The sequence below is a fragment of the Carassius auratus genome, chromosome 4 (assembly GCF_003368295.1).
Source record: "Carassius auratus strain Wakin chromosome 4, ASM336829v1, whole genome shotgun sequence".
Lineage (NCBI taxonomy): Eukaryota > Metazoa > Chordata > Actinopteri > Cypriniformes > Cyprinidae > Carassius > Carassius auratus.
The window spans coordinates 145619-289797 of NC_039246.1; the positions used below are offsets into that span (position 1 = coordinate 145619).

The following is a 144179-nucleotide window of genomic DNA, read 5'->3' on the forward strand; positions in this document are numbered from 1 at the left end:
TAATTTTATGTAATATAAATATGTAATAGGCTATAATAGCCTATATGTCCCTTTATAATAATAATAATCATAAAATAAAATAAAAATAACTTTATTTAATGGTTAAATGGTTCCGTTACACCTAGGTTGTTCGCGATTAGACCTGACCAGTCAATGGAATCAATAAATACAACTTTAAACATGGGCTAAATGTGTTGAATAAAATCTAAATTACATTAGGCCTATCGACTGCAATGTTGAACAAACAAACACGGAAACAACGGGGTTAGAATATGAGGAATATGACACTAAAATGTAGTTCGATACATTGATCTCGATATCAATGATAAACTCTAGACATTTACGTTACACTCAATATGGATTGCTATAGCTAATAAGCCTGCATGTTCTCTGTTTCAAAGCCAATGAGCTTTAGTCGTCTGTCTCTCTGCAAGAAGATAACTATCCACACGAATACCAGAACAGTAGCCTACTGAGTCAATAAGTTTTTGAAAAGCTTACGTCTAAAATAAAAACTTAGTTTAAATGTTATAAACCATTATACAAACCAACCAGTAACAAGGTTAATCACACACACTTTTACAACCCTCTTAAATAAAGGTTTGGTTAAATTAATATAATGTAACATCTTTCAATTTTCATGGTCTTTCTTCTTATTAAAGAAAATCAAACAGCTATGCATTTTTATCCATGTTCTAATTTACAGTAAATTACATATATATTCAATTTTCATGTTCTTTCTTCTTATTAAAGAAAATCAAACAGCTATGCATTTTTATCCATGTTCTAATTTACAGTAAATTACATATATATATATATATATATATATATATATATATATATATATATATATAAATTACACATATTACATACATAAGTTAGTGTGAGGTATCTTATTTATTTAGTATCAGGTCAAAATTAACCATGCATATTTATTTTTATGAACAAACAGGTAATATCTTTTTTCAAATGTTGCCAAATTTGTTGACAACAATTATAGACATGTATACTGGATATAATACTGCATTTGTTGTATCAGGGATTTTTAATGATTTAGTTGTCTATATCCAAATAAATGTAATTAATTGAGTATCTAATGAGTAATTAATTTATTTTTTTTACAACAACAACATTTATATATGCTTTTAATTGATTTTACTGGCCCTTAATTTTATTTTGTTTACAAAATATCACATAGACTATTAGTTTTTACATAGATGGTCAGTGGGCTAATTGCACAAGATGGCACCGGTGAGCTTCAGCGACGCGAGTGTGTGCATACTTACCGTAATTGCTAGAGGGATAAAATTAATGATTTTCAAATGTAACAGCGGATAGTGGTATATCAAAAACATGGGGAAACAACCTCCCTACATTTTGCGTACCTCTTTGTGGAAATTAATCAAGATTGCTTTATTCTTCTGTTGATAATGCGGATCAGCGTCAGGTCAGGTCCACAGGGATTTCTTCTTTCAAACACAAACCACTCAAATATGCAATACTTTTCATTTTCGAAGAGCTGGTCTTGTTCTGACTGTTATGTAAGATCAATGTTTCTGACTGTCAAAGACGCACAGAGATTTCTGATAAAGCATGTTTTATTAACTTTATTTGATAACATAATTTACAACTAACTGTACAATTAAACATAATGTAATTATGATAGGTTTGCATTAAATAAAAGATCGCTGTTTGCATTCATGTGTGTTTTCATCTGTTTATTTGTTTTGTGGAAGATCTGCAGCATAAATCATTATCTGTCTATGAGCAGCCATGTATTTGTTATTCTTTTGCATTAATTATCAGATTAAACAGATATTAAAATTAGTCATGTATTGTTTACTGTGTAAAATAATAAAATATGTTGTGAAAATAACAATGAAACAGACTGTATGTGTACAATTGAGAAATGGATACTTCTGAAGATAAATCACTTATTTAATCACTTATATAAATCACATTTCACTTAAAAAAAATAATAATAATGCAAACATTTTTGAGAAATAAGTAATTTGTACATTTGGTAAGATAAAAATACATTATGTAGCTGTGTATACACACCATGAGTTCAACTTTCATTTCGTGAACAGTAGGGAACATTAGCATTTGAAGTGATATTATAAATCCTGTAAACATATAGAAGGTAATATTTGGATTTCTCCGGTTTCTCGATGGTTAGCACAACCGGAAATATCATTGCACACTCTCACAAGACCGGAAATCCAAGATGGCAGAGATATGCAACTAGCCCATTGTTCTATATCATATCAAAAACAACAAATAAAGGCAAAGGTTGTTAATGGACAAGAGGATGCCAATGCCATTTTTAAAGAGTTTCATGCCAGCAGCATCGGAGCTCACTGCAGTCAAAACAAGACAAGCGATGCCATTTCCAGAGGGTTTTACTGGTACAGGACATTGACTGGTGGGTAATAACACATTTGCTGTTTTGAGATTAGTTTAATATTAACTTTATAAGCAACTTCATTTTTCATCATGTCAAATTCAACAAAACAAAGTTTGTGAGAGCCTTTAATGCTTCTGTCTGTTGTCGCAAGGTGGCTCAGTGTGAACAGCCAGTTAATCTTGTCTTAAACAGGGGACTGACTTCACCCCAGTAGAGGTATGAATCATTTTATATTAAATATAGAAATGAGAATGGACAAATATAACAAACAGGGAAATACATATACACACTGAAGAACAAATGAGGTATGATAACATTAACTAATGAATGGTAACAAATGAGAACATTGTAGAAACATAGGAAATCAAGGAAACAGGGAAAGAAACTGAAAAATTCTGTCATTATTTACTCACTCTCATGTCATTTAACTTTAAATATCATAAATATATTTTTACTAAAGCTTAGAGAATTTGAAATTGAAAGTCCGTTAACATGAAACATTCTTACAAATGTCCATAAACGCATACAAAAACAACCCATGTTACTCCTATGGTTTAATCACAATTAAAGTAAATTATACTATTAATATATGTCCAAATTTTCTATTTAGGGTGAACTAACACTTTAAATGATATATATTAGTATAAAAACTATAAAAATAAATGTTATAGATTCACGAAAGCGTGGAAGACACAGTAACTGTGGAGCAAGTCAGAGTGTGTGTTGAGGATTAGTGAAGGTTTGTGTGAGGCTGAGGCAAACATTAAAGTCTCTCAAAAGAAAATGAGAAAAAGGTTGTGTCCATCCATCAAACCCTTTGTAGTGGGGGACAAAGTATGGAGGCAAAACATGAGAAGACAACAGCGGAAAGGGGAAAAACTGGAGGCTAACTACCTGGGTCCTTTTTTTTAACCTCCATATAATTACAAAAGTTATTTTGTTTCTTTTCTTTCTGTCAGGTCATGAATGTGTGTATGCTCCTCCTGGTACAAAAATATAACACAAGGTCCTGCGACAAGGCTGCAGCCATCGACACTTTTGAAATGTCCAACATTTGGCAACAGAAGTGAAACGGAAGTAAGCTTACTAAGCAAAACAAAGTAGTATGCTATTGGTGTCCAGTTGTTCACCTTTTCTGCTTATCATGGACTGGCCATAATGATCTAAGTTTAAATATAAAGTGCTTTATAAATTCTGTACACCACGTCAGGCCAAAGGTGTAAGTCAAAGTAGATATAATAAACACTTCATATACTTCTTAAGTATATTAGAAAACTAAAAAAAAATGTGAGTTTAAATAACATATATTTTGTTTTCCAAATGAACCCAGAAAAGTACAATATCATACTATAATTAATGACTGCCATCATTGGACCTTTTTTTTTCTCATGATTACATTGATATTTTTAAACAGTTATGTTTCTAAAACATTTATGCTGTTTCTCAATGAGAAACTACATACTGTGTAACCACTGCTTACATTTCTACCAGCTGTGGCCAGGTTATTTAATCTCTTTGCTATTTTGAAGCGAGTTCTAATATATCAACAATGGCAATTTAAGGGTATGTTTCCTCAAGAGAGGAGGGCTCTCTACCTTGATCCATTGGGGGAGAGCCAAAGAAACATAAAAAGATGCCATGATGTGACAAGGTATTCCAGCCTTATTAGAAACATACATGAAATGGGTTAATAATCCAAGAATGTGAAATTTGAAGACATAAAATGTATGATGTTCCTCTTTTATGGTTTTTCTTCCTTTTACATATCCTTTAAGAGACAAAAGGGGGTTAACATATCTCGATGGATCTGCCACACCCCCAACAAAGAGATTGTAGTTCCTGTGGGGCCTTTGTCCTGAAGGTAACTAAAAACATTAGAGTGCATTAAATTCAGGAAATTGACTGAATATGGGGGGATTGGTGCTGAATAGTGTGGTAAAGACACTCAGCATCACTACCCCCTCCTAGCCTGCGAATGTCATGCCCCGGGACAGCCCCTTTGCTTGGAATAAAACGATAGAGTAAAATCTTTCCCCTCCGCTGGGACGGCTGCTGAGTTAATCCCCTTTTACATCATGAAGCAGAGGTTCAAACTTGGGTCCAAACACCAATGGCCACAAGCTTTGGCGTCTGCTCTTATGGAGAATATTTATATAGCGTATTTTATTTTAGATGAACTAGAAAAATTTTTTAATTTATAAAGTTTTATTTTGAAATATAACTCGGTTACAATTGGCTGAAGCCACAGCCAATGGTGAAAGTCTTTGCGAAAGGAGACCCCGCCCCATTTTGGAGTTTCTGCCCACTTTTGGAGTTCATGCCCCATTTCGGAGATCTCCGGTCTGCAGTTACACCCACTTGCGCATATTGGAAAGCTCTCGCGGTTATTTGTATAACTAAATATGTAAATAATATTTGACCTTCGATCGTATCAGTCTATAAAGATGAGCTCTTGTCCTTCAAGGCAACTTGAAGTAAACTTGTGTTACTGAATGACAATAATTACCCGCAACAAACTGTAGCACACTGTAACATGGAAAACTTGTATCTATGTTATTGGTTACTCCAGTAACACAAGCTAACTTCAAGCTCTCTGAAGGACAAGCAGAGGAGGAAGATGACGCCGCTTCGTGTCTCCTGAGAGCTCATCTTTACAGACTGAGACGATCGAAGGTCAAATCCTATTTCCATATTTATTAATAAAAGGCATGACCGATTGCATAAATCACTGCGAGAGCTTTTCTTTTTCTTTTTCTATTAATGCAATAACATTTAAATAGTTTTCCATTTCTTTTAGGAAAACAGAGAAGACAGGTTTAGAGTTGGAGAATTTGCAAAAAGAGCTTTACAAAAATTTGCAAAAAGAGCATGTAAGATCAATGTCAGATTAAAATCTTTGTATACACTTCTTTACAGGGTAAAACCTGTGTATGAGCTTAAAATAAATGTCTTTCACTTTGTCTGAAAAATATTTTTTGCGGTAGAGACCAGATTTAATCACAGCAAAAGCTTTCCAAAATGCGCGCCACTGAGTGGCATCTGTACTTCCCGGTCAGAGAGCACCTGTCCATCAAAAGCTCACTATCCAATCAGAGTAGATCACTGTTAACCCCGCCCCCACGAGAAGTTTGTTTCAAAACACCAAACGAAAATTGCAAAGTTATTAGTGAAAACGAATCTTTGAAAAACATTAACAAAGGATGAAGCATATTTGAAGAGCCTGCTAAATTTGTGCGACTGAGTTCATTTTTTTCATTTTCATTGTGGTTTTTCTTCTTTCATAATGGCATATTTTTGATAGTTTCTGAAAAAGTTATGTTCAGTTTTATAAAGTTTAATTCATTATTATTGAACCAAATGTAATTCCATATATATTTAGATCAGCTGTGACGTCAGCTTATGCTGGTTTCACTGCAGCTGCATGCACAAGTCAATAAAGGCAAAGACCTTCATCTGCCAGAAATGCAGCACATAAAAACTGGGCAGAAAAAAAGTGCTGGACTGTAATTAGTTCATTTCAGTGTAGAAACAGTTTAGTAAAGATACAACAGACATTTTTGTTCCGTATATTTATTGTAGTTATAATTTTCTGTATAGATAATTTTATTTTTCTTTGTAAATTCTTAAAAGGACTGTTCACCCAAAAATGAAATTTGTCTTCATTTACTCATCCTCATCACTTACTCACTGCAGACAAGCTCTAGTCCATAGGAGGCAACTGCACTGCTTCACAATTCAAGTGGAAATGAAGGAAGTGTAAAATAAAAATTATATTAATATAGGAAATAGTTTCTCTGAATATATTATTTATCCTGTAGTTATGTGTTTGAGTAAAACAACTACTAATGAGATTTCTTTTAAAACTTGATAAAAAAAAAAATGGTAATTTAAAGCAGAAATTACAATTTATCAAAATTAAAAAATAGATGCCAAATGTGTAAATTAATTTTGAGACTACACAATTCCAATGTTTTAACTTCATAAATCATTATTTGGTGGAATAACTCTGACTTGGAATTGAAGCATTTGTTCTTTTGAACAATTTTCATTTTCAGGCATGGCTTAATATAAAATAATATAAAATAAAAAGGAACATATTCAGAAGGAACATATCCCAGCAAAATAACGACGAAAAAACACAGTTTCAAAAACAAAATAAAGAAATGGGAACCACTCATGAGCATGTCGCATTAACAGAGAGACTCACATGGACAAGCGGAGAACGACACCTAATTGATTTCTCTTTTGAGCCTTCTCCAGTTTGAAGGGACAAATACCTTAAATCATCCCCTTCAGTTTTCACTTTCAAGCAGTTTTGAGATATTGAGCTTCAAAGTTTTTGCATTACATATAGGAAAATGTATATGGGGAACACATTTCTTTCAAACATGAAAATAACAGGGACCCTAAATGTATTCTAAACATACAATATAAAAATCCTCTCAAATTTGTAAACAGGGATTTTGGGAATTTTTGTATCCTTTCTATTACATTTATTTAATATCTTTTTAGCACTTTCATGTATTTAGGACATTTCAAATTAAGCAAGGTAGGTCTTAATATTTTGTCCAGTGCAGATGTTATTATTTTTGTACCAATTTGGTGGTTAAGTAACAGATTTTTGCAGATATTGTTACTGTAATCTTTCTTATTTTAGACAAAAAGCAGCTACTGTAATACATCTGAGCAGGACTTTATTCCACCTAAAGTGGGTCAGGTAAAATGTCTTTCTCTCTGGACATCAGTATGGCAGACATAACATGCTATTGTTGTAATTAAGACCCCATCAATTAAATTGTTGACTATTTGACCTTTAAGGCTCAAAATTGTGAAAAATTAAGACATTTTAAGACTTTAAAAAATGCAAGAAAACAGACATACTTCAGCAAATTAATTAATAAAGTTTTATAATCATTGAAAAATTATTCACTGACTATATATAAATCACAAAAAATGTCAGACTCATCTTTTAAAACACAGAACTATGACACTCTCTATCTGAGACCCATCTCCTGTTTCTTTTTTTCTGAGTAGTCCCCAGCTCTTTAATTTGTAAACTGGTTGATTCGGTCACTGGCTCCACTGGTTTGTCTGGTAAGGCCCTGCTGCATCTACCTTGTCACCAGCCTGGAGAAAAAAAAATACATATTTAAACATAATATTTAAATACACCATGTAAAAAATAGGAATATAATAAATTCAGAAAAGTTTCTTATTATTAGCTCACTACCTCTGTAGCTCAAAACTAACCAATTATGACTGACTGATTTGTACCTTTCCTCTCTCTGTTGTTCTCGGTCTTGGTATTACTGGACTGCTTGTTTCTCCCTCTCTCTCTAGAAGTCTGATTTTACATTGCTCCTTTACAACATTGCTCCTTCCCTCTTCTGCATCAGTATCTCTCCCTTTCTCTGATGATGCTTTTTTCATATTTTCTTTGCCTGGTGCTCTCTTTCTTGTTCTCCTGCTGTTGTTTTTAGCATTACTTTTTCCCCTCCTGGATATGTCAGGTTCATTACAAAAACAGACACTAAAATATGTATTTTTTTCTAGCTTGGTATACCATTGAATAGCTACAAGCTACAATCATTTTAATACTGAGTAAACGTTTTTAAACAATCTTTCACATTTTCACATAACGATCATAGAGTAGGACAGGTGCGATTGTTTTTTTCTGTATTATTATTATTTTTTTTATCTTAGTGCTTTCCTCTTAATATCAGTAACTATGAAGCTAGCGCTGCTGTCTAGTGTGGTGTCGAACTATGAAAGCAATTTCCTCAGCAAAAAAAAAAAAAACTGAACTTGCCTTGAATTCGGGCTGCTGTCCTTGAAAAGATCTTGAAGTTTGTTAAAAACAACGTGTTGCGTGCCATCGTGTGTCTGCGAACTTTCCTGTCAAGGAAAAAGCCGGTGACACGACATATAAAGTTGATCCTGATTGGTCCTCTTCTGTGCATTCGAAGTGCTGATTGGCTCACGCAGAGTTCGACTTTGTAGATAGAACCTTTATTTTTTTCAGTAAAAAGTCCCAAAATGTACACAACTTAAAACAAAAAATTGCAAAATACTTGTGTTGACCAGTATCCCAGAAAAGAGCCGTTATGTGGCACACAAAGAGAGCATCAACTGAACAAAAAAAAGAGCAGCCTCTCAGTAAGTGCACATACACCTGAATGAGTTCTCTTTTGCACATGCAGCTGGCTGCCACCCCAGCTATTTACAGACACTAAACACCTTTATTTATAAAGTGCATTAAACAAATAAGATTGTGTGAAAGCAACTGAACAACATTCATTAGGAAAACTCTATTTTATATAATCTTTATTTTCACCAATAATTGTATTGATAAAGTTTTCTCATTGCCATCTCAAGCATCATGACTAGCCAAAATCAAAGAAAGGACACATATCAGCAGAGGATGCAGGTGAAAGGCATCTGTCAGTCAGAGGACACACAGGCCGCTGCTAACTTCACAGATCCTGTTAATTAAAATGTTCTTCTTTGAAATCTACGTCGTCTCAGACGCTAGCTATACTGTCGGAAGTTACTTCACGAGTTATGAACTTAGAAAGTCTAGTGCAGATTATGAGGGCTGCATTTCTGAGCTTGAGGTTATTTGTTGTAAATCTCTGACATCGAAGTTAGATGATCTTGAAGGACGCTCGAGGCAACAAAATATTAAGATCATCGGTCTGGCCGAAAAAGTGGAGGAAGGTAACCCGACTGTTTGTTGCTGACTTCCTTGTGCAAATCCTTGGCGCCAGCAACTTTTCAAGTTAAGAAACTTAGTCAACTGGAAAAAATTATATAGGGATACCTCAGACTTGTGTGTCTTAAATTATATTATGTCACTTAAATATGTATACAATAAGATTACTTAGGATCCGGAGAATAAGACGTTGGCAAAAATTAAATAAAGGCATTTCGAGATTGAGGATAACCTTGATAAACTATTAGCTCAACAGTTAAGGGGTTCATATGTTTGTATGTTTTATTACTTATGCCAGTAAAAAATATTCCGGTATGATTGTAGCCAAGAAAGTTATTCTGTTTTTGTAGAAGAAAAACGTTAGGCCTGTCTTTTCTGACTGGTTAGCTGGACTTACTTCTACTTTACTTCTGGAAAGAACCAAATACACCATTTCTGGGAACTTTCATTTATTTTTAACTATTGTAATTACTTATTGTAGGATATTGTGGCGGGGAGGGACGTGGTTTAGCGAAGTCTGCAGCGGGAGAGAGAATCAGGAGACGAGCGGTAAGTGAGTGGTTTGGGCAAAAACTATCAACACCTGTTTCTTGTTTCAGTAATTGGCGCGGAGAGAGTATAAAACGCCAGGAGAGATGGAAGCAGGCGAGAGAGAGAGACGGGCTGCTGACCCCAAACGGAAACCGGAAGGAGTAAACCGAAAGTGTTGCGTGACTGTGTCAGAGTAAAAGTCACCATTTGGTGTTTGTGAAGTTTGTTATATTTTTTTGTTAATAAATACGTCAGCAGTCCAGCCAACCCCTTGTCCACTTCCTTTCCTCCAACGAACATACTACAGATATGTTGGTCTTGTATACTGTTGTTCTCCTTTTTTGTCATATTTTTGTGCTTCATTTTACTCATTGCACAGATTGTTGTTATATGAAGGGTCTGTTTGTTATTCATGTCTGCAAAACAATAATACAAAACAAATAAATAAAATACAAATGAATAGTAAAATAATAAAATAACATTTTATTAAAACCTGCAAAATCATTTCTGTAGAGAGATGTAAATGGATTGCACTATAGTTCATTGTGCATGAAGATTATATTTATAAAGCTTATCTCTATCATCTGTCGTGAGAGTTAGCGTTGTGCAGGATTGAATGCAAAGCTGTCAGATTAGCTCATGTCTCATTCCATGGTGACGAAACATTAGCAAAGAGCATGATATCACAAATACAGCGCCTTTAATTCTCGCTGGAAGAACACTTAAATGATTGCTATCGGGATGTAAAGAGACTTTCAACCAGCTTAACAAAAATATTTTTTGAACCAAATCACCTATCCTGCCTTTTAACGTGTTCAAATATATATTAAAATAATGACCAAACAAAAAAAAATAATAATAAAAAATAAAGTTATTTATAAGATACATCCCAGATTTTGACCACCTGCCCAATGCATTTTTCTCTGGTCCAGCCTGATCATAAGAAGCTCTACTGGGTGGAAACTTGCTCAATCTGGCAACACGGCTGCTGGTTTGAGTGTTGTGTGGTCAGTGTCAGAGTGTCAGAAACCTCCACTAGATGTCAGTGTCAGAATCTCTGAGATGTTACAGACGAGCAGGAAATAAACCGCAGTATCACTGCAACCTAAACATGAATACAGTTGTACTGTGAGACTGTGTCCAGATTTACAGTTCCTTCATTCTCCATCAATATTTTCACTTTGTGTATCATGAAATATGTAGTAATTTCAATGATAAATAGGTATGATCATTGCCTTTACTGCTGTCTGGTTCAGAATCAGAAGGCGTTTCAACCTCTCTCTCTATATATATATATATTAGAGTGATTTACACATTTATACAAGTTGTCAAAGCTTGGATTTGCTGATTATTTCTCCGTCTCCTCATGCCGTCTCTCCTTAACCAAAATGTTCTCATTTAGTGAGTGTATGGAGGAGCTGCTCATCAATTGTTCAGAAGAGTCAAGAATGAAAACATGCAAAACTTTCTGATGAGAGAAGTGATGATGATTAATTTGAGATAAAATAATTATAATTTGGTGTCTGGACTATTGCTGGAAAAGATAGTGTCTGTAATGATTGTAAACTGAAATGTTACTTGTCAAAACAATTAAACTGGTCAGTTTATGAGATGATGACACTTCTAGTGAATATAAAATATTTTCATGCACATCCTGAGAGTTTGCGCAGGTCAGATCCGCAGCTCTGTCCCTTCTTCTTTTAGCCACAACTTCAGTAAGATCTGTAGTAGTCATTTGTTTGTAGTAGTCAAAGTGTGGCAGAAGGAGAAGTAGAGAATAGCCAATAGCTGGCCTCGTTTTATGTCACATGCTTCCCGAACAGCATCTCTGCAGCATTCAGCGAGATGGTGGAGTAAGCTTGAGAAAGAAAAAGAATAAAGCGGAAGATTTAACTAATCAAACAAAGTCATGCAGAGTGTGGGAGCACTTTACTTAGAGCCTTCAAAAAAGAAGAGTAACTTGTAAACTCTGCACTCCTGAACTGTTTAAGACTTTTATTTGTGCAAATTCTGCAATACAACGTTGTTTGCAAATGTTTAGTCGTAAAAGCTGATAACATTGCTTTTTAATAATTTACATTTAAAGCTTTACAAACATGTTCTGTGATCAGTTTGTCGTTTTTAACTATTCACTGCTCTTTTTCACCGATTTTTTGTGTGTGTCCAATTTTATGGACAACCTTCGGATTTTACTTTAAAATGTGAGTTCCATTCAGGTTTCATGCCATTGGCACTTTATTCGAATGATTGTTTACAATTTCACAGCATAAGCTATAATGCTGTTTCCCAGGTAAAAGATGTGTTTTTACAGGAACGTTTTTTTATAAAATGCAATTTTATTCTGTTTTATCCTTATTCTTCGTGAAAATATGTTCTGAAAGATTCCTTAATAAGCTTTGTTTGGGATGTTAAACTACTTTAGGAGCCCTATGGACTGTCATGGTGAAAACATTAATTGAAATCTCCTTGTGAAATTAGCTAGAGTACGTATTGGTCAGTGTTTTGATTGCAGAAGAGTTTGACAAAGGATTTCTAACACATAATAAAACACAACTCCAGGTATATTTTTGATGAGGATATGACAATGCAAAATGGTTAAAATCTCTAAAAAGTCTCTGTTGACTGATAAATACCCTTTTTTATTAATTAATTTGGGAAACTAAAATATAAGCACATAAACAGATTACTCAAAACATAACATAATCCCAAACATAATTGACAGATTAATCAATTATCAAAATAATTGTTAGTTGCAGCTCTAGTGGAAATAAGTGACAACAGCCAAACTGAATAAGAACTATGAAGATTATGAGGTGGGGTTTTTTTTCCAGACAGATTTGGCAACCAAACTTGTTGACAAAAACGGAAGTGAAAGCAGAACGGAAGTACTTGCAGTGTTTACACTTGACCGTTAGATTTTTTTCATTTTGATAAACTGATCATCAAACTGTTTTTATTATTTGCTGATGTGTAAATTTGGATGTAAATAATGGGAAACCAAGGACACTTTGTATGTGGAGCACAAAGGCACTTCCTTTTTAATGTAAGTAGGCATAAAATTCTTCATAAAGAAGTATTTTAAAAATCTTCATAAAGAAAAAATATTCAATATGGACAAATAGGGATTACAAGATTGTAACTTGTTTCACTCTAATGTTCTGCAATCATGTTTTCAAACTTTTGTATAGTTGATATAATAATTTTAAAGTAGCCTACTGTTGTTACTCCATAGGTTGTTTTACATCGTAAGCAATATGAAATGTCAAATATTTTTCAATCACAGACATTACTCATGCTTTGCCTTTCATAATTGATATAAGGAGAATATATATATCACCTATGTTCTTTGTGTGATCTTGAGTCAAAAACACTTTGAGTCAAAATGAATAGGCACTTCTAAAACATTTCAACATAAAGTGCATTTCATAAAAATAATGACAGATACACACAAGATATTGGTTTGATTTATAACACTATTTTATGTAGTTGATAATTTTGTAAGGGAAATTTCATCTGCATAAAAAAATCCATCAAACACAGTTTTATTTATTTTTTGTATGTATGTAAAAAAGAGTTAATGACTCGGCGATCAAGCTGACTTGTAACAGCTATCTCTCTTATATTTAAAGGACTCTATAGCAGTGTTATAATTAATGATGCATTTGACTTTATATAAGCTACAGGTTTTTAGCCAACCAGAAGAAACACAGGTTTATTTATTGTTTATTATTATTATTAAGACAGTGTAAATAACATCTTGTTGCTTGTTTACACATATTGCCCATGTCTCTGGCCACTAAGTGTAAATTGCATAATTTGGTAACACTGTATGTAAAACCCTGTGTATAATGCATTGTAAAGTATAATTTATGGTTTAATGAGAAAGTTTCAATGTTATTTTCTATTCATCTTACCTTCATATAATGCCATTAAAATAGTGTATTTATAAGCAGTTAGAATTCCCTGAAGTGTTACCTTAACAACAAATAAATTAGTTTAAAATTTAGTTTAAAAGAAAACAGTGTCAGAATCAGCCCGTTTGATGATTGTCAAATATGCTGTGTATGATTCTCCACATTGTTTACTCTTATCTCGAGTCTGAAAAGTTGGTTCCATTAGTTTTCTTAAATGATTCTGGTTTAACAGATTGCAGTTCTGAAGAAAACTTTCACGTCCGGAGTCTTATAAAAATGCAGAATTGAAAGTTTCAGAGCTTCCAATCAAGACACATTTAACTGGAGAAACAAGAAACATCTGCATCATCATTCATGGTTAGTAAATTATACTAATGAGACTTCATAAGATACTGAAAAATATGGATTTAAAAGTGACTATTGATTCTACACTTACAGTAACAGACAGCATTGTGATATTATTTACATCAGTATTTTGTTTTGTTTTTTGCTAACAAAAGTCAAAGCAATAATATCAGATTTTGGACCAGAAGAAGCTGTGAAGGTCACAGTAGGCATCCTGAGAAAGATGAACCAAAATGATCTGGCTGAACAGTTGGGAAATCAACAAAATCAAGGTAACATTGAATTCACTATGTAACATGATTAAATATTTACAAGTGAAGGCTCTTTTCCTCTTTGCTATGCTGATGTGTTTGTGATAAATGTGTCCTTGTGAGTAATACTCTCTTTCTCTCTGACAGCTCAGACTGAGGGTGATATGAAAACATCTGTCCCTTTTGGAGGTAATTCACAATGTATCTGAAGTAATTATCAATTACTCTCTGGAGTCAAGAAAATTAAGAGTTTGGTTCCAAAATGCGATAAATGCCAGTAAATCAGTATTATACCTGGTCAGTATTGAAAAGTCAGTTTTTTATTTCATTCAAAATGTGATATCTGCCATGTTATTCTGTCATGTTTTCTCCCTTTCTTTCCAAACCACGACAAACGCTAGTTTCCTTTCTCTGTCGAATGCGATACATCCGCTTAGCGTATTAATCTGAAAGCACATGATGGAGATTTACTATTAATCACAGAACTGGCTTTACTGATGAGATACGCATGATAAACGCATGCAATTCAATGATGATTCAATGGATTTATTTCATTTTGAAAACAAAAAATCTGTTTTTATAACAAAACTTTAAAAATTCAAAACGAGATTTAGATTATAATCTAAAGATGCTATGTAAAAGTTTGAAACAGAAAATAGTGTTTTTCATCTTGCCACTTTCTTGGTAAAGATTTTCACATTTTTACTCAAATTAATCAAAAAAATTTTTTTGCGTTTTGGAACTAAACTCTTCAAATATAATGCAAGCAGCAATTACAGGACTAGTCATGCTGACTTAGATTTTTTGTCTTGATTCCAGCCCAGATATCTAAAAATGGTAACATTTTACATTAAGGTTCCCTTTATAACAGTGTCCATAAATAACTAACTCATTTACTAAAGCATTATAACTAATTGATAAACAGTTATAGATACATGAGTAAAAGAGTCAATTTGATGGAATACCTGATGGAATAAATGCTTAATACAAAATATTTATTAATACTTATTTCACTCAAAACCAGATTCCTGGTTTATTTTATGATGCAGCAAAATGTACTATTATAGCAAGACTGAAAGATGTTGTATTTATGGTTCTTTCATTTATATGTCATGTCTCATGTCACTTATCTTACAGTGTTTCTTAACATAATCAGCTCTGTGAAAGTGAACCTTAATGTAGAGTGTACACCTGTGAACCATTTATTAATTAATTATAAAGTGAACTTTAATGTAGACACACTAATGATGTAATTATTGGTTATTATTGCACCAACTAAATTGTTGTTGCACTACATCAGCAAACACCTTTCAACTTGATTAATCTTTTCTTTTACAGCATTCAACACCACTGTTGATGTGAAAGCTGAGACAAGAGCAAATGTAATTGCTCCTGTAATCACTGGAAACAATTTTAACGAGAAAGTGACCATCAACTGCACAATACAGCTTGGTACTATCACTATAACTGTTATTACTGAGACAACACCGCTTATTAGCAGTTAGTTAATAGCTTATTAATGCCAAGTAAATATGAACCTTACTCATAATTTAGTTTGTTTTATGGCAATATTGTTAAATGTCATGCTTTAGCGACATGGCAGTTTTTTACTTAATTTTCTTTCTCTTCACAGAGAAATCCCAAGACACAGAGAAAATTAAAGGAAAACAAGGTACAGCCATCATGTTCTCTTAAGGCTAGTTCACACTGCACTGAGGGATGATGAGCAACACCAATATACACATTTGTGCAGTTTTATTGGATTTGTGTGCTACCCCTTTGTCACTGGTTGGGGTTACGAACTGAAAATCCCTAATATAACAAAAAATATATATTTATAAAATTATTTAATAAAGTCTTGGCTGTCAGGTAGAGTATTGAGTTATTGAGATATTTTTAAGACTACATCCAGATCAGATTCAGGACAATGATAAAAACACAGATTACGAGTAGATCTCATCAATCAATGCTCCTCTTACTCTTTGTGTGTTTCAACATTAAATTTGGTAAGCTTGAGAAACTTTAATATATATACTGTTTAAGCATATAAACGTGAAGCAGTGCTTATAGTTTTTCTGCTTCTTCTTCATCATTTGTGTTCTGATCTAGAGGTTACATACGCTTCCAGAAGATGCATAAAAACACTTACAGTATAACAGTGAAAACATGGATTGCTGGGAAATTTAGTCAATCGCAAAAGTTAAAAAGTGATTACTTACTCTTTGCTATTATTTTTCTCTTTCTCAAATGCTCAGCTGCAGTGGACCATGAAGCTGCTGTTCATGATTACACAGAGATCAGCATCAGACTGAAGAAGAAATTAAAACAGGACTACCAACGGATATTGATTGGTAATTCACAGAAGGGTCATCAGCAGAACCTGAATGATATATACACTGATCTATATGTGGTGGAGAACGAGACTGGAGGAATAGAGAGTGAACATGAGGTGATACAGATGGAATATTGTCACAACCGATTTACCATTGACACACCAATCAAATGCAATGATATATTCAAAGTCCAGAGTGATATGAGTAAACAAAAAAGAGTGCTGACTATGGGAATTGCAGGGGTGGGAAAAACTGTCTCCGTCAATAAATTCATCCTTGACTGGGCTGACGGAAAAGAAAATCAGGATATAGTCTTCATTTATCCACTCCCATTCCGTAGACTGAATTTGATTAAAAAAGAGTTCAGTCTTTTAGGTATGCTTAACAAATGCTTCTGTAGTAGTCCTGAAGAACTGCCCTCTCTTCCTGAAGGGGAAGGTAAAGTCATGTTCATCTTTGATGGGCTGGATGAATGTAGCTTCCCTTTGAACTTTAAAGATGATGACAGCATTAAAGATGTTAATGAAGAAAAAGAAGTGAGTATCATTGTAACAAGCCTGATGAAGAGAAAGCTGATTCCCTCTGCTCACATTTGGATCACATCAAGACCAGCAGCTGCCAGTCTGATACCCCGAGACTACATTGATCAGGTAACAGAGGTGCGAGGATTTAACGATGAGCAGAAAGAGCAATACTTCAACAAAAACAGCAGTGCTGAAGTTGCTGGAAACATCATCCGTCACATCAGGAAATTCAGGAGTCTGTACATCATGTGCCACATCCCAGTCTTCTGCTGGATCTCTCTCACTGTTCTTCGGCCTCTGCTGGTTAAAAAGAGCAATGACAAGACTCCCACAACTCTCACAGGGATGTACACAAACTTTGTACTTTCTCAGATACAGCAGATGAAAAATAAATACAGTGATGATCCTTTCAAAGAGATTATTTTGAAGCTTGGGAAACTGGCGTTTTATAAGCTGATGGAAGGAAAGGTGATTTTCTACAAAAAAGATCTTGAGAAGTATGAATTAGATGTCAGTAAAGGGTCAGTGTTCTCTGGGTTATGCACCGAGATCTTTAAGGAAGAAAAAGCCTTTTTAGAAACAAATATTTACAGCTTCGTACATCTTAGTGTCCAGGAATTCCTTGCTGCTCTCTACACAACTTTGATTGACAAAGAGGAGAAAGAAAAAATATTTTTTCAATCCTACATAGAAAAACTGATATGGAAATTATCTAAAAGGCCACTGTTTCAAATTCATAAGGCTGCAATCAAGAATGCTTTAAAAAGTGAGAATGGACACCTAGACCTTTTCCTTCGGTTCCTACTGGGTCTTTCACTGGAGTCCAATCAGAGTGACATAAAGGAACAACTGCCAGAACTAGAGCTCAAATCAGAAAACATGACATACTCTGCTGACTATATCAAAAAGAAAATAGAGAAGGAGAAATCAGTAGAAAGAACCATCAATCTATTCTACTGTCTGACTGAAATGAAAGTTAACTTAGTTGAGGAAATCCAGAAGAATCTTAGCTTAGGAAAACTTTCAGCACAGAATCTCTCCTCTGTTCAGTGGTCTGGTCTGGTTTTTGTGCTCCTGATGTCAGAAGAGACTCAAGAGAAATTTGAGCTGCAGAAATACAGAATATCTGATGAAGCAGTGATGAGACTGCTGCCTGTGATCAAAAACACCAGAAGAGCAATGTAAGAGTCTTCTTTACACTAACATCTTTTAGTTGGGTCTTAATCTTACTCAGGTGACTTACTGGTTTTAGAGTGTTCATAAAAATGAAAAAAAAATGTAGATGTATATTTTTGAGTGAACTTAATACTATTCTAACTCTTCACCATCGGGCAAGCTGACCCCAAGTTTTGATTATCCTTAATTATATCCTGTAAGCCTGTCATGATAAATACATTTTGATCAAAAGATATACAGTATTGTTCAAAATAATAGCAGTACAATGTGACTAACCAGAATAATCAAGGTTTTTAGTATATTTTTTATTGCTACGTGGCAAACAAGTTACCAGTAGGTTCAGTAGATTGTCAGAAAACAAACAAGGCTGTGCAATTGGGCAATTAGTTGAAAGGGGTGTGTTAAAAAAAATAGCAGTGTCTACCTTTGACTGTACAAACTCAAAACTATTTTGTACAAACATTTTTTTTTCTGGGATTTAGCAATCCTGTGAATCACTTAACTAATATTTAGTTGTATGACCACAGTTTTTTAAAACTGCTTGACATCTGTGTGGCATGGAGTCAAACAACTTGTGGCACCTCTCAGCTGTTATTCCACTCCATGATTCTTTAACAACATTCCACAATTCATTCACATTTCTTGGTTTTGCTTCAGAAACAGCATTTTTGATATCACCCCACAAGTTCTCAATTGGATTAAGGTCTGGAGATTGGGCTGGCCACTCCATAACATTAATTTTGTTGGTTTGGAACCAAGACTTTGCCCGTTTACTAGTGTGTTTTGGGTCATTGTCTTGTTGAAACAACCATTTCAAGGGCATGTCCTCTTCAGCATAGGGCAACATGACCTCTTCAAGTATTTTAACATATGCAAACTGATCCATGATCCCTGGTATGCGATAAATAGGCCCAACACCATAGTAGGAGAAACATGCCCATATCATGATGCTTGCACCTCCATGCTTCACTGTCTTCACTGTGTACTGTGGCTTGAATTCAGAGTTTGGGGGCCGTCTCACAAACTGCCTGTGGCCCTTGGACCCAAAAAGAACAATTTTACTCTCATCAGTCCACAAAATGTTCCTCCATTTCTCTTTAGGCCAGTTGATGTGTTCTTTGGCAAATTGTAACCTCTTCTGCACATGCCTTTTTTTAAACAGAGGGACTTTGCGGGGGATTCTTGAAAATAGATTAGCTTCACACAGACGTCTTCTAACTGTCACAGTACCTTCAGGTAACTCCAGACTGTCTTTGATCATCCTGGAGGTGATCATTGGCTGAGCCTTTGCCATTCTGGTTATTCTTCTATCCATTTTGATGGTTGTCTTCCGTTTTCTTCCACGTCTCTCTGGTTTTGCTCTCCATTTTAAGGCATTGGAGATCATTTTAGCTGAACAGCCTATCATTTTTTGCACCTCTTTATAGGTTTTCCCCTCTCTAATCAACTTTTTAATCAAAGTACGCTGTTCTTCTGAACGACCCATTTTCCTCAGCTTTCAAATGCATGTTCAACAAGTGTTGGCTTCATCCTTAAATAGGGGCCACCTGATTCACACCTGTTTCTTCACAAAATTGATGACCTCAGTGATTGAATGCCACACTGCTATTTTTTTGAACACACCCCTTTCAACTAATTCAACTAATTGCCCAATTGCACAGCCTTAAGAGCGTGCATATCATGAATGCTGGGTCTCATTTGTTTTCTGAGAATCTACTGAACCTACTGGTAACTTGTTTGCCACGTAGCAATAAAAAAATATACAAAAAACCTTGATTATTCTGGTTAGTCACATTGTACTGCTATTATTTTGAACAATACTGTATTGCCCCAGAAATAATTGCAATACATTTATTTATTGTCATTTTAACACCATTTTACGTTGCTGACTATATAATGATAATGTTTTAACTTGAACTTGCTTCTCTGTGTGTGCTAGACAGGCTGGTATCGATGCATTTACAGTGCTGACACCAGTCACATGAAATCCCTTTTAAAGGAATTTAAGTTGAAATAATAATAAAACTAAGCTGTGTGTATACTGGTTTTCACTCTATTATGGGCGTCATATGTCCCCACAAGTATAGTAATACCAGTAAATTCTGTCCGTGTGGGTAAATTGTTAGGTCCCCATGAGGAAACAAGCTTATAAATCATACAGAATTAAGTGTTTTGAAAATCAAAAAATGCAGAAAGTTTCCTGTGAGAATAGGTTTAGATGTAGGGTTAGGGGGTTAGAAAATAGAGACTGTATAGTAGAAAAATCATTATGCCTATGCAGTGGCCCCAAAAAACATGGAAACCAGTGTGTATGTGTGTGTGTGTGTGTGTGTGTGTGGAGCAGCTAACATGTAAACACAATGGACAATATATTACATCATCAATATTTATTGTGGTCATGTCCATATACTCTGTGATAAATAATGATAGTATAGTAATATAGTAATTATTACAACAGGCTAAATTTCATCATAAATTAAAGAAACTGGAAACACTGGTTTGATGTTTTATGAGAAAATTGTTTTAGCTTTCTGTACAGTCAAAGGTTTATCCAGGTTATCTATATTCCATATAAACCTTACCTAATAAGCATTAATATCACACTTTATTTTGTTTCCTACACAGGTTACAAAACTGCAATCTCACTACTCATTGTTGTAAGAGTTTGTCTTCAGTTCTAAATTCCTCAGTCTCTGTCCTGAGAGAGCTGGACCTGACCAACAATGACCTGAAGGATTCTGGAGTGAAGATTCTGTCCAATGGACTGAAGAGTCCAAACTGTCAGCTGGAGATTCTGAGGTTTGAATTCAAATATTATTTTTTTTTTTTTTGCATCAAGCTAATTATTACAAATCAAACAGTTATGATTTATTCTGTATGCAGTTACTTTGTGTATATATTGTTCAGATTTTTAAATTCAGATTATATGATTGGTGATTGTTACTCATCAGTTGGCCTTTTTATGTATTCTGACAATACATGGTTACCAAAACACGATATGGCTTTGTATGATTACATCACAACCTCAAAAACTTCAAAATGTGATAATTATATAAATACACATTCTGACATGCTCCAGTGAAGGATGAAGCTGTATTCAGTTACACAAAAGCAGGACAACATCCTGTGTTTTCAGTGTTTCAGAACAGCTTGATTCAGGGCAACTTCAGCTCCTGGAGGGCCATTTCCTTGTAGAATTTAGCTCCAACCAACTCCAACTCATCTGCCTGAATGTTTCTAGTAATCCTGATAACCTTGAATAGCTGGATCAGGTGTGTTTAATTAGGGCGGGAGATGAACTCTGCAGGGCAGTGGCATTCAAAGAGCTGAGTTTGAACCCACTGCAGCAAATGCTTCTCAACACAAACTCATAGTGTGTTTAGGCCGCTCATAACGTGGATTTGAATATGTGTCAAACATTTTCCCAATTTTGTAATGTTTCTTTTTTCATCATAACTAATTAGAAATTACACAAATTACATACATTTTATATATACAATTATATATTTACAATTTAAAAAAAATTAAATTGGTCATTGAAAGTAACTGGTGGTTAAACTGTTAGCTACAAATACATAATACATAATGAATGGTTGAAATAGGTATAAATGTGGAAGTCATGTGGAATGTTGCTGTGCATGTCTTTAGATTGTCTGGCTGTATGGTGACAGAGGAAGGCTGTGGTCATGTGTCTTCCGCTCTGAGTTCAAACCCCTCACACCTGATAGAGTTGGATCTGAGCTACAATCACCCAGGAGATTCAGGAGTGAAGCTACTCTCTGAGAAACGGGACGATCCAAACTGCTCACTGGAAAAACTCAAGTATGTTGAGATGGAGGAGTTTCTATTAAACCACTCCAAAGGCAGCATTACCATCTTATTATACACTATTATTTATTTTGACTTCATCTTTCATTCATTGTCAAAAGTTTCTGGTGAGAATGAACAGAAGTTTAGCTGTAGTTAAACTATTGAATGCTTCATTCTGATAGGTTGATGAACACTAAGGTGTGCAATTATTTTGCAGTTATTTTGAAGTAATTCCAGTCAGGTTTTGACAGCATTAACTCAGTATATCTTAAACAGTTCAATTTATACTGCTTCGTGGCCAACGACCATTCAAACAAAATTATAATTTATAAGCTACGAGCTGGGTAGCACAGGATCTGGGCAATGTTTAACTTCAAAATACACAACTAAAGACAATGTTTCTCTGTAAATGAAACAAATTTATTGATCTACTTTTTTTTATTTATTTTTTTATTGTCAGTTCAATGATCAGAAGTACACAGATACAGTGTCAGACATACAAAATTATAACAAAGCAAAATACAATGGAAAGGAAGAAGGAAAAAAAAAGATAAAAAAGTGGAAGGTCAAATGATAAAATATATTACAAGTACAGGGAATCACAAATTAGAGAGTCAAGGAAGGTTCTTTATATAATGCCAAAGAGGTGACCATATCTGCCAAAAGTCATCAGATTTTCGGTGCACGTCATATGTAAGTTTCTCAAGCGGGAGTAATATAGATATTTTAGACATCCACATTTTGAAAGAAGGAACCTGAGGAGATGACCATAATAGTAGTATGCATTTCTTTGCCAGATACACCAAAATTTAGAACATATGTTTCACATGAGAATCAAACACTGTCTCAACTCCAACAGATAACATGTACAATTCCAAGGAGAAACAAAACTGTAACCCAAAGAGTTCTTGTAAAAAGTTATGTATTTTGTTCCAAAAAGGGATGATTCTGCTACAGTACCAAAAACAGTGAAGAAATGTTCCCTTATGTTTTTTGCAATTAAAACATAGGCCAGTCGAATTTCTATATATTTTCTTTAAACGTAATGGTGTGAGATAAATTCTATTGATGAATTTGTAGTTAAGTTCGTGAACTCCCAATGAATTACATTTAAAGTATAAGTTGTTAATTAGGGCGATCCAATCTTCATTGTCAATTTCATGACCTAAGTCCTTTTCCCAAACGTTCTTCAAACTATCTAATGAGGAAGTACATGTATCAGAAAGGGCATCATATATCACTGAGATTATTCCCTTGGAAAAATTGTTTGTCACAATTTGTTCAATGGCAGTAAGTTTGAGTCTTAGTTTACAATTATCTGATAAAGGTTTTATAAAGTGACGCAACTGGAGATATTTGAAAAAGTTTGCTTGTGGTATATTATATTGACATGAAAGTTGTTGGAAAGATTTTAATGTATTCTCTAAAAAAAGGCAAGATATAGTTGAGATCCCTAATTTAAACCAGTCTGAAAGACCTATATTATGTAATGAAATAGGAAAATCTGGATTGTAGGCAATAGGGGAAAGCAAAATATATCACTGAGATTATTCCCTTGGAAAAATTGTTTGTCACAATTTGTTCAATGGCAGTAAGTTTGAGTCTTAGTTTACAATTATCTGATAAAGGTTTTATAAAGTGACGCAACTGGAGATATTTGAAAAAGTTTGCTTGTGGTATATTATATTGACATGAAAGTTGTTGGAAAGATTTTAATGTATTCTCTAAAAAAGGCAAGATATAGTTGAGATCCCTAATTTAAACCAGTCTGAAAGACCTATATTATGTAATGAAATAGGAAAATCTGGATTGTAGGCAATAGGGGAAAGCAAAGAAAGGTTGGCTGGAATTTTAAGATATGTTCTGACATCTCTCCATACCAAAAGAGTGTTTAGAATAATAGGGTTTGTTGAAATGTTTTTGATTTTTCTAAAATTTTTAATGAAAGGCAGAAATTTTATTGGAAGGGGGGCACAAACCGTTGCTTCTATATTAACCCACATGGAGTCAGTCCATTCATTATACCAACTGACCATATGTTTCACTTGTGCTGACCAATAATAAAATTGTAAATTTGGTAAAGCGATGCCTCCCTTCTCTTTTGGTTTTGTCAACTTATTAAAATTAATACGGGGCATTTTATTGTTCCAAATGAATTTAGATAAGTGTTTGTTAATGTCTTTGAAAAAAGGATTAGCTAAGTAACAGGGGAGGGACTGAAATAAATATAAAAACTTTGGAAGAATATTCATTCTAATTACATTTATTCTGCCTAAGAAGGATATAGGGAGAGAATGGCAAGTAATAAGATCTTTTTTAATTCTGCCAACAAGAGGCGTATAGTTTATATTAAATAAATCATCCAATTTTGGTGAAATGAAAATACCTAGGTATTTAAAACCAGATGTTGTTATTTTGAAAGGTGAAAGAGGCAAAAGGTCAGAGATATTAGAAATATTAATAGGGAGCGCCACGGATTTGGTAAGATTAATCTTGTATCCAGATAACATGCTGTAATCTGAAATACATTTTAATAATGCAGGGATTGATTTTACAGGTTCTGAAGAATACAGCAATACATCGTCTGCATACAGGGATATGCGATGTTCATCATTTCCCACTTTTATTCCAAAAAAGTTTTGGCACTGTCTAACAGATTCAGCAAGAGGTTCAATTATGAGGGCAAAGAGCAGGGGTGAAAGGGGACAGCCCTGCCTCGTACCTCTTTGAATATCAAAAGGTTTTGAAATCAAACCATTTGTAGTCACTGTAGCTTGGGGATTAGAGTAAAGTAATTTTATTAATTTGATCAATTTTGAGCCCAAATTGAATTTCTTAAGGGTGGCAAATAGAAATTTCCATTCCACCTTGTCAAACGCTTTTTCTGCGTCCAGGGAAATAATAAGGGCAGGGAGTTTATGTTCTTGAGTTACATTTATCAAATTTAGGAGCCGACGCATGTTATCTGTACCAAAGCGTGCTTTTATGAATCCGGTCTGGTCTGGTTTAATAATATGTGGTAAAACAGTTTCAAGTCTACGAGCAAGAATTTTAGCAAGAATTTTGTAATCTGTATTCAGAAGACTTATTGGCCGATAGGAAGCACACTCCTGGGGATCTTTGTCTTTTTTGGGTATTAAACAAATTGATGCTGTTCTCCATGATTCAGGGGCTACTCCATTATCTAATAAATTTTGAAGGGCAGGCATTAGAATATGAGAAATTTCTGGCCAAAATTACTTATAAAACTCGCAGGGAAAACCGTCCGGACCCGGAGATTTGTTAGAAGGCATGGATTGAATAGCATTAAAGACTTCTTCTGGTGACAAAGGCGAATCTAAAAATATCTTGTCTTCTTCAGAGATGGCTGTAAGTGGAAGTTTATCTAAAAATTCAATGATATCCGATTGTTCAGCAGTGATTTGAGATTTATATAGTTCTTTATAAAAAAAATTTAAATAGGTTATTAATCAAATCAAGATTATACGTGACCGAGCCATCTGGAGTTTTTAATGATTTAATTGTTCTCTCATTTAATTTTTTTTTTAATCTGATGTGCCAATAATTTATCTGATTTGTTTGCATATTCATAGTATTTTTGTTTGGAGAAAAAGAGTAGTTTTTTAATGTGATTTGTGTGATCCAAATTAAGTTCAGCTCTAGCTTGACATAATTGGGCCCAATTTGTTTGATTAGGGGCTTTACTATGTAAACATTCCAATCTTTTTACTTCTCGTTCTAATTCTTGCCTTTTTTTTGACCAAGCCTTTTTGCGTGCTGAGAAGTATGATATAATATGTCCCCGAATTGTGGCTTTAGCAGCGTCCCAAATAGTTGCTGAAGAAACTGGTGAATTTCTATTATCTGACCAATAATTCTTAAAACCTTCTCGGACTAAGTCACAAAATGCTGAATCATTTAGCATGGAAGAGTTGAATCTCCAGATCCTGGTGGCCCTGTGGTTGTTTATAATCATGTCTAACTGAACTGGGGCATGATCAGACAGAACAATTGAACCAATTTCACTGGAGGATACAGTATGGAGGCAATGAGCTGGGGTAAAGATATAATCTATTCTAGAATAAGAGCAATGAGGATTAGAATAAAATGTATACTCCTTGCTACCCTTATTAAATTCCCTCCAAGCATCAATGATACCGGCCTCGTTACAGAGTTTTTTAAGAACAAGAGAGGATCTAGGATTAGTAAATGTATCAGAAGGGGATTTGTCCATTTTTTGGTCCATGACACAGTTAAAATCTCCGGCACAGACCCCCATACCTTTACAGTATTGACTAAACAGAAGAATTACTTTAGATATAAATTTAGGGGAGTCTTCGTTTGGAGCGTATATATTAATTATGGTAAAAGGTTCCCCATAAACTGTACCAGTAATTAAGATATATCTTCCATTTGGGTCACTAATTTGATCCTCTAAAACAAAAGGAAAGTGTTTATGAATTAAAATAACAGTACCTCTTTTCCTTGTGTTTGCTTTACAAGTTGAGAAAAATAATTGCCCTACCCAATCTCGCTTTAACTTCAAGTGCTCAGAGTCAGACAGGTGTGTCTCTTGAAGCATAGCTATGTTAGCTCTCTGTTTTTTAAGGTGAGTTAGAATTTTTTTCCTTTTGATTACATTGCCTAACCCTTTAACGTTCCATGTAATAAGCCTAACCGAATTGTCCATTGTCATCAGTTACAGAAAAATGGAAATGACAGAGAATTCGATTTAAGACTGAGGCATGTCTGACAAAGTAGCAAAACTGACACAAATAATTTTGCATTTTAACAACGAAAACATGATATAATGAAAAAAACAACCCTCCCACCCCCCCCTCCCTCAGTCTCGTCCCCAAACGACGAGCCAACCCTAGAGAGAAACTCAGGTTACTGTACCCGATTGGTATTACCCCTAAAGTCAAGACAACCCATACCAAATGGTAGTACAGAATTATACCCATAGGGAGGCACACCTTTGTAACCAGCCAGTCCCCCTTTTTGGTCAAACATCCGAGGTTGATACACTACCGTAGCCACAACAAAATAATCAGTAAAAATGATGCTAATATATTAACTTAAAATAGCCGGCCATATATCTAACAAAAGTAAAATAAATAAATTGGAAGTAGATTTACCTCTTTAAAGTGGCCACAACAGGATAATGCGTAGTAAGGATATTATAATATAAAAATAATTTACGTGTAAGAAAAAGACAACCTAAGATAACCGGCCATGTATTTGAAAGTAAATTTACCTCAGAATTTTCTGTAAAGTTAACAGTGTAAGGCCCTCAAAGTTTTAAGAATAACCACTTGTGATGCACTCATGTCCCTTAGTCCTTTATAGTTACTTATCTTTCAGAGTCTTTAAAAACTCTGTGGCAGCCGCTGGAGTGGAAAAGACGTGCATCTCCGTTTCGTGAAGGCATCTGATTTTTGCAGGGTAAACGAAGCCTCTAAACATGTTACGGCCGGAAAGTATTTTCCTGACATCATCGAACTCTCAGCGTTTCTTCAGCACCTCAGCGGACACGTCCTGGAAGAAGCGCAGTTGACTCCCGTCGTGACTGATGCTGCGTTTTCTCCGCGCTGCCTGCAGGATGAATTCCTTATCCGTGTATCGTAGAAAACGGACCAGGACGCTTCGCGGGGGGCGATTTGCTCCCGGGACCGGGCCGAGAGATCTGTGAGCTCTCTCGATCTCGAAACATGAATCGGGTGCAAGGTCCAGCCAGTCCGGGAGCCTCTTCGAAAGGAACTGTGCCATGGGTTCAGAGCCTTCAGTTTTCTCAGGGAGACCGACGATTCTCAGGTTTTTACGTCTGCTTCGATTCTCCAGGTCATCTACTTTAGCTCTTAATGATGTCAGTTCTTTGTCCAGAGATGCAATTTTACTATCACGAGCCGGCATGCTATCTTCGACATCGGAGATTCTGCGCTCAGCCTCAGTTAAACGCGTTTCGTTCGAGTCCACTCTACCAGACAAATTGGAAATCGTTTCTTGAATTTAAGTAACCGAGGTAGAAATATTGTCCAAACGATTATCGATCGCACTTAGTCTACCTTCGATATTGGCCAAACTGGATCCCAACGAACGGATTTCCATCAGCATAATGTCGGCCTGATCAGACGAGGTCTCCTGCTCCGCCTCAGCGTGCTTTTTCTTTGTATTTCTGGATGAACGGGAATTAAATAGTGGAAACTACTCTCGGACATTGTTTAATGTTTTTAGGACTAGATACGTCGAATATTGACCAAATGAAACATAGAAAACTTTAAAAAGAAAGGGAACTGGCACGGAGCTAACAAACTAAGCCGCCATCTTACTCGAGGCCCCCCCCCCCTTGATCTACTTTTAAGGTTACATGGAACTGCTCTAATGAACACAGATACAGTTACTGAAGATGAGAAATAATGGAATTTGAATGAGGTCCCAAGGTTCTAGTATTTGTTGCTAGTTGTTAGATCGCACCAAGAGAATCACAAAAGCAGAGATTTGGCTTATCTTTACTGCTTAAGATTGATTTGCCCCTATTTCAGCAAGGAATAAATATTTGTTATACTTGCATTTGCTCTGAAAATCAGGGTTCAGAAGAGTTGGAGGTTCGCTTGTTGCCTCATCTCAAGGAATCACGTGCCTTGGATTGGTTGCAGATCTGTTGTCTGGATGATGTCTTTTAGATTAACGTGGTGACGAAAGGGGTTTTCCTTGTAACTGCTTAAGTCGGTTGCCTTAGCTACAGATGGTGAAAAACTGGAAGTTCTTCTGAGAGTTCAGTTGCTCGGCTTTAGAATTTGAAGTTTTCGGCAGTCAATGAGGTTTCAACGGAGCATTTGAGTTCTGAATGACTTGATCGCTCGAAGGTACAGTATGTGAGCACAAAGGCTAAAAGCCCAAGGGTGCGCAAAAAGCAGAAGAATCGGTTTGTGCCATTTGGTTTTAAAGTGAGCCGATTTGGCCCCTTCCAGAGGCAACTGTCCCAATAGGACGCTGTTGCAGGGTTAAGCCATGCCCCATAATGTTTCTTTCTCGTGCATAAATTAAAATGATGTTTATTTCATCACAGTGGAAGTAACTTTGCAGGTTTTGCAAATATGTTCTATAAAGATTCTTAACATGCGTAAAAATTCAGATTTCACCATTTCATTCATATCAAAGCGGTGTAAATAAAACAAGCTTTCATTCAACACTAAACTCTACATATTTTACACATATTTAATAGCTTTATCTGTTAAAAGGGGTTGTAAAACATTGGTTAAAGTTGCACCGATTACATGAAACACATGAAACATATATAAAGATTGTCAGGGATCTGCAAGAAATGGGACCCAAATGCAGAATGAGCAGACAAGGGTATTTTAATAACAAAACGTAGACTGGAACAGCTGGGGGAATTTACAGTGAAACGGTTCAAACAGATGGGCAGGGCAGACAACAATACGGGCAGGAGGGATGACCACAGAGACAGTCCGAGATGACCACGGGCTCGAGCACAGAGGAGGCAGCTCCAGAAGAAGGGCCAGGCAGACACAGGAAAACCCGTAGCTTCAAGTGAAACTCGAATTTCACCAGTCTAGTCGCCAGGTAGAGACTCACGAGACTTGACACGTGAAAGAGTTGAGCTGCTTCCAGGCAGTGGGGTTCAGTGGCCAGGAAATCTGAGTGGGGGCAAGACAGGACAATACACGAAAACAAGACTTGACTCAAAATGACACACAGACAATTGAAAACAAAGAGTGAACGAAAGGCAAAATAACCAAATCTATCCAAAGAAATAAATCAGAGTTTAAAAACAAAAAGCCAGGATCCAAAAAGAAACTGCACTCTCAAACTGAGTAAATGAAACCCTAAATCAAAAAGAAAAACTAGAATTTATGATGTGCACAATCAAAAAACACGAACTAGATAAATCTAAAAGAAACGAGGATATAGAATAACTAGACAAGAGATCAAAAACAACTTGAGCAAGATCAAAAGGATAAATTCTGGCCCAAGAAACAGGTAAACACCAAAAACGAACCAGCAGAGACACAAGGAATGAGAGCCCGATATATAGAGCAGTACACATGAGGATCAGGTGAAAACAATCAAGCAGACAAGGGCTAAACAAGGGGACGTGACCAGGGGTAACAAGGAGGTGGGACAAGGGGAGCACGTGGCAGACACGAACAAAGACAGAACCATGTGCTTAGACAAAAAACAAACAAAGAAACATGGAACAGAGACAAGATGGACAGGACTGTCAGGGCAGGATCCTGACAAAGATATAACACATATTATTTTTGAATATAGTTGCCCTTTCATACTTTTAAATAATTGTCTTTTGAACTCATCTATATGAGTTTTATGGTCCTTCGTTTGTACAAAGGAAAAGCACAATTTTTTCTGTAATGTAGAGGAAGAAGGGGGAAAATGGGGACAGTCCTGAGGTTTCTGTCGCTGGAACCTTTCTGTAACAATATACAAACTTCACAGTCACACTCTCCAAGATACAATGTTCTTTGTTCTGTTGTTCAGTTAAACGTTATTGCTATTGCTATTCCTGTGAAACCAGTCAGCAGGGGGCAATGTGGGATTCCTTTGTTCTTTTTTACGACTTGCAAAATGCTTAGAAGCTTTACATGTCTCTGGAATGTAGTTTCAACAGCTAACATTGTGATTCAGAGGTTTATTTGTGTCTGTTAGACAGGGTCCTTACACCCCTCAGAATTATGTTTTATTATCAATGGAAAGCATGTTCTATTTCACACAGGATCTGGGGTCTTACACTCTGTAGATTTCATTCTAAAAGTGTACATATGCTGAGAAGCTAGATTTAAATTTTTATTGTTAAATATCATTTACTATCCTTGTTATGTTTTAGAATAAATATATAAAAATATCCTGAGATCAGCGCTTAAGATTTTACAATTTTTACTTGCCCTGCCAACATTTTCTCTGGCCCTGCCACACAATAAATAAAATAGTTGCTGTTATTAATGTTTTTGTAATGTTGTGGTACAAATTATTTTTTTCAATTCTCTTTAAATTTTGATACCACAGCAAAAAACACTAGCCAAAAAAAGCAAGTACAAGTTAATAGCACAAATTAAAGAGGTGGTTCAGTGGTTTTTACAGGCTTGATTGTGTTTATGGGGTGCAGTCTAATATGTGTCAGTGCTTAATGCATATAATTTACCTTTATTCCATACTCTGAGAAATGCACTGATCATTTCCTTTTTTTATGAAGCCCCTCCCTCAGGAATAGGCGATGGGCTCTGATTGGTGAGATAACCAGGTGTGTTGTGATTGGCTAAACCACCTCTAGTGGGGGTCTAAACGCCCCGCCCCTCACCTCAGTGGCATGTGCTCCGGTTGTATTGTAAACAACGGCGTCGTTAAAATAGCTTATCAATTTGAACCTAATTGAGAAGCAGAGGATATTATTGAACAGGATTGTGCAGAACCTGTGCAAGCATTTATCCTGAAGAAAGCTTTAACACAGTTTGTCAACTGCACCCACATCCATGTTTAACGCTTCTCATAGCTATGTGAACAGTTCATTGCTGGAGCTGAGCTGAATGAGAGAGAGAGAGAGAGAGAGAGAGAGAGAGAGATGTAGAGCAGGGGGACGCAAGGAATGATATTAAGAACTGCTGCTTTAGAATATTGATTTTGAAACTTGTAGATACATTAGAATCGTTAGAAGGCAGAATCAGGATTCGTATACAGTAGGTGGCCAACCAAAATTAGCCTTTTGCCGCCGCCACCACTGCGTCTGCCAAGTGCATTTGCACTTTAGAAGTACTTAAGAAGTTATGTGCATTTCTTAGAGGAAATAAAGCAGGATAAATGTCAAGCCTATGAGCCTGTGCTTATATTTTCTCTAAGCAAAACACAGTATAACACCATATTTTAAATTTGAAACATATATATGTTGTATTATTTATGTAATATATATTATGGGTTATATTATCCTTAAGAAATGGTGGTATACTTTGCATCGGAGCATTAAAAGGCCTATATTTGTCACAAATTATTTTTACTTTAGATTTTAAAATTACTTTATTAAAACAGCATGCATTTTATTGTCACGCACATACTTTGTTATTCATTACCTGATCTTTATTTTCACAGATAACTTTTTGGGAAAAAGATATCTCTCTGTACACTGGTTAAGAAATTGTTGCATTTTTATAAATTTTATCCTTTAGTAAAACGTGAGGTGCTGTATAATTTCCCTCCCATTATTTAGGCCTAATTAAAACAAGAAATGAATAAATTAAACCTGCGTAATATAGCTTAATCATTAAAACTCTAAAAGAATAGATGGATTATTAAAACATCCTCACGCTTAAACTCAAGCTCTCTTATTAAAATCAACAAAATGCACATGATGTAAAAAAAAAAGGGAGCCTGCTTTGCTTTCACACAATTTAAGTAAAAAAAAACATGAAGCCACATTTAATTGCAGGTGTGTATCATATTTTCATAATATTTGCACAGCATGCATGATTCCAAGTACACGCGCAGCATTCTTATTTGACTACATATTTTATCTTCATTACAAATCTTGTTTGGTTTTAGCTTGGATAATTGCATGTAAAAAAATGTTTACATTGTAATGCGTATTAAAAAATGTGAAACTACCATCTTATTCGCAGTCTATAGCATTTTATAATTATTTGTGTGATAATGTTGAACTTAACCTGCTTTATATCTTTATTATTTAATGCAAAAGAGGTTTATTATAACAAGTTTATGAGAGTCATACATCCGTTTATTCTTGTTCAAGAAGAATTTATAATCAATGATTTGGAGTGACAATGGCCCTTAGATCATTTTAAAACTTACAATTGCCTCCAATTTACAGGTTATAACTGCATCTGTCTTGGTTGCAGACTTGTGAAGATTATTTTTTCAAAAATAAATGAGCTGTATTATTATTCATATTCAAGTGTTTGTGCGAAAATGATTAATGCACGTGAATTACAGGGAGGCGCCCTCTTGATCACTTAAATTTTTTCCTGATAATGAAACAACTTAAAATCGTCTCACATACATGAGAGATATATGAGAAATATATCTACAGAAAGCTTGAAATGTCTACTTTTAAACAAACCAATTAAAAACAAAAGCATTATGTAATCTGTGAAGGTTGCATTTCTCTTTAAAGGCACGTACAGTATACTGTGGAGATGAGAGTCAGCACTGTGAATTTCATCTTGTGGCCGACAAGAAAACAGTTTATTAATAAGTCATTAAAATGTCTCTTTTTTCAGTTATTAGGCTACTTCTGCCTGTGCTTTGTGGTCAACTTAATGCATGTGCCTGAGCGCAATATATATTTAAGGCTGGTTCACACGGCAGGATAATTAGACCGATTTTAGCCCCGATTCACCCCTTCCGACAATTTTAGGATGCTCCGATTATCGTAAAATAATCTGATCAAATATTCCTGCCGTGTGTGGTGTGTTAAGACTGCTCTCCTCTGCTCGGAAGAATGTCGGGACCGCTCCGATCTCAAATCGGGGATATCCAACATGTTGGATTTATTTGGCCCGATTTCTTCTCGTTTGTGGTGTCCCCCGAGGACAAACAATCACGCAGCCTGTGGACTGTGGGTGTAGCCAATCAGAAAGCGAGGTGACGAGGCAGTGATAGTACCGGGAAACAAAATCAAAACAGCCGGCGTATATAATATAACAAATACAAATAAAGTCGATGGGCATAACTACATCCACAACTGCAGTCCACCAGAGTACAAACGAATATATGAACGTTTATTTCAACGGTTATTAATCTGTGTAGTACGTAACAACATTTCTATGAGATAAAACAACAACTTATCTCCATATTATGATATAGCAAGTATAGTCCATGCTCGCGTTGTCTCCACCTCTTTGACCATCGCCTTTTCTTGTTTTTCTTATGTTTTTTCCCGTTAAAAACAAAGCACAAACTATGACCACTGCATCCTCTTCGTCCGCCATGATTGTTTACTCTAAAGTCACGTTTGATCTCGAGGGATTTTGCGAGATTTCCAGTCTGACCTGGGAATGCTCGGGAGTCAAATCGGTTCGTGTGTGATGTGTTGATTTTGCCGTGTGGCTGCACACCACACACGGAACGACCAAAACTGTTAGATCCGTGATTTTTTAATCGCTGTGTGTGGGGTCTCTCATATTTGGAAAATCGGCCGACAATTTTAAAATCGTCCCGTGTGAACCAGGCCTTAGGCTCATTATAGATTAGACTGTGTTAATTTAATATAAATGTGCATGATTAGATCAATAATGACTTAAATGAACGACCACTAGTTACTAGAAAAATCTTATGTGGGGGCAGACCAATAAATACCCTCTCTGTTAAAGTTTTTAAAGCATTTTATACGTGTTTGCATAAATTCTGCTTTTGGAACAGCCCGTAATGGAGAGATGCCTTAATTTTAAAATCTAAAACGCAAAAACAAAAATTTAAATATAATTGAAACTTTGTTTTAAGAATGGCAAACCCTGCTTCTGGTTTGTGCATTGTAAATCACAGAAAGTCTACAAAATTTATTGTATTCCAAAAACTCTGGTCTATTTCTCTATTTACGAAATCTAAAATAGCCTATAAAAGACATTCATAGACGGATACTTTATGGATGTCTGGACCCTGTTTAGGATTTAGAAAAAAGAGATGGTTCATAAATAATAAATAAGGCTACATTCTATGAGAATTTGTATTTCACACTTTAAAAAATATTGTTTGGCTGTAAAAAATAAAATAAAAACCAAACACGAACTAAATTCCAGGCCTGGGCCTCTCTCGTCCATCACTGTCGTCGCTCCTGTTTTATATCCCTCCATCTCCTAAGTGGGACTCGAGACCGGTGGGTCGAGCAGGTGTCGCTCATTTCCAATCACTCCACCGGCCTCTCTCCTGTTCCCACGTCTCTCGGCCCTGCCCCACTCGTCACAACTACATTTCGCTATACAGTAGTCAACATTAGCATTGGATCAAAACCTTTCTTCAAACTAAAATGTGTTCTTGTCTTAGTACAACTTTGATTAACTTTTTTGATCCATTTCAAATGTTATGGACACTGGTTAAAGAAACAACTAAAATATAATTTTATATATAACTGAAATAATACTAAATGCTACCAGGAAACCAATTTTTTTGCATTGTCAACCAAATGCATTTTCAACTAAATTTAGGGTAATTTATTTCAATCCCCACAAGCTATAAAGAACTACCCCCAAACCCCAACCCTCTCCAGCTGAACTGAATTCATTCTGTTTTTTGGCTGAAAGGAACGGTGTGTTGTCATGCTGCAATAAATTTTACCAAACCATAATAATAACATTTATTAATTCTCAATTTATAATTAATAATTATTTTTGTGAAAAATCATTGTTATTTGAGAAACGTAGGCATTTTCAGAAAGGTTTTAAGACCAAGCAAATTCCTCTGTCAGCTGCTTTCGCTTCACAGCGAGGGCGACTTGTGCTAACTGCACCCAGGTTCACTGTCTGCAGTTTGATTTTACAAAATCAGTTTGGGCGAATGCAACTTATTGATCATGAGCCCAAAATTCAAACTACATTCAATCTACTGTTAAATAGAGCAAAAAATAAATAAATTTGAATTAAAAAAAAAAACAATAGTGCTGGCTATTCTTAAACTTGTACCTCATTATACTGAAGTACAAATCCAAACACCAAAAGCAACCTATACTCTCTTAAGTGTTCTTTCATTGAAAACTATGCATTTTATTTATTCACGGGCCGTATGGTTGAAATAATATTTTAGTTCAAAACTTTAGGTGACATTATTTAAAAACATGCTTTATAGACTAACGTTTCATAAACCTTAAGTTGTTATGCTTTAAAGCCCCATGCCATTTGTAATTTCACAGTATTTTCACCTCCTAAATTACTACCTCAATTCTATAATGGTAAAATGTACTCAGGCTGATGTCAGTATTTTAATTACATTGTTTTTTTTGCTTTTTTATTATTGTAGCCTACATAAATGGGTGAAGCCAAACAAATATAATAACTTTTTAACTGCAGGCAGATATAGGCCTATATTATTGTACAATACAAATATTTGGATTGTCCCTTATTCTTTTCCTTATTTTCTTAAAGAATAAACACTTATTTTCTACAAGGTTACACATGGTAACATATTAATTCATATAAATAATTTAAGAAATAATTTTTTTTTATACTACATTTAACATTTAAATTTCAATACTATTAAACCGACTTTAAAATGTCAAGGGGTTTATAAGTTAAAAAGGGTAAAATGTCAGTGCATGTTAAAATAACCTAAATGAACTTGCAATCAAGGTCTTCGGATACTATATGATACATATTAGCATAAAACTAACAATATAATTCGATTTTTTAATCGTCCACAGCTGAGCAACCGGAGGCAGTTCTGCATCAAAGCACAAAAAGTGAATGTGAAAGTTTGTGAGAGGAAAAAATATATAAATCATCTATAAGCGCATTTTATTACATTCAGAAATATTAACGGCAGGCCTAATAATGTTATAATGTACCAACTGGATATTTTAGTTCCCTTCACTTTACAACAAATCCTTTAAATTTAACAAAATTTTCAGAACAGAACAAGAATTAAATATGTATAATTCTAAAGGATAAATGTAATTTCAGTATATTATAATATAGTCTAAGCTATAAACTAACAAAAAATAAATAATAACTTAAAGCAAAACATAAGGTAAGGTTATGCTCTCTCATTTGGGACAAATCCAAACTCTTATTAATTAGCTAAAAAAGTGTGAAAGGCTTTGTAGTTCACGCGAGTTTCAGCATTGACGGAAAAAAAACATAATTAGAAAAAATATTCCAAAGTGGACCGCTGCTCGTGCCGAATTGCACATTTAACAGCTGCACAGTTTCCAAAGCATGTAAGGGACCAGCGTGATCCAACAGCTGAAACGGATAATTCTCAATTTTTTGTCACAAAATTAAAGGCATAATTCAAAAATGCAAGGTGTTAGCAGTTTACGAATTAAAAATTACGAATAATAACAGAGTCAATAAGAATTATTTCTAAATGCTCTCCATATGGTTGAAAAAATATTTAGGTTCCATTTGCAGAGAGAAATGAGAACGGTCTAGCATTTAGAAATAATTATTATTGACTCAGTTATTATTCTTATATATATCAGTCCCTCCAGAAAAACGCGATTATGTGATCGCGTGATTTAATGCATTTTAATCAGCCAAGGGTCGCATATTTATGCGGGGGTCGCATTTTTTCAAATACGCCGCACTTTCGCCGCATAAATTGCCGATTTCAGGAAGCAAAATATGCAGAGGTAACATGATTTCATAATAATAATAATTTTTGTTGCAAATTGCGTTTACTTCACACAAGTAAATCGCCATTATTTCCCAATGGGAACCTTATGAAGTGACGTAATTGCGCGACATGAACATCATCTGTGAAGCCCGTGGTGAAACCAGGGAGAAGGACACAAATCACTCTCATTTGCCAACAAAAATAAGCGCAAAAGATCGCACGAAGCAGTTACCTGGGGTGTGACATGACAGTGGGGGCAAATTATTTTGAGAGAGGGATGAGGATGAGGATGGCGAATGATAGGCCAGTGTTAAAGGCTACGCAGTTAGCTTTCATTTTCACAGTGGACTGTTGTAGTTTCATTCAGTTGATGCACCTCTACAGTTGTAAGATTGTACCTTTTTGTTACAGAATACTACCAAAACCTTACAGTTAAGTATATTAGTAGTATGTAAAATAATTTACATTGCAGTAAGAGAATGCACTTTGCAATTCCTGTAAAACAGCATTTTTTTATTATATTTTATTTATTCATTTTTACAGAAGTTGTTGAATATTCCTTTTGTAAAGCTAGAGAACTTGTTTGACTCAATGTTTTGTAAGTTTTAGCCATGTGTTAATTAAGGTCTGAAATAAAACAGAATGAGAACTTAAATATTATGTGATTTAGTATGCTTGCTTATCATAGGAAGTCATAAGAAATGACTCATTACAGTAAGGTAGTAGCCTAGTGAGAACAGGGTGTTGGGGGGGAGGGGGTCACCTTTTTTTCTCTTTTTCATCAAACCGCAGTTTTTGCAAGTTCCCGCAATTTCATTGCATAAGATTGCAAAAATATCCCGCATATTCCATCGCATTTTTTAAGAAAACCTGCCGCATTATCAAGGATTTTTGCCCGCAACAATCACAAAAATAATCCGCGTTTTCTGGAGGGACTGATATATATATATATATATATATATATATATATATATATATATATATATATATATATATGAAACAATACTGTCAAAAAACAAACAAGATTGACATAAACAGTTATATCAAAAGTTAGAGTAAACAGTTGAGAGAAAAACAAATGTGTGCAGCTCTAAAAGCGACAGTATTAAACATGCTGCCACCTATTGTTAAAGGGATTGTTCACCTAGAAACATAAATTCTGTTATTATGTACTAAGTCGTTTTGCTCCAGACATGTATTATTTTTTATTTATTCTTGTGCTGAACAAAAAATAAGATATTTTGAAGAATGTGGGTAACCAAACAGTTGCTGGTCCAGCAACTGTTTAATTTCCCACATTCTTCAAAATAACTTTTTATATTCAACAGAAGAAAGAAACTCAAACAGGTTTAAAACAACTTTTTTTCACAAAGAGAAAAATAACTCACTGCTCTTGACTGAAAAACTTTAATACAGTGGCAAAAGTTGTTAAATAAAATAACCTTGAATTTTCAACAACGACTGATTTATTTTTTTGCACCAAATAGTATTGATAACCATATTGTTAAGTACCAGTATCGATAAGCAGTCTCGGTATTGATAAAATGTAAATGAGACCCATCCCTGGTTTTGACTAGGGGTGACCCCACATACTCGATGATTCGATGCTTCGATTTGAGGAGCCTGATTCGATTATCAATCTCACAGTCGAATATTCGCGGGCTGTTATAATTATGCCATTCTGACTATATGGGAGCGTTCAAATGTCTGATTTCACTGTATTTCTTTAATATTATTTTTGAATTAATACTGAGCAGAGTATTTATTTATTGATTGATTGATTTTTTTTCAAATAATTAAATTACCTTTTCCTTTTTTTGCTATGGGTACTGAAATTGGTTCTGGAAATAATTTCTTGAATTTATAATTAAGAGCTAATATTTGTAACGGGGCTGATGAGTCATGAGACATGAAGAAACATGTGCAAGCTTTTATTAGACAGAGACGTGGTCATAACAGGCATGGGTCAAACACTGGCAAACAGGTATATACAGGGTAAGACACAAGAATAATCCTAGGGCAAGCATGGGTCTGCGATGAGCTAACAGTATGCAGAGAGGTAGACATGAGGTGTAATCCAGTAACCAGAGCAAATGAGTCAAAACACAAGAAAGGGCAGAGCAAGGAAGAGACAAGACTATGAAGACTATAAACTGAAACAAGATTATGAAAACTAGAAACTAAGAAAAGACTATGAAAACAAACATGGAATGGCTTGGTATCACAGCTATTGCTAGAAGAGGGTTATGTGCAGAACAATACTCGGCGGTGTGTGAAATTATGTCCAATGCTTTTAAAGCGTGTCTGATTGACTGTGCCGTGTGTGTGTAATTGGTCTAAGGATGAATGCAGATGTATACCGAGTCACTGATTTATGACTCAGGAAGAGAATAACAGCATAGAAGGCACTAGGCGCATTCGACTTTAAGCAGCGCTGCACAGAATGATCACTGTATGACATTAAAGTACTGTGAGAGCGATTCGAATGCATTGGATCCGTGTGCTCTCTTATCGCTCTCGTTGTACTTTGATGTCATACAATTAAATGACAAAAAATAAATATGAAACTGTAATTATGCTTCCACTATTCGAGCTCGCTGATTAGTTTAAGAATAATCTGCCAATTTATCTAAGATATTTTTGCTGCAAATGCTACAGAACAACAAATTCATACATGCATAAATGGCTGTCAACAGGCTAAACATAAATGGCTGTCAACATGTTCCCTCCTGACTGCTTGCTCCACTGACTGTCTACCCGCTGCCGAGCTCTGCCTTGATCTGGTTTTCCCGTTTTGCTGAGCGGTGCCAGTCACAGTTATTTTCTATTCATTGCCAGTTCATTCAGTTAAGACAGTTAACAATCTAGCTTCTAAGTACTAAGTTATTAACCCAACAATAGCAGGGTCAGTAAATTTTTTTGCAGTGGGCCGCGCAAACATATGTTTTTTTTTTATGTGGGCCGCGAGTTGGAAAAGGTCGGTTCTAGAGAGAGGAATATAATGCTTTAGAAAGTGATCCCTGTCTTTTATTCCCCCCGTAATTAAACAAAAAATGTCCTGGAAAAGTCCACAAATTCCTGGAAAAATATAATTGAAAAAGATTTGGAACCCTGTAATTTCATTTGTGCTTTATTTATAATGTAGTGATGCAGAGCCAATGCCGCATTTGTATGTGCAATGGAAGACTGCTCACTACAAGCTCAGTATAATGGCTGACATGGCAGGAAAATTCATTTTTCTGAGGCAAGACACTTTTACTAAAATAACGTTAGAATAATGACATTGCCTTTTCAGCATGACGTGCCATTTTTACATTTCTTGATTAACAACTGTGCAAATTGAAACAGTTTTATAGAATTTAATTGTAAAGAATTACTTCAAGTTGCTAGGGTGTTATGGGTGGTTGCTAAGTTGTTGCTGGGGTGTTCTTTGTGGTTGATAACACATTTTGTATGATGCTAGCATGATTAGCATATCATTAGCTTGATGTAGCATATTTTACAATATTTTTATTCGGTTTAAACCATGGTTTAATGTAATTTTGTCTTGATTATCTTATTTTAACAATAATTGGAAGCAAAAATCATAATTTAAGATATACCATAATATAATTAATTGCATTGCACTGTGTGTGTGTGTGTGTATGTTTACTGACTGAATGTTACTCTGTTTATTTATAGTGTGGATAATGGAGGAGTGTCCATGATTACAGCTGGACTACAGAAATGTACGTATTCAAACACGCACACACACACACACACACACACACACACACACACACACACACACACACACACACACACACACAGCTGTAGTGATTGTTTTTGTGTTATAAATGTCTCTGTTCTTGTGTTCAGATGCCCGTTTTCTCACGCTGGATCCAAACACAGCACACACTGAACTAGTTCTCTCTGAGGAGGACAGAAAGGTGACAAATGTGAGAGAGAAACAGTTATATCCTGATCATCCAGACAGATTTGATAATGTGTGTCAGGTGTTGTGTAGAGAGAGTGTGTGTGGACGCTGTTACTGGGAGATTGAGTGGAGTGGACGAGATGGTGTGCGTGTATCAGTGTCATATAAGAGCATCAACAAAAAGGGAAAGGGTGTTCAATCTGAGTTTGGATGTAATGATCAGTCCTGGAGTTTGTTCTGCTCTTCTGAAAGATACATATTCAGACACAATGACAAATATACTGATCTTCCTGCAGAGAACATCAGCAGTAGAATAGGAGTGTATGTGGATCACAGTGCAGGAACTCTGTCCTTCTACAGCGTCTCTGACACAATGAGACTTATTCACACAGTCCAGACCACTTTCACTCAGCCGCTCTATCCTGGGTTTATGGTTTATCCTGGGTTTAAAGTTGGTTATGAATCATCAGTGAAACTGTGTTGATGAATCAAAATAAACCCATAATGCTTTGAGCTAGATAATAAATCAGTAACAGTGAAATGTTATAGTCTCTTCATGATATTAATACTGCAACTGAAATTCTATCACTGAAATAACATGTCTGAATAAATGTGTGTAATAAATCCTCATATAGACAGATCAGTGTTTGTGTGTATATGTGTGATTATTTTTATTACTTTTCATGGTGCTCTAGTTCCTTTATAGCCTATGTTCGCTTTTATGTTCTGGTGCTTTTATTTAGGCTTCAAAATTTATTAAAGTTATATTATTTTGAGAAGACTATCTTAATGGACAAAACATGCAAGTTTTATGAACTATGTTTGAACACAGAGCTTATTTTTGTGATAAACCTAAAAGCCTATGGAGAAATCCTATTGTTTTTTTTGTCAGGAGAACCAGTGTCATGCTAACAGCTGATCCACATACAAAGTGACGTCATAGTTCCACCAATCTATAAAACAACAGCAGTAAAAACAATCTAAATTTATATATTATCTAAATATATTAACAGTAACAAAGTCCCACTCGAAGGTATTTGCAGATCAATGACCAGGTACTTATCCTCCTCAAGTTTATTTCTGGATATTTTTTTAAACCAGCCTTCAGGCTCTCCAAGAAAAGCATTAACATGATGACCATCCTTCACAAAGTTGTTAATTTTCCAAAGGCAGTGAAGATGAATGAGGTGGGGGTCAGCTTTGAAAAAATCTGCCAGTGGGTTAGGGTTAGGGTTAAGACAGCAACATAATGACAACATATAATAATAATAACATATCAAATTAAAAATTTAATTTCTGCATTCAGCAGACACTTTTATCCAAAGCGACTTACAGTGCATTCTGGCTATCAATTTTTACCTATCATGTGTTCCCGGGGAATCGGAATTAATAATTTAATTTAACACTATAAAACAGGTTTGATATGTGACAGCATTAATTAAAAGTTTCAAGTGTCAAGATCATAGGTGCGTTCGACTTGAAGCCCGGTTACAGACAGCCGTCAATGAGATTGGCCAAGAGCAGTCGGGGGTGGACGGAGTTTAAAACAGAGCCTTCAAGTTGGACACTTCTGGGCTCTTATAGTTTGCTAAATCTACCTCAGTCATGGTGGATCACGTGGGTTTTGCTTGCTTTATTGCAGACAAATTGGAAGCTATAGAAATGCCACTATTGATTAATGAAATTGAGCACAATGAGCAACAAAGGTGAGTAAATGTGCAATGTAATAAACTTAAGTAAAAAACCTACTTGTAATGTTTTTATAAACAGTTTATGTGCTTGTATAAATAAATAAATTTTAAAGGACCTACCTGATCTGACATTGTTTTAGTTTTAACAATGTTTAGTGGTGTAATGTTTGGCTTCTTTAATCAATAAATAGCTGATCGCTATTGGTTCAAATACAGAGAGCTACTAGTTTTCTGTTCATGCAAATAACCATGGAGTATTATTCCATGTCAACAATAATGTAAACCCTAACTATTTGAAATCTATCCCAGTTCAACATAAAACAGTAAAATTATGATTTAAGTCAATTACCTCTGATGAAGCAACAACAACAACAACAACAAAACGCTAAACCCAGCCTTAGCTGGTTGGCTGGTCTTAGCTGATTTAAGCTGGAAATGGCTAGTAAGTGGCCAAAACCCCTCTTAAACCTCTTAAGACCAGCCAACAAGCTTAGGTTTGGTTTTAGCTGTATTTTCTTTTTTTTCCATCAGGGACATGTATACAGCAAATATAATTAATGTTTTTGTTAATACTGAATTTTGTCGAGGAGGCTGTCCCTCTATAAGGTCCCTCAGAATTTCTAAGTCATTTCAGGCTTTCCAAACAACAGGTGGAGGTGTGTATTAAATAATGTAAAATTAATTTAACTATTACAATTGTTGGCATGTTGTCTTTATAACCTATGTTCTTCCTGTGCAGGATGTCATTACAACCCTTGGTCCTGTTTTATATGAATTTACAGCAAACCAAACTGCCACTCACACATAGTGTTCTTGCCTGCCTTTGGACACTGGCCAATCAGGAGTCATACCGTGGGGTAGAAGACAGATTCAACATCTCAAAATCCACTCTTGCCAAACGTCTCTATGAGTTTTGTTGTTATTTTAATACATACATGCTCCACCATATCTCGTGGCCCACAGGCCAAAGGCTGCAGATGTCAAAGTTGAATTTTCACACAGCAGGCATCCCCAACACTGTATCTGTGATGGATGGGTGTCCTTCCTATAAGGAGACCCCACTGTGATAATCCCCTAGCATACCTGAATAGGAAACATTTGTGACAGTCAGTGGCGTTTCGGTCACATCAGTGTAGGTTACCCTGGGAGTTGGTTGATGCCAGAGGATTTTGTCTAATGGAGGTTGGACGAGTTCTTGAAGAAGATCCTCATTCCCTTGTTCCATATAATTGGAAATTTTGCCCATCCCCTGTTGCCTCAATTTATGGAGCCTTACAGTGACAATGTACACTTGACTGCTTAGGCAAAGACCCTTTAATAGAATTCTAATTGCTCCCCATGTAGTCATTAAACATTAAACATACATTTGGCATTCTGAAGTCCAAGTCCAGGAGGCTCCAACTCCTGCAAATCCAAAGCATTTCAAATATCAGTTCTGCACTCTCAGCATGTTGCATTCTGCATAATGTTTATTATGTTGCCATTATAGAGACCTGATTTGCAAAATCATCTAACTCGAACAAAGAGTATTTTTCTATTATAAAACTTTGTCAGTAATTTTTTTGTAATAATGACATTTCAATATTTGACAAATGATACTAACTTGTATGCACTGCTTCATCGGCTAACCTTATTTGACATATTAACTTTTGACAAATTCAATTCAATTTTCACATTAAATAAGAATGTTTTTTCAAGACTTGGTGACTTTTCCTTTACTTTCTGAACACACAAAGGAAAGTGGACTTCATTTGATAAATCTGAGTGGTAAAGTGGTGTAAAAGAAACATGGACAAACATGTTTTATGGATATGTCGTCACTGACAACTGTTATTTAGAATTTTATAGATAAATTAGTAAGAGATGAAGCGGGGTTTATGGAGTAAATTGAATTGAAATAGTAACTAACAAACAATGCAGAAATCTAAAAATTGAGTTTCAGAACATAATTCAATGTCAAACTCATTTCTGTCATAAACACACAATCTGAAACAAGTCTTTTGACACCTGTATCTTTTGTTCTTGACATGACATTAAACAGTAATTTTTTCTAGTTTTTTTTTGAAAGTCTGTATATGAGCATTAGTGGTACTGAAGTTATCAGAATAAACCTGAAACACACATGATTGTTGTCATGTGGTGAATTTGGCCAATCATGAAACAGCTGTGTCGTCAGCCTGCTGCTCTCGAAACGCTCTTGCGGTACTTTGATGACATACGTGACAGTCATGTGGCATTGGCGCTGTCTCAAGTCAGACAAAATTTCTAACTGCATGCACTGCTTCAAGTCAGATTGCGATGGGTCTGCGCAGTGCTGCGTGAAGTCGAACACACCTTATGTTATTTGCATCTCCAGCGCTCCATCAAGCCACTCAGAGAGCAAGGTATGGCAAATGTCCTGGCAACAACTCGATATGATGTGGCGCTTGCTAACCAAGACAGAAACACAAGTGTCTCCAGCACAGGGCGTTAAAAGGAAGTGGGAAAAGAAATTCAAAATTAGCATTAAATTAAGGCTATTGCAACGTTTTGCCACTGTGGGGCACTATACTCATTTTCACATTTCCAGCAGCCGCAATCATAACTTACTGGTCAAAAGATATGGTCAAAATATATCAAGGTTGTGATATTTATTAACTGGCTGGCCAATGCTGCATCCTATCGGGTTGTTGCCTCAGCCTTTGCTATCCCTAAGTCAACAGTTCACAGGGATGTGCACAAGGTCAGCAAGGCTGTCCTTGGCCTGCTAAAAAATATTGTCCAACTCCCTTAGGGGTGAAGAGGTGGAGGAGATAGGTGCATTTTTTGCAGGTTGGCAGGATCTCCTGCTTTTTACACGGCAGTCAGAGATTTTGATGGCCGCCACATCTGCATAAAGCTCCCAGCCTTCAATAAATCCTGTTATTTTAACAGGAAACGATTCCATTCAGTGCTGTGTGTGATCACAGGGGAAAGGTCTTGGAAATCTGTGTTAGATTTCCTGGCTTCATCCATGATGCAAATTCCCTCAAGAATAATGCCATTTACAGCAGGCAGTTGTATCCACCTGAAGACAGGTGCATCTCGGGAGATGGAGGGTACCCTTGCTTGACATCACCTGTCACCATCATCACACCCTACCGTAAACATGTTGCCTCTCCACTACAACAGCCAACATTCCAGGGCCAGATGAATGATTGAGAGGCCCCTTGGCATGCTGAAGACCTACTGGAGGTCCATCTTTTTTAAAGCCCTTGAGGTGAGCCCAGAATTCAGCCCATCGTTATTACATGCTGTGTAAATCTACACAACATGTGCATGGCTGCCGGTGACATAATTAATTAGCGAGGGCTTTCATGCCGATCACCCTAACCAGCTCCCTCAAGGGGGAAACCCTGGTGACGATGTTCTGGATAAGTGTCCACAGCACAACCGCCTGAGCCCAACTTCAGTCTACTCATCACCTTTAACTGCGTTTGTAGACGGCACCGCTAGCCAGACCGGAAGTTAACTTAGGCTCAGGCGGGTGCACCCAATGAAACTGTCTATATATATATATATATATATATATATATATATATATATATATATATATATATATATATTAGGGGTGTAATGGTACGCAAAAATCACGGTTCGGTACGTACCTTGGTTTTAAAGTCACGGTTCGGTTAAATGGGAAAGGGAAAGAAATGCAAACATTAAACTACAGGTTGTTCATAACTATATACTTTTTTTAACAATTTGTTTACACTTTTTTAAAATACTTTTTAATAAAATATATATAAAATTAAAAAAGAATAAGATAAAAAATACTGCTGCAAAGTTCTCCACTAAATAAAATACTCTCAGTCTCAAAACAATATCATATAATAAAATATAATGAAAAATATAAATAAGTAACTATGATTACAGTGCAGCATTACCAATCCCAGATTGTAGGCCTGCTCATATTTAAAAAATATATAATATAACTTTTCTAAAGTGTAAAGCATCAACAGTTTCAGTTTTTAGACCTGCTCAGATTTCGTTATTGCGTTGGCCCGACCGGAATTAAGAGCAAAGGTCTGTTTAAATGCCGACGGGAGCTGCGTTTGAATTACAATCGTTTTTTTCCTAGTTGTAGTAATGTTCACACTCGCGTGATGCCTTTTGAAAACCTTAGTTACACCCCTAATATATATATATATATATATATATATATATATATATATATATATATATATATATATATATATGTATATATATATATATATATAAATATATATAAATATATATAAATATATATGTGTGTGTGTGTTTTAGCATAAATATATAAAAATAAAAATCCGTAAGAACAAAACGATTCTAAAATATTTATCTGAGAACTATTAGAGTAGTATTTCAATTGTTTTTAAAAATTCAAATCAAATTTAGATGATTTAACAAGTTTATACAATTCTTCCTCTCCTATAATAGAGAATGAGGAACTGTTCCTGAGGTGATCTATAGCCCACTATTTGATGTGATACTATAGTTGACGGCTGCATGGTTACAATTTTATCTCTAACAGTATCGATTTTAGAAATAAAGTAGTTCAAGTCATTACTGCTGTGCTGTTGGGAAATGTAAACACTTGTTGATGCTTTACTTTTCATTAGTTTAGTCATTGTATTGAATAAATACCAGGGGTTATGTTTGATTTATTTTAAAATAGACAAAAAGTAATCAGATCTAGCAGTTTTTAATGCTACTGCAGGATAGGTTACTTTCCCACCAAGCAATACGAAATACCTCTAGTTTTGTTTTCCTCCAGCTGCGCTCCATTTTCCGGACTGCTCTCTTTAGGGTGCGAGTATGCTCATTATACCATGGTGTCAAACTGTTTTCAGGGTTCTTAACACTTTTTCCAAAATAAAATTCAAGCACTTTTCAAGCACTTACAAGGTAATTTTTTCAAGATTTTCCAGCTCTTTTACAACTGTGGTAAATTACATGTTTACATAACTGAACAACTCAAGTATGCATGTAAACATGTTAAATGTTATTATGCCAATATCAAACCACCTGTCTGGACTGCATATAATATTGCCTAAAATAACCAACATACAGTATATAAATTATCAAATTTAAAAAAATAAAGATTTTACAGGGTATTTGCAGTATTTTTAAAATACAATTTAAGGCTTTTTAATACTTGCACAAATAAAATTAATACTGTTTTTATCTAAAACACACCCACACACAAAAGTATAAATAAATATCTTAATTTAACCCTTACAGACCTATAACATTTTTGGGGCGCCTGACACACCTGCACTTTTCTTTGTTTTTAAGACCTATTCTAAAAGTCAGCATCAAGCATCATTATAAACAAAAGAACTTACATTTTAAGTTTAACTAATTTAAAGTCTCAATTTTCTTTTTGTTTTCTCTAAGAATGAATGAAATTACAGAATCAAAGACGCAAGCAACAATTGGGTGTTTTTTTACTATGTACTCAAACAGAAACTTTAGAAAGTTGCATCTTGGTGTTTTACACTTCTAAATAAAATATTGTTTACTTATAACGTTCCCCAAGCAAGTTAATGCCATTTATTACAATACTGTTATCTGTGCTTTTTAAGTGAAAAACAGTGTTATTTAAAAAGGTTTTTCTTTTCATCAGAAAAATATATTTTAAATCTGAGTATGTACAATAAACACAAACCGTGCAGCATGTAGTAAAAACAACTGAACAAAATGTCTTCTGCAACAATGCAAACAGTGCAAATGATTCATAAACTAAACACAAAATGAGTGAGTAATATTCAGAGTACCATAGAAAAAACAGTTCAAACTATCTTTATGAACTATATAATAATTATTTACTTAATATGCATAATATAAAGGATCGATCCACTGGCTGCAATCTGCGTCAAAATCTGTTTTAACTGGACATCGCCTAGCAACGTGAAGACATATATTCCAGTGCTTTATCAGACATGTACCAATGTTTCATCTTTATTTTTGATTTGTATTATGTCAAAGTACCCTGTCGTGTGTTTTTCTGTGCTTTTTCAGAGAGTTATCTCATGCACACACACACACACACACACAGCTTACTTTGCAAAATTGCAAATGTACCTTCAATAATCCAAATTATTTACATTGTTCTAAACAAAATCAGTGTATCGCCCCCAGGTGGTTCATTTGGAATGGTACAAAACAGTTTGTATGAATGTTCTTAAATTTTGAAGTGACAATGACGATTTATGTTGATTATGTTTTTGTGTGGGGGAAACGACACATCATATTCATATATATTACATTCTTCAAATTGGTAATTTTAGTAGCATGAAAAACAAGATGGTTATTCAAATAAAACATACAGAGAGCAACAAACATTCCAGATTTCACTAAATCTTGCTGTCTACACCGCAGAATAAATTCAGTGAGCGCATGATCTGAACAACTGTAGCGTTTTGTGGATTTTTCCTCACTGGTGACTAATGTGCGCTCAACATCTTGTGTGATTTCTTATAATATTAACTTAACCCTAACTATGGGGAAAAAACCTGCTGTATTAATTTTGAGTAGATCTTAAACATAATGCCACAATAAACACTTTTCATTCATTTCAATTTTAATCATGACAGTCTTAAAGATTTAGTTTAAAGGCTTAGTTCATCGAAAAATGTAAATTATGTCATTAATAACTCACCCTCATAACTCACCCTCATATCGTAAGACCTCCATTTATCTTCAGGACACAGTTTTAAGATATTTTAGATTTTAGGGACTCAGTCCCTCCATTGAAGCTGTGTGTACGGTATACTGTCCATGTCCAGAAAAGTAAGAAAAACATAATCAAAGTAGTCCATGTGACATCAGAGGGTCAGTTAGAATATTTTGAAGCATCGAAAAATACATTCTGGTCCAAATATAGCAAAAACTACGACTTTATTCATCATTGTCTTTTCTTCCGTGTCTGTTGTGAGAGAGAGTTCAAATCAAAGCAGTTTGTGATATTCGGTTCGCGAACTGTTCACTTGTTTAATGTGGCTGACACTCCCTCTGAGTTAAAACAAACTAATATCCCGGAGTAATTCATTTACTCAAACAGTAAACTGACTGAACTGCTGAAGAGAGAACTGAAGATGAACACCGAGCCAAGCCAGATAGCAAACAAAAGATTGTTCACGAGTCAAGAAGTGTTTCTGTCAGGCATGTGTGATTCAGCGTGAAGCAGACCGACACACAGAGCGTCTGAACTGAACTGATTCTGTGCTAATGTTATGAGCGCGGGTAAACCGAAGGCTTGAATCAAGGGCAATCATCGCCAATGAAGAATCGCAAAAGAACCGGTGAACCATTTTCTTCAACCGGTTTATTGAATCGAACTGTCCAAAAGAATGACTGGTGATCCGAAAACCGATGCAACCGGTTCTTGACTCGAGAACATGTCAGTCTTTTGTTTGTTTGCTCGGTTTTCATCTTTGCCAGCATAATATTCCCTAAGAATCTTCAATGCTGTTCTTCCATCGTCTGCTGCTTCCCTCATAACCAGCGACAGACTTTTGTCATCCAGACTTTTTGTCATGCCATCAGCTCTGCATAGGCTACGGAATTTTTCACCGTATCTCCCTCGTCTTCCTCAAAAGATTTGCTTAAAATAGTCTATTTCAGTCCTTGCAAATAAAGATGACCCAAAAACTTTGTTTCCCATAGCTCGTAGTTTTTCTCGTCTCCGTCAAAGACTAATCGAGACCAGCAGCTTGTCACCGATTTTTTTTCATTTCTTTTCATGTTGAAAGACTCGGCTACACGCTATATCCATCACGACTTTTACCCAGTGTCTTAACACTCAAAACCTTTTCTACTCTGCTCTAGGCCCATAACCTGTTAACAGAGTACACTAAAAACAGACAAGAAGATATGTATTTACCAGCCGCACAGTTGTTCTGACTGCTGCATTTTTATTAAAACAGAAAAAGATACATGCGTTCATTCATTCACTGATTAGGTCACATGAAATCTCACAGTGTGACTGGATTGCCTGTCCCAAATAGGAAACAAAAATACAAATACAAATGAGAGCATACCATTTATACATGTCAACAAATACAGAACTCAGCAAAGTCGAAACAAATAAATGGTGGACAGTTTAAAAGATAAAAGATAGGATCGTTTAAACCAAGATATGTAGTTTCAGTTTTGATTAATTCAGATGTGCTCTGATTTCGGGGTGACAGGCCGGGTTCACACCGCAAGCTGCAGCAGAACAGAAGCAGTGCGTATTTTTTTCGGTGCCTATGTTAACAGATGAGAGCGTTCACACCGCACGCAGAGGCTTCGCGGCAGAGCGTAGCAGAAGCAGAGCAGAAGCAGCCAGGGCCAGATTAACACTTTGTTGTACCCTGGGCAACAATATTCAAGGGCCCCATCATCATGACCCCAGGGTCACCATAATATGGTCATATACAGAATATATTACTGTAATATACAGTAAACATACTCAATACTTCAAATTCTAACCGTCATGAGTTGTATTTTGATTTACAAATATTTAAATGCTCATAGAACTACAAATGCACTACTATGTCCCCTATCAAAGACATTCACTCACATATGATGCTATGAAAACAAAACTCATCAGCATCTGTATAATCTGGTCAAATTGACCCACTACATTGAGAGGGAGAGAAATATCCTCCATTTTCACAAAAATTTATAAATAAGCAACCACTTTCAAACCATTGTTTATTTAACAACATTTATTCCCAACAGAAATGTATTGAATTTATAAAGCTATAACAGAAGACCACAGACAACACATCAAGAAAAATTTTCACCCTGAAGGCAATCAAGTTATTAGTCCAACACAAAAAATGTTATCCCTCCACAACAATTTACAGCATTTTAATGAAGCTGGCACCTCAAGGAAAAAATAAATAAATAAAATGCAGTATCACTATTATCTGCTCATAAACATTTTTATCCTAGCTCATTTTAACTTGTTTTAAAATAGAACAACAACATATCACAGCACAATTAACCAGTTAAACATTTTAGTGCTACATAAACATTTAGAAATCTGTCAGTTTCTCTGAAGAAGACAAGACAGAAATAAATGCTACATAATCTGGCAAAACAAACAATTTTAGTCCTAAATAATGACGAAGTGCATGTTTGAATTTGAAATGCCTTTATTTGGCAAACACATCTTATAATGGCTTTTTTTTTTTTTTTTGGACTTTGTGCAAACTGGTGTATAACATCTTCAAAATCAAGGCCACTAACAAGTTCATGTCCAATAGCTAAAATAGAAAGTGCATAGCCATGTCTGTGACACAATTTCTCTCTAGAAGACAAGATAAAAATAAATACTGCAAAACACACAATTTTAATCCTAAATAATGAGGAAGTGCATGTTTGCTTTCATTTGGCATCTTATACTGGCTTTTTTCTGGACTTTGACTGTGCAAACTGATGTATAATATCTTCAAAATCAAGGCCACTTACAAGTTCATGTTCAATGGCTAAGATATAAAGTGCAGAGAGCCGTGTCTGCGACATTGTGGTCCTCAGCTCATTTTTAACCCGTTTCAAAACAGAAAATGACCTCTCGCCCTCACAGTTAGACACAGGTAAGGTTAAAAACAGTCTTAAGCCGCGTTTCCACCGCAGGAACTTTACCCAGGAACTAGGGACTTGGTCCGGTACTTGGTGTGTTTCCAACGCAGGAACCAGGAACTAAATAAAAGTTCCGGGTAAAAAAATGCCCCCCAGAAAGTCCCTGCTGGCGAGGTGGTACTTTTTTAAAGTTCAGGAACTTTCGGGGGCGGGACTTTGGCGCTAAACATCCTGATTGGTTGAGTTGACGCAGCATTGGTTGAGTTCAACCACCATTTATTCGGATCAACATTTTCAAAATATTACTGTTATTGTGTCATGAAATGTAATTTTAAAAGTATTTCAGGCGAGAATGTAGTTGTTTAAAACTCAAATCTGTTGTTTATTTATAAAGACAGCGCCTATTTAAAAATGTGTTTCGCCGATCTCTGAGACGGTGAGCTCCACACGATCAGGGAGAGCTCAGTGATCATCTATCCGCCCAGAGGCAGCCTCACCTTGGATAGACCTTCTGATATGTGCCGCTGGCTCTGATGTGTCTTTAGTGGTTAAACATAACATATAATTCAGCTGCGGGGTAAATCTAACAGGTTTTCTTTGGTCTGTATTCAATTTATCTATATGTTAAAATGAAAATAAAAAAGGCAAGTCTATATAATATTTCGTTTCATTGTAATGGATGTATATAACGTTACACATATCCCTGAACTAATTACATTTCTGCAGCTGTTATTATGTTTAAATGAAAACAAAAGGAGGCAGTGGTATTTTATATCCTATTGCGTTTTATTGTAAATATACTGAGGGGAAAATAACAGTAGCCAAAGCCATCTGAGTTCACGCAGCATTGGTTGAGTTCAACCACCATTTATTTGGATCATTTTCAAATATTACTGTTATTGTGTCATGAAATGTAATTTTAAAAGTATTTCAGGCGAGAATGTAGTTGTTTAAAACGCAAATCTATGGTTTATTTATAAAGACCGTGCCTATTTAAAAAATGTGTTTCGCCGATCTCTGCGACGGTGAGCTCCACTCGATCAGCAGGAGCTCAGTCCTCATGTATCCGCAGAGAGCAGCCTCAAATCGGCTAGACCTTCTGATATGTGCCGCTGGCTCTGATGTGTCTTTAGTGGTTAAACATAACATATAATTCAGCTGCGGGGTAAATCTAACAGGTTTTCTTTGGTCTGTATTCAATTTATCTATATGTTAAAATGAAAATAAAAAAGGCAAATTTATATAATATTTCGTTTCATTGTAATGGCTGCATATACACATATCCCTGAACTAAGTACATTTCTGCAGCTGTTATTATGCTTAAATGAAAACCAAAGGAGGCAGTGGTATTTTATATCCCATTTCGTTTTATTGTAAATAGGAAAATTGCAGTAGCCAAGACGAGCTGACTGAAGTTATCAAGTACGCTGCTGTTTATAGATTTACCGGACTTGCGTCGTCGCGGACATCACACTCCCGAGTCGAATGCACAAAGTCTGAACTAACTACCGAGGATGCACGTCCAAAATCAGCGTACTTTAAAAAAACAAACAAATCAGCAGTACTTTGTATTGAGAAACGCGCGCAGACCTACGTCACCAGTCTATTTGCCTAATCTTCCCGGTACTTTACACCGCGGTGGAAACGCAGAAAGCAACAGGTCTGGGGGGAAAAAAGTTCCTGGGAAAAAAAGTTCCTGGTAAAAATGTTCCGGGTAATTTCGGTGGAAACGCGGCATTAGTGCAACATAAACATTGGGAAATGTTGTCTTAAGTACATGTCTGTCAAGAGCATGCAGCAGCTGTACAGGTGAAGTCTCATGCTGCACAAAGTGCTTGAACTGAATAAGTTAATCTGACAAGGAACTATCCAGATCTGTTGGATAAGTGGAGCTCAACTTAGCAGCTCTTACACGCACATAACAATCATCACAGTCCCTCTCAAATAAAACCCCAAAGAGCTCACACACATGGGTGTAGGCTTCTATGCGCTTGGATAGGCATGAACAAAGTCTGGCAATGATGACATAATATGTTTCAACTTTAAATTTCTGACTGCTGTCATTAAAATCTACTTTGCGGTCATCAGCAGACTCATCTGCAAATCTCTTTTTTTTTTCTCACATGTTTAGTGTCAAACTGGTAGTTTTGTGTCACACTGACCGCGTGTGCGGATTCTTCGAACTCTGAAAACTGTTCTCGTAGAGTGCCAACATATGAAAGAAGTGAGCGCAAAAGGCCAAGAGCAGTAGCTAAATCCATATCACTTTTTTGGAGCTGGTCACTTGTTGCCTTAAATCTAAATCTCAAACCCAAGGAATCTTTCCCCTACTCTGCCATCTGCACAGACAAAACGAAAAACAAATGTTAGCTGATCTACATGTGCTAAATCTGGTGTTGAATCAACGATTACAGAGAAATATTTTGCATGTTTGATTTCCACTGCAATCACTTGCTTAGTTTTTTCACCCATTAAAGAAATAAATTCTTCGCACACAGTTGATGACAGGTAAGATGGCTTACTTCTACCCTAATTGCCATGTTTCTCGAGATGCTCCTTTAAAAAGGAGGTCAAACTCCGCTATCAATTCAAGCAGTCCCAAATAGTTCCCATTGTGAACAGAGCCCAGCAGTTCGTTGTCGCCTCGAAATGGCAGTCCTCTCACTCCCAAAAATTTAATAACAGCCACCACACGTCTGAGGACTTCTTTCCAGTACTGCTGTTCTGACTCACACTGTCGGGCAAGAGAAGCGTCCACACTGCATGCATATGTAGATCTGTGCAATAAAGACAGCATGTTTTGTCTATGTTCTGCACTCTTTTCGTGATCACTAACACTCTCTGGATGTTTCCAATCACAGAATCCGATGATAAATGCGTGCTTTTGGGATGACAGAAGTTTGCAGGCATAACAATAAACTGATCCAGTTGATGGCGAGTAAAGAAGCCATTCCCTTGACACAATTTGATTGTTTGGGAGCCGGCAGTGAAGCAAATCGTTGGCGAGGGAGCGTGTCCTGTTACTTCCAAGTCCGGACTCCCTTACCGATGCAGGATACTTGGCGGCCCGGTTCTGGAAAGCTGCAGGACCTCGGTAAATCGCTTCTTCCCGGAGCCGCTCTGTAACGGCCCCCCACAGTGCAGGATCCCCAGGGAGTAGAGGCGTTGAGATGCAGGGGCTGGTCCCAGACTCGACAAGCGGCTCAGGTTGCGATGGCGCCGGTGGAGACACTGGAGACCCGCCATCACCGCTTCCTTCTACGATCAGACTCGCTGCCTCTGGGTTGTTGCTTGAAGTTGCTGCTGGCTCTTCGCTCTCCGCGCTGTAAACGTAAGCTGGCGGTGTAGAAAAGTTCTGGCTAGCTGAGTCCTCGTCGTTGATGGAAGCTGACTTAACAGAACTGTCAGCAACAGGACAGGAGTGAAGAAATTACCTATTTTAGTTATATACTTTACATTTTTTTGCGTTTCTGATGTCCTTTTCCTTTTTTAATTTCCGCTTCGCGCTCCCACTTAGCCTCTCCATGTCAGAAACATAACATTATGACCCACCTCATGCGGACTGACCAATGAGGAGAGGGTCTTAACTTGAGGCCCTCTCTTCATTGGTCAGTCCGCATGAGACTGACTCTCAACCGCTCATAACTCACGTTCAAAGTCATAGACAGCGCAGCGTCTCTCTGTGCAGCGCAAAAGCCCGTGTTGACAGTTTGTTTAATATAAAGTGGGAGATAGAGTATACAGTATACAGAATATACCAGATACAGTATTTTGCTTGTGCCCTTGCTGCCCTGGGCCCTTTAGAGGTCTTGGGCCCCTGGGCAATTGCCCAGTTGCCCGTATGGTTAATCCGGCCCTGGAAGCAGCAGTGCCGCGATCGTTTCGGCGCTGGGTCTATTTTTGCTGTGTTGCTGACGCTCAGTTAAAGTGAAAGTACACCTTTGATGGACAAAATAAATATGATTTCACACAAAAAGTGCTCTAAATGCACAAAATAAGCACATCTAGGGTGTTTTAACAAGAACTGGAGTATGTTAGGAAAGAAAATTAATATAAAAAAATATGTATAGAAGACAAAGTGACAATGATCATGGCCAAAATACACGAAAAAGGAATTTTGCCCAAATTTTGCATTAATGATATCTACTGTGTTTTTAGCAAATGACATAAAAAAATCATGAATTTCATGCGGGCCAGATGTGGGCCGGATCTGGGCCAACACTATGTTGCTGTCTGGGTCTCGTTACTTTATCTTAATGCAATAAATGTTATAAATGCTTCAGTTTATTCCAGATGCGCTGTCTACTTTTCTCTGGGCAATGAGCGATTCTCATTCGCGAATGATTCATTCTTTTGAGTCAACTCTGTTCAAAGGCTTGATCAAGTTGGCAAACGAGTGAATTGGTTCATGAATCAGTTTGAATGATTCGTTCAGTTCCCTGCCGCACGCGCTGAAGCAGTTCACTCAGAGTTATAACGTTTAAGATCATCAGCAGTGTTGAAAACGTGGTTATGGAACTGCATTCAATTGAAAGCAAATCTGCAAAGGCTATTATTTGCTTGCGTTGAAGATTTTTATTAGATGAACACCGCGTGTGCTGTCTACTGTTCAACAGGTAATAACTTTAGCTCGATTACAGTACACGATACCTGTGACAGTAGTTTGTTGTACTTGTGACTTATAACAGAAGGGAACGAAGTTGAATGCAGCTTCCCAAAGACAAAAATAGCTGATTAATATTTTATTAATATTAATACAATCACACCAGCGTGAGAACTCAGCGAATCATATCATCAGCTGTTAAATTCAGATCTGTGATCGCTAGCTGGCACTGAGCCAGAGACAGACGAGTTTTTACAGCGCTGCGCATTATAACCAATCACACACGGTTCTGTTGAGCTTATTAAAGCAGTGGCCAATCAGAGGTGTTCCGATGAGTCATCGCTGAAATGCCGGTGCTTCCTTCACTCGCTCACTGACTGAATACCTCTTTCTGGCTAATTCTCTCGTCAGAAACAACAAAGTGCAGATGTGTGTACGAATCCGTAAATAAGATATTGATTTCACAGTGTTAACAGTTTCAGTGGGAGTTTTTGAGAGTGACTGAACTCTAGACTGTCAGTGAAAATGATTTTTGATAATGTAAATGTTATTAGCTCTCTTTATGAACAATGAAAGATTAGTAGCAATTTTTATATCACATAGACTTTCAATGTTAAATTCACATTTAATATAAAGTCAGTCGTATTAAAAATATGTTAAGGCATGACACCTATATCTGTTACTTAGGTAAACAGACAAATGTTCTGTAACTTAACGGTCATGTGAGGAGTTTTCTCTCTTCTTTGTGTCAAAGGTTATTTTAACATATATAATACATACTTTAAAATATCATTTATTTCGTGATGCAAATCCGAATTTTCATCAGCTGTTACTCCAGTTTTTTTAAATCTAATATATTGCTTTATTACCAGTGCTGGAAACAGTTTTGCTGCCTAATATTTTTTTGGAACCTGTGACATTTTGTTTAGGATTATGATAAAAAGAACATCATTGATAGTAATGAACATATTGGAATGATTTCTGAAGGATTATGTGATATTGAAGACCCTAAGAAACTAGTACTAAGTAGTAACTACTTGAGTAGATGTTTTATCCAATACTTTTTTAATTCTTACTCAAGTAACTATTCAGACTAGTACTTTTACTTTTACTTGAGTAAATATTTCTATAAGTACTATTACTTTTACTTGTGTACAGTTTTTGGGTACTCTACCCACCTCTGCATATAGGTAATAAAAACATCATCAAAGTAGTCCTTGTGACATCAGAGGGTCAGTTAGAATTTGTTGAAGCACCGAAAATACATTTTAGACCAAAATTAACAATAATTACGACTTTCTTCAGCATTGTCTTTTCCAGGTCTGTTTGTGAGCGTGTTCACGGGGCGGCTGATGTGTTTTCTGGCATACCCAATAACAAAGATAACACGCCAGCAGAGTCGTACGTCAGCAGCGTCACTGCAGTGTTGCAGCGCTCGAATGCTTGGCGAAAGAGATGTGTTTTTAATCTAGATTTAAACAGAGAGAGTGTTTCTGAAACCGAACGTTATCAGGAAGGCTATTCCAGAGTTCGGGAGCCAAATGTGAAAAAGCTCTACCACCTTTAGTGGACTATGCTATCCTAGGAACTACCAAAAGTCCAGCTTTGTGACCTTGGGGAGCGTGATGGATTATAATGTAGTATAAGGCTAGTTTGGTACGCAGGAGCTAAACCATTTAGGGCATATAGGTAAGTGGGGCGGGGTCGAGAGCCATGGGATGGGGCAAGGCCACTGAGTGATTGAGAAATGAGCGACACCTGCTCGACCCACCTGTCTCGAGTCCCACGGAGGAGATGGAAGGATATAAAACAGGATTAACGACAGTGAAGGACGAGATAGGACCAGGCCTGGATTTTAGTTTGTGTTTTGATTTTCTTTGTGCGCGGCAGTCGGCCGTGAGGGGCTGCCGCACTGTTTTGTCTTTATTTTGATTATTAAAGTATTGTTTGATTGTCCGCCGGTTCCCGCCTCCTTCTTCCCAATGAATATGAAGTTTTTACTCTGTTACAATTACCAAGGGGCAACATGTATATTAAAAATAGCAGAGGACCTAGGACAGATCATTGTGGCACTCCATACTTTATTAATGATAACTGAGATGATTCCCCATTGAAATAAAGAAAGTATTAGCGAGCCCTTGAATACCTGTATATGTCATGATCTATGGTGTTGAACGCAACACTAAGATCAAGTAAAACTATTAGATGCAGCCTTGATCTGACGCAAGAAGCAAGTCATTTGTAATTTTAACAAGTGCAGTTTCTGTGCTATGGTGGGGCCTGAAACCTGACATTCTTCATACAGATCATTTTTTTAGACATAAATGGAAGATTTGGAAATGGGTCTGTAATTTGCCAGTTCATTAGGATCTAGCTGTGGTTTCTTAATAGGCTTAATCTTGGTGATCTGTTGATGGAGGCAGAATCTGGAGCTCTTCACACCACAGAAGCAAACACCAAAGTGAACTTGCCATGTGTTGGTAGTGCCGCCCTTTCAAAGTCATCTGCTTCTGTATCCACCAAGCAAGACGAGACACACAAAAATAACAATGCTGGGGATCGTAACAGTACATATGGAGATGGAATTGTGGACTAGTGGTATTCAAGTAGTGCACTTAGAAGTATACTAATAGCACATATATGTTAGTGTACTAACTATATAATGTATACTTTTAACATTACTTAAGTATACTTCATAAAATGAACTTGAATTAAACTTATTTTTCCAAAAGGGAAGAAAAGATCACGAATAACAAATGCTGTAATGTTTTTTGCCAGTTAAAGAAATTGAAAAGATACAATTGCACATATATGAAAAAAAAAAATTACCACTGAAATAATTCAGCTCAAATACAGACAATTGAACCTTTCTATCCAGTACTTAAAGAAGATTTGTTAATTTTCAGTATCTATTCTTCAGTCATGACGCTTTAATTAAATAAAGCTGACATTTTATTTATTTTATTTATGTTCTGGGGAGAAACTGAGATGCCGTTAGGTGAATAGAATTTGTCATAAGGATTCAGTTTAAGGTAATAAATAGTTAAATATCTCTGCAACCACAAATTAAATTTTTATGAGTTTGAGATATTCAGAAGTTCTTTGTAGCTAAGAACTGGAGTTTATCTTAAGAATCACAATTAGAAACTCATAAATTTAAAGCATTTCAGTTTGTTTACATTTAGAAATAAACTAGATATCTAAGCTAAGCTGTATTTATAGCTTTGGGGTTTCATCTGTGCATTTAATCTTTCCAATTAATTATTTACGTTATTATTTATACTTGTTTTCTAATGTAAAAGTCTATTATTTTGCCGTGTGGACAAGACTTTTATTTTGGTTTGTAGTTATGACGTCATAAGCCCGTGCCACGATTCCGCGTCTGTGATTCGGCTGAAGAGAGGTGTGTGCGTTTAATCGTTTGAATCAATAAAACCTATTTACAGAATTGTATTGCATGAAACAGTGAATTAATTCATTATAAGTGTATTTAACACTGCCTACCTAGTTACATTAATGAACGTTATTTTGTGTGAGTAAGTTAAGGTGCATGAAATGGAAATATTTCTCTTCATATATCCTGAAACAGTTTATCATAAACATAAATCAGACAGGCTCAACTTATTCAATAAAACATGGAAACCCCTCATATCATACCTAAAAACTACAAATCCAGTGCAACAGTCTGCATCCTAGCACACAATATATGACAGTGTAAATGGTTTTAGAGTGAAGGTCTCTACGAGGACGGAAGATAAATGGGAAGGGGTTAGACGGTTGGATGAGGGTTGGGATGTGGTGGGAGATCTGGTCAGACTGGTGTTTTTTTTTTGTGGGTGTAATTGTTTTGTTTTGCTTTTTTAATGTTGACCACTTTACGTTTTAAGTTACATTTAATTTTATTTATATATTTACTTATGTTTGAACTGGCTCTCAAGCTCTCCGAATGTACAAGTGAATTGTATGTCAGATCATATGCTTTCATAAAAAGACGATTGATAAACATAAATCCAGTCACTGGCAAGTAGTGGTGGTAGAGAAACACATCTTTTTGAAACGCGTAAAATTATGCATTGATTCGAAACACCTCACAATACAAACACAAATGTGCAATCGCAACTTTAACAAACAAACTTCAAACGTTTTCATTAAAGTGTAATCTATTTTATTACAATAATGACACTCATTATATATTTAGTTTACTTTTTTTTATAATTGTAGAGATTTATTTATCTTCCTGTTTATTATTTCCATTTCAAACAGGACAAAGTGTTCAAACAGAAAAACTTGTTATTTATCTGAAAAGATGGCATTAATCAAAGAGGAGAGTGAAGATGTGAAGATTGAAGAAACATTCAGAGTCAAACAAGAAGATACTGAGGAACAAACAGGTTGGTTTTTATTCTCAAAATTCACTCATTTGATTCTTATTAAAATGTCCAGCTCCACAGAAATTAATGATATTGAAGAATGTATTTTATTTGGAAAACAGTGTTATTTGACACATCACACATTCAATAACCGTATACAACAATAAATGCTGAATCAAGCAATAACCAAGTTATATGTAATAAACATCAGTCAAATAATAAAATGTTTGGCCCGTTGACGCAGCTTGTTGGAGTTACTGCATGCTGTCTTTATTTGTTCATTTAAAAGGCTGTGGGGGAAAAAAGCCAGTAATTTCATAAGAAACTGCTAAATTATAGATGTTTTAAATCAAACCATCTGAAGGTTGACAATGCTAATATGAAGTTACCCTTAAATGACATTTCTGCACAATCATTATTTATTTTTAAAAGGAAGGTTTTCTTTTTCTTCTTTCTTTCCTAACAGTCCAAGCATACCTATAGGCCTATAAGAACAGAGCATGAAACACATTAAGGAAGAAATCATTGTAAATAATTCTGCTCCACAGCAGATTTTGGGTGACATGAGGCTGCATGGGATTCATTTAAACAGCATAAGCAATGAAGTACATCTTTTTTTCTTTTCTTTTTTGAGATTTGGTTGAAAATCATGCCAAAATCTATTTGTCCACATAGATACAGTGTATTTTGTTTCATTTAAAGTTTGCACAGACCAACTTGTTAGCAGTTGCAAGTGAAGTCTGTATGGAGGATCAGTTAAAAAATAAATAAAAACATATGACGCTGCTGAATTTTTTTCTGGCGTGCCCAATAACAAAGATAACACGTCAGCAGCATTGTGAACGTGCTCACAACAGACCCAGAAGAGAACACAATGCAGAATACAGTCGTAGTTTTTGCTATTTTTGCAGTGTTTTCAGGTTACAATAAAAACCCAAGTATCCTCGGAATAACAGTGAAAATTAATGATGTCCCTCAGGGGGAACATACAGTATATAAGGAGAAAAGGAGAGGACCTAATACCGAGCCCTTTGGCACTCCCTACTTTGTGTAAATACAGAGATGTCTCATCAAACATGAGTAACAGTGGACAGATAGATTGAACCTAAACAGTGCTAATGCTTGTGCACAAATGTCAGCATAATAATCAGAGAGTGTTGTAGTCTATGTTGATGTAATGGAACTGCACTAGAAGTGTTGAACTAGCTGGGATGAGAGGTCATTGTGAACTTTAATAAGTGCAGTTTTTGTGCTATGGTGAGGCTTAAAAGGATAGTTCACTCCAAATTGAAAATGTACTAACCCTCAGGCAATCCAACCGGCAGCTTATTCAGCGGTCGCTGCAGTCATCGTGTGAAGACTGAAGAGTGTAAAAACCTGCTGTGCGACTTCACCAGGCAGGGATATGACTATCGTTTTTGATGCATTCTCTTTTCTACACATTGTTTCAGTTCAGGTTCAGTTTAAAAGACCGACTTTTACTAAGTGTTTCCAAATCCCCAATATTACTACCATTTCCCGACCACGCATCACACAGTATAGGCGACACAATCCTAACAACCTGTGCACTTTATCAATGTTTGCTAATACACTACTTTCTTTTTCTGACGGTCTCTGTAATTGTCAGTCTGCAGTAAACAATTCCAGTGAACAGATTTCAACTATTACTAGTCATTCAAGACTAAACCTCATGGCCCTGACAGAGACATGGATCAAACCAGAGGACACTGCTACTCCTGAAGCACTCTCCAATAATTTATCATTTTCTCACACTCCCCATTTGACTGGAAGAGGTGGGGATACTGGTCTTCTTATCTCTAATGATTGGAAGTTTATTCCTTTACCTTCTCTGAGTATTACCAGTTATTTTGAATGTCATTCAGTCACTATTATGGACCGTTTCAAGTTCTCATTCAGTCACTATTATGGACAGTTTCAAAACCAATTTTTTGGTTTTCTATCGACCCCAGGACCAGAGGGTAAACTTCTTGGATGAATTATGAATTAATTATTGACCTTAAAGGTCCTATGACATGAACATGTCACTTTCTGAGGTTTTTTTAACATTTATATGAGTTCCCCTAGCCTGTATATGGTCCCCAAGTTCCTAGAAATTTTAATCTGTGTAAATCGAGATTTATCTATCTTTCTCTGCCTTTGAGAAAATGGAAGCTCAAACGGGCTGATCTTGAATCTCCTCGTTGTGACGATGTAAGGAGAATTGTTACCTCCCCTTTCTCTGCTTTGCCCGCCCAAATATTTAGATATAATTCAGTCGCAATGTCAGCACAGGCGTTTCAAACAGACTTTTATGATATGGATTTGACAGCACCGGCACAAACAGTGAGTAACAGTGTTCATTAATGCCTGATCTGTGATCAGTGATTTCTGCTAATCATTCAAGTTCACACAGACTTTCTTTCTAAATCGTTTAATACTGTTCATGCATCAGTGAATCAAGCTAGTGACTAAACGATCAACTTAACAGATTTGTTTCATGCTACTAAGGGAAACAACGTGATTTAAATTGTGATTTAACTACAGAGAGCGTTCAAAGTACTCAATGCTCATCACTGCAGCCTTTCATGTGATGGGAAAAGATCGAAAAAAATAATTATATAATCAACACTTCCACGATTCGTTAATCACAACAGCTGTAATAGTTAAAAAAAAAAAAAAAAAAATATATATATATAATATTTGAGAGGGATTCCACATGTAATATGCATTTTGAATGCAACGATGTCAGCCAATCACAACAGTTGTGGTTTACTCGGAGTCTCCCAGCAGACACGCCCCTTCAAACAGAGCATTCAAGCCAGAGGACTAAAATCAGGATCTAAAACTGCTTTTTATTTCTAAACTTTAAATGTAAAAATCATACTAACAATAAAAGTACACCTAAGGAAACATTAAAAAGCATTTAAAGAAAAGGAAATAATCTATGTCATGGGACCTTTAATGTGTGTCAGTCACTCCTTTCTTCCTTCTCTGATAATGTCTTCAATGCTAAAATTACATACTACAAACAAAATAAAATAAAAATTCGTCTAACTCTCACATGCTTTTTAAAACATTTTCCTCACTTCTTTGTCATCCTAAAAAAAAAACACCCTCAACCCATCTCTTTTAGAGAACTACAGACTAGAGTTCTTCACTGGTCCAAAAATGTGTGCCTCAACCCGAAAGAGACCTATAATGTACTAGGGATGCATTTTCGGTTTTCCGCCGAAATATTTTTATCACCGTAACAACAGGGCCGAAATGTTGTGAAGACGCAAACAGAAACCGCAAGGTTTTTATACTGTACAAACTGTATATTCTATCCCCCTACACTATCACAGAAAACTTTTGACATTTTTAGATTTTCAAAAAAACATTTAGTATGTTTATTAATCATTTTCCCCCATGGTGACTGCTGGCTGGTCCCTACAATGTAGATGATCTCAGGTTATACTATCCTTGTGGGGACCATTTGGTCACACACACAAACTCACGGAGCTTCTGAAGGTAAACTCTACACTTTATTTTAATGAATCATTGGAGTCACTCTATCAAACGATTCATTCAAAACGCTTATTTAGGAATGAAGAAAATGACTGTCTTCATGAATGGGTCATGAATTGTTTCTCCAACGATTCATTCAAAAACTAAGATATGAATAAAAAACGCTGATTCAGTTGGCAAAGATACGTCACTGTACTATATGTTGCTACATCTGTTTGGAACTACTAGGTTATAAGTACTATTATATACTACCGGCCTCCACCTCATGTTCACAAGTCTGTGCTGTAGAGGTCTTCAAAGTCCACCCTAGACCCGTCGACCCGAGACCCGTACAGGTTCGGGTCTATATTTTAAATGATCAGCCGGGTCGGGTCCCAATCTATTACCTCAGGTCCCGGGTCTGTGTAATACCCGTGCGATCAAAGTCATTGGACTCGGAGAACACTCGACCGTGATCAAACACTGCTTGTGTTTTTTGTAACTTGCAACTTGTAAAATTAGAAGAAAAAAAAAAGAGTGAGCCAAAAAAAAAAAAGTGATCTCTCTCTCTCTGGCGTTAGAAGCAGAGTGCGCAGACTCAGAGTTAATGCAAGTGCACGCATGGTGATGATGCTTGCAGACTTAACACACTCATATTTAATATATTTCAAATCAGCAACAAAATCTGAGGTGAACTGTCACATGAATGTTTTCTATGATGCTCGAATTGCGTTAAAGCATATTTTAGGTTGATTTAGCAAATAAATAACGTCAGCGGCCATAGCACTGAACAAGCAATTGTTATTATAGTTCAAAAGAGCAAACAGTCTAAGTTATCAAGCAAGTTAACTCGAGTCAGAATGCACATGTGCACAGCTGCATTTGTCATCCGTCACCGTGATTTCAAGTGGACTTTTGAAGCTTAAATAATGAGTGGATTAAGCTTGGCCTTGGAATAATGGATAACTTTCTTGTCAGAGTATTGTAATGCATCACAGGCAGTCAGGCACAAGAAAGAGAGACTACGGCTCCTTAAATTATGTAAGACAAAAAGCTGTATTTTTCGCAAATTCGCAATTTAAGGTGGAATATGTGACAGCACAGCACATATAGCACAATACGTGTCTCTTTCGGGTTCGGGCACAAATTTTTGGACCCGTGAAGACCTCTAACGTTACTGTGCTGCACTATGAACATGGAATTATCGCTGTGCATCATTTCAGCATTTCATTTTCACTTCCTATATTGTTCATAAAACAGCTTTGGGACTGATTTGTTATGGGGATGCAAGACGTTCCAACGATTCTAAATAAAATAGACTTAACAAATCGATAAGCTTTTCTCAGGCAAATGCCGTCACGCATGCTGTAATTCGCCGTGCAGACCCCTTGCACATGCGTATCAAAATAATTACTTTACAATAATATTAACATGTAATTAAATATTACCTGCATTCCAGTGAACATTTGCTGCAAACATTCGAGCACTAAATTATTAGCACCTGAAAAGCGGTAACCTGAGACAGCGTCATACGTCACAGGGAGCTTAAATAGCGTGAGCTCACGTGTCAAAACTCAGCATCCCTGAACAGAGCACTTTCTGTTACGTTAATTGTTTTAACCAGTCGTCGGCCAATTCTTTAATGATCAATAATATTTAAAAATAATTTTCCAGGACAACAAGATTTTTTCCAGGACAATCTATGTTTTCTCTCATTTTCCATGTGTTTTCCAGGACTGGAAAATTGGTCATTAATATTCCAGAATTTCCAGGTTTTCCAGGACGCGTGGGAACCCTGTTTATTCTTATTCCTTTATTCGCAGCACTAAACAAAGAGATTGAAACGGACCACGAAGTGAAAAAAAAGAAAAGTACAAGTCTGTTGGCACACGTCTCACTGAGATCTTTTCGGATCCTCTGCACTTCATCGTGAATGTGCTTGTTCCGTGTTATAAAGACCGTTACTTGGATGCGGAAATAAGGCAGTGCGCACGAGAAATGATCCAGGCCATGCTGGATGCGGAGAACCTGCGTAGAGACGGAAAAGCGCCAAGCGCAGGAGACAGATCAGAGCACAGAAAAAGAGACGTGTCTCTGCACCAGACGAGGGCCATGCACCCTCATTGTCTGATATGTTTAGTGAAATAAACATATTATTTCACATATTTTCACATATTTCTCAAATATCAGGCAGATGACAAGCTCAACTGCTGAACAGCTAGATGGTTATCTGTCTGAAGTCCCCAGAAGTAATAATCCTCTTGCCTATACTGGAGAAGTAATGCACTTTCTAGTCCTACAGAGAAACATTTCAAATGCACTTTGTTTTTATGAGAGAACAGTTCATTTTAAAACCTTTCTGCAGGCCAGTGTAGGCCTGTACATTTCTTATTTAATATTCACATGAGTGGGATACATTTTTAGTTTGAATTTTATTTTATACTTTGCATTGTTGCAATGTGCTTAAACATATTTGCATAATTTGTAATTATGTATTTCTCTGTTTTTTATAATTTATGTAATTGTAATTATCTTTGAAACTTTAATATTAATTAAAGCAATTGCAATGTCTTCGCAATAGTACACGATCATAGCAATAAATGCAATGGTACTAATAATTGGCATAATTTCTTTTGGTTTTCGGTTTTGGCCAAGAATTTTAATTTCGGTGCATCCCTATAATGTACTACACAGAACCGACCTGGACCCGTCTATTATTTCAAAAGCTGGACCCGGACCAGTGTAGATCCCAGAAATGCCTACCCGGACCAGTCTATTATTTGAAAGCTGGACCCGAACCCGCCGGGAAAACACAGACCTGACTGGACCCGAACCCGCCGGGAAAACACAGACCTGACTGGACCCGATTGTCACATATTCCACCTTAAATTGCTATTACATGTCAATAAACCTGTTGCAAAAAAATACAGCTTTTTATCTTACCTAATTTAAGGAGCCGTAGTCTCTCTTCCTTGTGCCTGACTGCCTGTGATGCATTACAATCCTCAGACAAGAAAGTTATCCATGTTATTTCTCTCTTTATTCCAAGTCCAAGCTCAATCGACTCATTATTTCAGCTTCAAAAATCCACTTGATGTCACGGTGACGGATGATAAATGCAACTGTATATTATTATAAAAATGGGAGAAAATGTAAAGCGCAGTTTGGCTATCGAAGTGTCACTCACTGGTTGCCATAGAAACATGAAACATGCTAGAGACTGCACATGCGTGCTAGCTGTAACAACCTAAAATATGTTTAACGCAATTTGAGCTTCATAGAAAACATTAATGTTACAGTTCACCTCTGCGCGCTTTGCTTCTAACAACAGAGAAGAGAGCGAGAAAGATCGCTTTTTTTTGTCTTTTCTTTTCATAATTTTACAAGTTGCAAGTTACAAAATACACAAGCAGTGTTTGATCACGGCCTGGTGGTCTCCAAGTCCGATGACTCAGATCGCATGGGTATTACACACAATGTTAAACATACCCAGGACCTGAAGCAATAGATTCGGACCCGACCTCGGGTCCTGGGGTCGACAGGTCTCGGGTGCACTGCGAAGACCTCTACTACAGACCAGTCTCCCTTCTTCCTTTCATTGCAAAAACACTTGAACAAGCTGTGTTCAACCAAGTCTCTAAATTTCTCACACAACAACCTCCTTGACAGCAACCAATCTGGATTCAGAAGTGGACATTCAACTGTCAGCCTTGCTTTCAGTTGTTGAAGCCCTAAGGCTGGCAAGAGTGGAACCCAAATCTTCAGTACTTATCCTGCTTGATCTCTCCGCTGCTTTGACAAGGTTAACCACTACATCCTCCTATCAACCCTACTGGCAAAAGGCATCTCAGGAATTACACTTCAATGGTTTGAGTCTTACCTATCAGATAGGTCCTTCAAAGTATCTTGGAGAAGTGAGGTGTCCAAGTCTCAACATCTAACTACTGGGGTGCCTCAGGGCTCAGTTCTTGGACCACTTCTCTTCGCTGTCTACACAGCATTATTAGGTTCTGTCATTCAGAAACATGGCTTTTCATACCACTGCTATGCTGATGACACTCAACTCTACCTCTCATTTCACCCTGATGATCCAACGGTAGCTATTCGCATCTCAGTTTGTCTAACTGACATTTCTTCCTGGATGATGGACCATCACCTTCAACTCAACCTTGCCAAGACAGAACTGCTTGTGATTCCAGCAAACCCATCGTTTCATTACAATTTCACCCTCAAGTTAGGCACATCAACCATAACTCCTTCAAAAACAGCTAGAAGCCTTAGAGTTATGATTGATGATCAGCTGACATTCTCAGACCACATTGCTAAAACTGTCCGATCATGCAGATTTGCTTTATTCATCAAGAAGATCAAGTCCTTTCTTTGGGAACATGCTGCACAACTCCTTGTTCAAGCTCTTGTTCTGTCCTTGCTGGACTATTGCAATGCCCTCTTGGCAGGTCTTCCAGACCTTCTATCAAACCTTTACAATAAATCCAGAACGCGGCAGCAATATGAATTTTTATGAGCCAAAAAGAATACATGTCACACCTGTTTATCAATTTGCACTGGCTACCAATAGCTGCTCGTATAAAATTCAAGGCATTGATGTTTGCCTACATAACTACCACTGGCTCTGCACCCATTTACCTAAATTAATTACTTCAGACTTATGTGCCCTCTAGAAGATTACATTCTGCAAGTGAATGTCGCTTGATTGTGCTTTCCCAAAGAAGCACAAAGTCACTTTTACGGATTTTAAGGATGACACCCAGACTCTTAATCCTGGGGGGAAGGTGAATTGGAGGAGTTATCAAAAGTGAGATTAAAACTATCGGTTTTGGATAGAGTGGATTTGGTGCCAATGAGGAGAACCTCTGTTTTTATTACGGTTTAATTTGAGGAAGTTTTGGGTGAACCAGGTTTTTATTTCAGAGATGCAATCAATAATTGAAGTGGGCAGAAGAGTGGATGAGGGTTTAGTGGAGAGGTAGAGCTGGGTGTCATCAGCAGAGTGGAAGGAAGTAAATTATGAAAAGTAGGGGCCCCAGGACAGAGCCCTGCGGCACACCTGTAGTGACGGAGGAGGGAATGGATTTAAAAGACTTTAGCTGAACGAACTGAGTGCGGCCAGAGAGATAATATGTGAAACAGTCTAATGGAGTGTGGGTGATGCCGATGGAAGAAAGCCTGTTGAGGAAGGTGGTGTGACAGATGGTATCAAAGGCTGCACTCAGGTCGAGGATGGTGAGGAGTCCAGAATCAGCTGCGATAAGAAGGTCGTTGATGATTTTGATACCCATTATGTGATAGGTGAGAATGGAGGTTGAGAGGCAACTGTTTTTTCAAGGATTTTAGAGATGAAGGGTAGATTTGGATATAGGACGTAAGTTATTGAAGTCGGAGGTGTCGGCACCAGTTTTTTTTCAAAATTTCTGAAATAGCGGGGAGCTGGAAGGAGGAGAATGAGTGAGTGAATGGTTGAAAGTCAGCTTAGATGTTTAGGTAAGGGATTGTTTCAAGGTGCTGGTGGATGTTTTTAATTTTTTCAGTAAAAAGACATAATGGTGTTGGCAGAAGGAGGTTGTATACAATTGAGGGGGGAGAAAGTCCTGGGGTTGGGTGATATTGTTAAGTAGGGAAAACAGTGACTTAGAGTTTCCTTTATTGGCATTGATTAAACTAGAGTAGTAGTGGGTTTTGGTGCTAGCAATGGAGTTCCTATTGCGTAAGATATGGTTATTGTACATTTCTTTGTGAATAGTGAGACCAGTTTTTCTGTAGAGACGTTTAAGTTGCCGACCTTTGGCTTTCATGAGACGGAGATCGGAAGTGAACCAAGGGGCAGAGACAGAAAAAGAAAACAGTTTTGGTTTTTAATTGAGCAAGGCAATTAAGAATATTGTGGAGTCCAGTGTTGTAATGAGAGACGAGATCGTCAGGGGTGGATGGATTGTGAGTGTCAGAGAGGCAGAAAGAGTGAATACTTGAAGTGAGAATTGCAGTGGTTGATATTTTTATATTCCGAAATGAAATAAGGCGTAGTATTTTAGATAAGGATAGAGTGAGTTTCACAGTAAATGAGAGGAGAAAGTGGTCAGTTATGGGATGTTCATCAACTTTAAAATCAGAAGGGGTAACACCAGAGCAGCAGATTAAGTCCAGAATATGTCCTTATGAATATTCAGTGTGTTGGTCACATTACCTTTTATTTATCCTCACAAGGATTGAACTAATAGGAAGCACTCACAAATGAGAATAAATTCTTAACACAACAGGGCTAGTAGCATGGGCAGACACAAGAAGATTCAGTCAAGAGCTGGGGAGAAGTGATCCTCCCTAGGTTACATTCTAACTGCTACTCAGTCTCAGGCATGCTCACAACAAGTGGCAACTGGGGGTAATTAACCTGAGAGTGATAGTGAGGGAGAGACAGGAGCGCAAAAAACAACAACAAGGTGCAAGGCCTACATTTGCAATAAAAAGGAAATCAAGCGCCTTAGGATGTAATACCCCATATCATTCCAAACCCATAAAAGCTTAGTTTGTTTTCAGAACACAATTTAAGATAATTAGAGTGCCAAGTAAATAACAGTGTCAAAGTCCAGGAAAGTATGAAAAGCATTGTCAGAATAGTCCATCTGTCATTGGTTATTCAACCGTAATGTTATGAATTTACTAGAGTTGTTCCGATTCCGATACTAGTATCGGAAATATCTCCGATACCACAACAAATTCTGGCATCGGCATCGGCGAGTACATGAACCCATATACCGATCCGATACCATTTTCTTAAAAAAGACCTAGTTATGACCGCAAGCTTTGCCTAACCGCTGCACGGTTCTTCTTCGCTGCTCAAAATGCATTGAAAACACAGGAAGTTGTGCTGTGTTGCCACAAGCAACCCCTGTTTAGAGCAGCGAAGAAGAAATGAAAACGCGTTAGCAGCCCTTATCTATATATGACTGGATCACTCATCACATTCTAAACTGCCAAAACACCGTGAAGCCGCTACTATATTATAGATCAGTGGTTAGCAGTATGTCTCTGTAGTACCGGTAGTTACAGACTCTCAAGTATATTCAGTACCGGCAACTGCGTTCAGTCGCTTCCGTGTAAGTCAAAACGCAGGGCTCCAGACAGTAGCCGAATATATACTAGTGTCTGTGAATATTAAACTGCAAAATACTATTTAAATATTACTCCCGCAAAATCTACATCTCTGTGGGTGACTGGCACAGATGCGCGAGAGCTCGCTGTTTTGTAGTCTCTGCTGTGTGTCATGAGGACACGAACGCATAAACCGTCACTTCATGAGAATTTACTGTTTCATTTGAGAATACTGTCATATCATAAACACAGACACTCAAAGATCTTCATGGCAGCCCATTAAAATAAATGTTTGGTTTACATGAGTAAATTGACAATATATAAAGCTACTGTTGTAGCCTACAGTAATAATAATACATCTCTATAATAATAATAATTATGCCTAGATGGTTGCTTGTTTTTTACTTGTTTTTTACTTGTTAGAGATTATCTGATTAATAGATCTTTTTTTATATTCCTAGACTTATTTGTTGCAGTTTTTTTATACAGTTATATTGTAAAACTTAAATACCTTTTTTAGTTTGCGGTGTTAGATTTTTGGCTGCATTTGAAGTTCTTTTTTGCATAAGAAAATAAATAATACTGTCAAATTCATGTTAGATAATAAAAATACTGTAATAAATACAGTAGTTCACCATGTATTTGTTCATGTTTTATTGAGGGATCTGTCTGAAGCACACCATAAAAAAATTCTAGCAATTTACACAGGGCTAGTAGTATATACAGCTGTATATACAGATATACACCCAGGTATCGGATCAGTACTCGGTATCGGCCGATACCCTGAGCCCAGGTATCGGAATCGGTATCGGGAAGAGAAAAAGGGTATCGGAACATCTCTAGAATTTACAAGAATCATTTTTGTACAAAAAGAAAACAAAAATAACTACCTCATTCAACAATTCCGCTCCTCCGAGTCTCTCCAAATCTGCATAGTTTTTTTTTTTTTTTTTTACATGTATTCATGCTTTGGTTTGAAAGAAAACAGCACATCAACTGTTACGGTTGAGTCACTGAAGGCAGACGGACTATTCTGACAATGCTTTACATACTTTTCTGGACCTTGACAGTGTTAATTATTTGTCATTATAGTATATAGGACAGTCTCAAGCCTCTAAGTTTTCATCCAAAATATCTTAAATTGTGTTTTGAGGATGAATGAAGCTTTTATGGGTTTGGAGCGACATGGGTGTAAGTGATTAATGACAACATTTTCATTGGGTTGAGTAACCCTCTAAAATGTGTTTTTCTTTTTTCCTTAGACCTGATGGCAATTAAAGAGGAGAGTCAAGATCTGAATGAAATGGAAAAAGATCTGCATGAAAAAGACCACAGTTTCATAACTGGAGAAAAATCTTTTTGTTTTTCACAGCCTGAAAATACTTCCTCACAAAAAAGAGCTAAGAAGTCTAGATCTAGAACTTGCCAACAATGTGGAAAGAGTCTGAACAAAAAAGACAGCATTATAGCTCATATGAGAATTCACACTGGAGAGAAGCCTTACTCCTGCCAACAGTGTGGAAAGAGTTTCCCACGAAAAGAAAGTCTTAGGATTCACATGAGAATTCACACTGGAGAGAAGCCTTACTCCTGCCAACAGTGTGGAAAGAGTTTCCCACGAAACGAAAGTCTTAGGCTTCACATGAGAATTCACACTGGAGAGAAGCCTTATTCCTGCCAACAGTGTGGAAAGAGTTTCCCGCGAAAAGAAAGTCTTAGGATTCACATGAGAATTCACACTGGAGAGAAGCCTTACTCCTGCCAACAATGTGGAAAGAGTTTCCCACAAAAAGAAAGTATTAGGATTCACATGAAAATTCACACTGGAGAGAAGCCTTACACCTGCCAACAGTGTGGAAAGAGTTTCTTACGTAAAGAAGGTCTAACAATTCATATGAGGATTCACACTGGAGAAAAGCCATTTGTGTGTGGTCAGTGTGGAAAGAGTTTCCCTCATAAAGCAACTTTGCATGCTCACATAAGGCTTCACACTGGAGAGAAGCCTTACAGCTGCCCACTGTGTGGAAAAACTCTGAACCACAAAGGACATCTTAGGGCTCACATGAGAGTTCACACTGGAGAGAAGCCTTTCACATGTGATCAGTGTGGAAAATGTTTCGTATGTAAGGAAGGCCTAACTAGGCACATGGAGATTCATTCAAGAGAGAGCAGTTTTATATGCCCTCAGTGTGGAAGTACATTCACAGACAGGAAACTCTTTAAGCGCCACGTTAAAACACATCGTACATGATGAGCCTTTCATGTGTCATCACTGTGGAAAGACTTTCACAAGAAAAGCACGCCTCAAGACTCATGAGAATTCACACTGGATAGAAACCTTTAATGTGAACAATGTGGAAAGACTTTCAGACAGAAAACAACACTTTATATACCCACATTAGAGTTTACACCACAGAGCAGTGTTGTAGTCGAGTCACCAACTGTCGAGTCAAGAGTCGAATTTCGAGTCCCAGTGTTCGAGTCCAAGTCCGAGTCACCCAAGAATAGTCCGAGTCGAGTCACCATTACTAGAGTTTGAGTCCGAGTCGAGTCTCGAGTCAAGTCTCGAGCTCCTAGTGCCTACATGTCTCCACTCTGGGACCTTCAAAGAACTGATAAAATGTATTAAAGAGGTACTACATTAAACAAAAATGATAATTTGGTGGTGACTGGGGCAGAGGAGGGACGGGGGGTTAAGTTTGGGAGCGAGTTCAGCTTCCTGATGTCCTTCAGTCTGCTGGTCCTGGCCTGGAGACTCCGCAGTCTCCTCCCTTATTCAATAAGCTAAAAGTATTTGTTTTATACATTATTAGTAGTTACATAATTTATTTAAATCCTTTTTTATGATCCTGCTGATAATCGTTTTATAGAACCATCAGATTATGTGTGGGTAGCAACAAACACTACTTTCATGCATCTGATGTCAGGTACCATGGTTGAATCAGCGTTGAATTAGGTTTTGATTTAGCAAATTGGATCAACGTTGATAGTTAAATCGTTTCACCATGGAAGTAAAAATGTTGATTCACAGTTGAAATCCTTTTAACCTAATACCTTTTAAACAGTCAATCATCGTTAAACGTTCAAGCAAGCATTAAATTAGAAAGATTTTAATATAGCAATCTAGCTTAAACGTCAACACTGAGATGAAAGCTTTGATTTTCTGTGCATATTTTTTGTTTTCACCAACTAATAAATCATGCTGTACATGATTTGCAATCGAAGGGCATGAAAAAAAACTACTTTTAATAGTTTTCTAACAATTAGATGTCCATTGATCAGCAGTGAAGGGATGAGATTCTCAACATTCTATAGAAGAAAAACTTTGGAACAATAATGCCAAATGTAATAATAACAAACAGTCTAATTAGAATTTATTTAAACATACTATATATAGTGTACGTTTCCACAGAATTTCTTGAGACATTTCTTGTTTAACAACAATAAAACAATGTACCATTAAACCCTTAAGACAGTATGTCAGAATGCAGAGAGGAATTTCATTCTAGAAACTTTATTTCTAGAACCATACATTTTTTCTAGTAAGTCATTTAAAATAAAAGAATGTGTCTTTAAGGAAGAGTCTTCTTCTGGCCACCACCAGCTATCTTCTGTGGTGCATATTTTAAGTATTTGAACATGGTCTCCAATATTTTTGTGCTTGTCGTGTTGTGTGTATTGATAAATGCATCTAAAGAGAAAAATCAGTTCAGATCAACAAAATTGCTCTAAAATTATGGAAGATCTTTTCAAAGAAGTTATTAAGATAACAATTGACCTTGTCAGCTGATGTGAATAAGTCATTCTACACTCGCTGCCTTCAGGATCTGCCTCAGATACACGAAGGCTTCATCAAGCAAATGGGAGAAAAGATTTAAGTTAAAGATTTTTAAGTACATTTCTAGTAATATCCATGACTATGAAGGTAAGGGTAGTAATGTTATACAAAGTTAAATGCTAAATCTGACTAGACTGACTACATTCTGGGTTTAAACAAAGGATTAAATGGTACATGCTGTTAAATATATCTTAGAATGGTAACACCACACTAGCAAGTGACATTTAACTAGAAGTTTTTGAGCTGGCTTATATTATTGCAGAACTATGTCAGAACCAATAAAATTACTTGATGAAATTGTAATTTGGATTACCACTACCCAAATTATCATTAACACTCAAACACAAATATCAATGGATTGTTTATTGGATGCCAGGAAAAACCCATTGGATGTCACACTGTTAAATTTTCAGGAAAATAATGTGTAAAGATTTCACTACATTATGTACTATTATTATAGGGTTTCGCTACATTATGCTTCTATAAAATTTTCTATCTCCTCTGAAAATATCTTTGCAGAATTATTTGTGTAGTGCCTAATATCGATTTACAGTGAAAAACTGAAAATATTGACTCTTATATGTAAGAACAACAGAGTTTGAGCTATTAAATGATCAAATTCAATCCTGGTGATGTCAGTGCCCTAAATAATCTTATAATGGACTATTTCACATCCGGAGATTAAGGACCAATGATGAAGTTTCCTCAAAAGGCCGCCTCAGTCTCCACTCGTGTGTAAAAACTTATGAACAACTGACAGAAGCTTTCTATCCTTGTGTGCCATTAGCTTTAGTGGTTTCAAAGTAACCATTTTGTATCTTTTACATGTACAGTGACTAAAGTAAGTAATATACCACAGTGAAGTGACTCTTACTTGACTGTTGTACTTTTGTTTTCAATGCCAATCCTTAAAACATTTTTTTTTTTTCAAAATTCCATTTATGAAAAATAATAGCAATCAGTCGACTTCAGATAACAATGGGTCTCATTCACTTAATATGCGTAGGCACAGATTTTTGCGTGAAATGTGCGTACGCACGTTTTCACGAATAAACCATGATTCATCAAAAACTTTAGAAAAGATTCAAGAATAACTTATACCACACGTACGCAATAATCATGTACAACCGGGGCCTTATAAGCATGTGTTAAGAACCCTACATATAATTAGATGTTATTGATAAATTATAATTAGAGTTCCAATTTTTATATATATATATATATATATATATATATATATATATTTTAGAGGTCCAAACAACAATCACCTGATCTATCCTTATATAAATGGTGATTAATGTGTCTCATCTTGTGTTTAGAGGCATTAGAACACTTGGTACTGCTTAAAGACATCGCGGCGCGTGCTCAGGAGAGAGCGCGTCTTTAGAGAGCGCACAGATATGTTCGCTGAGAGTGACGAATGGCTGTTCAGTCGCTTTAGGTTGCCCAGAGAAGTCCTCATTGATTTATGCAACTCACTGGAACCACACCTAAGCCACATCACCAACCGCTCTCACCCTATACCACCTTATCTCCAAGCCTGTGTTATAACCCATGCTTCTTTTTTTTACCTGTGCCCGTTATGCCAGTGGATACACTTTTAAATAACAAATTTTTCCTTGCTTCCACCTCCAAAAGCAAATTACACAATAATTTTCTTTCCATGTAAGTGCCTCGTTGTGGAAAGCCCTTGCATGGAGCTGGTTTGGGCGTGAATTATGCTAATTACTAACCTTGTGCACAAGGGCTCTCATTTAGAAGACACCAAATTCACTAACAGAAGAACGAGTTTAAGAACAAGCTCATGTGTGTTCAAATGCGAGAAGTTCAAATGTGCGTATGAACAAGAAAATTGTACGCAATTATTAGTGAATGAGACCCAATGACTTTTGTTAGAGAAACTATGAAAGACGTAAAAACACGATAAATGGATAAAATGTTAAACATTTTAACCATTGTTAAATGTTAAACATTTTAACCATTTAATGAAACATCAATATAGTAAAAAAAATTGATGACTAAAATATGATTAAATAAACCAAAACTTAAATTGTTTATTTAAAGTGAAATCAAAATGAAATATTTTTGGGATTTAGTATCAATATATAAACCTGTGTAGGGCTTTTGTGGCCTCAACAAATAACAAAACTTTGTACCTGCCGAAAAACTGCATGTTGAAAGCACAAGTAATTAATTAAGAGTCATGAATTTTGAATACTTTCATTTATTTACGGACATGTCAAAAATGCAGAAAATAGACAGTTCAAAATGTTTATGAAAGAAGTCTCTTTTGCTCATCAAAACTACATTCATGTAATCAGAAATAGAGGTAAAGCAGGAACACTATGAAATATTACAAATTTTAATAACTGTTTTAATATATATATTTTTAAATAGTTTTCCTGTCATATTTAATTAGAATTTTCAGCAGCCATTACTCCAGTGTTCCGTGTCATACAATCCAACAGAAGTTTTTCAAATATGCTGTTTTGGAGCTCAATAAACATTTCTTATTATCTCAAAAACAGTTGTGCTGCCTCATCTGTGGAAACAGTGATACTTTTTTTGTTTTTTTCAGGAAATTAGATTATTATAAATAGATTATTACATAAAGAACAATCTGATGCATGTATCACAGTGTTTATAGCCATGGCTAATTTGCAACACCTGTCCCTAGAAGAGCTTTTAACAGTCAAGATGATGAGGAAAGAAAAATAAAAATAAAAATTACAGCGAATACAATGAAATGTCCAGAAACCAGTTAGCACCAATAAAAATAAGTATAATAAATAAACACATTCACTCAAACTCACACAGATGCACACCTCACATACACCCAGCTACACATCTCATAAGGCATGATCACACTGCTGCTGCTCTATGAGCCAGATTTTTTTTGGTTTTTTAAAGGTGGACAGTTTATTTAAAGTCTTTATATTTTGTAGGAAGGCAGTTCCACAAATTGGCTCCTTTCACAGAAAAAACATTTTGGGCAAAAGATGTTTTGCAAAACGGGACTTTACAGTCTCCACATGTAGCCGCTCTTGTTGATCTGGAGGTATCCAGTCTGTTCACAAATTTACAAAGTGGCTCAGGTGCAAGTCCAGTTAAACATTTAAAAAACAACTTTACAACAAGATTAACAAAATGTAAGATTTTATGCTTACTTAAAATGTAACAGTGATGGAATCGAATGGGCTTTTTATCAAAAAAGTTTAAGGCACAGTTATAAAGCCTCTCAATAGGCTTTAGAGTAGTTTGGCTAGTCTGGGACCAAACAGTGGTGCAGTACGACAAATGGGACATGATCATAGTGTTCAGAAAGACATGAGCACATTCAAAAGTTAAACTGTTCCTGATCATTCTGAAACCGTTCATACTGGCCTTCATTTTTCTTGATATTGTGACGAGTCAGCTGCCTCCTCCCTGATTGTCACCGGCACCCCGTCCTAAATCGCCGCCCTTCACCAGGCTCCCGACTGGAGTGGGTGTGTGAGAGGAGGGGCGCTGGACGAGTCAGGGCTGGCGGCGTGTGATGGGGCACACCTGAAGGAAGTGGAGCCTCATTACCGCCGCTGTTTAAAAGCCCAACGCGCCTCTCCTCAGGAGACCGGTCTCTTCCCCGTGCATGCACGCTGGTGTCCTCGTGGGTCCAGGAAGGGTGCGTTGAGGGACTCCCGCGCCACAAGAGACGTGAGCTGCCGGACCCGCGATCCGGATGGGAACCGCACCCGTATACACGGCCGACGGGCCAGGATGCCGGGCCGTCCATCCCCTACCAGCGCCGCGGCCAACGAGAGAGACGCGGCCGCTAGGAGAAGCCGCCGCCCCTCGCGCCCCGGACCAAGGAGGGGAGCGCGTGCGGCCGCCGGACTCCGCCCCTTACCTGGACCCTTCCTTGATGAACACTGCCCGACCCACACAAACCCCGCAGCACAACGAGGACACCAGATCCCCTGTTATTTTGGACACTTTCCCCCTTTGGCCACTTTTATTCCCTTTGTTTTATGATTTCTGTTAATAAAAGCCTCTCCGAGGCCTGACGCCACGCCCACTGTGTCTGTCTTGTGCTCCTCCCGTGACAATATTTTTAATATGACTTTTAAAATTTAACTGAGAATCTAAAATTACTCCTAAATATTTTTCTTGTTCTACCTGATCGATGAGTTCACCATTCATTTTAACGTTAAGGCCATTTATTATCCTCATTCTTTTTATAGAGAAACACAACGATTTTCATTAGTACATTAGTTTTCCTCAGATTAAGTGTTAAACATGATTTATTTAGCCAATTAGACACTTTCTCAAGACTTTTGGTCAGTGTATTGCCGATAACAACAGGGCTTTTGCCAGACACATAAACCACAGTGTCATCGGCATACATCTGAAGGCCAACTTCAGGACACACTTCAGGCAGCTCGTTCACATACAGGCTGAAGAGAACAGGCCCCAATATGGTTCCCTGAGGGATTCCGGTCTTAATTTTACATGATCAATGACTACACATTGTTCTCTGCCCTGCAAGTATGACTCAAACCATGATAATGCTTGGGGTGACATATTATAAGATGACAGTTTTGAAGTAAGACGGCCGTGGATTACTGTATCAAATGCCCTCTTTAAGACTAGGAATACTGCACCCACGATGTTTCCTCGATCAAGCGGCTGCACAATATTTTCCAATAATGCGCAGATGGCTGATTCAGTGGAATGGTTCTGTCTGAAACCATACTGTTGAGCGTGTATATACTGATGTATTTCTAAATATTGTGTTAGCTGTTCGGAAACAATTTTTTCTAGTATTTTTGACATTACCGGAACTAGACTTATTGGTCGATAGTTACTAACGTCTGTGGTATTCCCAGACTTAAAGATGGGTTTAACCAGTGCCTTTTTCCACGCGTCTGGAAATATTCCAGTTTAATCGAGACATTTATAATGGTCAAAGGTTGAATGATAATTTGAGAATATTTTTTGAGGAAAGTTTTGTCTCGGTTATAGTTGTCTTTGGATAAATTAGTATTCAGGTCTGAAATAGCTTTCAGTATTCAGTATGCTTTAAATGTTGTCCATATGATGGCGAAATCACTTTGATGAAGATATTTTTTCTGTGTGTTTGTTTTTTTTTTTTTTACAGTGGATTCTAATCTTCAAAAATGACCTTGTTGTATGATTTATGTTTTTTGAGTTCACATTTCAGATTAGATTATAGAACTGTAGTGTTACTTGTTTAGGATTCAAAATGTTATTTGCTTTTAATTTATGTCATTATGTCCTTTTTGAGCAATCTTGTACATGTATTAGACCAAAATGTAAAGTTTGCCTAGGAAAAGCAATTATTATACCAGCAAACTCAAAATTGAAACTGGGCTAAAAAATACTTTGTCTATCAGTAAATAAACACTAGGCTATATAATAATCCAAGCCTACAATACAGTCAAAAAGACAAATTCATCAACATTTTATTTATAACTGGGTTTTATTTATTTATAAAATAACAACACACTACAGATCCTGAAGAAACAGTAACAAAAACACAGTGACAGAAATGTCAGAAATACCGTATGGGTCTGTTACGTGATTAAGGAACGACTCGACCCGAAAGACTCATGAGATGAACTAATCATTTCTCTTTCCAGCTCAATACTGCATCGTTCAGCGTATGGTTCTGTCACGTGATTAAGGAATGACTTGAACCTGAAGACTTGTCAGATAAGAGGTGAGCTGAGCTAATCACAGACTGAAGACCCAGGTAAACAATGAATTAATATCTTCTGTATTTTATAGAATTAGTTTTGTATTGTTTGTAGTGTGATCAACGTTTGGGTAAGTACTAGATGTGTTGGGGAAGTAATACCTAACATTTAATTACATTTTGCTAAAATGAACGAAATGACTTGAAAAAAGATTTGTTCATTTTGCTGAACGTGACTCAAAAGACTGAGTCAGTAAAATGATCCAAACTTCCCATCACTAGGCGGTTGGCACACAACGAAAAGGTGCATTACCGCCACCAACTGGTATGGAGTTTGCATCTGAATGACTACTACTTATTTTAATACAAAAAAAATAAAACTAAACCGATTAAGACTCAAATCTTCTCAATCATATTGATTATTCTAAGTTTTTTCTAAGAATTTACATATGGTTGAAAGAGAATAAATGTTATGTACATCAGTGTGTATGCCTGCAGCAATAAAAATGAATTTCTGCAAGACTGCAAGCTTGTTTATTTATTTAATTGTTTATTTAGAGCTATGCTTTGAATGTATGTACCATTAACCATATACCTATATTTGAAAATGCTGGGCAGAAATACCAGGCGGCAAGGAAGTTGACCGGAAGTTGAAGTCGGCCACGTGTCACCATCTTGTTAGCAGAACTTCACTTGCGTTAGCATTCCCATTGACTCCCATTCATTTTGGCGTCACTTTGACGAATAACTTTACATCTGAGGCGTTAATAAAGACTCTGTTTGTCCATTATTTATTTCTAAAGATACACGACAATGTATAAAGGGCTCCATTACCTTCTATGTTACATTATGGCCCCGTAGAAACAGTTTTTGTAAAAATAGGATAACGATTGCGTCATATCCACACGACTCTGTCGCATTACCGTACAGACAGGAGGAGAAGCTCGCAGGCAATTAACTTAATATGGTGTACTGGCGTTACATTTTAAAATACTATACTAAATAATTAATCAGAATACTTACTCCTGCTCACTCACGCCAAAGAACTCCCCGCTCAAGCTCGCCGTCTCTGCAAGATTAACGATGGCAGTTTGCACGCACAGCTACTAGAATATTTACATCTGTCAGACAGGTTGCTGATGTCATCAAGCTTAGTTTGAGTCTGCGTGTCAGAAACGGAAGTGCTAAAAAACGCTAAAAATGGGCTTATCTTTTCTCAATTGAGTTCCAATGGGGTCGCTGTGTCCATTTCTTTTACTGTCTATGAGAAATACATACTGAGACCTTTAAGAGGTCTGACCTCTGACCCCAGCACACAGGCCTGCCAAACTAATACACTGTGATGCTGATCAGTAGCTGAAAGGGTTGGCATGAATTGTTGAGCTTGGACTTGTGGGGCAGAGGAAATGGGTAACATATAGCCCAGATTCAGGTCTTTCACTGGTGTTTATTATATCAATAAAGTCAAAAATCATATTAAAGGTGAGTATGTATGAAAAATTAATTTTAATTAAAAAAAAATCAGTCATCCTCCCCTTCGTCATCTGCAAATTAATGGAGATAAAATTTTTTTAAATAATTAACACCAGAATTGCAAATAGAGAGTTTGACTGCCTACACTGAATATATACATTACCTCAATAGCGTCATCATTTGACTCTTGGCAAGAGATACTGGGGATGTTGGGTGGAGGTGGTGGAGGAGGAGGAAGAGGAGGAGGAATATCACCTCCTCCTATGATTTCCTCAGATGATGATGTGTTTTCACTGTCGTGCTGCACGAATCTGTCCAACTGCACATCATACGATAATCTCTGTCTAATACAGATGCACTGTTTAAAAACAAGTGTACTAACTGTCCGGCTTATGAGCACAGTGGATACCTTGGGAAAGAAAGAAAAAACGTGGCAAAAATAAATTAAATGTGAATTATTACAACAAGCTTTGTTTGTATTTATATTGTCCACTCAAATAAATTTTAAACTAACAGTAGCTTTAGCAGGGCCCAACTCATTAGCATTTCAATAGACTCTCTCTCTGTGTGTGTGTGTGTGTGTGTGTGTGTGTGCGTGCGTGTGTGTGTGTGTTTGAGATAAAAAGAGAATAAATGTTAAATAAAAATACATATGCTCACAAATTACATAACTTTGCATACTTAATGGTATGTACATCAGTGTGTATGCCTGCAGCAATAAAAATTTATTTCTGCAAGACTGCAAGCTCGTTTATTTAATTTAATTGTTTTTATAAGGCTATTATTACTATAAATACAAATGTGTAAATAAAAAGTACTGCATTTATCAATTTATTCATAAAGGTTTTACTTTTTAACAAATGCTCACGACGACTTTGTTTCCTCAAAAGACTGAATTGCCTGTGAGCTTAACATTTGTAGTTTACAAATATGTGCATGAATTTACTGTGTCTTGTTCATGAATGAAAGAGGAGATTTACAGTTAAAAATGAACAATAAAAATGTCTTCTATTCTTTTCAAAATAAAAATACTGTCACTTTTTGAACCCATTTAACATTTATTTGCTTAGTAGAATTCATTTATTCCAAAAAAGAAATAAAAGAAAGACTCACGCCAAACTTCTGAATGAAAGTGGTGATAAACTTTGATCCACACACCTTCACCTTCACACCTTCCCCAGGGTAGAGTGCACACCCTTTACAGGGGGCAAGGTGAGTCCTGATTGGCTAGTTTGAATACCAACTCAAGGGTCTTCTAAATGACAACATGTGTCAATATACAAAATGAGATGTCCTGGCTTGTGTTTGTGGTCCGTATGGTCCATAAGTCTTGGCCTTGACGTGATGGAGCAGACTGGTGAATGAATGGCCTGATGTGTTCACTCATCCAGCCAGTCGAGGTTTAGTGCTTCTCCTCAAAAAGATTTGCGCTTGACGCCGTAATCAAACAGAAGCTCCTCGCATACATGAATGTCTCTTTTCGCCTTGAAAAGGATGACATCCTGCTGTCCTTCAGGGAAGTTTATCATGCAGTGCACTGGCCTCAGGTTTGCTCTGTTGGAGGAATGATTGATCATCCAGCCCATGGTGTTTTCTGTTGGGTGACACTCACAAGGGAAAGTCTCAGCGTTCACACAGAGGTCCCGACCAGCAGCGTGGAAAAAGAAAAGGTAGGCCATATCACCCTTGATGGACTCGACCAACTTCCGGCCCTCTGCTCCTGTGATTACCTTGCCATGGTAATCACAGACGATGGAGCGCATGGCAAAGGGTTTGGTGGCAACAACTCCTGTGGTCAAAAAAAAGTGCAATTAGTACAAATATCTACTTACAAGACGAAAATGGTATGTATTTTTATGTATTATGTTTACATACCATGTCCTTTTGTGCCAAAGTCCTTGAGGGCCAGGTCTGTCCACTTTTGATTCTGGATCGTAGTGATGATCCGTGGATCCGACTCCACCTGCACCCCAGTGACGGGTCTCCACTTTGCCACTACGTCCTCGAGGCGAGGACAGTTGGCAGTCCAACCATTTTTTTGGATCAGCAGTGACACCTTGCTGACAGACGGGGGCCGTCTTGAACACAGGGCTTTCAGAGACAAATGTCAAATGAATATTCTTGTCCAAAATGTGAACTGTTACTTTGATTATACTTACACAAGAGGCGCTCATCCCACTTGGCAAGCTGCAAAGACCTCCACCTGTCATAAAACACTCTGTCAGGTGGAAACCCTGCTACTCGCCGTCGCTAGAAACTGCAGGAGAAATGCTCCAAAGTCCCTGTCATCCTGGTCAGCTGTGCCTCTGCCTCTCTTCTGTTTCCCACTTCTCCTCTCATCGACCGGCTCAACAGAAGAAGAGCTGAAAAGTTTAGAAGATTTCATGTTCAAACTCTGACAAAAATCTAGACAGACCTTGGAAGTAGCTGACAAACAGAACATATATGAATTTTATGTGTTTTGGATGATGACACATACCATGCCACAATTTGGGCTCTTCTGGCTTGCTGGCTTGAAAAGCTTGGTAAATCGTACCTGCAATGAAAGAACAAATCTCAGATTAATCCTCAGTGTTTTCAGAATATAATATTATTTGAACTTTATGTAGTAAACAAGCCATACTGTCAACTTAATTATTTTATATTTCTTGGTACAGTGCGTATAAGTGCATACACTATTTTACATGATTCTGCTAAAACTTACTGTTCATGCAGACGCCTGATTGCCAACTGGCAACTGTGATGTAGAGTCGTAACAGAATAAGATTCAAATTCCTGACGACTCATTTTGTTGAATGCGAATAGACTATTTAAATTTTTTGATAAGACAATAACATTATCTATCGTGCACTGTAGGCGTCACAACTTTGCAGATAGTTTATGTTCACATATACAGCTATGTGACACACTGCATGAAAGGTAATATTCAAAAAGGCATAATAGGGACACTTTAACCCAAGTGCAAAGCTTATACTTGTCTTCCTGACTCTCAGTGCATTAAGGAAAGACTCGACCCCAAAGACTCATGAGATGAACTAATTCAATTCAAGTTTATTTGTATAGCGCTTTTTACAATACAAATCGTTACAAAGCAACTTTACAGAAAATTATGTTTCTACAATATTTAGTAGTAGCTAGTAGTTTGTGCACGTTTGAAAGGATTTTAGAAAATATTAATACAAGACGTAGTCAGCTAGACGATGAACTATCAATATTAGTAATTAATAGTTATTATATGATGCAGTCACACATTTAGCAATAATTGTTAGTTCTGTTTGTTGATTCAGGGTTAGCATCATCTGAGGTCCTCTGAGGGTCAGCATCATCTCTTCTCAGGTGTTCTGGATCCAGACTGGAGCTTGTGTAAATCCTAGTTACCACGGGATGTAAATCCCATGGCAAAACATAGAAACAAAATAGAGACATCATTAGCATAGCTGCTGATCCAACAAAGTAAAATTAGTTTAACCCAAGCTAATGAATAAAAATGCACATTTGTTTAGATGCAACTACACTCACAATTTAAAAGATACATTATTCGTATGCTTGGCGAAAGAGATGTGTTTTTAATCTGGATTTAAACCGAGAGAGTTTGTCTGAACCCCGAACATTATCAGGAAGGCTATTCCAGAGTTTGGGAGCCAAATGTGAGAAAGCTCTACCTCCTTTAGTGGACTTTGCTATCCTAGGAACTACCAAAAGTCAAGCGTTTTGTGACCTTAGGGTGCGTGATGGGTTGTAGTGTGGTATAAGGTTGGTTAGGTACGCAGGAGCTAAACCATTTAGGGGCTTATAGGTAAGCAATGATAATTTGTAACTGATACAGAACTTATTAGGTAGCCAGTGCAGAGACTGTTAAAATTGGGGTAATATGATCATATTTTCTTGACCTCGTAAGGACTCTAGCTGCTGCGTTTTGCACTACCTGTAGCTTGTCTATTGACGAAGCAGGACAACCACCTAGACGTGCATTACAACAGTCCAGTCTAGAGGTCATGAATGCATGAACTAGCTTTTCTGCATCAGAAACAGATAACATGTTTCGTAGCTTGGCAATGTTTCTAAGATGGAAGAATGCAGTTTTTGTAACATTGGAAATATGATTTTCAAAAGACAAATTGCTGTCTAATATAACACCCAGATTTCTGACTGTAGAGGAAGTAACAGTACATCCGTCTAGTTGCAGATTGTAATCTACAAGATTCGGTGTAGTGTTTTTTGGTCCAATAATTAATATCTCTGTCTTATCCGAATTTAATTGGAGAAAATTAATGGTCATCCAATTTTTTATATTTTAACACACTCGGGTTAGCGTAGATAATTGGGAAGTTTCATCTGGTCTCGTTGAGATATATAGCTGAGTATCATCAGCATAACAGTGGAAGCTAATTCCGTATTTTCTAATAATATTACCAAGGGGCAACATGTATATTGAAAATAGAAGGGGACCTAGGACGGATCCTTGTGGCACTCCATATTTTACTGATAATAAATGAGATGACACCCCATTTAAGTAAACAAAATGGTAGCGATCGGACAGGTAGGATCTAAACCATCTTTGAGCATCCCCTTGAATACCTGTATAGTTTTGTAATCGATCTAGGAGTATGTCATGATCTATGGTGTCGAACGCAGCACTAAGATCAAGTAAGACTAGATCTTAGTCAATTCTCTTTCCGGCTCAATACTGCATTGTCAGCGTATGGGTCTGTCACGTGATTAAGGAATGACTTGAACCTGAAGACTTGTCAGATAAGAGGTGAGGTGAGCTAATCACAGACTGAAGACCCAGGTAAACAATGAATTATTATCTTCTGTATCTTATAGCATTTTAGTTTTGTATTGTTTGTAGTGTGATCAACGTTTGCGTAAGTACTAGATGTGTTGGGGAAGTAAATCGTAACATATTAATTACATTTTGCTAAAATGAATATTTGAAAATGCTGGGCAGAAATACATACCGAGACCTTTAAGAGGTCTGACCTCTGACCCCAGCACACAGGCCTGCCAAACTGATACACTGTGATGCTGATCAGAAGCTAAAAGGCTTGGCATGAATTGTTGAGCTTGGACTTGTGGTGCAGAGGAAATGGGTAACATATAGCCCAGATTCAGGTCTTTCACTGGTGTTTTTTATATCAATAAAGTAAAAAAATCATATTAAAAGGTGAGTATGTATGAAATATTTATTTTAATTAAAAAAAATCAGTCATCCTCCCCTTCGTCATCTGCAAATTAATGGAGATAAAAAAAAAATAATCAAATAATTAACACCAGAATTGCAACTAGAGAGTTTGACTGCCTACACTGAATATATACATTACCTCAATAGCGTCATCATTTGACTCTTGGCAAGAGATACTGGGGATGTTGGGTGGAGGTGGTGGAGGAGGAGGAAGAGGAGGAGGAATATCACCTCCTCCTATGATTTCCTCAGATGATGATGTGTTTTCGCTGTCATGCTGCACCAATCTGTCCAACTGCAAATCATACGATAATCTCTGTCTAATACAGATGCACTGTTTAAAAACAAGTGTACTCACGGTCCGGCTTATGAGCACAGTGGATGCCTTGGGAAAGAAAGAAAAAATGTGGAAAAAATAAATGAAATGTGAATTATTACAACAAGCTTTGTTTGTATTTATATTGTCCACTCAAATTAATTTTAAACTAACAGTAGCTTTAGCAGGGCCCAACTCATTAGCATTTCAATAGACTCTCTCTCTGTGTGTGTGTTTGAGATAAAAAGAGAATAAATGTTAAATAAAAATACATATGCTCACAAATTACATAACTTTGCATACTTAATGGTATGTACATCAGTGTGTATGCCTGCAGCAATAAAAATTAATTTCTGCAAGACTGCAAGCTTGTTTATTTAATTTAATTGTTTTTATAAGGCTATTATTACTATAATTAAATACAAATGTCAAATGCGTAAATAAAAAGTACTGCATTTATCAATTTATTCATAAAGGTTTTACTTTTTAACAAATGTTCACGACGACTTTCCTCAAAAGGCTGAATTACCTGTGAGCTTAACATTTGTAGTTTAGAAATATGTGCATGAATTTACTGTGTCTTGTTCATGAATGAAAGAGGAGATTTACAGTTAAAAATTAACAATAAAAATGTCTTCTATTCTTTTCAAAATAAAAATACTGTCACTTTTTAAACCCATTTAACATTTATTTGCTTAGTAGAATTCATTTATTCCAAAAAAGAAATAAAAGAAAGACTCACGCCAAACTTCTGAATGAAAGTGGTGATAAACTTTGATCCACACACCTTCACATCTTCCCCAGGGTAGAGTGCACACCCTTTACAGGGGGCAAGGTGAGTCCTGATTGGCTAGTTTGAATACCAACTCAAGGGTCTTCTTAATGACAACATGTGTCAATATACAAATTGAGATGTCCTGGCTTGTGTTTGTGGTCCGTATGGTCCATAAGTCTTGGCCTTGACGTGATGGAGCAGACTGGTGAATGAATGGCCTGATGTGTTCACTCATCCAGCCAGTCGAGGTTTAGTGCTTCTACTCGAAAAGATTTGCGCTTGACGCTGTAATCAAACAGCAGCTCCTCGCATAGATGAATGTCTCTTTTCGCCTTGAAAAGGATGACATCCCGCTGTCCTTCAGGGAAGTTTATCATGCAGTGCACTGGCCTCAGGTTTGCTCTGTTGGAGGAATGATTGATCATCCAGCCCATGGTGTTTTCTGTTGGGTGACACTCACAAGGGAAAGTCTCAGCGTTCACACAGAGGTCCCGACCAGCAGCGTGGAAAAAGAAAAGGTAGGCCATACCACCCTTGATGGACTCGACCAACTTCCGGCCCTCTGCTCCTGTGATTACCTTGCCATGGTAATCACAGACGATGGAGCCCATGGCAAAGGGTTTGGTGGCAACAACTCCTGTGGTCAAAAAAAAGTGCAATTAGTACAAATATCTACTTACAAGACGAAAATGGTATGTATTTTTATGTATTATGTTTACATACCATGTCCTTTTGTGCCAAAGTCCTTGAGGGCCAGTTCTGTCCACTTTTGATTCTGGATCGTAGTGATGATCCATGGATCTGACTCCACCTGCACCCCAGTGACGGGTCTCCACTTTGCCACTACGTCCTCGAGGTGAGGACAGTTGCCAGTCCAACCCTTTTTTTGGATCAGCAGTGACACCTTGCTGACAGACGGGGGCCGTCTTGAAAACTGGGCTGTCAAAGACAAATGTTAAATTAATATTCTTGTCCAAAATGTGAATTATGTTACTTTGATTATAGAAATAGGCATTCATTTTTTATAATAAAGCACATCAACTTACACAAGAAGTGCTCCTCCCGCTTGGCAAGCTGCAAAGACCTCCACCTGTCATAAAACACTCTGTCAGGTGGAAACCCCGCAGCGCTCCGCTTCTTTTTTGTGGGCGGGCTGCTACTCGCCGTCGCTGGAAACTGCAGAAGAAATGCTCCAAAGTCCCTGTCATCCTGGTCAGCTGTGCCTCTGCCTCTCTTCTGTTTCCCACTTCTCCTCTCATCGGCCAGCTCAACAGAAGAAGAGCTGAAAAGTTTAGAAGATTTCATGTTCAAACTCTGACAAAAAGCTAGACAGTCCTTGGAAGTAGCTGACAAACAGAATGTAACGGTATCAGGTGATTTACAGCAGTGTCATCCTATCAGCAAGTAGACCCTTGCATTTAAGTCTGATTGGCTGTGACCTGGGATGCGTCACGTCCGATTTCCCCGTTTGTTTTGCTAGCGTCGACGGTGGTTGTAGGTAAGCGAGCTGTGTTTAATGGGTGATCCTTTCTGGAGTTTTCCTATGTATAACTTTTTAACTCATTGTTATCAATTAGTGCAGCTTTGGTGCGGTGCCCTCCGTGCTGCTTAGTGGGTCTGATGACTGTTCACCTCACAGGTAATGTTTATTGTTAAGAGCTTGTGATATGGTGCTGAAATGGCGGTGTGGGTTTAACATTCTTTCGGATATAAAATAGGCGTGATTCCCTTGTGTAACCGGTGGGCATAACTGACCAATCCGTGTTTAAGCGTGCTATCTAGCGTGATCTCCTGATGGTAAGTGTTTATACTTTACTATGACTGGGAGTGGGGATAGTATTACGATTGGTAACATCTCCGTTTGGTTTTTATAGGATTCTCCTTCTCGTTCTATGCCGTGATTGTTGCTACTGTCTTCACACTATTAAAGTGCTGCGGTTAATACGGCCGCGCTGACGCGATCATCACTAAAGAGACGGGGACTGCTCGTTTGGTTCTTATCGTGGCGTTATATTTGACCCTGGATTGCGTGGGGGACTATTTGGTTCCTTCCACTTGTAGGGGAGTTAGCTGCCCTTTGTGTCTTTGTTTGATTTGAAACCTCTTTTGTTTATTTTCTGTTAACTAACCTCAAATTTTTGGAAGTATAGTTTGTTTGGTTACCTTGATTTTTATTTCATCTTTATGCAAAGCCAAATAACTGGCGTGTAATATTTAATTAAGCCATTTAATTGCTTGGTTCATGTGATCAACCATCTATAAGTACAATTTTATTTGTGTGTGAACCTCTATTGAGCTAAAATTGTCTTGTATTATTTAGGTGACCAACTAATTGATGTTCCTGCGCTTGAATGGTTTTTTTCTTTATTTTCGTCATTTACATTTATTGTTGTGAGGATTTGCTTTATTGATGTCCATCTGGTTATTTTTTTTTATTGAACATTGTTATAGTTTCTTATCTTTATTTTGCAGGCGCTGGGGTCCCACGGGTGGATTGCTCTTCCTCCTCCTGGTGGTGGTCGTCCTTTATCGTGTGCGGTGTACACTGTTGAGTGTGTGATTGTGTGATTAAGTGACACGGGGTGTGTGTGCGTGTAGAAGTGTTCCTGCCGTTGGGAGCCCCAGGCCTGCCGGTATTTGTTTTCTGTTTTTGCATGTTTTTCTTATTGTTTAGTTTAAAGTGGATTTCAGTGTCTGACATTTTAAAGTATTTTTCTATTAATAAACATTTGTATTTTTGTATTACTCCCGTCTCTTGCCCAATTCTATGAGGGAACCGAACCTGTGTGCTGTGCTCATTGTTTGAGTATTTTCCCTGGGGCTAACCCCTAGGGTGGCGTAGTCGGACTTTATTTATTAGGGAATAAAAATTTGCTCTTGTGTTCCAAAAATTACACCGCCCCGCCACAAGAACATATGCCCTTGTTTGGACAGGAAAAATCTGCCCTGGTCGTCCTCACTGTCCTGTAGATATCCTGGACGAATCTACTGGAAGTATGCGTCCAGCATCTGTGGAGATCAGATATTAAGTTAATGCATCCCGAAAACTTTAAGAGATCTCACCCTGATAAGATGCATACCACCTAACTGCACATTCTTTTTATTCTTTATTTTAATAGGGACAATGCACATTTTCTTTATTAGACTTCAAATGAATTAATTATTATAGTTTATTAGTATAATTTATTGTGTAAGCTTTAAATGTGTGTATCATTAATCATATATATGAAAATGCTTGGCAGAAATCCTGTTAGAGAATTTACAGCAGAGTCCTCCTCTGTGAGGGAAAATGTTGCACTATGCTTTGTGGATTGCACCTCCATGTGAATTCGTCTATCAACATTTCTCTTGTTGATCCAGTCTGAAGCCTGGAAAACAAATAAAGAACACAGTGAGTGACTGACTTTAAACACACTGAAGAAACACTTTGAAGTAAAGTACTTACTTTAAATGCCCTCACTGCTTCTGTTATCAGGAACTATCTTGGGACCAGGATGGCTTCGCAGAAGTACCGGAACAGCTTCCTTTGGTCCTCTTCCACATGCTGCTGATCCAGGAGCTTCCTGTGGATGTCCAGCATGTGATACTCTGAGGACTCTCTGGCAGTCTTGGAGAGTCGGCTGATCATGCCTAGAATGATTAGATCAAACAAAAAAAAACGAATAAGGAGGCGAGTTAGAGATGTTTCTGTATGTGTGCCTGGCAGCGTTCCAATATTAAATTGAATAACTGCATTAAATGAAAAGTAATACCAGTGAATAAAAACTCACCTTTTGTTGTGGATTACCACTGCAGCGCCTGGTGGTCTGTGACTGGATTCAGCCTGTGCATCCATGGAGTCATTTAGGATTAAAAAATGCCTTTCACAAAGGAACAAATTGTTAAATATGTAGCAACAATCACTTTCTGGGGAATAATTAACTCAAATGAAGTGAATATTCATGAGTCTATGAATATAACGTGCTTATTGCTAACAAATATTAAATTACCCAAAGAGGGAATATTTAATCATTTAAAGGTAACCTTTACTAGAATTAATTTAAGTTACTTTAGACAATCTGTTCGTCCAGCAAACTGGAAGCTAGACTTCCTTATCAAAATTCTATAAAAATACCCTTCTTACAAACTCCAAGAAATATTAATCTTCTGATCAGGAAAAAACAATATTTTCTGTGTCTGTACTACTAAGATTACTGAAATTAATTCATATAAAACAAAGCTCGTAGCGTAGATCACACGATTCAGGGATTTAATAAAAACAGATTAAAGAGTACATAACTACAATTCACACAGAGTAAATATGAGTATATAGCAAAACTAAAATACAATTTAAACAAGGTAAACAAACAAGAATAATAATGAGATAAATGAGAGAGAGATAAAGAGAGGGAGAGAAAGTGAAAGTGAAAACCAATCTCAGCGTGGCAATTTCAAACAGTTAACTTCGCAAGAGACCCCAAGTCATTGAATAATTTCACAAACATGGAATAGCCTAGACAACCTTAAACAGCAATTTTAGTTTCGATATAAGAAAGTATTTGCTTTAATCTGGCTCTTGTGTGTAGCTGCGCTCAAATTGTCCGTCCGTGCGGCATCAAGAGCAGATTATGCATGAGCTCGATGGTTAACGCGAAGGTAAACTTTGCCAAAAGATGATTAGACTTAAGTTCGTTTGGCTCGTGAAGACAATTGAACGAAGTCAAATATCTGAAGACAATAAAGAAAAACTAAAATGAAACGAAAAGTTTCAAAAGATACAGCAAGTGTAGTGGCAGGGTCATCTGCCGCCCAGTCATGAGTTCAAAAGGGGACACCCGTGTTGATTCCTGTGGGGTGGCTCTGATGGCCATCAACACAAGGGGTAGTTTCACATCCCACTCTTTCTGATTAGCAAACCAGGTAGAGAGATTGAACCGAGCGGTGGTCGACATGCTGAAAAAATCAGCATGGCGACCACCGCTCGGTTCGATCTCTCTACCTGGCCGGATGCAATTGGATGGTGGCTGATGTGTAGTTTAGCTTGTACCCCTAATAATAATAATAATGCATTTTATTTCATGGCGCCTTTCAGAACACCCAAGGTCACCTTACAAGCAATATACAGGTCACTGCATAAGACAAAACAAACAAGAAACAAACAGCATATACATATAAAGTGGATTTAAGTCTTAATAAAAAAAATTATAAAAAAGCCTGTATAAAAAGATATGTCTTAAGACGCTTTGTAAAAGTCAACAAGCAATCGCTATTGCGAACATCGAGGGGAAGGGAGTTCCATAGGCGGGGGGTAACATGACTAAAAGATGTGGCACCCATAGTAGTAAGTCGAATCCGAGGTACCACAAGAGAAATTGAAGATGAAGATCTAAGTGCACGTGAAGGAGTATAAACCTGGAGAAGTTGAGTAAGGTATTGTGGTGCAAGATTATGAAGTGCTTTATAAGTGAGTAGCAAGATTTTGAATTCAACTCTATATTTTACTGGAAGCCAGTGCAATTGCTGGAGAACCGGAGAAATGTGATCAGTATAAGGTGTTCTAGAGAGAACACGAGCTGCAGAATTCTGAACCAATTGAAGTTTATGTAGCAATTTGGAGGGAATACCTGTGAGAAGAGCATTGCAGTAGTCTATACGTGAGGTGACTAGTGCGTGAATGAGAACTGCAGTATTATTATTTGAAAGAAATGGACGTAGACGATTAATATTGCGCAAATGGAAGTATGCAATCCGTGTGATATTATTAATCTGAGCTTTAAAAGATAATGTGCTATCCATGATGACACCCAAACTTTTAACCTGAGAGGAAGGACAGATTGCAGTATTATCAATGTGTAAAGAGAAACAATTAGATTTAGACACAACAGATCTAGTGCCAACAAGCAGAGCCTCCGTTTTATTGCCATTTAATTTCAAGAAGTTCGCTGAAAGCCAGTCTTTAATTTCAGCTAAACAGCTTGACAAAGATGGCGGAGGAAAAGAACCGGTAGGTTTGGCAGACAGGTAAAGTTGGGTGTCATCCGCATAACAGTGAAAATTAATACCATATTTCCTTAAAATATTACCAAGAGGGAGCATATATATAATGAAGAGAAGCGGGCCCAAAACAGAACCTTGGGGAACACCAGTGGTGACTGTAGATATTCTTGAACTAAAACCTTTTAGTTGAATACGCTGACTGCGTCCAGATAGATATGAACTAAACCATGACAGAGCAGTGCCAGTAATACCAATGGAGACTAATCTGTCAAGAAGTATGTTATGTGAGACAGTATCAAAGGCAGCGCTCAAGTCAAGGAGGACAAGTATAGTTAAAAGCCCAGAGTCAGCTGCCAACAGTAGATCATTGGTTATTCTGACAAGAGCAGTCTCAGTGCTGTGGTGGGGACGAAAACCAGATTGGAATTGTTCATATAAGTTATTATTGGACAGATGTTCATGAATTTGAATTGCAATACACTTTTCAACTACCTTAGAGATGAATGGTAAATTTGAAATTGGACGAAAATTTTCAAAATCAAATGGATCACCCCCTGGTTTCTTAAGTATGGGTGTAATAATAGCAGATTTAAGAGATGGAGATACAAAACCAGAACCAAGTGAAGCATGAACGATTTTAGTTATCAACGGCAAAAGGGCTGGTAAACAAGCTTTAACTAAAGGAGTTGGTAGAGGGTCTAATTGACAAGTCGAAGATTTAGATTTACCTATCAGACCCACTATCTCTGAAGTTGTTGGTAGTGTAAAGTTAGAGAAGACAGAGTGGGGAGGTGTGTGAGTGATAGACTGAAAGGAGTCATTGTGAAGAGTACCAGTAAGTAATTGCCGATGTACATTTTCAACCTTAGATGTAAAAAAAGTCAAAAAGCGATCACATAAGTCAGTGGAATACATATCAGATGGCAGAGAATCAGGTGGTTTCAGAATATTGTTTACCACCGAGAAAAGTGACCTAGAGTTCCCATTGCTAACTCCAATTACATTGGAGTAGTAATCGGATTTAGCTGTAGTCAGTGCATTTTTATAATTTTAAATATGTTCAGCATACATGTTTTTATGAACGGTAAGGCCAGACCTGACGTACAGCCGCTCTAACCTACGGCCTTTAGTTTTAAGTTCACGCAGTTCAGGTGTAAACCAAGGAGCTGAATGCACAAATGAAACCCTTCGCGTTTTCACAGGTGCGAATTCATCTAAAAGCATGTTCAGTCCATCATTGTAATATTTTACCAGTTCATCAACAGTAGTGAAATCAGATTTACTGGAAAAGATGGCAAGTTCATCAGCAAGAGTAGGCAAATCAATGTTCTTAATATTCCGAAATGTAATCGGGCGACACAGGTTTACCTTAAAAATGGCCAGTTTGGCACAGAATGAGACCAAAAAGTGATCTGATATGGATAGATCAGAAACAGTACAATTAAAAGGTGTTATACCAGAACAGCAAACAAGATCAAGAGTATGCCCCTTAGTATGAGTGGGCAGTGTGTTAAATTGTTGTATACCAAAGCAATCCAAACATGATAAAAATTCGCTTGTAAATGCATTACTGACATTATCTGTATGAATGTTAAAATCACCCAGAAGGATAACATTTGAAGATATGGAACATAGATAAGTCAAGAGTTCAGATAATTCAGTTAAAAAGGCATTATTGCTCTTGGGGGGGCGGTAGATAGTTATGAGAATGGTTGGAATCGCACCATTGATTTTTATGACAATTGACTCAAAAGAATACTTTCAATTTCTCTTTATAAAGTATTGCTAGCCCCCCTCCCCTTCCCGTATCACGAGATTTACAAACATAACTATATCCTGGGGGAACACACTCGTTTAGATGGAAAAAGTCATCTGGTTTCTGCCATGTCTCAGTTAGACAGAGAAAGTCAAACTCACGGTCAGACAGTAGATCGTACACCAGGGGTCCTTTAGTGGAAAGCGATCGTATGTTAAGTAATCCAAAGAAAAAATTGTTTTTACCAGAATCGTTGCCAACCGATCTGGCCGGGTTGATTAATACACTGCGATTGACAGTCCGTGTACGCCTCCTAGGCGGGCGTGGTTTAGATGACCAAAAGGACCGTATTTGACATGAGCCATCGGTGTTATAACTCCGCCGAGACCCGCGATGTATATATTTCCGACGTGGAATGTACACAATATCCAAGGGAAGATGTGGAGCTGACAGAAGATTAAAAGGACGTAAACGGAGCTGAGTAAGTTCCGCCGCCGAATACTGGAGCATCGCCCATGCTATCGAGTGGTATATTGCAGAAAGAACGACCCAGATGTAGTTGATCCGCACCAGTAGCTCAGTGATCATCATAGTGGAACCGCGTGCCGGCGAAAGAACACTTAGTAACCGGCAGTCAATCGGCTGGAGATGTGACCGTCAGTCGATCGGCAACAGCATAAAGCATCAACAGTCATAGGTACGCGGGTAGATCAACCAGCGTACAAACCCGCCGAATCGGCGTGGAAACAGTTCAGTTCAGACTCCTTAAAATGATTTAATAACAGTTCATAGAGGCATCCATGCATTCATAAGTGCAGGACGATTTTGAAGCGCTAAAAGGTTTAAAATTCCCTCCCTGAGCAGCGGCAGCTAACAGCGCCAGCGTTCACAACAGGGAGCTGCAGACGTGGCAGTCCGATTACACACCGATTACACACACTAGGCATTTCCAGATCTGTTGCATGATCTCGGCCGTGAAGTGGGTACCTCTGTCTGGGTTGACTCTCAGTGGCAATCCGAACCAGGAGAAGATATGGTTCATCAGGAGGTATGCATTGGTTTGGGCAGTGTAATTGGGTGCTGGCAGACACTCTACCCACTTGGTAAACTGGCACACCACCGTGAGGAAGTACTTGTTGCCTCTTGTTGATCTGGGCAGGGGCCCTACCCAGTCAATTTGGAGGTCTGACCACAGGAACGTGATCCCTATGCGTTGCAGTGGGTCTCTGTATTTTGGGTTTGCTGGTGTGAACTGGCAGCACACAAGACATTCTCTGATGTACTCTGCCACATCTTGTTGCATGCCGGGCCCAAATGCCACCGGTCTCAGTGTGTCATACGTGGCTCTGGCACCGTGGTGTCCAGCACATGGTGTGTCGTGGGCGTACATTAGCATTACCCCCTTTTGGCATCGTGGCACCACGAGCCGTGGCGATGTGCTGTCATCAGGTGCAAACCACAGAATGTCGTCCTGTTCACGTAGCATGTGTCTGGTGTTATACAGGTGTCGGAGGCACGAGTCATCATTGAGCTCAGCTTCAGTGATAGGGTGGTTGGAGGGGTCAGAGAGGTGGTTAAGAATTGTCTTTATGGCAGTGTCAGAGGCTTGCATATCCGCAATGTCGTTGTTGGAGATCTGCGGAGTTAGCGATAGCGACTGTGAGGCGGGCATTGCCACAGTTGAAGGTCGTTTGCTGCGGGTTAACACTGCAACATCGGGGCTGGGTGTGAGTTCTGGGGGTGACCACACCTCCCCGTGTAGTGCGCCTGTTTTGGCAAGGGCGTCGGTTTTATCATTTAAGTCTTTGTCCAGCCCTGGTAGCTTAGAGTGTCCTTTTACCTTCTTCCAGTACACAGTCATATTGTGCATTTCGGTGATGTTATCACATTCCAAGAACAGGTGTTGTTGTTTGACTGGCTTGTTGTTTGCCGTTTTGAAACCATTCTGTTTCCAGCCTGGAAGGTGGCACACAAAACTGAGTCTGGCATAATTAGAGTCTGTACAGATGAGGATTTCTCTGATGTCATGGGCTGATGCGATCTGCAGAGTTATGAGAATGGCTGCTATTTCTGCATATTGTGATGACTGGGGACCTAACTTGAAGTGTTGTGGGGAACACGGCTGGTCGTTGACCCACAGCACTCCTGCACCTGCCTTAAGGTTGCCATCGTGGTTGTAGGAGCATCCATCGACGTAGGCTGTGAGCATGCCCTGACATGCATTCTCTTCAAAGTACCTGTGACAGGTCGGTTGTTGCTGTTGGGGTTCTTGCACACCCATTTCTTCTGCAGATGTGTTATCAGAACAGTTTTGGCATGCGGCCAGTCCATTGCCCAGTGCAGACTTGTGATTCTGTGCATACCGTGCCTCAACATTGCGTCCTTGGAGAGCCATTAACCATGTGGCTATGCGTGAATTGGTGACCACGCCATCTCGGATTCGCTGGCTGTGGAGGAACATTACAGGCTGGTGGCAAGTCTCTATGATAACTTTCTGTGCCCCAATGTAATTGGAGAATTGCTGAATGGCCCATACAGTGCAGAGCAGAGCTTTTTCACAGTCTGAGAACTTACACTCTGGTGGAAGCAGTGTCTTGCTGGCATAGGCAACTACTTTCTTGTCTTGGTCATGCCATTGGTACAGGCCAGCACTAATACATTGGTTGTAAAACCCAGCTTCCAGGTAGAATTCCTTTTGTGGATCGGGGTAAGCAAGACACGGAGCTGTGCATAAATGTCTTTTTAATTCTTTCATGGCGTGTTCTTGAGCCTCTGACCAGACGAAAGGGCAGTCTTTTTTTAGCAGAGCTGTCAGAGGTCTGGCAATGTCTGAGTAGTTTTCGATGAACTGTCGAGAGTAATTGCATACTCCTAGGAAACTCCGCAGCTCAGAAATGTTGATGGGAGGCTTGATGTTTTGAATGGCATGAATGCGGTTTGACTGAGGTTCAATGCCTTGGGATCCGATGAGCAGGCCCACGTAGTTAACCTTAGTACGGCACCACTGTCCTTTGTGGAGGGCGATCTTGGCTCCGGCGGTGGATAATTGGTTCAAAACATAGTCTATTTCTTTCAGGTGGTCGGCCACCGTTGTGCTCTTCATGAGAACATCGTCTACATAGATCAGGTTGCCTCTCATTCTAGCGTCTGGGCAGGCTTTGTTCAGAAAGATGTTGAATTCGGCTGGTGAGTTGGCGTAGCCGAATGGACACCTGTTGAAGGTGAACTGTCCGTTGCCAAATGTCGATGCCAACTTGTGTTGGTCTTCCGGGTGCACCGGAATGGTCCAGAATCCAGAGGGCCACATCAAGTGTAGAGAATATTGTGGCTCCTCTGATTCGGGGTAGTTCTTGTTCTAGCTGGGTCATGGGCCATCGTGACAGCGGCACCTGTTGATTCAGTTTCCTGTAGTCAATGGTGGGTCGCCATTTGCCGTTAGGTTTGAGGACGGGCCAGATGGGGGCTGAGTAGGTGCTGTTGCATGGACGGATGACCCCCTTTTCAAGCATAGATTCGATGATCTCCTGCACTGGTTCGTGTGAGGCGATGGGAATCTTGTACTGTCTGACAAAAGTGGGAGGAGCATCAGGGTGCGTAGGGATGCGCACCGTGTGGAGGTTGGTGAGACCACAGTCTAGAGAGTCTTTGGCAAAGGATTCTTTGAACTTATACAGAACTTGTCTGAGTCCTTGATGAACCGTATCGCTCTGAAGTGCATTAGCGTCTTGTAGAATTTGCTGCACTTGAGATTCAAAACCTGGGTAAGGCTCCTCCGTCGTTGTGTCATCAGTCGTTTTGGTATTGAGAGGTGTAGTAGGTTCATTAGCCTCACCGACGTTCTGGTGGGCGACTGTGTATATTGTGAGGTGTTGGTCCTCGGTCAGCTCCGTTCTGCACACTTGGTCTTTACACACCGACATAACAGATGTGATGGCAATGAGTTTGAAGGGTGCAGCGAACAATGTATTGTCTGTACTCCCTTCGGGTATCAGTGCAGGTGGAATGGGACCAATGACGGGTAGTACAAGTTCAAAATCATGAAAGTCATGGCTCACTAGCCATCCCATCCGGTAGGCCTTGGGAATGTTGATGTCAGTTGCCGTGCAGTTGTTGAACAGGATGTAGACTACACGAGATGACACTTCAGTGAGGGGTGTGGCTTCCAGTGTGAGTCCGAGTTCCACACATTCAGGTGAGGGTTGGAAGAAACCCAGCGTGTGGTTTAAGGTTTGACCCCATCGCATGTTGAGCCGAATAGCGACCCCTTTGGTGTAGGCTGGTACCACCGTTTCCTGTTCGTTGACTAAGGTGCAGACTTCTGGGATGGTCTGCCCTGATATGAGGTTGTCATGGTTGATGGAAACGTGTGGCTGCAAAGTCAATGGGCCCCATACAACTTCATTAACAGTGTCCACATGAGCCTTGAGGCGAATCAAGAGGTCTGCTCCAATGTAAACATCGTGGGGCAGGTCCGGAAGGACCAGGAAATAATGAGTCAGGCACCGGTAATTCCATTTCACATGCAAAGCGCAGATTCCTCTAGCAGACACCATTGAGGATGAGTGTGAGTTCGAAGGGAAACGAGTGCGCTTGCTGGCATAGGGGAGGTCAGGTGTCTTTTCAGTGATTGCATTGTATAGTGAGAGACTAATGGCTGAGTTGTCTGCCCATATGGCCAGAATACTGTCCGTTGTTGTTATATCATGCAGTTGCAGTTCGGTTTTGACCTTGGGGCAGTAGGTATCAGAGTCTTTAGTGGCCTTGAAGGTACAGAGGGTCGAACTTGAGGCTGGATACCTATGGCTGGCTGCTGGGGTTCCCGTGACCTCTGTGACCCGACAGTCTGGCTCTGTGGGAGTTCTCGTGACCTCTGTGACCTGACAGTCTGGCACTGTGGGACAGTGTGGCACCGGTGACCTGTGTGGCTTGAGGGGAAGAGGTTCTCGCACTTGAGCCCAGACTTTCAGCTGTTTGAAATCCAGTAAAGGCTCAAAGCGATCTGGCAGGTCTTTCCCGATGAGAAATGAATAATTGTTCATTGGTGAGACATAAATAGGATGTACTAGACTCATAGGACCAATCGTCAGGTGGATGGGAGCTACATTTCTGAGCTGGATGTCATTTTGGCTGTATGACTGCACATTCAGCTTGCAAGTGTGAAAATTTAGAGTTCGATTCTGTCTCTGAGCTTCAAATTTGAGCTTATCAAATAGTTGAGCTGAAATCAACGTGAGGTCTGAGCCTGTGTCCACAAGGGCTTCGAGTCTCATTTCCTATTCTAAAGTGATGGTTAGGTAGAGTTTCCGAGCCACTCCCTTCTCGATCAGGTTCCCCAGGAGTTTTGGGGTTGGGGCTTGTGTGTTGATCGATAAGCATTTAGGGTATGTTTTGTGTGTTTCGTTGTGGGTACAGATAACCAATACAGCACTTTCTGGCACCTCAATGTGTGAGATGATGCTTTCTGGGTCAGGAGGTGCAGATGTCAGCTGGAATGAGTGGGTGTTGCTATTGTTTGATGAGGCAACAGCTAGTTTAATAGTTCGTGGTTGAAAAACAGTGTTCTGTGTGCTTGGTTCAGTTGTGGAGACGTCGGGAGTGGTGCTGGTTTCAGGCATAAGGTTTAGTCATGCGGTGTCTGGTTTATCCTTCTGTCCTCCTTGTGAGGTTTCTTTTGAAGGAACTCTCTCAGTATTCTCAGAAGTTCTGCAGCTTTGGATGTGGCTGCACTTTCCTTGTTAGATGTGGGCTCAGCCTTGAGTTTCCAAGCATCACGTCGAGAGTGTTCCCCCTCCCGCCTCCCTGGGCTTGGTGTTCTGGAGGCTGGAGGTTGGCTATTTCTGGGTCGCCGGCCGGCTTCCCAGGTGGCCCCCCCCTTTTGGTTATGGGAGGGGCGAGGCCGGTCCCAGGATATTCCAGAGCGGTCGTTCTGGTGCTTCGGACGGGCACCACCACCGCGACCGTGCTGCCCTCTGCTGGCTTGGAACGGTCTTGACTCTCGGTTGCTGGGTGTATAACTGGGGTGCTGTTGGGCGCCTTCTAGGGTCAACTCTGAATAGGACTCAGAGAAAGGACAAATAGTTGGGTGTTTTACAGTCTTTTCTGACACAGTCTTTTGTTTGGTGTAGGCCTTATGTGCTAAATCACGTAACTGTTGCGTAGACATGCTACGCGGGCACGCTAACACTCCCAAATGGTGGCTGACAGTAGGATGGAGGTTTCGCAGAAACAAAGTTCGGAAGTTGACGTCTTCCTCCATGCCTGGTTCATTCCTTGCTCCGAAGTAGGCACATCGCAGTCGGTTGTAGAAATTTGGTGGGGTTTCAAGTCGACCTTGCTTGAGGTCCATTGCGGTTACTAGCCCTTTATCTGATTCTGGATCAGAGAATTCACACACCAAAGCTTTTCGCAGTTGCTGGTAGTCCGTTTAGACAGTCTCTGGATGACTGTCTAAGAAACTGCGTACCTCACGACTGGATGTAATTCTGAGCAGGTAAAATTTGTCGGAAGTGGTTAAGTTGGTGACAGTTTGCAAGTGAAAGTCTATATCTTGTAAATAAGTGTGAATGTCGTGGCCTCCTGCAGGATCTGGGTTGAATGTAGGGATGTTTCTAGCCAGCTTGTCCAGTTCTTTTGGAGTTATGTGTCCGTGGCTGGTGACCCGGACTTTCTGGAAGGGTTTTCCTTCCCCCACTGCTGACAGGGGTTCGTGAAGGCTGGCTGGTGACATTTTGAAAAGCAGGCTTTCACCCCCTTTTTTAGCTCGAAGTTCTTGGCTGAAAGGCTGGGGTTCACTGGCCAGGGGAAACTCTGTGGAGTGGGTTTCCTCTTTCTGTTCACGTTGCAGGCTATAAGAATGTTTCAGTCCTCTATGAACCATGTCAAGTTCATCTATTAGAAAGTCTTTACCCTGTGTAAGGTCGTGGATCTCAGCTCGGGCCATTTTCAGGTGATTTTCATAGGCCTTAACTTTAACATCTCTTTCTTTCAGTTAGATTTCAGCCCTTTCAAGGAGAGCGTCACCTTGTTGGAGCTTTGCCTCGAGTCCCTCTCGGGTTTCTCTCTCCAAATGTTCTCTTTAGTCTGTGTCCAGACGAAGATTCTCCAGGGCATTTTGAAGTCTTTCCACTTCTTTCTGTAGCTCTGGATCTGTAGCGTTCTCTTTCTCATGCTGGTCTTGGGTCTCGAGAAGTAGCTTATCTAGACGATTCTGGGTGTGGGCCTGATGCTGTAGGGCTTCCTCCACTCGAAGTCTCAGAGCTGCGGCTTCCTGCTCCAAGTCGTGGTTGCTCTTTTCGCTGATCCGTGCCTGGGCGATGAGGAGGTGAGCTAGGGTCCCTGTGATCCTGGCGAGTTTTTGTGGGTGTATAAGAGATAAGGGGGACCGAGTTTCACTCACAGCCAGTGTTGGTAACGCCGGTCGGCCCCCTTGCTCACTGGAAACCTGAGATGACTGTCCAATCACCAAGGGAGTTCTACAATCAAATACACAAAGGATGAACAAAGGAAACTTAAAGTGAATTAAGGTCTGGTTTGTTTAATCATCAACGGAGTAAATATATATGTAGAAATGAGAGGTAACCGCTTTACTGAATAATGATAAAATAAAAACAAAAGCTTATGATAATGATGGTAATTATCAGAATAACCTAAGCCAAAAGAGAGAAGAAAGATAAACAAACAAAAAGGGCTATATAAAAAAATAATAATAACAATAATAATAATGAAAAAAAAATTATATAAAAAAAAAAAAAAAAAATTAATAATAATAAAATAAATAACAAAAGACAGGAATGAACAAGGGAGAAGAAGTAGCTGGTTTTCACCACAAAGGGGGCGTATTCACTCTCTGTGGCTTAACCTGGTGGGCAGAAAACTTAATTCAAATTAAAAATTTTAAACTGGTTTAACTCAAAATTTTAAATAAGCAGGTGAGAAGAATTAAAAGGAAAATCTGAATAAATACCCTATAATAACCAATGATAACAGTAATGTATCATTAATAATTATGAAATTAATCAGAAAGGGTAAAAGTAGACGTATGCAATTCAAAACAGAACCGAAAAGAAAAAGATCAGAGAGATGCAAGCTGTGAACTGACTTAACAGGTGACTGCCACTAGATGGCTTACTTCCTTCTAAATGGGTTAATCAGTGGTTGGCCTGAAACATTTAATTTGCACTATTAAACAATTAAATTCTAATTCAAATCATGTTTGAACCAAATTCAAAGTAAATGTGAACAAAGGCAGGCAAAAATTTTCTAATACTGAAATAATATTCGCACGAGCAAAGCTGTTAATGTAAATAATTATTGAGAATTTAGACCGCTAATTCAATAAATCACAGAGAGAAATAGAGGTTAGTAATTCGAGAGCCTTATCTGAAGCAGCCACGAGATGGCACTCATGCAAGCTGGAATCAGAAGACAGGGCAACTTGAAACGTCTAAACTTCCCTCTGGTGTTTAGATAGCGGAATTACAGCCTGTTTCACTATGATCTAATCTCTGTGCGCTCATCAGCGCTGATTCTCTGCATCAAAATCGCAACTCACAAACAGACAAAGGTTTTGTGACCCTTGAAGTGCTAAATTAAACAGCGCGTGAGGCCGGAGCCTTTCACTAACCAACACACAACTGTTAATAACAGGTTTTGTCCATCTGTTGACCTCCCATAAACATTTAACAAAATAGCACTTATGATTTAAATGTTTTAGGTTTAAAATCGGGTAGCTAAGCCAATTTAGACCAGGAGTTTTATATCGTTTAAATTTTGAATATCACTGTGGTTCACCACGAATTCAATAACGATATTTAATAAGCAAGGTCCTTTTAACTGAATCAGAGGAACATCGCTCAGGTTCAGATTTACATATTACAATTAATAAAAGATTTCTTCATCTTTTAATTACTCATATGAAAATGTTGGTCTTCTCTTGACAGGAGACTTTTAACATTTACTGCAGTTTACTTTTATTAAAATAACAGTGACTATAGATTTTTTAGAAACTGTTACTGTGCTGAACAGCTGGCTTTGCCAAATGATTTCGCTCGAAGCGCGAACTTAACTCACAATTCAAAAATGCGCATACATAATATTAACATCCAAAAATGCTCACGAAAATGAAAATGAATATTGCTCACAAAAAACAAAGTTTGAACCCTGCCCGCATTCTCCACCATTAATATGTAGCAACAATCACTTTCTGGGGAATAATTAACTCAAATGAAGTGAATATTCATGAGTCTATGAATATAACCTGCTTATTGCTTACAAATTAAATTACCCAAAGAGGGAATATTTAATCATTTAAAGGTAACTTTTACTAGAATTAATTTAAGTTACTCTAGACAATCTGTTCGTCCAGCGAACTGGAAGCTAGACTTCCTTATCAAAATTCAATAAAAATACCCTTCTTACAAACTCCAAGAAATATTAATCTTCTGATCAGGAAAAAACAATATTTTCTGTGTCTGTACTACTAAGATTACTGAAATAATTAATATAAAACAAAGCTCGTAGCATAGATCACATGATTCAGGGACTTCGATCTCAATGAGCAATAAAACAATTCAATTCAAGCAAATTATAGGATTTAACAAAAACAGACTAAAGAGTACATAACTACAATTCACACGGAGTAAATATGAGTATATAGCAAAACGAAAATACAATTTAAACAAGGTAAACGAACAAGAATAATAAGGAGATAAATGAGAGAGAGAGAGATAAAGAGAGAGGGAGAGAAAGTGAAAGTGAAAACCAATCTCAGCGTGGCAATTTCAAACAGTTAACTTTGCAAGAGACCCCAAGTCATTGAATAATTTCACAAACATGGAATAGCCTAGACAACCTTAAACAGCAATTTTAGTTGTGATATAAGAAAGTACTTGCTTTGATCTGGCTCTTGTGTGTAGCTGCGCTCAAATTGTCCGTCCGTGTGGCCTCACCGCGGTTCTTTCCAGAGCAGATGATGCGTGAGCTCGATGGTTAACGCAAAGGTAAACTTTGCCAAAAGATGATTAGACTTAAGTTCCTTTGGCTCGTGAAGACAATTGAACTAAGTCAAATATCCGAACACAATAAAGAAAAACTAAAATGAAACAAAAAGTAAAGAAGAATAAACGGAGAACTTCTTGAAGTCTGGTTGCAAAGCTGGGAACCCTCTTTTCTCTCTGGCGGAATGCCCAGAATACAGGTTTCCCTGAGCTTTTACGTCAACCTAGGTTTACACCTATTTTTCAGTATGAGCCAATGAAGTGTAAACAAACTGAGGCGGGAAAAATCTTCTTTGTTTGCTGATCTCCGCCCACTGGTCTAATTTATGGCGATGACAAAATTAAACATTTTTCTTAAGCAAGATCGTTCCTCTGAAACAATGCATCTTTTTGTAATTTGCTATCAAGATTCGTTACAGTCGTGTTTTTACGATTATACAGACACCAAGAACTATGATTTTACCAACCAAGTATAAAGAGATACAGAGTTATTCTTAACTAAATGCATATAAAGTTTGCATTAAACACACAGTAACATTCATATATTCCACTATGCAGCATACATACATTTGAGCACAAAAAGGGAGACATTAAAATACATTTAGAGGTAGTTTTAGTAAAAAGGTCCATGGGCTAGCCAAAAATGCTTGTGCCTGTTTTTGAATGTGTGTGCGTCTTTTGAGTGTGGGTGCGTCTGTTTCGCTGGAATGTGTGGTCAAAAAGGGGGGGTTTTTGTCTTTCCTTTTGGAGTTCGATATCGCATCTCTGGATAGTCTCCAAGGCGTTATAACTCTCATCCGCGCCCAGGGTGGTGAGTTATGTTGTAAGAGGGTTGTAAAATGAAGGTCCTTGTTTTTTCTTTAACTCACGTTCTGGTCTTTGAGTGTAGAATGTGTCAAAAGGTCAGGATTCATTAATATGGAACAGATGGTTGAATACCATCCGCTCATTGGTGTTACAAATATATGGTATAAAATCTGAGAATGGTAAAATGTATCAGTCAAATCTAGGCTTGTATGAATGAACGTGCTGATTAACCCTTTCGAGTCGATTAACGCATATATGCGTTTTGAGTCGTTTTCACCTGATAACCCCGAAAAGAACTTAAATTACACTCTCAGTTTTAATCGTACAGATAAGAGCAATACATCAATCGAATCTGTAAAGGGTCTAGTTTTTTTTGGATACAGACATAATAACAAAAAACCTTTGTGCACTTATAAAATAAAGATAACAAACAAGGTGCGCGTCTACAGTCTTTGTCTCCGCTGATCGTCATGTTCAAACATTTCATTAAAATGAACTGTAACTCCGTGAATACTCAACGAAGAGACATGAGAGAGATATCTATAGAAAGCCTGGAATGTCTACTTTTAAACTAAACAAGTGCTGCCGAAAACAAATATTCTGAGATAAAGTAATCCATATGAAAACAACGCAATGTCTGTTTTTCATATCTCCGCTCATTATATCTAATGTGACCACGCCCCCGCGCTGAACGCGCTATTCAGATTCAAACTGAAGCGCGTGGCTTGAATACGCCCACACAGAAGAAAAAGCAGCCAGACTATTCTTCAAGTTTTTATTTTATTTTACTGTTTGCTTCGCGATGAGAGGACTAAGACATAATTCACCCCAAAAAGATGTGATGTGGTTGAGGATTTGAGAAATGGATTTCCTCAGAAAAAAGAATGAAGCACTTTATTCAGCAGAGATCATAAACATGAGTAAGTCTCTTTTTATTTATTTGTACTAGTTTTCACATAACGTGTAAACATTTTACTAGTTAGACTTTTTCCAAATACTTTTTCCAAACTATAATTCCTGACTAAATGTATAATCAAGTGAAACATTATGAAGTTTCAATAACAATATACAATACTATACCATTCAAAAGCTTGATGTAAATAATATAAATGTGACAAATAGAGATAACTCTAACAAATGTAAAAACAATGCAGTTCTTTCGATTTATTCCCCCTAAAAAAACCTGAAAAATATTATCAGCTCTTTTCAACATTAATAATAATAATAATAATAATAATGATGATGATGATAATAAATGGGGTTTATTTGGTAGAAAATAAGATTGTTAAAAGGATTTCTGAAGGATTGTGTGACTAGAGAAAGGATGCCAAAAAATTTGAAAGTCAGCTTTGATTGTTCCTAATAAACCGTTTAACTGCTCCCCCAAGTGGATATTAAATTATGTTGTGGGATAATTAAATATATTCTTAATAAACTACAAACATAAAATTATATACTTTTATTTTGTTCTCTTTCTTGTAAGTCCTCCCTCACAGTGGCACAGTTGAATGAGAGGCTCATTATGCAGCTCATTATGCAGCTCATTATGCAGGCCTTTGTCCTCTCAGGTGTAAATCACAATGATATTCATGATAGTTGACGCCTACTCGCATATGACTTTTACCAACATAAAGTGTTTTAGAAAATTTAAATCAATATATTGTTTTCTGTGAGTGAGTAAACAAGATGATTTTCACATCATTCAGAAAGAAAAATTCTAGGCTACAAGCTCCAGTTCTCAACTTTTCCGGCAACCAATGTTAAGTATGTGTTTTATTGCCTTATGCAAGTGATTTAACATTTTTAGTTTTTCACTAACCATGCATAACATTTTTTTTCTCAAAAATACAATCATGTACATGCATGGGTTTCACATATTATTATAGCCCAGTTTGTGCTGATTACAGTGATATTAGACTTTACCCATTTAGATATTTATAAGAAACTGAAAAAAGCACAAATGTCAGGGCATGACAAAACTTCTCAAGGCCCCAAAAATACCCTTAGACTCCAGAGGGTTAACTACACAGTCAAGAGAAATTGTAATTACATGAATTAGTAAACTTAATATTATTTCCTGGGCATTCTCACTGGCTAGAATTAATCACTTGCTGTAGGACTGATGAGCCATAATGTATTATATTATTAAATACTACTTTTTCCTTTCAGAAATATTTAATAAATTACTACATCACTAACCAATACGAGCAATAACAATGAATAAATTAACAAAACAGTCCATCATCTGTTTATTCACATGGCATTATTACTAAGATATAAATGTTAGTGTTGTCACGGTACAAAAATTTCAGTATTCGGTAACGATACAAGTGAGAATCCACAGCTCTTGCAAAGCCAAAAACAAAAAACAAAGCCAAAGCAAAACACAAAAATATGGTAATTAAAGGGGGGGTGAAATGCTATTTCAGGCATACTGAGTTTTTTACACTGTTAAAGAGTTGGATTCCCATGCTAAACATGGACAAAGTTTCAAAAATTAAGTTGTACGTTTGAAGGAGTATTTTTGTTCCAAAAAAACCTCTTCCGGTTTGTCACAAGTTTCTGAAAGTTTTTTTTGAGTATGGCTCTGTGTGACGTTAGATGGAGCGGAATTTCCTTATATGGGTCCTAAGTGCGCGCTCTTCTGCCGGAAGAGCGCGCGCTCCAGTATAGCAGAGCAATGAGAGGCTGAGCACAGCCTGATCAGAGCGAGAGCGTCGCGAAAAGTCACAAAAGAAGTGTGTTTTTGGTTGCCAGGGCAAGACAACCCTGCACAGATTACCAAAAGAGAAACAGCATTGAGGGACCAGTGGATGGAGTTTATTTTTACAGAGCATCAACGGAGTTGTGCAAGTGTTTTTGTTTGTTCCCTGCATTTCGGATTGCATATCGTTTATTTCTTAAGGATAATGCAGTCCCAACGGAAAAGGGTCACGATCGTGTGTTGGAACCGCATGCGGTGAGTAAAACTGCTTCAAATATCTCTGTGTTGTTAACTTAGCTATCAGCGCGTAACCACATCAAGTAAACAACATGCGATGTTGTCATCAAACTGCACTTTCCACATGTACAGCTTAAAAAAAAAATAAGACGACATAAAGTGGAACTTAGTCATTTTCCAAAACCGCTAAGCAAATATATACAGTTTCAGTACATACCACATAGCATACCGCCTTTGCTGATGCTGCTCTTGTTAAATTTCAGCCTCTGGATCTGTGTCACAACTTCCACATGCTCTCAACTCAAAAGCCTACTGGCGCTCGTGACTCTTTAGCTCCGCCCACACGTCACGCATCTAGGCGCTCGTGTTTTTCCGGGAAAAATCGGTACAGACTATCTTTCTCTTATAAATATAATAAAAATAAAGACTTTTTGGAGTTATGAAGGATGCAGTACTACTCTATAGGTACTCAAGATTAACAGGATATTGAGTGAAAACGAGCATTTCACCCCCCCTTTAATCATAAACATTTTTTTATCATCACTAAAAATAAAACCGATGCCATTCTTTGTACTTATTTTCAATTGTGTTTAAAGTTTTTCTACAAGTAATATAATTATATTTATATTCAATACAATTGAAACATTTTTGGTAAATAAAGTGGATTTGTTATTAAAATTGAAACAAGGAAAAAAATATTGTTATTTCTTTAAAAAATAAAGTTATATTAATTTTTTCAACAGTAGTAGCAGTATCACATACATTCTGCTAAATAATAGTAATATTTCTAGCACAATGCCTTTATGTCAAAATGAACTTTTATTTTGACAGTTTGCCGTGAATACCTTAAATTGACACTGGTTTTACTCAAATGAAAATGCTTGTGAAGTGACTCAGAACAATTTCTGGTGATGTTGTTTATGTATTTATGTCCTCATTGAGACGGCAGATGCTGAAATCACTGCAAGCGTCACGTTCTTCAGTCCATGTAGTAAACAAACCCGCACGTCTCTGCCATTTATTCATTCACACAGAGACGCGAAGAACATGCAGGATTCAGATTTCAACCAACTTTTGTGACTTAACATTTACAGATTCTGGTCTACATGGAGATTTGATTTGATTAATTTATGCTAAATTTGACAAATTTTGTGACTGTCCATATTAAAATGTAAGTTTCATTTTCATGACTGGATTTTGAGATTCCGTCCGTGTTTTCTGATTCGCGGAAATCATAACGCTGTATGCGTCAAGAACCGGGTTGCCCGGGTCCTCGGTACCACCGCTACTTAAAGAAACCTGGTACACATTTTAATTTTTTTGTACCAACTTGGTACTGAAGTACTGGGTCTTTTGACAACACACACACACACACACACTATATATATATATATATATATATATATATATCTGAAAACCAGTCAGTACCTGGTGTGACCACCATTTGCCTCACGCAGTGCAACACATCTCCTTCACATTTAGTTGATCAGGTTGTTGATTGTGGCCTGTGGAGCATTGGTCCACTCCTCTTCAATGGCTGTGCGAAGTTTCTGGATATTGGCAGGAACTGGAACACACTGTGGTATACACCGATCCAGAGCATCCCAAACATGTTCAATGTGAGACATGTCTGCTGATTATGCTGGCCATGTATGAACTGGGATGTTTTCAGCTTCCAGGAATTGTGTACAGATCCTTGCAACATGGGGCCGTGCATTATCATGCTGCAACATGAGGTGATGGTTGTGGATGAATGGCACAACAATGGCCCTCAGGATCTCCTCACAATATCTCTGTGAATTCAAAATGCCATCAATAAAATGCCGTCTGCGTAATTAGGGGGAGTAATTAGGGTGAAGTCAGGTAAAGTGGGAAACATTTTGGTAAATTGCATTTTAAACAACCTAAATCCATTAGAATGGATTAATATTGTATGTTCTTACTATTCATCCCCCATTTTCTGCATGGAGACAGAAATGACATACCCAAAATAAAAAGGTTTCTGCTCATGATTCTTTCTGACTAGATACATAATAAACATTTGTTCACAAAGCTGACACTTCAAAGTTTACTGTTCAGGAATCAGAATCACTCAGACTGTTAATATAATAAAGATATATAAGCTCAAAAAAAAATAAAAAAAACATTTAAATGTATTGTTGATGTAGGATATGAGTTCAGAAACACAGTGTAGCTAAAGCCACAAGTCTACCAAATCCCATAATCTAATCTGTAAAACTGTGAATATTATTAAATAATTTCTAAGGCCATGTCATGTGTGTTTTTAGAGAAGGTTAATCAAATTGATTTATGGCACTTGTCATCTCCAGTATACTCTCATGTAAAGCTCTTTCTTTATGTTTAGCTCTGAATACTCCCCTTGTAATGAGGAGTCCGGGGCATTTGGATCCATTTACAATGTTAATTTAGAAACACAGAATTACCATGCAGAGGTCTGACAACAGCGTCAAGGATATGACAGATACACAGAATCAAGGTTTACCAGGCTTGAATCAGGGCAGGCGGCAGGCAGTAGGCAGGTCAGAATTAAAGCAGAGGGTCAGTAGGGCAGGCGGCAGAGAATCAATAGAATAGGAGCAGTCCAAGATAATACACAGGTAAACAGTCCAGAATAAATGCTCAGAAATGCAAGACAGGCTAAACAAGACTTCACGTTAAATGAGAGTCTGGAACCAGTTTATATAGGGAGTGGAATTAGGAACACCTGGTGGTGATTAGTCCAAAGAACTGGTCATATGGGTAATGTATTCCAGCACAGCATCAGTACTCAGGTGAAGGTGTCCTCCGGTGGCCGTTGGAGAAGGCCACAGAGACCTGGATCATGACACGCCATTCATGATTCTATTGTTCTCACGAAACAAGCCTTTCACACCTCCACCATGTATGACACATTATCCTTTTATCATTATTCTTATGTTTTTATTCCACCTTTATTAGACTTTGTTCGGGTTTTTCAAGGTTTACCAAGCCACAAAGCTGCAATCTCGCTTTAATCTCTGTAAACTATTACCCCTCTATTTTCAAAAGCCTTACAATGAAAATACAACAAAACATTTTCTAACCACCTTACGTTAATTATTCAGAAAAAATGCATTATGAAGAAGAAATGCACCTGCTATTAGCAGAATTGTTGGCATCAAGCTACATCATACTATGAAATTATTAGTACACTTTTACTCAAAACTAACTTTAAACACTTATCGAGTGTTTGTAATAACTTCCTTTTGACATAACAGGTGGAATTTGGTCGTTTACTGTTGTTAAATATGCTATTTATAGCCTTTTACAGCGATCCACAAGTTAACATTTCGGATGTACATTTTCAATCATTTTTATAAAAATGCCCCAAATCTCAAGAAAATTTCATACCAACCATTTCTATCATACTCGTTTATGAAAGTGAAGTGACATACAGCCAAGTATGGTGACCCATATTTGGAATTCGTGCTCTGCTTTTAACCCATCCAAAGTGCACACACACAGCAGTGAACACACACACACACACACACTGTCAACACACACTCGGAGCAGTGGGAAGCCATTTATGCTGCGGCGCCCGGGGAGCAGTTCGGGGTTCGGTGCCTTGCTCAAGGGCACCTCAGTTGAGGTATTGAGGGTGGAGAGATCACTGTACATGCACTCCCCCCACCTACAATTCCTGCAGGCCGAGATTCGAACTCACAACCCTTGGATGATTTCCCTTATCATTTGGATATTTCGTGGGTAAAGATGCTTTTCCATGTTGTTGTGGGAAGATATCAACACGGAAGTGTACAGGAAATGCTTCGCAGGATCTGAGGGGGTGGGATATGACGCATATCACAGCACAAGGCTCACTAAACACACAGAGACAGTGCTGGGAGCGGATCATTATCATCAGATCGCGTAAATCCGCGATGATGATATGAAGTAAACATCAGTAAATATATCTATATATCTCTGTGGATATGCAGCTGTGTACTATAATCCCTTATTGACGCTGTTCAGTGAATCTATGTGAACACAAGTAAACCCCTGCAGACATGAATGAATATGAATGCTTGGTGAATTTCTATTCTAAAAATGACTCTTTCATATTTATTATTTTGTACTTCTAATAGAGTGACCATCTGTCCCGTTTTACGTTGTACTGTACAGCAATTTTACCCTTTGTCCCGCCTCATGCAAATTGAGCATATGTCCCGCTTTTTCATTTGACCCTGCCTAATAAATACACGGATATGTCCATAAGCGTACTGTTAACTTATGTTCAATAGTTCAGAGGAGAGAAATAAAGTGTTAGTCGATAGGCTGAGTTGTACATCAATCAAACTCTTGATTGGTGCACGAACGCCTCCTCAACATTCAACAATCTCAAATTGGAGAGGGCGCATGCTGTTTGGTCAGGTTAAGCAGCCGTGGCCAAGAAAAAGAGAAGATGCACTTTTAAAGCTGCAGTAGGGAACTTTTGACGCTCTAGCGGTTAATAAACAGAACTGCTTGCGTCTTGCGGAAGAACATCGTAGCCGGAACTACTTCTCTCTGTTTATGTCTATGAAGAATCACAAAGGTACTGGGTTACTCCGCCGCGGTACCCCCGAACCAATCTAAAATAGTCAGAATATAAACACTTATTATAGGTGCACCCTAGTGATTCAGGACAAGCCAAAAACACGGTTTGGAAAATGGATTCATGGTGTACTCGCTTATTATGTTCATTTTTCTACATTATGAACTCAAACAAAGTTACAGACCGCAGCTCTGATTGGTTATTTTTTACCGGGAGCGCATGACTTTCTGCAAATGGCAATAGGACACTGGGAGGAGCCAGAGGAGCTTGATTTTTTTCACAGATTATCTGTCTCATATTCTACTGTCAGGACATAATGACAGGTTTAATAAATATGTACAAAATATTTTTTTACAAAAGTTCCCTTCAGCACCTTTAATAGTGAATGGACCGCAACATATTTTTATATTTTACAGGTTAAGACCTGTAGATGGTGAAGCAGAGAGAGCTTTTTGCATTTTATGCATAAGCAGTTTTGCTGTGGGACATGGTGCATGTGAGTACCACAGAAAAAAAAACACATAATCAAGAAAAATTTTTCAATAAACCAAATGACCCACAGGCTGACAAAGTTTCATCAGCAGAAGTGACGAGCATTTATCATGCACACATTCATATCGCTCTACCGACCACAGTAACAAGTTAGCCCCTGTCATTTTTCCAGATTCTGAAATAGCGAAGAAAAAAGCTGAATAAACTTTGGATGGTATTTTGGGTCAGGTAGTGTCTTAATATTTTTTTCTGTAGGTTTAAAAAAAATTTCTTTGTAAATTAGACCATATATCTTAAGTTTAAAGTTATTACGTGTATCCCACATTGTCCCACTTTATCTTGCTACTTGTCCCTCATTTTGTCTGATTGGAGGTGGTCACCCTTATTCATGACATAAATTACTAAATAACTGTCACTGCAACAATGTTTTATCAAAACATTGGTAAAATATCGAAACTTCAGTAAGGTCTGAGAACCTTACAATGGAAGCCCACTCAGCTGTTGAAGTGTTGGTTAGAGAGGGTGGCCCTGTTGCGAGGGTGGAGGCATGGAGGGCTGGCCCCTTTGTGAGGGTGGATGTATGCACATCCTCATCAGGCTGGCTGGCTGGATTCCACCACTTCCACACCTAAATAAATGTCCTCCTCTGACAACAGAAATGTTTCTGATGTTTCTTTAATCACCCTTTCAGTGATTTGGCTTGGCCAGAAAAGGTAATTTAGAATGACTTCCATGGAGACAGGAAACATCCCTGATGCTCAGAAAAATAGTGATGTAATGATTCAATGTAAATAAGAAAGTCAAAACAATGATCCACTTACTGATAATCTTTTTGTGCAAATAATTCAAGACAACTAATTATTAATAAAAGAGTCAAACCTGCTTGAGAATTCTCAACAGTGGTGGTCTTCTTCCACGTGGGGCTGAACACAGAAAAAAAGAGCTGACTTGGAAGCTTCTTCCCATCTGTCTTCCTTTTCCACTTGCATCCCAGTTCCTGCCAGTGGTGTTTCAGACTTCGAAACAGCACTCTGTCTGCAGAGCGTGGTGGTGTGGGAGGGATAGCTCACTACATGGATATTACTTTTCTTCATGAGCTCCAAGAATTCCAGATTAAAGACATGGCTGTAGTGGCCATCTAAGAGCAGGACATAGGGTCTTGGATTCTCCTTAGGCAGATGCTGGACAAACCACTGGCCCCACTCCAGAAACATCTGGGAGTTTATCCAGCCATTATCTGATTTGGAGATAATTGCTTTTTCTGGTCGTTCTTCTGCCCTAAGCCTCTTTCCCTTAAAAATTACCATTGTGGGGGTCTAAGTCCCAACGCATTGAACCCAGCCAGGACTGTTGTAGGTTCTCCTTTTCCCCCTGATGCTACCTGGAAGCAGGACTTGACAGTCACCCCAAAAACTTTTTTTTTTTAGATTAAATTGTCCTGCAGTCCAGATTCATCACATTTCCACTGGTGAGATGGCATCTCCTGGATCTCTAGGTGGTGGAATAACGTTTATGTCTGAAACCATTGCTCAACTACTGTGAGATTTTTCCCAGATGTCCTTGCAGCTGAGAGAGATTCTGGCTTGCAGACGCTCAGGTTTGGATTCCTTTTCATGGACCCCTCAAACCAATAGTTACCGGCAGAAAAACCAGGGATGCCATTAATTTTGGCGTCCTAGAATGCAATATGCCGTATATCACTGCATTCCAGGGGGAACCCCCTTTCATCTAACCTGAAGCATGGCGGTAGCCACTCACCAGCCCTTTCACTCGCCTGTGAGGTGTTGATTTTGGAATGTTCCATGGCCTGGTTAGAAACCTTAATTTTGGTTTGTGTCCTTCAGTCACCTCCTGCTCATATTCTTCAATCTCTCTTCACTCCACTGGTTTAGTTTTCTTCTTTCCTACTTTGCTGTCTTTTCCTTTTCTGTATTGCCCTATCACTCTTTTTCTCTCTCTGTCCCTCTCCTCTCTGTATGGGTGCCAATTTTGAAAAATAAAAATTTGTATACAATTTTTATATTCAGACACATTATTATAATTTATAACTTAAAAATGTTATCTTCTTGTTCGTGAAATGGCTGCACTGTGTTTGCTAGCATTAGCCCTAAAACTGGCCCACTCAACATGAAATGCACTGTCCCACTCAACCTGACATTGTGAAAATTAGATTCACAGCACTTTCCCACTCAACCTGACCAATATTTTATACAGTTAGATGCTCATTGTTATTAATCTCTAATACATAGACCACTTGTTTTCAACCTGTGGTCCGCGATGGTATTGCAGGTTGCCACCAATTACTATTAAAAGAAATAATAATATTGTTAATATATGCATATATATGTGTATCTACCTGGATCTGGTCTTGCCATTTTGCTGAGCGTTGCCAGCCCGAGTTATTTACTGTTCATAGCCAGTTCATTCTAGGGCTGTGTGATTAATAGAAATCATCATAAAATCACGATTTGAGCATGCACAATCTCTAAATTGCTTAATAGCACGATTTTCCGTGGCCCCAACCTCCCGCAGTATGCTATCAGAACCAATCATAACGCAACACCCCTAGTGCTATAACACAACAGACTGGGCATATGCCTAACTCTAGGTTCACGCTCTGTCTGTGATGCATCTTTTTTTCTGAGCCCATGTTAACAGATCAGAGCGTTCACACTGCACGCGTTAAAAGGCTAGAAATAAAACTGTGACGTTACAACTTTTTGATAAAGCTCTAATTGGTTTTCTTTTGGAAATATGTTTCAAAATCATCCTGAATGCATTTAGAACTGTAAAGCATACCTGTGTGTGTCAAAATTGTAATTAAAATCGAAATGGCAAAATTGATCAAAGAAGTTTTTTTTTTGTCCATATCGCACAGCCCTAGTTCATTAAGTAAAGACCGTTAACAATCTAACTTCTGAGTACTAAGTTATTAACCCAACAATAGCGGGGTCAGTTAATTTTTTTGCAGTGGGCTGCGCAAACATGTGTTTGGTTGTGTGGGCTGCGAGCTGAAAAAGGTTGGGAACCACTGACATAGACAATATTAATGTATGTAAAAGCAAAAGTTTTATTGTTACATCATAAGTGACAGAATTTTCAACCTTATTATTCTTAAAATAGATTTACACTTGCTGGTTGGCTTACCGTGAGTCAAGCAATAAGAAAAATAACAACTGCACCACATCTGTGATGTCACACCAATCACAAAGTTTACTTCATATCCAATAGACATTCAGCTACAACACAGTAATTGTTGTGATTGACTTACAAAATGAACCCTTTAAAGTACCCAAAAGCTTAAGTGTCCCACTCAACCTGACGTCCCACTCTACCTGAATTCACCCTATTAAAGATAATGAAAATACGAGTCTATAAAGTATAACAATACATGTGCTTTAACAGGCAATAGATTAGTAAGGATTTAAGTACTCAACCCAAATAACCTGAATGAGTGTAGTTTGTATAAATGCAAAATGATGGAAGACATTAGGATGGCAGCATAAATATGTCTGTTAAAAGGCCTAAATGTTTCAATATCACTATAAAGTGCCTTTTGAGACTTCACAGTTCCCAAAACATAATTGAGATTTTCTATTAAACTTCATATTTGTTATGCTTAAGGCGACTGTAGGCTGTTAGAAGTGCATATTGGTCAAGCTCCAGTGTTTTTTTACTAAAATATCTGCAAGCAGACAATTTTCAAGCAAACCACAAAATTTGTCCATCCTATCATGTGACTAATTCAGAGAAGAATATGATTCAGTATCTGAATTTTACATTTACATTTATTCATTTAGCAGACGCTTTTATCCAAAGGCTCATTAAAAATTAATCTTGCTGCCACGTTTTGAATTAATTGTAAAGGTTTGATAGAACTGGCTGGAAGACCTGTCAAGAGGGCATTGCAATAGTCCAGCCTGGACAGAACAAGAGCTTGAACAAGAAGATCTGCGATCTCAAAATTTTAATTCCAGAATAAATACATTTTACATACATTTCCTATATGTGAATGGTTCAGTCAATAGACGGTTACACAGATAACAAGAATAGCAGCTAAAAATGATAGAAACATTCATATGCAGAATTACACACATTTAAAGTTTGATTAACGCACAATAAAATTGCAGATACTCCAATTTGATATGGGAAGACATCAATACAGTTAATACATTTAGAATACATTTTAAAAAGGTACTTTTCTCTTTTCTAACAAGATTTCCAGCGAGCTGGGCTTTCCTGTTTCTCCCAGTTGGGTCATAAAGTTTTATGACCTTGTCAGAGGTAGTGTTACAAACCACTTTTTGCACTCACTGAAGTTAGCTGAGCTGCATGACAGACATGCCAAAAATAACATGTATCCATTCAAAGAAAATGGTATTAAATGAAGAAAAACTCATTTCAAGAGACTTATGATTGTAGTTATATGTATACAAATGTTTGGTCATTTATCTGATGGTCATTTATCTGATGAGGACACTGTAATTTGTATTTTGGCAAGGCAAAATTATTTATATAGCATATTTCATACACAATGGTAATTCAAAGTGCTTTACTTAAAAGAAAGTAAAATAATAATGAAGAAAAATAATAAAAGAATAAAACAAGCAATTTTTTAACTTTTAAAATTATTTAAAAAATTACTTATTTAAAATGAATTTAAAACATTTTTAAATATATATTTTTTTATTTAAATAAAATAATTTAAAAAACAGAGAAAATATAGTACAATCAGTTCGGACATTGCACAGTGCTCATTCAATAAATGCACAGCTAAAAAGATGAGGTTTGAGTCTAGATTTAAATGTGACCTAGTGTTTCAGCACATCTGATCTCTTCTGGAAGCTGATTCCAACTGAGGGGCGGCATAGTAACTAAAGGCGAACTGGATGAGCTGCAGCTGTCTAATGGTCTTTTTGGGAAGGCCAGTGAGGAGCCCATTACAATAGTCCACTTGCTGGTGATAATGGCATGAACAAGTTTCTGCAAGTCTTGACTGGAAATAAAACATCTAATTCTTGCAATGATTTTTAAATGATAGTATGCTGATTTAGTTACTGCTTTGACATGCTTTGACAACTAAGGTCTTTCTCCAGAATCACACCAAGATTCCTGACTTGATTTTTAGTTGTTTGACCCCTAGAGGTATGCATTCACCTTGAACACTTTATCTTTGTTTCAAAGTGCAATGACTTCAGTTTTTTCCTTGTTTAACTGAAGAAAGTTCTGGCACATCAAACTATTCATTTTAATTTTAAGACGTTAATAAAACACAATCTAACAGGTAGAAAACTTCTTGTTAGCTTCTGATATTACCTGTATCCCTTCTAGTCATTTAGTGCTTGGTTCAACCAACAAGGATTTCCTATACTGTTACTCACCCTGGTGGACAGGAGCAATCAGGATGCCTCTATTACACATTTATTCAAAGATGTATAGAATAAGTTAAAGCCTTAAAGCATAGAGTGTAGAAAATATTATCCAGCACAAAACTGACAGGACAGACTAAAAGGAAAGGGGAAAATCTGTTACTGTGAGAGGCATTTATTACACAGAACAGTTACAGTTTTTCTCAAACAATTTGGTACATTTCTCCAAACTCAGGTAACAGCTCTCCAAACAGTTAACACAGTGATCAGTACACTTTGTAATTGTCCTAAACAGATAGTAAATTATCCTTCATTTCATACAAATCACAGATCAAAAGCATAATTTTATCAAAACATTGTGCACAAAAATCCCTAATTTTATCACAGCAGTTCATACAGCCAACCAAATCTTTAATATATAATTATATATTTTTTTCATTGTTCTTCACAAAGATCACACGCATTTTTGTACCATTTTCAAAATACAACAAACAAAACTCTGAAAAACAAAAAGCCAGTTTCCTAATTTTTCACACAGCTGTCTTACGTAATTACAACAACTACAAAAGGGGAAGAGAAGAACAAAGAAGACAAATGAGGAGATACAGTAAGACAAAAAAAAAAGAAGTATGAGCAGTGGAAACCGAAGAGGTTTATAAGTGAGAGGTGGTGGCCAGAGTAGAGGGAGAATAGGAAGAGGAGATAGAGAAAGAGGAGATAGAGAAAGAAGAGCTGAAGATGTAGGAGGATGAGCGAGAAGATCTGAGGATGTAGGAAGAGGAGAAGAGACTGAAGGGATGGATAAATTGGAGGGCAGTGGTATAGTGGAAAGAGAAAATATAAGAAGAGGTGGACAGGGAGGAAGAGGGGGCAAAGAGGAAGAAGAGCCAAGGTGTAAGAGGAGGGAGGAGAGGTAGAATGAGGGTATGGTACAAGCGTGTTTCAAATTAAATCAGAGCCAAACTTATTGACCATGTCATAAATCATGGTCTCTCACTGAGAAAAGCTGGCCAGATATAAACGGATCCATTGTTGACATGGTCGTCCAGAACAACACCCTCCGCCTCAAAGAAATTCAGCAAAGAACTTCTAGAGGTCCCCTTTTTTCCCTTATGCTTAATTCTTCTTCGTCTACTCTTGTTAGCATTATCCAGGTTACCTGTGCCTTATTTCTCTTAGAGTATTTTAGCGTAGTCTTTCCCTATGTTTAACACTTGGTTTTTGAGTCCAGGCTGCGTGCTACCTGCTTTGTGTTTCCCAGTCCTTCCAAGTCTTTCCAAGCTACCTCAAGTAAGGTGTTCTTAGTTATTTGATTGTTCACATACTCTAGTTTTGTTTTCCCTCGTGGAGTTTTTATTTACCCTTGTGGTTTTTGTTTACCAATTATCTCTCATGTTATTAATTCCTCTGTCTGAGAAGAACTTTTGTTGGATTTTTGGCTTGCAAAGACCTTTTTTTTAAATAAACCAACATTGCCTGGAGTACTGCCTTGAGTATTTCATTGGGTCCAACAACTCAGCCTCTGTGGCCTAGTGGCAGATCTCTCAACCACCAGAGACTTGAGTTCTCGCCCGGATCGTGACAGAAAAAACAAGTCACTCATGGACCCAGAAACACTCAGTTCCATGGACCTATTGGCAGTGCTCAACATGAGGCATCTTTTCAGCGGCATGAAGCCATTCTCACCCGACAAGAAGAGCTAATAGCCAAACATTCTCAACTCCTGCTTTCAGGGAGGGTTGTCTAAGCCCCTTCAAGATGAGTTAGCCACTCGAGAACCGGCTGAAGATCTTGAGTCCCTCATAGCAATGGCCATCCACCTAGACAATCTCCTGAGAGAGCGGAGGATAGCTCGTCGCAAGGAGTCTCAGTCCCAAGTTCCTCTGAGGAGGTCTGGTTCTCCAGTTTGTATTCCTTCATCCAGAACTTCCCCAGCTCCTGAACAGCTCCACGATTCCCCAGAAGAAATGCAATTGGGCCGTTCCAGGCTTTCTCCAAATGAGAGGGAACATTGCATGAGGGAAAGCCACTTCCAGCCACTTTCGTTCCTCTTGCCCCGAGCTATTGGGAAATGCCTGTCCCCATACAGCAACAGGAGGGCTGTGACGGTGTACTGGGGCCTCAACAAGATCACTGTTCGGAATCGATACCACCTACCTCTCATGGACACAACCTTTAAACTGCTTCAAGGAGCCTCTGTTTTCACTAAACTGGATCTCCGCAATGCTTACCATCTTGTACGGATCCGGCAGGGAGACTAATGGAAGACTGCCTTCAACACCCCCACAGGCTACTATGAGTATCTCGTAATGCCGTTCGGACATACCAGTGCCCCCGCAATATTCCAAGCACTAATCAATGATGTCCTCCGGGACCTTCTTAATCAATTCGTCTTTGTATACCTTGACAAGATTCTTATTTTCTCAAAGTCACTGGAGGAGCATGAGGGGCATGTTAGCAGGGTTCTCCAGAAACTCCTTGACAATCACCTCTATGTAAAGCTAGAGAAGTGTGAATTTCATGTTACCCAGGCTCAGTTTCTTGGAATCATTGTCACTCCTGGCCACCTGGGGATGGACCCTAAGAAGGTAGAGGCAATCCACAACTGGCCCATACCTACTACGGTCAAGGAGGTTCAATGTTTTATTGTCTTCGCAAACTTCTATAGAAAGTTCATTAAGAATTTCATCTCAGCTCATTGAGATCTCAAGCGCTGCTTAACTTCCGCTCCCATTCTTCTGACCGAGACAGACCTTTTTTGGTGGAGGTGGATGCCTCAGAGGTGGGGGTAGGGGCCATCCTGTCGCAGAGAGGTGAAGATGGAAAATTACACCCTTGCGCCTTCATGTCTTGTCACCTGTCGGATGCCGAGTGCAACTACCACGTGGGGGGTAGTGAGTTGCTCACAGTAAAACTGGCCTTGGAGGAGTGGCGCCACTAGCTCGAGGGGGCCCAGCACCCTTTCTAGGTTCTCTCGGACCCCAAAAACCTGGAGCATCTCCAGCAGGTTAAGTGGTTGAATCTTCGGCAAGCTAGATGGTCACTGTTTTTTAATCGATTCCAGTTCTATCTTACAGACCCGGCACCAAAAACGTTAAAAGCCAGATGCCCTGTCTCGAGCCTACTCTCCTGAGACACAAGAGAAGCCCTTGACAACAATAATTTCAGTGGGAACTGAAAAGAGTGGTGCGAGAGACCCTTGCCCATGAGCCTGATCCAGGTGGTGGTCTCCCTGGATGTCTGTTCTTTCATCAAGCTGCCCGATCCCAGGTCTTGCAGTGGGCTCATGACTCTCCCTTGACTTGCCATCCAGGAAGTGCCCGCACCCTTGACTTTCTCCAGTGTCGGTTTTGGTAGCCATCCATCAAGAAGGACGATAAGGTCTATGTGGAGGCCTGCCCTGTATGCAACCAAGGAAAGTCTGCACATCAGCGACCTCAGGGACTGCTCCGTCCCTTACCTAATCCCTGCAGGCCATGGTCACATCTCTCTCTGGACTTTGCTACCGACCTCAGGGACTGCTCCATCCATTACCTATTCCGAGCAGGCCATGGTCACATCTCTCTCTGGACTTTGTTACCGGGCTTCCACCATCCAAGGGCAATACAGTCATCCTGGTGGTTGTAGATCGGTTCTCCAAAGCTGCCCGGTTCATTCCCCAGCCCAAGCTGCCTTCGGCCAATAAGACTGCAGAGTTCCTCATGAACCATGTCTTCCGTATATTTGGTATTCCCCTGGACATTGTCTCTGACTGAGGTCCCCGGTTCTCGTCCCGGTTCTGGGGAGCCTTCTGCAGGCTTATTGGGGCCACGGCCAGCCTATCATCTGGGTTCCATCCAGAGTCTAATGGCCAGACAGAACATATCAATCAGGATCTGGAGACTAGCAATCTTACGTCTTGGGCCACCTATATTATTTGGGCTGAAAATGCCCACAACACCCTCAAGTCCTCAGCCCCTGGACTATCCCCCTTTGAATGCCAGTTTGGCTATACCCCTCCATTATTCCCAGAGGAAGAGGCACAATTTGGTATTCCCTCGGCCCAACGCTTTGTCCAACGCTGTCGGCTTACGTTGAGGAAGGCCAGACGTACCCTCCTTCGGACTTCCCAGAGATACCAAGTTCAAGTTAATAGTCGCCGCCGCCGGACAGCCCCCAATTTTCGAGCCGGTAAAAAGTTTGGCTATCTACAAAGCACCTGCCCCTCCGGGTCAAATCCAAGAAACTCTACCAGAAATATATCGGCCCTTTTCGCATAGCAAGTAAAGTTAACCCTGTTTCTTATCGTTTATTTCTCCCTCATTCCCTTCTTATTAACCCCACGGTTCATGTCTCATTACTTAAACCTGTCTTGTCTTCACCGTTTGCCCCCCCACACAGGCCTCCTCCACCTCCCAGGATCATCAATGGCCAGACAGCCTACACAGTACGCCGGATACTGGACTCCCGGATGGTCCAGAACTCACTACAATATTTGGTGGACTGGGAGGGCTACGGGCCAGAGGAGCGCTCCTGGGTTCCAGCCAAAGACATCCTGGACCCAAGTTTGATCAGGGAGTTTCGCACCCAGAGGCCAGGGTGTTTTCTCTCAGAGTATTTTAGCTGAGTCTCCCTATGTTTAACACTTGTTTTTTGAGTCCAGGCTGCGTGCTACTTGCTTTGAATTTCCAAGTCCTTCCAAGTCTTTCCAAGCTACCTCAAGTAAGGTGTTTTTAGTTATTTGATTGTTCACATCTAGTTTTGTTTTCTCCCCTCCTGGAGTTTTTATTTACCCTTGCGGTTTTTGTTTCCCAATTATCTCTCATGTTATATATTCCTCTGTCTGAGAAGAACTTTTGTTGGATTTTTGGCTTGCAAAGACCTTTTTTTAAATAAACCAGCATTGCCTGGAGTAGTGCTTCTGTGGCCCAGTGGCAGATCTCTCAACCACCACACCAGAGACCCGAGTTCTACCCCATCTAAATATCTGATATTCAATAAAATTTTATTTGATAGCACTGAAAAATATTGCCCACTTGTCTATTGCCCACTTGTCTGCGCATTTCTTAAAATAAAATAAAATAAAAATATTGGATACAGGGAAATGTATACAGTTCACAATTACAATAAAAGTGGATGGGGCCAATCCATAAATGTCCAAACACTCACTTTTTTAGTAGTATAACCAAAAGATGTAAACAACATGTGTTAACACCTTTGCATACATAAATAACAACCTTTTCTGTGTGAAGTCATATCTCATTTTATAACTTTGTTTCCATAACAATGCCAAAATTCCAAAAAATATAAAGAATGGTGATTAAAACCACTTTATGGCTCAAGTTAGAAGTTTTAACAGAATAATTAATGTAGGTGATTTTACAAAGTGATGAGCGTCAGATTTCTGAAATATCTAAAGCTCCAAAAATCTTAAGATCCCTCGTAAAAAATGTCCCATTTACTTTAACCGTAAGTGCCTCAACTGTAACATTTATTTATTTTATTTTTCTTTCCCAAAGGAAAACATGGAACAATTTTGTGGCAATAGAGTGCCGAAGTCATGACGTCACTTTGTAGGCCAAAACACGGAAGTGAGTTAGCATTTTAGCACTTCCAGTTCCCTCGCCCTAAAGGTTATGTTTTTTTTAATGGGTTTTTGCTAAATCGCCAGAAATAAAGTCTGTGGTTAACAAAGCCTCTAAATATTTTTGATCTATGACATAAAACACACCAGTTATAACCTGCTTGTGATTTTTAAAAAACATTATTGTGTCTTAAAAACAGTGGTTGCTAACAAGTTGCTAAAAGGGAATACATCCTTTGGCGGGGACTTTAGACGTCATAGACGTTTGATAGTTATCTTAAATACATAGAACACTATTATAACGGCCATAGCTAACGTGGTTCTGAGATGGTCAAAGCACGTTTTTTTTCTGGCGAATTAGCAAATGGTATGCAAACATACAATCAAACATTACAGAGTGGAAGATAGTCTTTAAAGTTTATTTTGGGCACAATGACCAGGCATAATAATCTTAATCACAAAGAAAATAATATTAAAGTTTCTATTTAAACTAACAAAATAATTAATGAATAAATAAAACATGAACAAAAGAAAAAAAAATCTCAGAGAGGCATGCATAAACAAAATTAGTTTCTAACATTTTTAAAAAAAAATTAATGGGCAATATTTCTCATGAAAAAGTGGATAAGTGTTCATACACAGCGCAGATCATAATGAGCGAGCGTGTTTTTAAATTAAAGTTTGAGGAAGCTTGATGATGACGTTGATCCGCGACCATGGTGTGCTGTAGTCCATTTATACTTTACAATGTATACATTTTGGATTAACTTGTAAAGATTATCTTGATAGACAAAACGTGTAAGGGCCATAACTCTATGTTGAACACAGATCTTATTTTTTGGGATTTTCCAAAAGTCTATGGGGAAAATGCATAGGCTTTTCGATCGAGGAAACCCATGCACCGATAACTTCCGGGTTGTCCTACAAAGTGACATCATACCTTCGGCACTCTATTGGCATTTTGCAAATGCTGTTGATTATTAGAATTCAGAGTTTGTAAGAGGTTAAACAATCAGTCAGTCAGAGCCATTTCCACATTTATTGCAGACTTGTGGTCAGAAAAATGTCTCCACCCCCCTTTAAAGTATATTTATACAGTGTTTTGTCAGTGAGAGCTCACTGTTCGTCTTCATGATGACCTTCATCTCTCTGCTCCTGCTGGCCTCTCTGCTGCCACACCTGACCTTCACTGGTAAGACAGATTGACTAAATTGCATATTGATCAATCAGGTGAATAAGATAGCTAACAGCGCTATCTCTTTCAGCTCATGTGAGTGAATGTCAGTGTAGCAAAACCCCACTCCAGACCTTATATGGTTTCCATTCAGGCTTATGGGGAACACCTCTGCGGTGGATTCCTCATCTCTGATGAGTTTGTCTTGACTGCTACACATTGCTGGAAAGGGTAAGACTTATATGGTAGCACTGCAGTCATTTTTTCTTTCTTTTTTTATTGGTATTTTAACAAGACCATACATAATGTATTCAGTGAAAAATACGAAATTATAAATCGTCTCAATATAAACCCACTTAAAACCCTCCCACCAAAAAGACATTTAAATATAAAGCCAAGAGAGAGAAAAAAAAATAAAAATAAATTAAAATAAATAAAATAGAAAAGAAACTAAACGAATTATTGAATAAACAAAGCTAAACAAATAAATATATAAAAAAAGAACATTCTTCTCTCAAGAATCAATCTTCACTCCTTCCAATAGAAGTCAACTAATGTGTATTAGCACTGGTATCAGGAGAACAGAGTAAGCCTTCGATATGATCTAAAAAAGGTTTCCAGGTCTTATGAAAAGATTTGAGAGATCCTGAAAGCGAGAATCTTAACTTTTCAAGCTTTATACAGCAAAAGATTTCTCGGATCCACATATCATGTGATGGGGGAAAGACATGTTTCCATGAGGAGAATAGCTCGTCTAGCTAAAACGGTAGTAAAGGCAATGACCTGGCAGACTGAAACAGTCAAATTAGGTCTCGAGGAAATGCCAAAAAGAACTGTCAAGGGGTTAGGGTCTAAGTCTATGTTAAGAGCATGGTTAAGTGTATCAAATACATTGGACCAAAAGTCTTTCAGCTAGGGGCAACTCCAGAACATATGGAGATTTGCAGGAGATTGCCTGCAGCGGTGACAGGCATCGCTCCTTTCTGGAAAATATTTTGCTAATTTGGCATTTGTTAAATGAGCTCGGTAGAGCACATTACACTGCAATAGGCCATGTCTGGCACATATGGAAGAGGTATGAACCAGATTCAAAATGTCATCCCATTGCTCATCGGTAATAGAAATACCTAGGTCATGATCCCAAGATTCTCTAAAAGAAACAGTGGGGTCTACATTAAGTGCATTTATCAAATTGTAAATAACTGAAATTAGATGCTTCTGGCCTGCACTCAATGTGTGAAAATGATCAAGATGGCATTCAGGAGGAGGGTTGGTAAAGTGGGGAAACAATTTCTTAACAAAGTCTGTAACCTGAAAGAAACGAAACAAGTGACTACTGGGCAGACTGTACTTAGTGGATAAAGATGTCAATAAATCAATATTTTCAATACTCTTTAAACAGATTTGGGATTCGGACGGTTGTAGTTGGTGCTCATGACTTAAGCAACAGTACGACTCTGAAGCCAATCGAAGTGAAGAAATACATCCCACATCCAAAGTACAACATTTATCCTATTCAGAATGACATCATGCTTTTAAAGGTAACAACCTGTTTTTGTTAAAAATAATATCTGATCAGGAACAATAGCATAGACTTAACTCACACTATGAGAATTTGTAATTATTATTTTATTTATTGTATTATTTATTTACAACATACTCAAAGATTTAATTAAGATTTACTTCTTGAGTCTATTTCCTACAATATATTAGTTTATAGAAACAAAAAATGGGCCATATATTTATATATTTGTTAGAAAGTTTTTGTTATAGTCAGGAGAACAAATCAATAATGTGGAGAAAATACAAGCAGTATAATCAATTATGGTTCAGTTTTTATAAAAGACTAATAAATCTCTGTATTAATATTGTTTGTTTTTGAATTGCAGCTACAGAAAAAGGTCAATATAGACAACAATGTTACATGGATATCATTACCAAAGGATGGAGAAATTGTTCACGAAAACACTCTTTGTAGTGTTGCGGGCTGGGGGCACCTGTGGACTAATGGTAAACCAAGTAGTCGTCTAAAGGTGGGCGTACACGGTGCGAATTCGGATGGTCGGAAGATCGTATGTCCACGCACATGGCACAAGTGAGTTTATCTGAAAATCGTACGGACGAGATGATATACGACATGATTTTACAACCCGCGAATTCCAGAAGAAATCGCACAAAGTTGATAGACGCGTTCGACTTGAAGCAGCGATGCACAGAATGATCACTGTATGACATTAAAGTACCACGAGAGCGATAAGCGAGCATACATATCCAATGCATTCGAATCGCTCTCGCGGTACTTTGATGTCATACAGGTGATCATTCTGTGCGTGCAGCGCTGCTTCAAGTCGAACGAGCCTAATATAACTGCTCTCCCTCTCTCATAAATGCATATCAAATATTGATACGAGCCGTGATTGTTTCCTACACGTACATGTTATTTGTACATGTACATGGAAACCGGGATGTTTGGTCACCCTGTGTGTGTGTGTGTTGGTTTATAAATATCTGAAATAGGTATTACAATGTAAACATGGTTTGTGAGCACAATTCCTGTGCCCTCGTAAACCAAATGGATTTAAAAAATACTATATGGTATTTAATAGAAATTTTAAACATGCATTTTCCGTGATGGATAGAGGTAGTGTATGGAGATATACAGTATAGAATACCGTTAAGTCTATGGAGAGTCCCTGTAAACTACATATGCGTGTGTGTGTGTAAGAGAGAGAGAGAGAGAGAGAGAGAGAGAGAGATAGAACTAAAAAGCATGGTACTCGTTGCTAGAAACATCATACAGCACTAGCTGTTCCTGTCAGAGTGCAGCGAGTTTATCCTCCTGGTCAATAATCCTCATTCGCTGTCGTCTTTGTCTTTCTTCTTTTGTGGTTTGGTCAACTTCAGATAAATCAACAAATCGGCTCGTTCAACCGCACCAATGTCACAAATTCAAACCGATAGCTCACAAACTTTTTAGACATGTTTAAAAATGATCGGGAGGTCGGGAAGTGCTCGTAAACCACTCTGCTTGGCTCGTAATTCATCGCAAATTATAATAGCCACGACCATACGAGAATACGCGATTTCCACACGATTGAAAAAATTGCCTGCGAACTCGTACGACAGCAAAAATCGCACCGTATATTCCCGCCTTAATAGATGCAGACGTGTATGTAATGAATAACACAGAATGTTACAATAGATGGGGAGAGATTTACTTCTCGCTCTCACAGATGATGTGTACATGGCGATGGTGGATTCTGCAATGTACGTAGAAAAGATGATCATAGACTTTAATTAATGAACTGGTTTTAACTGATATATGGCCCTTAAGTAACGTGTTGATCTGTGTTTCTTAACAGGGAGATTCTGGGGGTCCTTTGGTTTGTGGAGACACTGCAGTTGGTGTCATATCATTTCGTTACAAAGCTCTCTGCAATTCACCTGAGAAACCTAATGTGTATACTAAGATTTCAGCATATCTTCCATGGATCCACCAAATCATTAAAAACGTTTAGTGACTTTGTGAAGAATAAAAAAGGAAGAAATCCTTAAACTTCCTTCCTTAAACTTTCTTTCAATAAAAGTATCCCATGGCAAGCATCAAACAGTTGAAGTGTCATTGTTGAGACCATACAATTTTATATAAAGGGCACAATGTTGCCATCTTGGTGATGTTCTTTAATATACATACACATATGGCTTATATCTACTTGAATAAAGGGGGAAAATCCTGGTGGTCAAGAGAGATTTAATAGGTCAAACAATCATATGATCTTTTACATCATATGTTAAAGTGTTTGTAGAAACTTACCAAACTACAAAAATAGTTTAAAAATGGAAGCCTGGTAAATTAAGGACAATTACTGAGGTTTTGAAGTTCAATTACTGACTTCTGAATTTTAAACAAAAACTGTAAATTAATTTTTTATCTCAATTTATAGCAAAAAGCCAGTAGGGAGTGGACTTATTTAATGTAAACTATTCCTCACAGCTTTAATTAATTGTACATTACTTTACAGCGTATTAGCTTTAAGCTGTCTAAACCAGAGTTGAATTGTACATCAACTATTAGGCTTCTCCATAGGGAAAGGTTTTATATCGTTCTTGTTTCATGCTGTTGTTGCAGAGTGCTGTTAAATGCATATATTACCATCTGGGTCAGTCCTGTAGTTCTGAGGATTTTCGACACAGCATGTTTGTTGAAGAAAATATTGAAAAAAAAAATTATCAGAGGGTAAATCTATTTATCAAAAAAAACAAAACATGGATCAATGTAATAATCCTATCCACATTAAACATCCACTAACTTTTTATGTACAATATAAAACATTATTTTATGGCTACATAAAATCCACTGACCTGTGCAAATGACTACAACTCCAGACAATTTGAGATGTTTAGTTAAATGCAATAAAGTCAAGAATTTGTGATGTTAATTATTTTTACAAAAAAAAAGACTTAAATGTGTTTTGTTGAGATAAATAAATTTCAATGTCAATGGCTGCAACAAACTCCAAAAAAGTTGGGACAGAAGCATAATAAAAGTGAAAAGCTTATAAAATATCATAATACGTAGGGTAAATTGGTAATAGGTGCAGGATCATGTTTAGGTATAAAAGAAGCATCTCAGTCTTTGCAAGCAAAGCTGGAACATAGCTCACAAAAAAAATATCTCTATGAAGAATTTCAGTCAAGCATCAGGCCCCACCATAGCACAGAAACAGCACTTGAAAAAAAATTACAATTACAAATGACTTGCTTCTTGCGTCAGACCAAGGCTGGATCTCACTGCTAGTTTTATTTGATTTTAGTGCTGAGTTAGACACTATAGATCATGAAATAACTCGTAGATCAATTACAAAACTATACCGGTATTCAAAGACAGGCTTTATAATGGTTCAGCCACTGATTGCTACCACTTTGTTTATTTAAATGGGGAGTCATCTCATTTATGTCACAGTCTTCTGTCTTTGTCTTTCTGTGAGCACATGGCTTGTGTTGTGTTTGTTTGGTGCCATGTGCTCTCTCCTGTCTATTTTCTAACCCCGCCCATCTTGTTACCTCATCATTGTTTTAGTTGCTCCACCGGTGTTTCTCCCTTTCCTCTGGACTCCATACCCCTAAACTCCACTCACCTGTTCTCTTGTTACCTCATTCCTTGATTTAATTTGTCCCAGCTGCTTACCTGATTTACTCTTCTTTATAAGCTTCCTGTGTTTTCTGTTCTGGGCTTGTTTGTCTCACATAGGTACCGGTTAATGCCTTTGATGGCTGTCTACTCTGTGTTCAGTCTATGTCTTGTAACTTTGGACGCTACGCTGGGTTTTTCCCCCTTTGGAGTGGTTTCAGTTGTGTTTTTGTTTATTTTGGTGACATATAAATAAAGTCTTCCCATCTGCCTGCACTTGAGTCTTCGCCTCTTGCGATCCGTGACAGTACAAACAAGCCATTTGAAGAGTCAGCGGCGATGGGGATTTTCTTATACCCAGTTTCCGGACGACCAAGGATCCAGACCCCTACCATTGGGCCGCATCCCTGCCCACAAGACAATCTCTTCGGGCTGTATGCCGAGGACCTCTTCGATGCAGTCCAAGGGCTAGGGCTTGAGGAGAGCACCCTCATCCATCTGTTTTTAGTAGGCCTGGACGAGCTTGTCAACTGGGTGGAACTGGGGGAGCTAGATAATTGGTCCTATTGGGAGATGGTCGACCACATCATCGATTTAAAGGAGGTGGAACTGCTGGAGGGTGCCCCCCTCCCAGTATGGGCTGCTGTTCCAGGACCTCCTCAGGTAATGCCGACCACTTCCAGTTTCTTGGGGTCATTCTCTGGGCACGTTGGGCTTAGATGCAGCATGCAGGATCCTCCCTGATGTCCGCGAGGGATGCAATGGCTGCTCACGATTCCCCCGAGGCGGCGGTGACTGCTCCGAAAGCTCCAGAGTTGAGTCAGGTTCCGGTTGACCCTCCAAAGTCAAGTCAGGTGCTCATGGACTCTCTGGAGTCAGGGTTAGTCACCGTCGACCTTCCAGAGTCAGGGTTAGTCACCGTCAACCTTCCAGAGTCAGGGTTAGTCACCGTCGACCTTCCAGAGTCAGGGCTAGTTACCATGGACTTTCCAGAGTCAAGGCTAGTCACCGTTGACCTTTCAGAGTCAGGTCAAGTCACTGGTGAGCTTCAAGGACATAGTCAAGTCACCGGTGAGCTTCAAGGACAGAGTCAAGTCACCGGTGAGCTTCAAGGACAGAGTCAAGTCACCGGTGAGCTTCAAGGACAGAGTCAAGTCACCGGTGAGCTTCAAGGACAGAGTCAAGTCACCGGTGAGCTTCAAGGACAGAGTCAAGTCACCGGTGATCTTCATGAACAATGGCAAGTCACCACTGATCTTCATGAGCAAAGGCAAGTCACCATTGTTCTTCATGAACAAATGCAAGTCACCAATAATCTTCATGAGCAGAGTCAAGTCAGCACCGATCTTCTGGAATCCACTATAAACACCATGGGACTATCAGAGTTTCATCACTTCTCTGTGGAACTACTCAGGTCTCTCCTCTCCTCGCCTCTGCGGAACTTCCAGAGACTCATCATGCCTCAGCCGAACTCTCTGAGTGGTCTTCTGCTCTGCCCTGGGGGACTCTGGCCTCGATCACAAGGATGTGGTGGTTCTCTGCTCTGCCCTGGGGGCTTTCTGCCTCAACCACAAGGATGTGGTGGTCTTCTGCTTTGACCTGGGGGGCAACTGGTTCGACCACACTGATGTGGTGGTCTTCTGCTCCGCCCTGGGGGGGGGTCCGTCCTGACCACACGGTTGTGGCGGTCTTCTGCTCCGCCCTGGGGAACTCCGATCTCGACCACACGGACGTGGTGGTCTTCTCATCCGCCCTGGGGGGCACCCGTTCCGACCACACAGTTGTGGTGGTCTTCTGCTCCGGCCTGGGGGGCTTCCGCCCTGACCACACGGTTGTGGTGGTCTTCTGCTCCGGCCTGGGGGGCTTCCGCCCTGACCACACGGTTGTGGTGGTCTTCTGCTCCGGCCTGGGGGGCTTCCGCCCTGACCACACGGTTGTGGTGGTCTTCTGCTCCGGCCTGGGGGGCTTCCGCCCTGACCACAAGGTTGTGGTGGTCTTCTGCTCTGCCCTGTGGGGCGTCGTCCCGACCACACAGTTGTGGTGATCTTCTGCTCCGCCCTGGGGGGTTTCCGCTCTGACCACACGGTTGTGGTGGTCTTCTGCTCCAGCCTGGGGGGCTTCCGTCCCGACCACATGGTTATGGTGGTCTTCTACTCTGCCCTGACCACACGGTTGTGGTGGTCTTCTGCTTCGCCCTGGTGGGCTTCTGCTTAGACCACACTGTTGTGGTGGTCTTCTGCTCCGGCCTGGGGGGCTTCCGCCCTGACCACACGGTTGTGGTGGTCTTCTGCTCCGGCCTGGGGGGCTTCCGCCCTGACCACACGGTTGTGGTGGTCTTCTGCTCCGGCCTGGGGGGCTTCCGCCCTGACCACACGGTTGTGGTGGTCTTCTGCTCCGGCCTAGGGGGCTTCCGCCCTGACCACACAGTTGTGGTGGTCTTCTGCTCCACCCTGGGGGGCGTCCGTCCTGACCACACGGTTATGGTGATCTTTTGCTCCGCCCTGGAGGGCTTCCGCCCTGACCACACGGTTGTGGTGGTCTTCTACTCTGCCCTGGGGGACTCGGGCCTCGACCACAAGGATGTGGTGGTTCTCTGTTCCGCCCTGGGGGGCATCCGTCCCGACCACACGGTTGTGGTGGTCTTCTGCTCCGGCCTGGGGGGCTTCCGCCCTGATCACACAGTTGTGGTGGTCTTCTGCTCCACCCTGGGGGGCGTCCGTCCTGACTACACGGTTATGATGGTCTTCTGCTCCGCCCTGGAGGGCTTCCACCCTGATCACATGGTTGTGGTGGTCTTCTGCTCTGCCCTGGGGGACTCTGGCCTCGATCACAAGGATGTGGTGGTTCTCTGTTCTGCCCTGGGGGGCATCCGGCCTGACCACACGGTTATGGTGGTCTTCTGCTCCGCCCTCGTGGGCGTCACGTGATGCCCTTCTTGGACTTGTGTTTTTGTGTTTTATTTTTTTTATTTATTTTTTTTGTTCTGCGGTCTGTGTCTTTCTTTCTGTTTCCTCCTATGGACCTGGCCCTCTGTCCCTTCCCCTGATCCTCCGCCGGTCCACCTCCCTCCTATGTTTCTTGTCTGTCTCTTGTCTCTGTTTCCCAATTTTACCTGGTCCTCCATCCCTCCCCCTGATCCTCCTCCGTTCCGCCTCCCTCCGTGATTTATTATTTTGGGGTGTCTGGAATTCACTCCTTAAGGGAGGGGTTCTGTCACAGTCTTCTGTCTTTCTGTTTTTCTGTCTTTTTCTTTCTGTGAGAACATGGCTTGTGTTGTGTTTGTTTGGTGCCATGTGCTCTCTCCTGTCTATTTTCTAACCCCACCCATCTTGTTACCTCATCATTGTTTTAGTTGCTCCACCGGTGTTTCTCCCTTTCCTCTGGACTCCATACCCCCTCATTCCTTGATTTAATTTGTCCCAGCTGCTTTCCTGATTGCCTCTTCTTTATAAGCCTCCTGTGTTTTCTGTTCTGGGCTTGTTTGTCTCACATAGGTACCGGTTAATGCCTTTGATGGCTGTCTACTCTGTGTTCAGTCTATGTCTTGTAACTTTGGACGCTACGCTGGGTTTTTCCCCCTTTGGAGTGGTTTCAGTTGTGTTTTTGTTTATTTTGGTGACATATAAATAAAGTCTTTCCATCTGCCTGCACTTGAGTCTTTGCCTCTTGCGATCCATGACAATTTATCACCAGTAAAATATGGAGTGCCACAAGGGTCTGTTCTAGGACATTTGCTATTTTCAATATACAAAATATATTATGATATCAAATTAAATATAATATTACTACAAAATATGGGATTAATTTCCATTTTTATGCTGATGATACTTGACCATATATCTTAACGAGACCAGATGGAAATTTCGAGTTATTTAAGCTAATAGGGTGTGTTAAAAATGTAAAAGATTGGATGACCAATAATTTTTTGCTATTAAATTTGGATAAGATAGATATATCTCTTATTGGACCAAAAAACAGTACACAGAATCTTGTGGACAATTTGCAACTAGACGGATGTACTGTTTGGAACAGCAGCTACACTAATTATGTCATATTTGTTTCTCTGTTTTGCCACGGGAATGATTTGTATTGTAAAAAGCACTATACAAATAAATGAGTTCTCTGGGCCAGAGCTCATCTCAGATAGTCAAAAAGTGGAAATGTTTCCAGATAAATACATATTTCAACTTGTTTCTGGTAATAATGGCCAAACGGGCCACCCAGACTTTCATCAGAGACAGATGCAAAAGCAAAAAAAAAAAGGAAAAGTTTGTCATTAAACATGCTTCTGTTGTACAAATAATTTATTCTTGATTTTATGGTATTTTCACAAAACGTCCCAACTTTTCTGGAATTGGGGTTGTACATCTTGCTTGGCAGAGAGTAACACGTGTCAGTCACTGCTAAAGGTGTCACAACATACTGCGCATCATGTTCTGCAATTTTCAGCGGCATATGCCACAAGCCGCCAGACAATCCTGTGTGTAACATGCAATGCCACTTCCTGCTACTGGATATCTGAATGGACAGCTCTAAATATTCAGTGTTTACAATTTTAGGGTAGATAACCCATGAATGCCATAATTATCAATGAACATTAAAGAGGGTTAAGACCATGTATTTTGACAAAAAAAAAGTATGTACTTAACCTTTAACTTGACATGCCACATTAAAACATGACGTCAAGTGCTCCTGTCAAACCAATCACCACAAAAATAGTGCATGTGCTTAATATAATCATTTCAAAGATGACATTTGAATTTTTTTTTTATATATTTGTACAATATTACATATTCAGCATATCTTACTTAACTGTTCTGTATCTTAATTATTTATTCCATAAAATATGTCATTAAAATATGTTTTTTTTTTTTTTTATGAGAGTGACATTCGTTTAATCTTAATCAACAACAACTAATGAGGAACAAAATGTAGCGGCATCAGTCATTTAGATTATATTGAACCATCTAAAAGCCTTCAATTTATAGGTTATAGCTACATCTCTTGTATCTGTCTGATGTAGACTGGTGAATATTTATTTTAATAAACTTATAGGCCTATAAATCCACTCTATTACTGGCCCATATTCAAATTTTTGTGCAGTGTGTGGGATGCATTTTTTTTACTAATAGTCCGCCACGCGATCGCTTGCATTTTTGCTGTTGAAGAGTGATAAAAGTGGTGCTTGCTGGCAATAATGTTTCTTAAAATTATGTTAAATCTTAAATACTTTAACTAATACTTTTGGTAACACTTTATTTTGATAGTCCGTTCGTTGAGACTCTACTACTTATTAGTAGCCATTCAGTAGCTTGTCAACAGTGCATCAGTTGACATTCAACAACATTGTTTCAACAGACAAGTAACATACGTTCAACTAACTGCCTATAGACTATAAGGTACATTTCAAGTGTTAATCTACAGATTTTACAAAAAGTGCCTGTTGACTTTCAATGTTATTTTTGCAATAGGTTATTAGCCAATTGTCAACTAACTTTCTGTAGATTGAGTCACCATCTTCTAAGCTGTCTATCAACAACTCAAAATCAATCTGTCAGTTGAAAGTCAACTGTCATGTCAGTATATGATACTGTATATCCTACCCAAGGGGTGTCAAATGCATCACATTTCTGTATTTACCATTTGTTGATAATCTGTTGATAGTCAACTGAAGATTAGTTGCTTATCTGTTGTTTGTCAACAAATATATTGTTTATGATCAGTAGACTATTAATAGACATTCTCCACTAAGCGTTAGTAGATATATTTTAGGACTATCTAATTAAAGTGAAAAACAGTTGATATCAGTAGAAAGTCTATAACCTATCAACAGATTGCATACAGGTTTCCATTAATTGTATGCAACATAATTACCATTTAAAACATGTTTTGCATACCTGACTGAAGTAGAACAAACACCATAGGCAGCACATCAGAGAAAAAAGTGCACCTTTATTAAATACAAAAACACTCCAAATAATACAACCCATTATTTACTAGGGTATCAGGATCACATCTGAACCATCAGATTATGTGACAAACGTTATACAGTATATTGAGCATTTCAAAATGAGAAAAAACACTCAATACTTTTCTACAAGAACATTTCTCAAATGCCCAAGACCAAGATCAAAAGTTATAAACAACAAATAATAATTAATGAATACATTTTGCCTTTCATGACAGTAAGGTTTACAGAAAGTTCCTAAACGTATCTACGGTTACCATTCCTTATGTCCTTGAGAAGTCTTCCAAGTACTCCATGTTTATGTCTTCTTGCTAACCAGTAGGTCCACTCAATGAAGCTGAGCTGTTTTTTTAAGGCCTTTTCAGAACGATTCCCCCGCATACGCCAAACTTCCCTCTTGTAAGTCTGCCATGCTCTCTCAATGTTTTGAGTATGTAGTCCTGTTTGGGGATCTACATAATTCTGGCTGTGGTTGACTCTGACATGCTTGTACCCCTCCTGGGAAAGACTGGCATATGCTCTCCACTCATCACTCACAACTAAACTTTGACGTTTGACATGTTTCTTGATGATGGGAACCAGGGTCTCCTTGTTTCTTTTCTTCACAAGGCGAAGAATGGGGCGTCTGCTTGCAGCTTTGATCTCAAGTATACCAAACACCCACGTTCGCTTTCTTTTCCAGGTGTTACCAAAGCGTCCTCTTGCATACTACCCAAAAAAAAAACAAAGAAAACAGCATGAACAGTATTACAAAATAAAGAAAATCTATGTATCAGAGATGAATTACATATAACACAATAACTATGCTTACCTAATAAGAAAATCTTTAAAGAGTCAGTTCACCCAAAAAAGAAAATTTAAAGATTCATATTTTGTAAATAAAGTGGTAAATTATGTGGGGGGTTTTGTGGAAACAAAGCACTTGCATCATTTTATAAAATTGAGGTTAAACCACTGAAGTCTCATGGATTAGTTTAATGATTTCTTCATGAATTTTTTGAAGTGGTAGTTGCGTATGCTGTCAATGGAGGGACAGGAATTGAATTTTTTTTTTAATTTTTGTGTTAACAACACATTCCTGTTTTATTCTACTTAAGCATGAGATAACATTTACATTTACATTTACATTTAATCATTTAGCGGACGCTTTTATTCAAAGCGACTTACAGATGAAGACAGTGGAAGCAATCAAAAACAACAAAAAGAGCAATGATATATAAGTGCTATAACAAGTCTCAGTTAGGTTAACCCAGTACACGTAGCATGGGGTTTTAACTAATATAATAAATAAAAAGAAAACATATAGAATAAAAAAATAAAAGAATAGAGCAAGCTAGTTAGAGGTCTTTACACATAAACACACACATACATATACAATTGCATAATAAATAAAAAGAAAATAGAATACAAAAAGATTAGAAAGGTAGTTCGATTTTTTAAAGAATAGAATTAGAATAGTGAGTGCTGAAGTTAGAGGGTCAAATAAAGATGGAAGAGATGTGTTTTAAGCCGATTCTTGAAGATGGCTAAGGACTCAGCTGCTCGGATTGAGTTGGGGAGGTCATTGCACCAGAAGGGAACATTTAATTTAAAAGTCCGTAAAAGTGACTTTGTGCTTCTTTGGGATGATCAATCAAGTGACGTTCACTTGCAGAACGCAAGCTTCTAGAGGCACATAAGTCTGAAGTAACAGATTTAGGTAAATGGGTGCAGAGCCAGTGGTAGTTTTGTAGGAAAACATCAATGCCTTGAATTTTATGCGAGCAGCTATTGGAAACCAGGGCAAATTGATAAACAGAGGTGTGACGTGTATTCTTTTTGGCTCATTAAAAATTAATTCTTGCTGCCACGTTCTGAATTAATTGTAAAGGTTTGATTTAACTAGCTGGAAGACCTGCCAAGAGGGCATTGCAGTAGTCCAGCCTGGACAGAACAAGAGCTTGAACAAGGAGTTGTGCAGCATGACCCGAGAGAAAGGGCTTGATCTTCTTGATGTTGAATAAAGCAAATCTGCAGGATCGGACAGTTTTAGCAATGTGGTCTGAGAAAGTCAGCTGATCATCAATCATAACTCCAAGGCTTCTAGCTGTTTTTAAAGGAGTTATGGTTGATGTGCCTAACTTGATGGTGAAATTGTGGTGGAACGATGGGTTTGCTGGAATCACAAGCAGTTCTGTCTTGGCAAGGTTGAGTTGAAGGTGATGGTCCATCATCCAGGAAGAAATGTCTGTTAGACAAGCTGAGATGCGAATAGCTACCGTCGGATCATCAGGATGGAATGAGAGGTAGAGTTGAGTGTCATCAGCATAGCAGTGGTATGAAAAACCATGTTTTTGAATGACAGAACCTAATGATGCCATGTAGACCAAGAAGAGAAGTGGTCCAAGAACTGAGCCCTGAGGCACCCCAGTAGTTAGATGTTGAGACTTGGAAACCTCACCTCTCCAAGATACTTTAAAGGACCTATCTGATAGGTAAGACTCAAACCATTGAAGTGTGGTTCCTGAGATGCCTTTTGCCAGTAGCGTTGATAGGAGGATCTGGTGGTTAACCGTGTCAAAAGCAGCGGACAGATCAAGCAGGATAAGTACTGAAGATTTGGATTCTGCTCTTGTCAGTCTTAGAGCTTCAACAACTGAGAGCAAGGCAGTCTCAGCTGAATGTCCACTTCTGAAGCCAGATTGGTTGCTGTCAAGGAGATTGTTGTGTGTGAGAAATGTAGAGACTTGTTTGAACACAGCTCGTTCAAGTGTTTTTGCAATGAAAGGAAGAAGGGAAACTGGTTTGTAGTTCTCTAAAAGAGATGGGTTGAGGTTGGGTTTCTTAAGTAGTGGAGTTATACGTGCCTGTCTAAATGATGAGGGAAAAACACCAGTGTGGAGGGAAGTGTTAATGATGTGAGTGAGTGCAGGTACAACTTCAGGAGAAATGGCTTGAAGGAGATGAGATGGAATAGGATCAAGCTGGCAAGTTGTAGGGTGATTAGAAAGGATGAGTTTTGACACTTCTGCCTCAGAGAGTGAAGAGAAGGATGTAAATGAGTGTAAGTTTGCTGGTGATATGAGCTTGACTGATTGTGGTGTGGAAAATTATGCACTAATGTGTTTAATTTTATTAATGAAAAACGTTGCAAAGTCGTCAGCTATTAGAGATGAAGCAGTAGAGGGAGGAGGAGGACAAAGAAGTGAGGAAAATGTTTTAAAAAGCATGCGAGAGTTAGATGAATTGTTAATTTTGTTATGGTAGTATGTCCTTTTAGCAGAGGAGACATTAGCAGAGAAAGAAGATAGGAGTGACTGATACACAATAAGATCAGTAGTATTTTTGGACTTGCGCCACACCCTTTCAGAAGCTCTAAGCTTAGAACGGTGTTTGCGTAGAACATCAGATAACCAAGGGGCAGAAGGGGTGTTACAGGCTGGCCTGGAAGATAAGGGGCAAACAGTGTCTAAACAAGATGTAAGAGTGGAGCAGAAAGTATCAGTAGCACTGTTAGCATCAAAAGATGCCAACAGTTTAGGGGAAGGAAGTGAAGATGAAACCATTGCAGATAGCCGGGAGGGTGAAAGTGTGCGTAGGTTACGTCGAAAGATGACATGTGGAGGGGTGAGTGATGTGTCAGGGATCATGTTGAGGTTAAGAGTGAGGAGGAAGTGATCCGACGTGTGCAGTGGAGTAACCAGAACATGATCAGTAGAGCAGTGTCATGTATAAATAAGGTCCAGTTGGTTGCCTGATTTTTGAGTAGCAGTAGTTGACACTCGGTTGAGATCAAAAGAGGCAAGCAGAGTGTGGAAATTGGCAAACAGAGGTTTATCTAGATGAATGTTGAAATCTCCAAGCATAACTAGGGGAGTACCATCCTCAGAAAAGGTTGAGAGCAACACATCTAATTCATCCAAAAAGTTACCCAGTGGTCCTGATAACCTTATAAAGATAACCCTTCTTTAGGTTAAACAAAATAAATAAAATGTCAGTGAAAGTAAAAATTGCACATTTAGATTACTCTACCTTGCGTTTGTTGCAAAACTTGCTCTCATCAATGTGAACAAGGACATTAACTCCACCAACTTTCTGTCTTTTTTTTTTCCGGTGCTTCTCCAGGCTTTGTACACAAATTCTTCTGAGTTTCTTTGACATCATGGAAAGTGTTGCTGTGCTCTTTGCAATGCCATCTTGAAGCATGTCTACTTGCCGTAGATGTAAACCCTGAGCAAATCTACAAAGATTAACAAAAAGTATTATTATCATTAAATCAGGACTTTGCATTTTTACTTAAAGAGACTGTGCGCTTTATCAACCTGCAGGCCACAAAGCATAATTTGTACTTAGTATCCTGAATTTTGAATACTAGTTTCTAAAGTATAAAAAACATTTGCATATTAATAGATTCTGTCAAACATACAACTAAACAGTACAACATACTGTAGTGCTGTACAGAAACTGACTAAACTTGAAAGCATCACAGTGAAAACATATATAATCACCACCATAATCTTCTTTTAGAAGCTTCTGTTAGATGTTTTACAAGACATCCTAAATACTAATTCAAAGTATGGTCCAGATATAATCAACTTGATGCAATTTTAAAAAGAGTTTGTTTTACAGTTTTTGAGTTACTGTAAGATATCTGGCAAAGTATGCTGGGGTATATTACAGGAAATGCTTTTGCATTAGGATATGCTATAGATTGACCATCATATTTTTTTATGCCACCATAAACTATGAAAACATGCTGCAATTCAATTGTGCTCTATGGACTCAACATACACCATGCAAATAGTGTAATATGTCAAATACTGTAGTTATGTAATGCATTGCTTACCTATGTATATACTTCATCCATGTGAACAGACTGCAGTGTGATTGTGAGAAAAGTGAGTTTGTCCGAACACTTCTTCTCAACCGTCCACATCTTTTACGTCGACACTCCCTGGAAGTTTCAGGACATAAGACTGTATGATAAGTTGACATGTTTAATATATGTCTTGGAACACACACTCACACACACACACACACACACACACACACACACGATAGTTTGGATATATAGCCTAATTAATACAACAAAAGCTTATGTAAAAATCATGTTGTTTA

General features: G+C 38.2%; 2 protein-coding genes across 2 annotated transcripts; both read left to right on the top strand.

The window, feature by feature from the left end:
- Positions 1-12524: 12524 nt before the first annotated feature.
- LOC113065862 (NACHT, LRR and PYD domains-containing protein 3) lies at positions 12525-41868 on the top strand. The gene is made up of 11 exons (XM_026237415.1): positions 12525-12693; positions 13797-13921; positions 14065-14181; positions 14308-14349; positions 15499-15612; positions 15794-15832; positions 16416-18198; positions 20819-20992; positions 21842-22015; positions 40994-41040; positions 41171-41868. Exons 3-11 carry the CDS (start codon positions 14133-14135, stop codon positions 41710-41712), a joined length of 2964 nt encoding a protein of 987 aa, XP_026093200.1. The 5' UTR covers positions 12525-12693; positions 13797-13921; positions 14065-14132; the 3' UTR covers positions 41713-41868.
- Positions 41869-60441: 18573 nt separating this feature from the next.
- Positions 60442-77133, top strand: LOC113066752 (gastrula zinc finger protein XlCGF8.2DB-like). The gene is made up of 3 exons (XM_026238772.1): positions 60442-60498; positions 61359-61486; positions 73321-77133. Exons 2-3 carry the CDS (start codon positions 61402-61404, stop codon positions 74307-74309), a joined length of 1074 nt encoding a protein of 357 aa, XP_026094557.1. The 5' UTR covers positions 60442-60498; positions 61359-61401; the 3' UTR covers positions 74310-77133.
- Positions 77134-144179: the final 67046 nt, after the last annotated feature.

Coding starts and splice junctions, on each gene's coding strand:
- LOC113065862 (XM_026237415.1), top strand. CDS start 14,133: ATGAACCAAAATGATCTGGCTGAACAGTTGGGAAATCAACAAAATCAA. Junction 14,350..15,498: donor AACATCTGTCCCTTTTGGAG/GTAATTCACAAT, acceptor TTTCTTTTACAG/CATTCAACACCACTGTTGAT. Junction 20,993..21,841: donor TGTCAGCTGGAGATTCTGAG/GTTTGAATTCAA, acceptor GCATGTCTTTAG/ATTGTCTGGCTGTATGGTGA.
- LOC113066752 (XM_026238772.1), top strand. CDS start 61,402: ATGGCATTAATCAAAGAGGAGAGTGAAGATGTGAAGATTGAAGAAACA. Junction 61,487..73,320: donor AGATACTGAGGAACAAACAG/GTTGGTTTTTAT, acceptor TTTTTTCCTTAG/ACCTGATGGCAATTAAAGAG.